Source organism: Cetorhinus maximus, chromosome 9 (assembly GCF_964194155.1).
Source record: "Cetorhinus maximus chromosome 9, sCetMax3.hap1.1, whole genome shotgun sequence".
NCBI classification, from domain to species: Eukaryota; Metazoa; Chordata; class Chondrichthyes; order Lamniformes; family Cetorhinidae; genus Cetorhinus; species Cetorhinus maximus.
The window spans coordinates 13,998,634-14,105,962 of record NC_135887.1 but is presented as its reverse complement, the minus strand read 5'-3'; the positions used below and the strand labels follow the sequence as shown (position 1 = coordinate 14,105,962).

General features: G+C 40.2%; 1 protein-coding gene across 1 annotated transcript; it reads left to right on the top strand.

Moving 5' to 3' along the window:
- The first annotated feature begins 8,226 nt into the window (after positions 1-8,226).
- Positions 8,227-107,087, top strand: LOC144684384 (lissencephaly-1 homolog). Its single transcript, XM_078548093.1, has 11 exons — positions 8,227-8,442; positions 30,822-31,054; positions 59,294-59,378; positions 62,076-62,150; positions 70,517-70,723; positions 74,529-74,697; positions 77,297-77,399; positions 88,236-88,464; positions 96,499-96,600; positions 97,964-98,120; positions 106,811-107,087. The coding sequence occupies exons 2-11, from the start codon at positions 31,023-31,025 to the stop codon at positions 106,882-106,884; spliced, it is 1,233 nt and encodes a 410-aa protein (XP_078404219.1). The 5' UTR covers positions 8,227-8,442; positions 30,822-31,022; the 3' UTR covers positions 106,885-107,087.
- Positions 107,088-107,329: the final 242 nt, after the last annotated feature.

Genomic DNA, 107,329 nt, shown 5'->3' with positions numbered 1-107,329 from the left:
AAACATGTAATGGTAGAAAGTGGAGCAAGGAATGTGTCACTGCAATGGTCTGCACCAACATGAATGGCACTGAAGAGCTGCCGCCTCTTGTGATAGGAAAATCCAAGTCGCCACATTGCTTTGCGAATGTCAAGACACTACCCATGCACGACCAGGCTAACAAAACCGCCTGGATGACCTGAAGCATTTTGAGATGTGGATCAGGAAAGTGGACAAAACCTATCAACAAAAGAAAAGGAAGATTGCCAGCATTACAGACAACTGCCCTGTGCATCAGAACATCACTGGCCTGAAGAGCACGGAACTGTTTTTCTTGTCTCCCAACACCACAGCAAAGCTCCAGCCAATGGATCAGGGGCAGATTAAAAACCTGAAATCCCACTACTGAAGGCAGCTGATCTCTCAGGTTATTGAGGCTGTCGATAAGAAGCAGAAGTAAAATTCAACAGTAGTAGAGGCCATGTTCATGATGAAAAAGGCATGAAAGATGGTGAAAAAAGCCACAATTGTCAATTGCTTCCATCACACAGTCAAACAGGTTACGACTGCACAAGACAACAAGAACAAGGCAGTGCGGGGTGAGGCCAACCAACCCAGTGACAAGGCACTTCTCACTCATCTGTGGGAGGCAAGCACAGAAACTCCAACAGAGACAACCATGGAAACTTACGCGGAGGTGGATGATGCACAACTGAACTGACAGATGATGCCACTGTAGATGTAGTACATCTTTCAACCGAGGAGGCTGATGACTTGAAGAGCTCAATGGATGTTTCCATAGCCAACGCCACAATGGCTGTGGAGATGCTCCGGGATTTTGCACTGCAGCACAAAAACAAAAACACTGAAAACATGTTTGACTGTATTGATGACATGGTTGCCTGTATCAGGCACGTTCGAAAATAGCATGCTAAGCAGAAAATGATTGTGGAGTTTTTTTCAGGGCGAACTCCTGAGCTTTTTCCTTGCATAGCCCTGGTCTTTTGCAAGGTCAGATCATCGTGAGCTGGATAACTACTTTTTCACACATTTACTGCTTTACTGTGTTTTCATTCGGCATTTGAATCTGTTGTTTTTGACATAGACCGCATTTGTAGGCATATTGGATTCCATAGATACATTTAATTGGAAATGGGACCTCCTGGGCTGTTACGAATTCTACGTAACACAAAATTGGGGGTGGTTCCCCTGGGTTTCGACACATCGAGACTCTACTGTATGTGTTACTCTTTAAGAGAAATCTACTGTAAATTGTTCTACTATGTGGTACACAGGCCAGAAAGCCTCAGTTATGCTTATTGGCCAGTGCTGCATTTGCTGACTGCAGTCAAGAGTAGCATTTGGGGCACCTGGGTTACGCAAGAGAAAAAGTTCCCAAAATTCTCACACCGAATTACAATCCTGTGATCCTGTGCTAGAAAGTACGTAAGGACCTTATCAGCTTGCCTCTAAAACCCTCTCACCCCAAGTAAAGTTGGTTGGCAATGCTCACTGTTTATGAAATTGTACCCTAGCAAAAACTAACATTTTCAAGTAGAGGTAGGGGCCAGGGTGTGAGAAAAGGAAGAAGAATGGAAAACATTAGCAAAGATGCAAATTTGATGTAGAAAATTTTTTTCACACATAGAGTGGTTCAGGTTTCGAATGCACTGTCTGGAAGTGTGGTGAGGCAGGTTCAATCAAGGCATTCAAGAGGGCATTAGATGATTATTTGAATAGAAACAATGTGCAGGGATATGGGGAAAAGGCAGGGCAATGGCACCAGGTCATAATGCTCATTTGGAGAGCTGGTGCAGACACGATGGGCCGAATGGCCTCCTTCTGTGCCATTAAAATTCCGTGATTCTGTGAAGTATTGCCTCTGCCCTCTGTCTTTTTCATAACATTTTATAGAGAGGTCAATAAGCAGGGGACATACATTTAAGTAATTGGAGGAAGGGTTAGAGGCAAGTTGAGGAGATATTTTTTGCTGGTGGTCTGGAACTCTGCCTGAAAGGGTGGTAGAGGCAGAAACCCTTATCGCACTAAAAAAAGTCCTTGGATATGCCATTGAGGTGCTGTAAGCTATAGGGTTCCTTCTGTGCCGTAAATTGTCTGCTGCTATGTAACACTAGTCTGTGATCACAAATCAATTATGTGTCAATACAACTGATAAGAAAATTACAAAGATCATTCATTATCTTTTGACGTTACATTTTTATCTATGTGTGAAATTCTTTTCAGTTTGCTGACCACAATAAACTACCATGTTGATCTCTGAACTCATTAAGACTTAACCTCACTTCTGATAACAATTCAGAATTGGTATTCTCCAGGTATAAGCCAGTCATCCCAACTGGAGTAGAAGAGTAAGGAAGTCTTGCTGCGATTGTACAGGGCTTTGGGGAGACCACACTGGAGTACTGTGTACTGTTTTGGTCTCCTTACCTAAGGAAGGATTTAATTGTCTGAGAGGGTATAAACAAATATTTGCAAGATTGATTCCTGAGACAAGAGGGCTGTCCTTTGAGAAGAGATTAAGTAGAATGGGCCTATATTCTCTGGAGTTTAGAAAACAAAAGGTGATCTTATCAAAATGTTTAAAATTCTTCGGGCTTGATGTTTTCATTCTGAGAGGCTGTTTCTCCTAACTGGAGAGTCTAGAACTGGGGGGCATAGTCTCAGGTTAGGAGGCCAGCCATTTTTGACTGACATGAGAAATTTCTTCACTCAGAAGAGACAGTCTGGAATTCTCTAACCCAAAGGGTTATGGATGCTTAGTCAATAAGTATGTTTCCGACTGAAATTTTTTTGAGATACTGAGGAAAGCAAGAGATATGGGAATTGGTCGGAAAAGTGAGTGTTTTCTTAGGTTACATGGGATATACAGCATAGAAACAGGCCATTTGGCGCAACCAGTCCATTCCAGTATACATGCTCCACTCGAGTCTCCTCCCATTTTTCCTCATCTAAATTTATCATCATAACTTTCTATCCCCTTCTCCCTCACACACTTGTTTAGATTCCCTTAAATGCATCTATACTATATGCTTCAACCACTCCTTGTGGTACTGAGTGCCACATTCTCACCACTCTATGGGTAAAGAAATTCCTTCTGAATTTCCTATTGAATTTCTTGGTGGCTGTCTTATATTAATGGCCTTTAGTTATGCTCTTTCACACATTTTTCCTGCATCTACTCTAGCAAAAGCTTTCATAATTTTAAAAACCTCCATTAAGTCGCCCCTCAGTATTCCTCCTCTAAGAGACAAAAGACCCAGTTTGTCAAACCATTCCTGTTGATGTACACATTCAGCCATGTTCTTACTAAATGAAGGAACATGGCCTACTGCTGCTCATATTTCTTATGTCTTAATCAAGAAGGATGGAATATTGAATAAAGAGTATTCGCTTCCTTCTTGATTTCATGGTAGGGTGTCACCATTATAAATTTCATCCCATCAGTATTTTTAAGTGAAAATGTGGGCTTGTTATTTTTGAAATCAATGGAAATCTTCCTTCATTTGGTTCTGATGTAAAATAGAACTCAAGGAAATCATGCCCACTGGTTAGGTACTGAATCGTCACATTCTTTTAACTCAAATGTAATTTGGAGGTCAATTATTGTCTATTACTGATCATTCAGAATTTTCCTTTGCATTAAAAAAATGAACTATCCAATAATTTGAATTAAGCAATATGAATAACAGCAAAGTGAGAATTTAGTACTAAAATTTGAATAATCAAGTAATTTAAATTAAATGAAGATGGCTAACACTGTGAAAATTAGACTTCATTAAAAAATATTGCACATATTATTTAGATTTAATTGTTTTATGAAATTTGGAATGAACCTTCCACTACAAGATCAGTCAGTTACAATGCCACCAGATGAAGCCCAATATTCATTTCACCTGGCTCCATGGAAGTTTGCTTAGAGACATCATGACACAATAAAGTGTTGAGTCTCATACATACCATAGAGATGATCTGCTGTGACAAGCGGGCCCTATTGCAAAATAAATATATATAATATGGTAAATATATATAGTATTAAAAGTATTCATGTCTCTCTGCATACTGTGGAGTCTGTACAACGTACATTCGCAAATGTGTCTAGCCTCAGGCATATGAGGTAATTTGTCCATCATTTATGTTCCGGACTGTAGCAGAAAAGAGAGCACACAGGGACTATGAATGATTTATCTCTCAATTGTATCACTGGAGTCAGGGAGGGTCCCAGAGGACTGGAAAATCGCTAATGTAACCCTCCTGTTTAAGAAGGGAGTGAGGCAAAAGACGGGAAATTACAGGCCGATTAGCCTGACTTCGGTCGTTGGTAAGATTTTAGAGTCCATTATTAAGGATGAGATTTCAGAATACTTGGAAGTTCATGGTAAAATCGGGCAAAGACAGCATAGTTTCATCAAGGGGAGGTCATGCCTGACAAATCTGTTAGAATTCTTTGAGGAGGTAACGAGTAGGTTAGACAAAGGAGAGCCAATGAATGTTATCGACGTGGACTTCCAGAAGGCCTTTGACAAGGTGCCGCACAGGAGGCTGCTCAGTAAGATAAGAGCCCATGGTGTTAGAGGCAAGGTACTAGCATGGATAGATGATTGGCTGTCTGGCAGGAGGCAGAGAGTGGGGATAAGGGGGTCCTTCTCAGGATGGCGGCCGGTGACTAGTGGAGTTCCGCAGGGGTCAGTGTTGGGACCACAACTTTTCACTTTATACATTAATGATCTAGATGAAGGAACTGAGGGCATACTGGCTAAGTTTGCAGATGATACAAAGATAGGTGGAGGGACAGGTAGTATTGAGGAAGCGGGGAGGCTGCAGAAGGAGTTGGACAGGTTAGGAGAATGGGCAAAGAAGTGGTAGATGGAATACAACGTGGGGAAGTGTGAGGTCATGCACTTTGGTAGGAAGAATAGAGGCATAGACTATTTTCTAAATGGGGAGAGAATTCAAAAATTTGGAGTGCAAAGGGACTTGGGAGTCCTAGTCCAGGATTCTCTTAAGGTTAACTTGCAGGTTGAGTCGGTAGTTAGGAAGGCAAATGCAATGTTGGCATTTATTTCGAGAGGACTATAATATAAAAGCAGGGATCTGCTGCTGAGGCTTTATAACGCCCTGGTCACACCACATTTAGAATATTATGAACAATTTCGGGCCCCATATCTCAGGAAGGATGTGCTGGCCCTGGAGAGGGTCCAGAGGAGGTTCACGAGAATGATCCCAGGAATGAAAGGCTTAACATATGAGGAACGTTTGAGGACTCTGGGTCTATACTCGATGGAGTTTAGAAGGATATGGGGGGGATCTGATTGAAACTTACAGAATACTGAAAGGCCTGGATAGAGTGGATGTGGGGAAGATGTTTCCATTAGTAGGAGAGACTAGGACCCGAGGGCACAGCCTCAGAGTAAAGGGAAGACCTTTTGGAACAGAGATGAGGAGAAACTTCTTTAGCCAGAGAGTGGTGAATCTATAGAATTCATTGCCACAGAAGGCTGTGGAGGCCAGGTCATTGAGTGTATTTAAGACCGAGATCGATAGGTTCTTGATCGGTAAGGGAATCAAAGGTTACGGGGAGAAGGCGGGCGAATGGGGTTGAGAAACTTATCAGCCATGATTGAATGGTGGAGCAGACTCGATGGGCCGAATGGCCTAATTTCTGCTCCTATGTCTTATGGTCTTATGGTATTGGCATTTTGGTGAATAATTCCCTACAAAAGAGTGCTTTCTGTTGATCAACATGCAAGCCAGGGACTGTCCCTAATATGATGGAATTAATTACACCTTTTAATATTTCACACTCTCCTGAGCAACACCAGTTCTTTTGTGTTGGTAAATTTTGGTAAATAATGCATCAAATGAATGACTATAATATCTCATAACCAGCACTAGAAGATTTTTTAAAATCCAGATAACTTTATTGAACTTAGATAAAAGTGATAATGGTAATAGACATAGAACACTGCATAGAATGTAGAACATAAAACTTTGAAGGATTTATTACAATGCACAAAGCGCAGGGTATAATACCGGGGTATTGCGGGGCTGTATTACGTGAAGTTTAATGAAATAGTTTTAGTACTCACTATAATTGTTAGACAACCGAAAACTTAAAAGATGTCAGACCTGGATTTCACAAGTGGAACATATACACATATTACTAATAGGCTATTCAATTGCAGACAGCATCACAGCTAAGCTTAATCATGAAATGTTACAGCATAGAATTAAGCAATCAGCCCATCAAATCTGTTGGTATTACACAGGGGTAGGCGAATCCATTCAACTCTTCGAGCTTGTTCTGCCAATTCAATTAGATCATGGCTGATCTTTATTTTGACTGCATTTACTCACCTTGTTTCATATCTTTTGACACGCTTACCTAATAAAATTCTGTTCATCTCATTCTTGATCATTTCACTTGATTTAGTGTCCACAGCCTTTGGGGAGAGAATTCCAAAATTCCACTACCCATTTTGTGAAAAAAGTACTTCCCATATCATTCCTAAATACCCTAGATCTAATTTTAAAATTATGTCCACTCCAGAAGAAATTGTGTCTCTGTATCTACCTGTATCTCTAATATTTACCTGTATGAAATCCCTTTATCATTTCAAAGACCTCAGTTAGATCACCCCCTCAGCCTTATCAAGGGAATACAAGCTATGATGTTTATGCCACCTGGCCTCATAATTTAACCCTTTAAGCCCTGGTGGTATTTTGGTGAATCTGTGCTTGCTCTAAGTCCAAAGTATCCTTCTTGAGATTCAGTCCCAAAACTTATATACAGTAGTCCACATGGGATGATGACAAAAGCTCTGTACAACTGAGGTATTACTATTGTATTCCAACCCACTTGAGAAAAATGCCCACATTCCATTAACCTTTTTGATTACTTTAGTTTTTCTTTATCAGCCACTGAACCCAGTCCCATTTATTGCTCCCCATACTATCTGTAGCCTTTGACATCATTGACTGCACCATCATTCTTCAATGACCTCTCCACTGTCCAGCTCACTTAGTCCTACTCTTGCCCAATCCATTAGGAAAGCAAATGGTATGTTAGCCCTTATTGCAAAGGGAGTATAAGACTAAAGGAGTCTTAGTAAAATTATATGGGGCTTTGGCAAGACCACACCTGGAGTACTATGTACAGTTTTGATTTCCTAACTTAAGGAAGGATACACTTGGCTTAGAGGGAGTGCAACGGTGGTTCACTAGATTGATCCCTGGGATGAAGGGATTGGCCTATGAGGAGAGAACGAGTAGAAAGGCCTATCTTCCCTAGAATTTAACAGAACAAGAGGTGATCTCATTGAGACATAAAATTCTTGAGGGACTTGACAAGGTAGACGCTGGAAAGACATATTTCCCCTAGCTGGGAAGTCAAGAACTTGGGATCACAGCCTTAAAAAAGGGACCATTTAGGACTGAGATAAGGAGGAATTTCTTCACTTAAAAGGTTGTGAATCTTTGGGAGTCTACTCCAATGGGGAGTAGTGTGGATGCACAGAAATTGATAGATTTTTGAGTACGGAGGAATTCAGCGATATGGGGATAGTGCAGGAAATTGGTGTCGAGATAGAAGATCAGCCTTTGATTTTCTAGAATGGCAGAGCAGGCTCCAGGGGCTAAATGGCCTCTTCCAGTTCCTCAATACAACCATATTCCGCACCTTCATCAAAAAAACACTTTAAGATATGTTCTTCCATTCAGATGCAAGAATATTAAATAAAACTGTAAAATGAATGGAAAATAGTACATTTAATACATTTTTAAAAGTGTTTTTTTGTGGTACTACTCACACCATTCAAATTAGCTCAAGCGCGCGCATTCAACGGCTGTCAAACTCGGCTCCGCCCTACTGCGCAGGCTCGCTCGTATCCCGCCTTCCAGAGCGGACGCTAGCGTCGATCGACGGCGCATGCTCGTCAACAGACGGGTGGCGTCACTCCAGTTTCGCCTCTTGAGTCACGCTCCGGTTTGCTCGCTCCCTTCACTACGCAGGCGCGGCGAGGGAGTGGGCGAATCCCGGGCGCCTGCTGGGAGGAGCCCCCCCTGGGGGGGGGGGGGGGGGGGGGGAAGAAACGTGTCAGTGCGCAGGCGCGGAAGGTGGTGAGCAGTGCCCGGTCACTTCTTCGGAAGGGGGTGGGTTTGGGGAGGGAGGACGAGACACTACAGAGAGAGAGAGACACAGTAAAACGGACGGATTGATGTGCGCAGCTTGGTCTGCGCAGATTCCGCACGGCAGCGTAGAGGGAGAGACGGACCCGGGCGAGCGAGAGAGAGAGAGAGAGAAAGAAAAAAAAACAGTTTGAGCGAAGAAGGTTGGGGCGGGGGGAAGGCTGCAATCCTGTTTGACAGCCGTAAAAAAAAAGCCCTCTGGATTCTCGTCTGAATGGTCGCTATTAGCCCACCGTGTCGAAGGTGACTCTCTTCAGGGTGAGTTGGTATAGGTTTGTAACCGCTATGAGGTTGATTAAATAGAGCGCTGTGGGGAGAAAAAAGAAGCCGGGGCCAGGAAGGCTTCCTTTCAGATTATGTGGCCGCTGCCTTGCTGTGTGGTAATAAAATGGCGCCCGGCCGTTGGTAAAACATTAAAACGGGGGACCTTCAAATGATCCGGCTCTCTGCCGCTGCCTTTTTCTTTACGACCTTTGGGTATATTTCAAACGCAGTTCCTCAAACATCATAAAGTCGCCGACGTGGCCTCTTAAGAAATGGACATCCATTTTTTTTTTCCCTTCTCTTTTTGTATTTGGGTCTGAGTTTGACCCAATTCCTTTCTATGTCGAAAAATGCAGGTTGGTATTTTTTTTAACCCCCCTCTCCCCTTTTGCTGCTGTGGCCGACGCCCGGGGGTCCAGACACATCAGACCTTAATCCGTTCATTTTCATTTTATTATTTTTTTTTTTAAATAAAGTGTGCGTGGTAGAATGGATGAGCATACTTGCAGGTTATGAGCAAGCAGTACTGATAGTTTGGGTGGAGTGAGAAGAAACAAGATTTTTTTTTTACCGCAGGGTGGATCTTGACTTGTGAGACGCCCAAACAGGGTGTTATCCAATTATTATCGATATATGTGTGTATAATCGCTGAACGTTTCATTATGCTTTTGGTTTTTGGGTTTTTATGATCTTGAATGCCTGATGCAATATCTCATAAACGTTTTTTTTGTTTTAGTTGTCATATTTTCATGGTCGGTGCAGCACCATGAGCCACATGCATCCTGCTTTCTGGTGATGCAGGATTAACATTACGACATTTTTTTAAACCAGCTTTTTTTATTTGCCAGCTCTGCTGGTTCTGCAGAATACTCACCGTGAACTGAGTGCTTATGACTGCGTTTATAATATGCAGAGTTTAAAATTGAAACTATTTTAAAAAATTATTCGATAATAGTCAAAATTGGGATGTCGGTGTTTCCTAATGTCAACATAATGGGGTTTTTTTGTGGGCAAATAACACATAACCAGGACAAATAACACCATTATTTCATGTTTGTACAAGTATTATGGTCACATTTACAGTGATCAGTTTGGTGAGAAACTAGGCCATTTCAGTTGTTAAACAGATATGTTTCAAAGAGTTCTAAATCTCAGGTCAATAACCAATTTAGCATTTTCGTAACTTGACTATGGAGAAGCCCACACGTGATCATGCCATGCTATAAAATATATATGTAAATTGAGAAATGTAGTAATTTAAGATGTAAACTGAGTGCAGTCAAGGAAAGAAAAATAATCCATGATTTAATTTAAAGATTTTAAAATTGGATTGCAAATTATTTGAATTCTCTTTTCTTGACTTAAAATGTAAAGTATAATTGTAAAAAGAAATGCTGAACATTAATTCTCGCCTTAATTAGTGAATCTCTGGCTTGAATGGAGCCTCAACTATGTGGTCCTTTGAAGTAATAGAAAATACATAGCGGGTCTGTTATTATCTGAAAAGGAGAGAAATTGACATGTTTGGTGACCAACCCTTTATCAGAAACCAAACCAGTAACCCATTTGCTCTGTTTTCAGATACTGGCTCAACTATGTATTTCCAACACTTTCAGTTTTTAAAAATATTTTTGTGTCTCTCAAATATTTATTTGTTTTTGCTAAGTTTTCACAAGATATATCAGGAAGTCCATATATCTAAGATTTAGAAAAAGCGACACCCAAATCTTCCCATGGAAGTCTAAAAATAAGAACTGACAGATAATTTAAGTAGTCCAGGTAACCATTCATAACAAAAAAGCAAAATACTGTGGATCCTGGAAATCTGAAATAAAGACAGAAAATGCTGGAAATAGTTGGCTGGTCTGGCAGTATCTGTATAGAGAAAAGCAGAGTTAACGCTTTCATCCTGTAATGTTTATAGTTTTCTATTAAATCTGTCTTGATTTTAATCAGTACACAGAGTTTTGTAAGTAAAATTTGAATTCAAAGGTTTCCGTGTTTTCTGTTTAAATCTTTTGTTATTGAACTTGTCAGCACTGGCCCAATTTCTCTGCATGGAAAATGTAATGGTTCAGTATAGTACAGCAGCAGAAGAGTGAGCAGAAGGCAAGCTCGTGTTCTGGACATATTTTGAATCTGAAGAATGCCAATTACATTTTAAATTTGAATTTCCTTTACACTATTGGCATGAAAGTTTCAAATGGCCCACTGTGAGCTAATAGGCCTAATTTTAGCTTGGAGAGCCTGACCAGTGTCTTTCTGAAAGACTGCCAATTCATCAGCATAGTCTACGTTTAAAAAAAAGTTTTCTAACCTCTTCATTTTTTAATTTAATACAGTTAGAACAAAATTACTGTATCAGGAAATATTTTTATGCTTCATTCATGTTTGTTGCAAAATGCATTTCATAACTTAATTGTATTTGCCAGTTCCTACTATATTTGGATTTAACTACATTATTAGTTAATAGAAATTCATTGTAAACAATTATGTACTAGGCATACTATGAGCCATTCAATAGACTTCTGATTTTGTACCTCATTTATAGATGCAATCTAATAGCAACGCCATATTGTTCTCGATAACCATTTCTATTTTTAAAATATTTTGCAATTTTTATTCTCTCATCGAACATGGGTATCGCTGGCGAGGCCAGCATTTGTTGCCCATCCCTAATTGCCGTTGAGTTGGTTGTGAGGCCAGGTAAGAGTCAACTACATTACTGTGGATCTGGAGTCACATGTAGGCCAGACCAGGTAAGGATGACAGATTTCCTTCCCTAAAGGGCATCAATGAACCAAATAAGTTGAGACAATCATTGATAGTTTCATGGTCACTCTTACTGAGGCCAGCTTTCAATTCCAGATTTTATTAATTGAATTTAAATTCCAGCTGCTATGGTGGGATTTGAACCTGTCTCAGAGCATTAGCATGGGCCTCTGGATTACTCATCCAGTGACATTATCACTGCGACACTGTCTTCCTCAGGCTCATAAAGAGAATCTGATGTATGAGTAGCATTTATGCACTTCATTTGAAAAATTTCTTGTATCTTCAGTTTTTCAGATTTCTTCAGTTATTGCTACCAAACATAACTGGCTGAGGTCCAGTTGTAATCTTGTGCTAGTTTGTGTCAGTGCTACTGTTTAACCTCCAGGAGCTGATACTGCCCATGTTTTCACTCGATGCTTCCTGATGAGACTCAGTTTCAATGATTTTGTGTGCTGAAGGAACCTTGAATACAAAACTAAAATATGTTCTGGTGTTTACCTATCAGCCGTACCGTCATGATTGAATCTATATTAAGATTATGCAAACACAAATTTTCTGAAATGGTTGTTAGATTTTGCCCCCTCATTTAGTAGTTAACTGTCCTTGATGAAACCTACGCTTAAGATCAACATTTATTGAGTTTGACTCCAATGGTTCTTTTGGTGCTTAAGGGTTTAACCAGAATTGAAGTGTATTGATTTTCGACTGCTTCGTTTCTCCAAATTTCCAACCAAACTGAAAATGAACTGACTTTCAACTAAAAAGGATATTTTTCTATCTTTTGGGTTTTTTTTGTGATTTGTAGTTGTTTGCAGGGTGTTCATAACCGTCTGACAGAAGCACATGTGAATGGTATCCCAACCTGGCTGTGTGCTTTTTGGCAAATCGTTGAATTTTAAATGCAGATCTTAAATGTGCTCGCAGTTAAAATATTCAGATGTTAGATTGTTGGTGGCTTTGATTAATTTTTGTAAGTATCCTCCAGATGGTATGGGGACAGTTTGCCTCAAAAATTGCTTGAATTAAAAAATACTTTTCTCTTATGTGTTCTTCTGAATCTTGGGATAGTTGAATTGTTTAAAATGCATGGTCTTCACTTGTGGCACTGCTGCTTTAACGCCTAGAATCCAGGAGATTTAAGTTAGTGGTGTTAGTTTCTGATCACAATGTAGGATTTATTGGCATAACGCGTGTGGCAGGCTTAGAAGTTGGATTTTAACAGTACTGGAAGACTACATTTCTGGATGTTCAATGTGCAAGTGGAGTTTCTACACAATTAACTTGACAGAAATTATCATCTAAAGGCTAACCATATTTGCAGGTCCTATTTTTTTCCTTAAAATTGAAATTCTTTATTGTGATTCAAAATGGGTGCAGGATGAAAAGAGGGGACCAGTTGGCAAAAAATAGATTTCACTGGTGTTCAAAGTTATTCAATTCCAAATTGTTCATCTTGATTTTTCCAGTGTCTCAATCTGTGAAACATCAATTAACCTCTGTGCACCATTGTAAATCTTTATATTGCATTGTTTGAGTTTTTTTTTGTTCGGCAGAAAAAAGGCAGTTAAATAAAGTATTTGCATCTTTAGTTCGCTGTTCATCGGAATAGTGTTTGTGTAGTTGACAAATTGTGTTTTTTGTTAGTGAAGTTTTGGAGGGATATGGAACAAAGCCAGGTAATTGGAATTGAGGTACAGATCAGGCTTAATCTAATTGAATGACTGAACAGGTTCAAGGGGCTGAATGGCCCACTGCAGTTCCTAGGTTTTCTAACAATGCATCCAACTGTGGATAGTTGAACTCGCAGTTTAGTGCTGCAGAAAAAGGTAATTTATTCCAAGTGGACTATGTTAATGTACGAAATATGAATGTCAGTGTAATGTTAAAATCACTTGGATACACTGGCATATTTACTAAACATATGAGGCTTACTAAGCATTTCCAGGGACAGATCAGGGCTTGAAATTAACACCCATCTGTTATCTAGTCAAGATTGCAGCATGTTTAAACTGTGACAGGGAGCATGACTGATTTGGCAGATTGGTAAATGCATTCCATTGTCACACATGCTTAATCCATGACACTTCCATCTTCATAAAGCTTGTGCATGGTTTCACAAGTCACATTTTATCCCCACCATACATTGAATCCCACCCCCCTCCGTCTCTGTAATCTACTCCAGCCCTACAGTCTCTGAGACATTGCTCTCCCTACTCTGACCTCTTGCACACCCCTGATTCCCATTGGTAGCCATGTCTTCAGCTGCCTTGGACATGGGTTATTGGATTCTTTCCACACCCCTCTCTATTTTTAAGATGCTTCTTAAAACCGATCTGCCCTGATCTTCCTTTGTGTCTAAGTGTCATTTTTTTTTTTCAATTGCCTTGTGATATTTTAGAATGTTGAAGGCAATATTGTTGTTTGTTGGTAGTGGACCAGTGCATTTTCTTAGTCCACACCAGATTGTTGTCAGCTACTTTTCCTGTAGATTTTATGCCTTAATTGTGAATCTTGCAACTTATACTTGTTTCATTTACTGTGTCAACTTTGCCTGAATCCAGAATTGAACTTGAGAACCTGCCTGGGATTATTCTGTAAAAATTCCATCTTTGGTGCCTCTGAACCTTATATGGAACAATTGTTGCATAGGTTTTCTTTGAAATAATACTATTCTTTTTTTCTTGTGTAAGTTGAAATATTTTCAGTATTTATAATGTGGGGACAATATGGCTCAACTGGTGTCCTTTCCTATTTTCTCCCCTTCCCCCAAGAGATAATGCTCACCTTCAAATCACTGGAACAAAATTGGACTTGGTTCTGTAGGATGACTGTATTTACATAATTTTGGGATAATTGCTTCTAGGTGGCTCAATTTTCTGTATGCTGTGGTGTCAATTTGGCGTTATGAGGCACATTTTGCTTCCCTGTTTCTAGATTTAGGAGTGAAAAGTTGGTAGTAGCTCCTGTTCAAGATGGCAAGCAGATGTGATGATTATGGCTTTTAGTGAATCATGGTGCAGTTTTTTCAGATTTTAAACAAATGGGCAAGATAATAGGTGTGGATCCTTCACGAAACTCCACACAGAATCTTGAGTTGACTTGGCTTAATGCTGAATTTACAGGTCTTTCTGCTGCTTAGTGCTCACTTATTGCTGGATTCTCAGCATGTGTTAGTTACTGTAGTTCAGAATTCTAGAAATTTTGTGCAGTGTTTGGTGTGCAAAGCAATCATGTTACCTGAAGCCTTTCCGTTGATCTGGATATTGGAATACAGAGTAAAATTTCAAAATTTGCCGGTGATACCAATTGACTGCAACAGGACATAGATGGGCTTGCAGAATGGGCAGAAGAGTGGCAGATGGAATTTAATACAGAGAAGTGTGAGCTGATGCATTTTGGCAGAAAGAATAGGGAGAGGCAGGAGGTGGCAGGACATATTGAGAGAGTTGTAAGCAAATAAAATGGGATCTTGGGCTTGATAAATAGAGGTATTGAGTAAAAAAACAGGGAAGTTATGCTGAACCTTTATAAAGCTCTGGTCAGGCTACAACTGGAGCATTGCACCCAGTCCTGGTCAACACACTTTAGGAAGCATCAGGGTCCTTGAGCGGATGCAGAGGAGATTTTCCAGAATGGTTCCATGACTCTGTTCTCTATTTAGAATTGAAATGTGGGAGATATTTAGAATTGAAATGTGGGAGATGTTTGAAACTGCTACTGCATTCATTAACAATGTTGCAAATGGGAGAAAGTTTGCAATTGAAATAAGACTTTCGGCCAGAGAAGACAACAATGGTAAAGATGAATTTGTGCTTTCAGCGATAGCTCTGAAATGAGTTATGAGTTTGTTAGAATATAGGGAATTGTTGATAAATTGAATGAGCTTGTAGTCTGTCAGGGCACCAGTAATTAATCTACTCATATAAAGGATTGAACACCAACCTGCTGCTTAAATAGCCCAGAAATCAAAATTTTAAACTGTCAGCAAATAGAGCTGGGTGTTACATGTTTGTTTTCTTTTTGTATCTTTTGCAATACATAATGTGGATGACATGTTAAACTGAAGTTTAAAGAATATCCTTTGAAGAGTAAGTAAGAATTGTGATCATCTGTCAGTTTTTGTTTGAAAAATAGTGTGGATTCAGTGAGTGAGATGTGCTTGATGTTGAGCCCAACCATGTGCAAGAAGCAATTTAACTTGCTCGGAAGGGAGAATTTAATATCTTTTTGGCAGTATCCATCATTTTGTAACTGATTTGGTGGTGTTTTGTATAAAAGCCAATAATTTTCATGTGTATCTTCTCTCTTGAAGATAGTGATTTGCATTAGTGTGCAGCTGCAATGGGGTGCACCACCTAAGTGGTTCTTCCTTCTTGAATCTAGACCAAGATGCTGAGTGTGAATGAAGTGCTTAATCATGGAAGCATTGAGATGAGCTTGATTCTACCTCCATCTGATACTTAGAAACATGCATTTGAGAGAAGTAGTCACTGAATAATAATGAGCATTACCTATGGAACTTGAAACTTGCCTGTTAGTAAAGTGAATTCTCCACTCTTAGAGTTGGGTGGGTGATCCACACAGAGTGAACAGTTGGTGCTATGGCTCTAATTAAATTGGCATAAATTTGGAGGGCTTGACTGCAGTACATAAATAATGTCAACCAAATACAGGAAACTTCATAGCATGTCATGCTGTGAAGCATAAAGTAATAGAATTTCAGTTCTCTCCACAATTCCTTGTGGTTAACTTTTGATAGGTAGAAGCAAAGTACGTAGATATATTGCTTTCATTTTTTCTCTCCCTTCTGCTTTATAAAGAAGTAGACCCCTGTTGTTATAATGTACTGTCAGCAGAGTCCTGGGGATAGGCTCACTTCTTCAGTTGTGTTAGCTGGGGACATGGTACATGTGGACCATGTGAGGCGAATGCTCTTGTTAAGAGGGTAAAATGTTTGAGGGGGAGAAAAAACCACACAAAGATTGGTGGAGTTTTTAGTGTATTGGATTGTGCTATAGCATCTTGATATTTAGCAGTAATTGGGTGGCACAAGTACTTCTGCAAGCATAGTGTACTATCTTGAGTAGCTTTTTCCCTCCATTGATAGATGCCTGCGACAAGAGAAACTGCTACAGGGTGTTTGTAGACTGGTTGAGCACTTGGTCTGTATCCCAGAAATGTTATTTTCTGATTGCTTGCCTATATGGATCACTCTGTGAAGGCTTGTGGCTAGTACATGAGACATGAGCAGGCCCTGTTTGAGTTGCCAACAGTGCTCAATTTGACTAGGAGTGTAAATTAAAACACATTCTACAGTTGGAGCTCCAACTGGCTGCATAACCGACCTCAAATGGAAACAGTACTGCAGTACTGAGGATTCAAGTATTTCTAAGAAGTGAATTTTATTGCATGTTAGTGTTTTACTGATCACTCCTTGAAAATAGTTGGCATTTTGTGTCCTGGCTTATAAAAATGGTTTTTTGAATATTAAAGTGCTCTGAACAAGTACTCAGCATCTTGGTCTATGTTCAAGCAGGAAGAACCACTTTGGTGGTGTATCCCTTTGCAGTTATACACCAATCAAATGATTATCTGGAGAGAAGAGAAGCATGAAAATTATTGGCTTTTATGCAAAATACCACCAAATCAGTTACAAAATGATTGATACTGCCAAGAAGGTTTTAAATTCTCCTTTTCAAACAAGTTAAATTGGTTCTTGCACACGGTTGGGTTCAACTTCAAGCACATCTCCACTCTCAATTGGGCATATCTATCCAGGTGACTTCGATATTTACATAAAAGCAAAATACTGTGGATGCTGTAAATCTGAAATAGAAACAAAGTGCTGGAAAAACTCAGGCTTGGCATCTGTGGAGAGAGAAACAGTTAACGTTTCAAGGAGTCATATTTGACTCAAAAAGCGTTATCTCTGACTTAGATATTTACTTCACTTAGCTGTTAAATCCAAATAAATCCCCCCATCCTTGAGGGCAATGAGGCACCAATGATAGTGCCCACTTATTGGCAAGGTCAACCAATGCAATTTGTGAGTTAGTATAAGGAGAGTTTATCAGTTGTTTAAACTTGAACTGAAAATCTAACTTTGGCAGACCAAAAATGCAAATAAATAAAAACTTCCTTAAGTCTGTCATTGGTGAAAAGCAACTGGGGAAATTTTCAAATGTCCAGAAAATAGTGCTGTGCTTTGCAGAGGTGTGATGACTTCTCCATTAACAAGATGCCAGTCTATGTCATTTTCAGTTACTTAAAATATCTTTTCAGCAGATGACCTTTTTCACACCTACTGGGAATGTAAACCTCAAGAGTGCATGGTAAATTGGGTTTTGTAAGGTGAAATGAGAGTTTGATGAGCAGATCTTGTGACTATAATTGCTGTCTCTCTTGTTCTTGTGTTGTAAATAATGGATTTTAATTGTTGTATTTTTGTGCCTTAAAGCTAGCAAAAAAATCAATTGTAACTTTTCTGAAGGTAAGGCTTGAAGGAATTTTTTTCAAAAAGTAACTTGAGCTTGAAAGCATCAAAAATAGTATCTGATTATGACAAGATGTCCCAAAATTGAAAACCCAAGTGAATCTTCCTTCGTATGAATACAGGTTTGCAAAATAGCAGGCAGAATGAAACAGAATTGTAAAAACTGTGCCAGATATCCAGATATAATTTTATCCATAGCTCCTTAAGGGTTCTCGCATGAATCTCAAGGGCTGGATAAGATGTATTTACCTGAGGTTTCCACAGCTGTTTGGCAATCAGCTGGGAGTGATGAGAATTGTCATAACTTAGCTCGGCAACACTTGCTATTTCACTTTTTGTATGAACTAAGTTATCTGCTGTCGTCTCAGTAAAAACTGAAACAAAAAAACTTATTTTGCAGCTTGTAGAGTCAAGTCATACACCTAATCCTAGTACCAGTGGCCCCACTCCATCCATCATTTTTCTTCTAATATAACTAACCATTTTATGATGTTTCATCACTTTACATATTCAATTCAAAACATTTTCTTTGCCATTTAAGTGCCTTATTTGCACTCCTTTTGATATTGAAGCAGTCTTAGTTGTGGGAACCTAGAACTAGGGAACACTGTTTTTAAAATTAGGGGTCTCCCATTTAAGACTAAGGTGAGGAGAATTTATTTTCTGAGGGCTGTTAGTCTGTGGATTCCTCTTCCTCAGAGGCTGGATCATTGAATATATTCAAGGCTGAGTTAGATGGATTTTTTATTGACAAACAAGCCCAGGGTTAGGGGTCAGACAGGAAAGTAGAGTTACGGTCAGAATCAGATCAGCCATGACCTTAGTGAATGGCAAGCTTGAGCTGAATGGCCTACTCCTCCAAATTCTTGTGTTTTTAGTTCTGTGTCATATTCTTCAAGTCACTTGGTAGTTCAGTTCAATGAATTGTTACTTTCAAGCTTTTTCTTTTGCATTAATCTACTGCATTCAGAATCGCCTCCTTGCAGGAACCCCATAGCTTCTCTACCCTATTAGTCACATTCAAATCTGTCAAACCCACTCAGGCAAGACTTCTGACAAGGACTGCAGCGGTTCAAGAAGGCAGCTCACCACCACCACCTCAAGGGCATTTAGGAATGGGTATTAAATGCTGGCCTAGCCAGCGATGCCTACATCCCATGAATGAATTTTTAAAAATGTGTGAAGCTTGCTCTCTTAAATTTGGCGATTTTGTTTGTTTTTAATTTCTCCAGCCCTTGTAATATGAAGTTGACAGGATTTTGCATTTGTATGGCATCTTTCATGGCCAGGGTACATCCTAAAGCACTTTACAGCTTTACTGTTGTAGTATAGGGAAACACAGCAATGAATTTGCCCTCAGCAATGTCCTACTAACAGGAATGGGATACATAGTCCAATATTCTGGGGGTTTTTTTAGCAGTTATTGGTTGAGAGATAAATATTGACCTGGTTGTTAGGAGGACTCTACCGCTCTTCCTTGAATAGTGTCAAGGGATCTTTTACATTCACGTGAAAGACCAGCTGGAGCTTTAGTGTAAGGTTCATCCAAAAGATGACACCCTTTTGGTAATGCATTGAAGTTGTCAGCCAGATTATGTGTTGAAGTATTTGGAGTAGAACTTAAACACAACATTCTGGCTCAAGGTGATTGATCCAAGGCTGATACCTAATTACAATCGCCGGTACTTAGAGCCCCACCTGCATTTGAGTTGCGGATTTGATCTTCCCTAGTACTCAAATCAAATTCACAGCTTTTTTTTCTCCTTGTTTGCACTTTTACAAACTGAGTCATAAAATATCTTAATAAATGACCTGGAGCTTGGAGTCACAAGCCAGTGGCTAAGTTTGCAGATGATACAAAGTTAATGAGGGTGATGGGATTATTTGGATATAATTAGGAATTGACCTATGAAGTTCAACATGGAGAAATACAGTCCTTCATAGATAAAAAAAAAACCAAGAAGGCAATAGTTCATAAATGGAAAGAAAATAAAATGTATAGAAAATGAGAAGGACCTGGTAACCCTGATCGTCAATAGATGGAAACAATAGCAATAGTGCTTGATAACCATGAGTAAAACAAATCAGGTGTATTAAAGGTCAACAGTGAGAATAAATGAGACAATTCTGCCATTTTGGCAACCATTTCTGTGATTGTATTGAGAAAACTGTGTATAATTCAGGTAATCATGGTACAAAAAGGATATTGGAGCTTATCAAAAGATACAGAAGTGGGCAGCCAGTATGATGGGTTGATTGGATTATGATGAGTATTTACTTGAATTGGGCATGTTCTCACTGGAAAGGAGATTGTTGAGAGCTATATTTCCCCTGAATTCTGTTTGCTGTGCATGGCAGGCTTGTTGCATTGCTCGATCCCTTTAATACCAATGTCAAAGCATGGTCATGTTTTAAAGGAAATATTGCTTATGCGTGGCCTGTTTGTTCACTGCGCTGCAATTCCTAATTGTTGCTAGGCTGCGCAGCTTAGAATGGACGTGTGTAATATTGCTTTTTTAGGATTCTAAAGGAGCTAAATAAGGGAAACCACAATCAGTTATTCTACCTATTTCAGTAGAATCAGAGGACGCAGCCTGTACTTCAAAGGTAATTTGCCATTGTTCATGAGGGACCACAGACATCTCTGTCTGTTAGAGAGTGCAAAGTGGTAATATAACTTGAGGAGCACCACTCTGCATCAAGCACAGGGCAGGGCAAGGAGGCAGCCCTCCGTGAACTACCACAAAACTAACCTAAAAAAAGTTATTTGAGTCATCAATGTAAGGAAGTAGGTGAGTGTTGATTTATTCAATTACATACTGGATTTTGTAAAAGAAAATAATATTTTGGGAATATAAGTAATTTTGAGACATGACATGTAAGTGAACAGGTGATTTTCAACCTGTGCTTCACAAAGCTTTCCATGAACGGGAATTTTCTTTGTCGTGCTTGGGTTTGTTGTAGATTAATTTATAGAAATTGCCATGACTAGTCAATTCCTTTATTGTCATCATGCAATTACCAGTGTGATAGAAGGCACGTTAGATGGACTTTGGTCTTTCAATTCCTAAATTCCAATGCGTGTAAGTAATCTAGTAGCTGTCTGCAGGTGCGGCAGCCTCCTTAGATGCTGGCAGGACTCTACACTGCTCCTCACAAACCTTTTTTTTAAAACAAGTTGAATGACCAGCAGGTTCTGTGCTGGTGGCTTCTTCTCCATCCTGCTTTGAGAGAATTTTGCTTACCATTCAACCTGCTGAGATGTGGAAAGGGTATAAATGCAACAAGGCATTGCAGTTGACCAAAAACTGAGAATTGTTGAAGTGTAGAGAAACATGGGTCATGGGCTGTTCAAGTTTATGGTTTGATGGTTGGGTTTTATTGATACCAAAGTTTTTATGCTGACTCCTGAGAAGCAGAAATCTATGCACTCTAGTTCTAGTGTAATGCTGTTAAAGTTTTACTCTGGTTCCAAAATGGCTAATATTTTTGTGCATCCTGTTTTTATTGCTGATCAAGTACTGTTGACCAAATGTTGAAATGTATCTAAGTGCAGTTTGTTTTAATTAGATACTTAGTTTAATACAGGAAAGTAGCAAGCAATCAAATATCATTGAAGAAGTGGAGTCGTATTTGACTCAACGTTAACTCTTTCTCTCTCTCTTATGGATGCTTCCAGATCTGCTGAGTATTTTCAGCACTGTTTTTTATTTCGGATTTCCATCTATAGTATTTGTTTTTTTGTTACCTGTATTTGCATAGAAATAATCCTAATGTCAAGCCAGGGAAGGAAATAACTGGAAGGGTGACTAAAAGTTTTATCAGAGGAAGGTTTCAGGTAAGGTCTTGAGATGAGAGAGGAGGTGAAGACTGAAGTTTTGGAAGAGAATTCTAGATCTCTCCCAAGATAACTGAAGGCATGGCTTGCCATAGACTAAGAGGAATGAAGGATGCACTAGAACAGAGACTTGGATGAACGCAGAGTTTTTCGGAGGATTGTAGGCTGGAGAAGATTACAGAGCAAAGGGATCCAGCTCACTGAAGGATTTGAGCACAAGGATGAAAATTTTAAAATTTGAGTGGTTCAGCAATCTGGCACCCATATAAGAGAATGAGAAATCAAATGATAGGTGAGTGGGACTAAGTGCAAGACAGGATGCAGACAGCAAGAGATTTGGATGAATTTAAGTTGGAGAGTCGAAAATGGGCAAGCATTGGAATAATTGAATCTGGAGGTGACAGGCACAAATCAGGGTTTCAACACCAGGGGGTAGAGAAAGATGGAAGTAAAGCAGCCTTCGGTGGAAAAGATATGGGGTTGAAAACCCAGTTTTGGAACAGATGGGACACCAAGCTTGAGAGTTTTGCAATTCCATCTGAGAAAGTAACTGAGGGTGGAGAGGTGCAATGGCTGGCACGAGGCAATGGCTTTGGTTTTTCCCAGTCTTAATGCTTAACTGGAAGCTCATCCAGAACTGGACGTTGGAAAACAGTTCACAACAGAGGCAGTGGGGAAGTTGAGAGATACTTTTTATGTTTCAGACTGTTTATATCAAGTTTTCATGTTTCAAAGTCCAGCTTTCAAGAAAGTGTTCTTTTTCTCCTATGGGCAGAAGTATAGCAATTCATTTGCAGGACTTGGGGACATCAGACTGCCCAGTTCTCAGTGATTAATTCGGCCACATCCCCAGTATGTTGTTGCATGCTGTTAACAGGTCCTTACCAGCTCTCTCCCCAGCTTGATGCTGTGCTGGGCTAAATCAGAAGAGGTACAGATGAGGTTCGATGTGTAGACTGGTTACTAATAGAGTCATGACGGGGATTCATATTGTATTTGCTGTGCTCCTAGATCAACAATAACCTTGATGAAGGTGCAGATATTGTCCAGAAGTTTGCGGATGACACAGATTTGGGCTATTGATAGATACCCATAAAGGAAAGCAGACTACGTCTAATCTTGATGCGATGGAAGAATGTGCTTGACAGAATGGCACAAAATTAAGTTTGAAGCAGGAAAAGAATCAAGATGTAATGTGAGTCTGTTAAAATGTACAACCAGGGTTTAGCAGGTTGTTGCTAAGTAAAATAGAGCACTTGGATACAGAACCACAATAATTTGGTATCAAGCTAAAATAGCTTTCGTGTCCATGTACTAGACCCTGATTAGGCCTCACATGGTGAATAATAGGGAGATCCTGAAACATTTTAAAGGAGGATTGCAAGAATGATGCCTACCTTTAAAAGCCGTGAGCTGTCAAATAAACCTAGGAAGTTGAAACTTTTAACTCCAGATTTAATTGAAGCTTTGACACTGCTGAATAAACTAGTGTGTGGATAAAGTATCTGAGCTGGCCATAAACCCAGCAAGCACAGGACTGATTTTTAATTTATGCATATGTTTGTACATGCTTAGAACAAGTTGCCAGCTCAGATGTTGAGTTTTCTGTGACAGAAGGCATGCAGAGCTTGACTTTGAACCTCATGGTTATTCCAACCTCCGGGAACTTGTTTTTGATGGCCTTAGTGGGTTGGAAAGGAATTTATTAGCCTAAATGTTAAGTTTAGTTTGCTTCTCAGAAGGTTATACAATGAGTTGGAGGGAACGCTGGAAGTTTTGGTGCTTTGTATCATGACTGGGGCAGACTTGATGGTTACAATGGAAATGCCAGTGAATGCCATGGGAACATGGTTAGTCACACTCATGAGATGATTATTGCCTAGAATTTGTAGCGTAAATATTACTTACTACTTATCAACCATCTTTGTGCTAACTATGACTCCGGCCAGTGGAAAGTCTTTTACCGATCCGCATTGCCAATTTTACTGAGGCTCCTTGGTAACTCTCACCCCATTTCTGGCATTTAGCTGTTTTGTCTCTGTTTAGATCAAGGCTGTCAATAAGGTCCTAATGGCATCCAATCCTGGACATTGGCAAGCAGATTAATAGTGAGTAAGCATCACTTAATAGGTCTGTCGATGACCTGTTCCATCATTTTGATTGAGAGTTGGATTGATGGGGTGGGATTTGTCCTGCTTTGTTTGACAGTTACCTGGGTAATTTTCCACTTTCAGGTTGATGTCAGTGTGGTGTCTGTGCTGGAACATCTTGACTAAAGGTGTGGTGAGATCTGTAGCATAGGTCTTCAGCGCTACAGCCAGGATGTTGCAAGGTTGCATACTGTGACTCAGCTGTTTATTGTCAAAGCGTGGAGTGAATTGAATTGGCTGAAGACTGGTTCTGTTAATGTGAGGTACTCAGATGAATCATCCACTTGACATTTCTGGCTAAGGATGGTTGCAAGCTCTTCAGCCTTGTCTTTTTCACTCTTGTTCTCAACTCTGCCATCAAAAAGGAAGATGATGTTCATGGAGCCTCCATCTCCCATTAGTTAATTTTCCATCACCATTCACAACTGAACGTGGCAGGACAACAATGTTAGCTCTGACTATATCATGCTGCTTTCACTATTTAATTTGTATGTAGTCCTGTGTTGTAGCTTCATCAGGTTGACACCTCATTTTTAGATTTATGAACATACAAATTAGGAGCAGGAATAGGCCATTTGGTCCGTCGGGCCTGCTTCACCATTTGATAAGATCATGGTTGATCTGATTGTGCTCTCAATTCCACTTCTATCTGTCTGCCATAACCTTTAACTCCCTTGTAGATTAAGAATCTATGTAACTCAGCCTTAAAAATATGCCATGACACTGCCTCCCTGCTCTCAGTGGAAGACAATTACACAAACTAATGGCCCTCAGAGAAAAAAAATTCACCTCATCCCTGTCTTAAATGGGAGGCCCTTTAGATTTAAACTGTGGCCCCTAGGGTATCTCCCACATGGAGAAACACCCTCTCAGCACCCATCCTGTCAAGTCCCCTTAAGATTTTCTTTCAATAAGATCGCCTCTCATTCTTCTAAACTCCAGTGGATACAGGCCCAACATTTCCTCATAGGATAACCTCTTCATCCCAGGAATCAGTCAAGTGAACCTTCTCTGAGCTGTTTCTAATGCAGTTATATCCTTTCTTAAGAAAGGAGACCAAAGCTATACATAGTACTCCAGGTTTAGTCTAACCAGTGCCTTGTACAGCTGTAATAAAACTTCCCTACTTGTATGCTTGATTCTCCTTTCAATAAATGCTAACATTCCATTTGCCTTCCTAGTCACTTGCTGCACCTGCATACCAACTTTGAGATTCATGTACCGGGCTATTCAGATCCCCCTCTACTACAGAGTTCTGCAATCTCTCTCCGTTTAAATAATACATTGCTTTTCTATCCTTCCTGCCAAAACTGGACAAGTTCACTTTTTCCCACATTTTACCCCAATCTGCCAAATTTTTGCCCACTCACTTAACCTATCTATATCCCTTTGCACCCTCATGTCCTCTTCACAACATACGCTGCTTTCTATCTTTGTGCCATCAGCAATTTCTGTCCATTGGCCCAAGTAATTTATATGGATTGTAAGTAGCTGAGGCCCCAGCACTGATCCCTGTGGCACTCCCCTGGTTACAGCTTATCATTCCGAAAATGGCCCATTTAGCCCTACTCTGTGCTTCCATTTAGCTAACCAATCCTCTATCCATGTGAATACCCCATCTACCCCCTCCCCATACCATGCACTCTTATTTTGTGTAGAAAATCCAAGCACACCACATCACAGGTTCCCCTTTACCCACATTGCTTGTTACTTCCTCAAAAAATTCTAATAAATTTGTCAAGACACTATTTCCCTTTCACAAAACATGTTGACTCTGCCTGATTGTGTTGAGATTTTCTAAGTGTCCAGCAATAACCACCTCAACAATAGATTCCAGCATTTTCTCTATGACAGATGCTAGTCTAACTGGTCTGTTGTTTCCTGCTTTCTGTCTTCCTCCTTTCCTGAATAGAGGAATTAACATTGGCTGTTTTCCAATTTGATGTCACCTTCCCAGTACCTAGGGATTTTTGTAAAATTAAAACCAATGCATATATTATCTTCTTTTAAGACCCATGAATGAAGTCCATCAGGACCTGGGGTTTTGTCAGCCTTTAGTTCTAATAATCTTCTCAGTACCCTTTGCCTGGTGATTGTAATTGTTTTGTGTTCCTCCCTCCTTTTCACCTCCTTGATTTAGAAGTATTTCTGGAATGTTATTTGTGTCATCTACAGTGAAGACAGATGCAAAGTATCTGTTCAGCGCTTCTGTCGTTTCCTTTATTTCTCATTATTAATTCCCCATTAACTAGCCATATAAACACTCTGGCTACAAGACCATGCTAGGAATCCTGTGGTGAGTAACTCGCCAGCTGACTCCCCAAAGCCTGCCCACATCTACAAGGCACAAGTCAGGAATATTTTGGAATACTCTCCACGTGCCTGGATGAGTGCAGCTCCAACAGCACTCAAGAAGTTTGACACCATCCAGGACAAAGTAGTCTGCTTGATTGGCACCCCATCCACAAATATTTACTTCCTCCACCACCAACACAGTGGCAACAATGTGTACCATCTACAAGATGCACTGTAGTAACTCACCAAGGCTCCTTAGACAGCACCTTCCAAACCCACAGCCCCTACCATCTAGATGGGCAAGGGCAGCAGACACATGGGAACACCACCACCTGGGAGTTCCCCTCCAAGTCACTCACCATCCTGACTTGGAAATATATCGCCGTTGCTTCACTGTCACTCGGTCAAAAGCCTGAAACTCCCTCCCTTTAAAGCATTGTGGGTGTACCTACACAACATAGACTGCAGCGGTTCAAGAAGGCAGCTTACCATCACCACCTTAAGGGCAATTAGGGATGGGCAATAAATGCTGGCCTAGCCAGCAGCACCCACATGCCAAGAATAAATTTTTTTAAAATTCTCACTCAAGAGGACCAGTACTCCCTCTTCACACACACTTCCCTTTTCTTGTGCCAGGTGCTGCTCCGCTTCACTCAATGAATTAGTGTTGAACACCTGGCTCGATAGTGATGGTAGAGTTTGGATAAGGGGGCCATGAGGTTACATATTGTGGTTGAATACAATTCTACTGCTGATGACACACTTACATGTACAGGATGCTGACCCAGGTCCACCCTTCCACCAGGATCTCGTCCAAGGCCATGAGTGTTATGAATTCCTTCGTTGTCGATATCGCCTCCGAGGCTTCACACCTCATTCACTACAACAAGCGCCACACCATCTCGGCCAGGGAGATCCAGAGCACAATTCGCCTCATGCTGCCAGGGGAACTGGCCAAACACTGTCTCCAAAGGCACCAAAGCGGTCACCAAAGACACCAACTCTGTTTAGGTTGATCATTCTAAAGATTATAATTCACCAAAAGTAACTGAAATTGACATTTGCAAATATGTGTACTTACTAAGGATGGTATCGAAATTAAGTCACTTTTTTATTCTCTGAATCTGTGTTGTGCTGGCAATATAACATTCATTTAGTTACCCTAAGAAGGTAATGGTAAGTTGCTGCTGTGACCCACTGCACTCTATGATGGTGATAGATATATTCCTCATTGCTTTGTTTTGTAGCAGTTGAGCAACTGAGTGGCTTGTTAGGCCACTTCAGAGGACATAAGGTGTCAATTACCTATTGTGGGACTGGAGTCACATGCATCCCGACAGACAGTGCTGATGGGATTCGTTCACTGAAGGACATAAGTGAACCTGTTGCATTTTTCCAATGATGTACATCTTTGGAATTGTTTTCATTTGATTTTTAGGAAAGTTTTCTCTGAAACTTAGACAAACAGAAATGCATCTCATTTTCAAAAGGGAAAGATTTTAGTTTGTCGCCACAAAGGAAGAATGTGTTCCATGTGACGTCTACTTCATCAATTATTGACAGTCTCGATGCCTTTTAGTAGACTAAAACAAAAGAAGAGAATCTGCTCATCCATTGATTTCAGAGCGAATTGCAAATATGTAGACTCTAAAGGGTTTTATTCAGGTTGAATCTAAAATTTGTGCTGTTGTAATTTTAGTGAGTACTGTGTAGTTCATCACTCTGCGTTTCTCCTTATTTGTTAATTGCAGACACATTAAATTTGATACACTATGTGAAAACTTTTATTGTAGAGCAGCACTCAGATCCACTAATCACGGATATGGATTATAAATCCCCTGTTGTATTTGGTACAGGATGAATTTCAATCTCAACCAGATTGTTTTGGATCACGTATGTTATACAACATGGGAGGTGGCAATTATCATATACCACAAACCAACTGATTCAAGAGCAACATGTTTGAGAAGTGTCATTGGTTCCCAATGTCTATTTTTAGTCACAAGGACCAAGAAAGAGAATAGAAAGGGTAATAACATAAGAAATAGGAGCAAGGGTAGGCCATATGACCCCTCCAGTCTCCTCTGCCATTCAATAAGGTCATGGTTGAACTTGTACATCAACTCCACTTTCCTGCCCCTATCTCCATAATCCTTCATTTTATTTCATTCCCTGAAATCTGTTTATCTTCATTTTGAATATGCTCAATGACTAAATACCCTAGCCCTCTGAAGCTGAGAATTCCAAGGATCCATAACCACCTGAGTGAAGAAATTTCTCCTCATCACAGTTCCAAATGATAATCACCTTACCCTGACTGACCTCTAGCCCTAGACTCTCTAGCTGTGGAAGCAGCCTCTCAGCATCTTAAATAAAACATGTTTTCAAGATAAACAGAAACAAATGCAAAATGAATACCTTTTTTGAATACTGTTGGTATGCCAGCAGTGCACTGATGCACGAAAGGAGTTGAATTAGAGCTCCACAAATTTTTATCATGTTTTCCCATGGAGTTGCAAAATTCCACATTTTACTGTTGATTTAAAATACAAAATAAGCATAGCGCTATGAACAAAAAAATTCAAGCTTTGGTTATTTTACTTTTGGCCAGAGTTTATTGCTACACATCTAATTTCTTTGTGCATTGTGTCACCTGATTTTCCATTTAAATTGAGATTGCACAGACAGATTAAATATGGTCTATTTATATATTTTTTGATCTGCCCTTCTGATCAATCAGTATTCTGTACCTCAGTACATAAATGGCATTACAAATATTACAAGTCAGAAGTTGTTTTGTTAACTGTATTTTTCTGTTGTCTGCTTCTGTTCTGTAAATGATACTGGCAAAGGCAATTCAAGTTGCTATAAAAAAAATGTAAACTGTCATAACAAGGTCTGTATGCTCTGATCACTATCAGATAATTGGCTCTGCAGTTGCAGGTTCGTTGAATAACTGTTTTCTGGAAATACAATTTTATTTCCTCAATCATTTTATTGAAGATGTGGAGAGTAGATTCTTCCTAAACACAATTTTAGTCACGTTTAAAGCTAATGCAGGTCTGAGATTTTTAAGGCAAAACTTGCATAGCATTTACAGCTCCGAAGCAAGCTATTTCACACCACATACCAGCCTTATCCCATTCTAATTATCCTATCTCACGCTACAAACATATCCTTTTTTTATTATTTTCTCTCTCGTGTTGCTACCCTTTAACTATTTATGTTTATCTACTCAATGATGGTGAGCTTCACGTTGTCACTACTCTCTGGGTAAAGAGTTTCTCCTGAATTTATTATTGATTGTCTTATATTTAAGACTTCTCACTTTGGACTCTATTACTACTTGCACCTCGTACTTGTACTGTAGTCATCTGCCTATGTTCAATTGTGTATTAACCGCCCTCTGAACATGAGCTCGTCACCCCATTCCCCTTCCTCCGCATTTGCTGCCCCATCTGATATGACTTCTTTGCCTACCTTCTATGCTTTGAATGTCTTAAGATTTGGTTCCCCTTGGGCAGGCTCACATTGCTTTTTCCAATCTGGGTATCTTGCTTAACACAGTGGGTCACATGGGTGACAAATTATCATCTTGCTGAAATCTGTTTGCTTTTGTCTTCATTTAGCTGATATTGAGAAATTCTTAGTGATTTAAACATGCGCCTAAACTCATCCTGCCGTGTCCTCCAATATTTATCTTTTTCTCCTGTCAGTCTAATACATCACATACAGCCTTCAACTTGCATCATCCTTTTGGAATTTATTGTCAAAATCGTTTACCTTATTGGGCTCCCCATTCCAGCTACAGAAAGAACTTCTGAGTAGCTATCTCTGATTCTGTTTTTGATCCAGCTCTGCCTCAAACATATTTCGCTTCTTGCTCTGTGGCCTCCTTCCCCCTCCCCAGGGAGCGCTCTGAAAAGCTGTTTTATGCGTGAAAAGCTATATCAACGAAAATCGAATTATATTTTGTCACTGTCACTACTGAAGCATACCTGTGCATGTAACATCAGTATTACTGAATCCTTTTTGGTCCAGTTCCAACTTTTTAATATGAAGCGGAGACTGAGATTGGTGTTCAGCTATTGTGAGAACGGCAACTTGAAATTACTAGATATTTTGTTGGTTCTGCTTCCTACATTTTCAATAAGAAAGGAAAACCTTACACTTAGCAGTGTGCTATGTTTTAATGTGATATGTTTTAAGTGATGGAAGAACTTTATTTTATTGCTAAGTGTTTAAATGTTGCTTTTACTATAGTAGAGCTATAGTAAAAGCTTTTACTATAGTAGAGCCTGATTAACTACCTACAGAATATCATCGTTTTGCAGACAAGTAAATTGGATTGAAATGATCTGCATGTTCCAGCTGGTATGATTAGAGATAATTTAACCAATATTGCAATTGTATTATTAATCTACTGATTCATGTGCCCCCACCCCCGACAATCAAGAAAAAGTCATAAGGACTCAAAACGTTAACTCTGTCTTCCTCTCCACAGATGATATCAGACCTGCTGAGTTTTTCCAGCAATTTTTGTTTTTGTTCAGATTTTCAGCATCCGCAGAATTTTGCTTTTATATAAGAAAAAGTACTTAATTGATTTCATTCGTGCACCCAAAAGCAACAGCAAGGATGCTGCAGTTTATATGTAAAGGTCATCACAAACTTATGACCACTGGTAAACGTCATTCTCAGATTGCAACAGTTTTCTTTTATGGTTCTATGCTTATATCTTGGGCAAGTGTTTTGAAGATAATTGATGTTTCACGTGTATAGTACATGCTTATTCTGACTTTCTTTCTAATTTAATTTGCAGGTGAAATGAATATTGGTTGCTGAATGTTACAGAGTCCCCTTTTTGGTTCTTGGATTTGGCTTCTGCAAAGGTGTTTTGTGTTGGCGTAGGGCCACTGTGTGGCAGTACTCATACTAAATTAGGAGTTTGCAAGGAATTTGGATCTCCTGTGGAGGAGGCAGCAGCTGCTGTACAAATCAGACTTGATTTCACACAATCAAAATGGTGTTGTCACAGAGACAAAGAGATGAACTGTAAGTACTCCAGGAAATGTATTATAGTGTGTGTTTAGACTATATTGCTGATTGAATTTGTGCCTTATTGTCTGTCACCTATTTAATGTACATTTTAAAAATAAAATTGGCTTCTTCAGTTTCTAGCTTCAGTTATCCTAATTCTAAAAGACATGAAGTGTCACCAAAATATTCTAAAAAGTTGTGTCTATTTTTCTTGTTCAGAAAGGTTGGTGAGCTTTACAAGAGGTAATTAAAATCAACATTAAAGTCTAATAAATTGAGTTGTGGAGCTTTAAATGCACTTATACATGTGCATATATTTGTAATAAACTATTCCTTGTCAAATGTGAAATTGTTTCGTGTTACTAAACTCTAATTCTGTTTGGAGGGATTTGATTTGAATTTTTCTTGCATAAAAGCCTTTAATTCACATTCCATAATTTGGGGTTTATATGTACACAAAGCAATTTTTAATCAGCTGGAGTAAATTGAGCACCTTGTTGGCTGTGCAACAAATAGTTGCTCTCTCAACAATTTTATGCAGTCACGATTTATGACTAAATATTTATCACTACATTGGGATATTCAATTCCTTCGTAAGTTTGCTGAATCCAGTGTTGATTCGAGAATAAAGACTGCATACAATACTTGTCTTGTCACATAATCATCACTTTGTATGGGTTCATGTTTTAAATTTCAATAACCTTGGTTTCCAAGTTGTATGTTGAAGTTTAAAAATTGACTTTGTTGGATAGCTGAAATACTAACCGTTTTACGACGTATTTATCCTTAATTGTGTCACTATTAAAGATGCACGGTGACACTGCAGCTGTGCAGAGAACCCTTGAGCTGTAGCAGTATAGTGATGTAGTTAATGTTCTACTTTTAAACTTTCTTTGACAATGAAGCGCTACATTCACTTTTTAATGTCCACTTGAATGTAAAGTAACAATTTCAATTAGTATTGGTTTGTTTAAGAAAATTCTTTAGTTTCTTGGGAAAAGGTGCAAGAGAATCTTGATCTGTCATTTTGGAGATATCTAAAGTGCTGTCACCTTAAGTGCAGGTGGGTATGAGTTTCAGAAAAGAGCACAGCTGTTGCCACACCGATCTGCAAACAACCAAGAATAATTTCCTTGCTAGTTGCTGCTTGGATCGGTAGAATGGGAAAGCGGAAAATTTTTTTAGAAGGCATGAAACTTGTAAATGTTGATGTTTAGAGAGACTTGGATGTGCTCATACAAGGAGCACATGTGTAGGTACAGTACAGTAAGCAATTAGCAAGACAAATGGCATGCTTTCCTTTATTGCAAGGGGATTGGAGTACAGGAATAAAGAAGTTTTGCTACAATTGTACTAGGTGCAGTTTGACCTCCATATTCAAGGAAGGATATACATTGCATTGGATGCAGCACAGTGAAGGTTCACTAGATTGGTCCCTGGGGTGAGAGCTTTATCGTTTGATGAGAGGCTGAATATATTTGGGCTTCTATTCTCAAGTTCAGAAGAATGAGAGGCGATCTCATTGAAGCATGCAGGATTCTGAAGGATCTTGACAGGGTAAACTCTGAGAATCTAGACAAGGAATTTGGAACATGGAGACATCATTTCAGGGTTCTGCGGTTGATTATTTAGGACTGAGATGAAAAATGTTTTCATTCAAAGGGTTGTGAATCTTTGGAATTGTGTACCCCAGAGGGTTGTGGTTGCTTAATATATTTAATGGAATAGACATATTTGTAGGTGTCTCAGGGAATCAAGGGATATGGGGAGTGGGCAGGAAAGTGGAGTTGAAGCCAAAGATCAATCATGAGCTAATTGAATGCTGGAACAGGCTTGACAGACTGTGTGGCCTACTTCTGCTGCTACCTCTTGTGTGGATGCTAAATTGCATTTCCAAATTTATCTACTTCAAGATAACAGCTGTACATATGAATTGCCATATATCTTGGATTATAAAGGGGAAAAAAAGTGCATGATGTAGTTTCAGCCTTTCACATGACCTGTTCTTATTTCATTGAAACCAAAAGCCAGGCATTTGTTGAGTGCAAATCAAGCCAATAGTAGTTCCAAAGTGGGGGATTGAAAGCAGATTGCTATCTGTGGGAGAAGGTGCTAATATGAGGGAACACGAGAGAAAATGCCATTAGCAATTATCCTTAAAATCACATTGATTTGTGGCTTATGGATCAACTTTATAACAGTAGAACTGGGTGATTTAATTTGACATTTCCAGATATTGACTTTATGCAACAAGCCCTTTCTAATATAGTTTCAAAATTAGGAAGGGACCTTTTGCCTCTAATTATATTTTAGATTCCAATGTCAACATAATGTTAAACAAAGGAGCTGACTGAACTCTTAATACTTCTTTTCAAAATGAATACTCTTGAAATAATATTTTCGCTCTGCAATATGGTTTTTTTAAGACTACCATTGTAATTCTTTTTGTTACATAACAAATAAACTAAATCAACAAATCAAGGGACAAAGTAAAAGGCAGCCCCTTAAAGAGAAACTGTAAAAAAAAAAGACAAAATGCAAAGGAAACTTAGCAACATTAAATCAAAATGTGAATAAAGGGGCCAATAAAACACCCTAATCCCCAAGGTGCCCACCAAGCACGGAAGGCCGCGACAGTGCTGGCGGACACCACGTGTACTCCTCCAGGGACACCTGGCCGCGAACATAGCTGCGGAAGAGGGGCATAACAGAGAATAAGGACTTCTGAATATTCTCCTTCCTCCTCTTCTGAGCATATAGGTGACTGATCATTGGGTATGCTTCAACAGGTGCCTTTCACTCTTTAGAATCTGCCAAATGGTTGTTAATATCAGAGCATTGATGGTGAAAGTTTGACTGTTTAGGGAGGAGAAAGCCTGGATCTGTTCTCTTCACATTTAAAGTGAATTTTACAGTAAGTGTTTTTGGAATAAAATCAAAATCAAGTGTGCTGGCCAATCTTTCCCTTTCTATTTAAGGAACAGAGGCCAATTCCACAAAGCTCACTGCCACCTGGCTAAGGTCAGCCCCTTTTCAGTCTATGATTTGGTAACAGGCTGTCTTTACCAGTAGACATCTGAGAACTTTTGAGTTCACTGAGAAGCTATTAATTCACAAATTTAGGTGAATATCTGAAGTATAGTTATAAATCCGTGATGTTGAATCATTTCTTCAATATGTTCGGAAGACCACATTTTAGATGTCACATACAGTTTGTCATCGGTGTATTTGAGAGCAGTGGAATAAATTTGAAACCAGCAAGGCAAGAATGATAAATCTGTTGTATGAAGTATATGCAAAAGCTTTTTTCATGAAACTGAACCTGAAGTTTAGGACTTGACTGAATTCACAATTAATACACGAATAAAACAAATTTCCTGTGAAATGATTGGCTTATGGAATAAGCTGCCAACTCGTGCAGCAAACAACCTTTTGTTCAAAAAGATATTTTGGAAATTTTGTAGAAAGAATCAAAAGCTTAATAAACTTTGGGGGCCTGTTAATGATCAATGAGGTTAAATTGCTAGGTAGCAGCTACCATAGGACAAATCCATTCGGATAACTTAGCTTAATGGGCTATTCGGTGGCATTGTTGCAAATCATGGTCACAGTTGGTGTTAATGCTTGAGTTTTTGGAGGAAAAAGCTGAGATTTTCATTTCCTTAAATTCATAGTTCTTTCAGCTGCCTTCTGCTTCCTTTGCTTCCTATCAAAGCTCCGAACCCTTCAATCACTCTTGCTTCAACCTCGTCCACTTTTTTTTCCACCATATCCAAGTTCATCACTTGAGACCTTAGATGTACTCCACATCCAACTCCTAATTATTCAATTAGCTTTCCTTGCCCCACTGTTTGCTCACGTTGGAAATGTTCCCTCTGCTCAGACAATGCCACCTCTCCTGTATTAATAGCCTCCTTCAAACCAACCTCTTTGACCAAGCTTTAGCCAGCTATCCTAATTTATTGTGTTTTGGATCAGTTAGCTCATGAGGTACTTCTGTCCTCAGAAGTACCTCATAAGCTTCTGAAATTCCTATCGAACAATAAAGCATTTTGGGACATTCTGAGGTCAGGAAAGATGCTATATAAATGCCAGTCTTTCTTTGCTCCGGTGAAACGCATTTTGATGTTTACGTATGTTAACGGTGGTATGTAAGTTGAGTTGTTACTTCAGTTGCAGTCTTGTAGAAATAATATATTATCTGGAGGTTTAAATTATTTTATTGATTCTAATTTGTACTGCTGTTTAAATTGTTTTTTATTTAAGCATCAGAAATTGTGCTATGTGGTTCTCGAGAGGATGCTAGTGTTCATCATCGCCTCCAATATGCCAATTCGGCCATCGGCTGACCCAAGGAAAAGAGTGCTTGAATACCAGGAACTCAAACTCAAGACTGTGGTCATGATTTGTCAGGCAGCAGTGATCCCCATGCTGCTATATGCTTTGGAGGCTTGGACAACCAACAATAGGCATCTTAAAGTACTGGAGAAGTATCACCAGCAGTGCCTTTGCAAGATCCTCCAAATCCAGTGGGAAGAAAGGTGGCCCAACAACACTATCCTCTCCCAAGCCAATTTGCCCAGCATTAAGGTGCTAATCACGCAAAACCAGTTCTGCTGGACCAGACATGTCATTCACATGCCTGAACCAGACTCCTGAAGCAACAGTTCTACTCTGAGTCTAGTCACGGCAGAAGACTTCCAGGAGGACGGTGAACACGTTTTAGGGACGTCCTCAGCATCCCCAAAGAGGTCAAACATGCCCATCGACTCATGGGAGATCCTGGCTTATGACCGACCAAAATGGAGAAGGCCCATTTGGGGAGGCACTGAACACATCGAGAGACTTCATCGAGAATATGCAGGGACGAAGTCGAAGCATCAGAAGAGGTACACAAACCTCCAAGCAACCTATTTACCCAACTCTTCGAGCACCACCTGCCCCATATGTGGCAGAGTCTGTAGATTGCACATTGGTGGCCTTATCAGCCATTTCAGAACCCATTGAACTGGAGTGGAAGTAAGTCACCCTCGCTCCTGAGGGACTGCCGAAGAACATGTGTTTACAGTGGTAGTGTCATTTGAGAATTTTATTATATTGCACTTAAACCATCAATAGTGTAGAAGTCATTTCATCTAACAAGTGTTCCAAAGACTAATTTTTATGTTCTTAATTCTGAGTTTCTTAGTTCAAATAATATGCAGTTTTAAGTATCAACTTTGCTTAGTTCACAAAGAATATATATATAATACAAGAAGACAATAACAGAATAGGATAGAGAGATGGGATGAATTCAGAGTATTTTGCGCAGTTAAAATTTGTTTTTCTCTGGCTTTAGAATTCACCCTCAGAATTTATTGCAATCTAGTATTTCATTAAGCTACTTCTATGTTAACACTTCTGTAATATAAAGAGACTGTCAAATTCCTTTGTTTTCAACATTCAGCTGGTTTACTATAATTGAACTGCTGAATTGCAGGCAGATTTATTTGGTAAAACCTGAAATTTTCACATTTTCTGTCTGATACATATGTCATTACATTAACAATAATTGAATGGAAAGATAGCTCAGTAATTAACATACACTAGACAAAAACCTCTGCAGTAGTCAGTTGGCAATTAAATTAAAGAAAACTGGTACTAAACATTATCAAAGCCTTGTAGCTTTCATTGCATCTCTGAATAAAATTGAGGTCAATAACCCACTTTACCATTGGAAAACTTAATCCCTTACATCATTTATTTAACACTGCAAAATAATTAAGTAAAAGCGCTCCTCAAAATGCTTAAAAGGATTCTGAGCAGTATGATGCACCACCTTGATGGGAAATGCCAAGCCAGAAGATATTCTCTTCTGATTAAAGGATTTTGAGAAATTGCTATTTTTTTAATTTTAATGCCAAATCTATGGATTGGATATGATCAGTGCAGTGACTTCTTTGCCTTGCTTCGCCTTTTTTGGGCTTCCAAACTATGACGATGTCTGAGGTTTCTAAAAAAGCAATCAAGCTAGTAGGTTCTGTATCTTAAATAATGTCATATTGTGTACCGACTCTTGTTGGGTAAGTTACTTCATTTCATTTCTTGATAAAACGGAGGCCTCTTGGGACACTCAACTGAGTGAAGAAGCGCAACCAACTTATAGGCTGCCAGTATTTCTTGGAAGTTGTTCTGTAGAATGTCTATGCTAGTAGCCAATCCAGTTTAGATTGAGAAATAAATCATGTGCAGAATTTTGGATATGCACTGTCATTTATAAGCTTTTTTTTTCCTAATAGTAGCTGAACACTTTTGGGATTCTTTTAAAATGTGTGCAAATTGCCACTAAATTGTTAGCTTGTTACGAAGCTCGTCTAAGTTATTAGAAACCATGTGCTATTTATCTGGCTACATTCACTGATGTTGAATGAAGCTATAAAGTTGGCTCAAGTCTTCAAAAGCATATTCGTGAACAACTGTCTCATTTTTACTGCATGCCTACTGCATTTGCTGCTCCCAATGCGGCCTCCTGTACACTGGAGAGACCAAACAAAGACTAGGTGACCACTTTGCAGAACACCTTCGGTCTGTCCGCAAGCATGACCCAGACCTCCCTGTCACTTGCCATTTCAAAACACCACCCTGCTCTCATGCCCACAAGTCTGTCCTTGGCCTGCTGCAATGTTCCAGTGAAGCTCAACGCAAACTGGAGGAACACCACCTCATCTTTCGACTAAGCAGTTTACAGCCTTCCGGACTTAATATTGAGTTCAACAATTTCAGATCATGAACTCTCTCCTTCATCCCCACCCCCTTTCCGATCCCCCTTTTCCAATAATTTATAATTTTAAAAAATTTTTTTTTTTTCTTTTCCCACCTGTTTTTAAATTTTTGATTGTTTTATCTCCACCTTTTAGCCCATTTTGATTCCTTCTCCCCGCCCCACCCCCAGTAGGGCCATCTGTCACTTGCTTGTCCTGCTTGCTACCCTTAATGTACCCATTAGCACATTCCTTAGATAATATCACTACTGTCAACACCCCTTTGTCCTTTTGTCTATGACATCTTTGGCAGTCTCTTCTTTGCCTCCATCTATCACTGGCCCACTATCCAGCTCTACCTGTCCCATCCCCTCTACCACCTTATATTTCACCTCATTTCTCTATTTCCTTAGTCCTGATGAACAGTCATACGGACTCGAAACGTCAACTGTATTCCTCTCCGCAGACGCTGTCAGACCTGCTGAGTTTTTCCAGCTATTTTTGTTTTTGTTTCAGATTTCCAGCATCCGCAGTATTTTGCTTTTGTCTAATTTTTACATTGGATTGTTTTTGGACACGTGAATTTAAGCATCCCATTATATTATTTTGTTGTACAAATGTGGAACAAATTTGTCTGTGTTTGCAAGCTGTATAGCTTTGTTTTCTGTGGTTCTGTTTATTGGCTCTAACTTATCCATTTCCAAAAAATTAGGTTGGATCACATGATGTGGTTTTTATGAATGCTCACTGGAGAAAAAGGGATATTAAAGCATAAATGTTCCTCCTAGCAAATTTAATCCTTTAATATTCTCGTCAGCATTTTATAATCCAGGCATGATTGTTTTATTTAAATTCAGATAAAACTAAAATTTTAATGTATAAACAATTTGACATATTTTTTAGTCTTAATATTCATCATACACCTAAGGCTGTTTGTAGGTTTGGAATGTAGAAACATGGATGTCAGGTGTCATTGATGTTGTTTGTTCCAATTTGTGATGCCTCAACTCTTTCCAATATATTTATCTCTTACAAAAACAGAATTACCTGGAAAAACTCAGCAGGTCTGGCAGCATCGGTGGAGAAGCTTTTAGCTTTTTTGTTTTTAGCTATTTATCTCTTAAAGTGCTAACAACTTGAAGAAATTTGAGCTTCTCCAAGTGATACATTTAAGTTTTCAGCTTAGTGGCTGTGATGCAGTGGCAAACACTAAAACAGTAGCGATTGATAGTACTCTATTATGAAGTTTTGAAGCTAGCATTAACTCTCTATACAACTAACACTGCAAATGTATCTAAACACATTGTTCTTCCCACTCCCAATTAACTATTCTTAATTTTGACGGTACACTGTAACCTCTCTAGTCTGGAATGCTTGGGACCACGGCATTTCTGGATTTTAGAATTTTCTGGATTTCAGAATAATGTTAGAATGCCTTTTCACAAGTGTGTGAATTGGGTATAGATATGTCATTGTTTTATGACTTAGGTACATAACATTATAAAGCAGTAATAAAAAAATTTATTTATCCAAATACTGTATTGTCCATATTTCCAAAGTACTGCGCTCTTTAATGTTAGAAAACACATTTATGAGCGAGCGCTGAGGGGGCCCGGTATACTTGTGTGCTGACTTGGCACAGTCACAAGCCAGCAAGTGTAACTCTGACTTAGTGTGGGAATAATTGGGAGGTCATGCAGCAAAGTTGGAGAGATGACTAGTACGTTCAAACTTTACTGTGTTTCTGCTCCTATCTGCTTGTTATACAGGCTTCATACCCTGGATTTGTGACAGAGTCATGTGCATTGCTAGCTAGATCAAAAGGTGGGGATAGAGGGGGGCTGATTTGTGTGTGCATGTGCAGATGGGCTTGGGGGTTGGCAGAGGAACTGATCAATGTGTGTATCAGGGCACATGGCCTGATTACCATGGGCAGGTGGAGGGCCTGATTACAGTGTGGGAAACATATCTCTGCACATCCTCAAAAAAACTCCTTGCAACATATCTCTTCGACTGCATCCTCTTCCATCTCCCCTCCCCCGCTTGGATATGTTACAGACACTTGTACTTGACAAAGGCCATTCAAGAAGTGCCTGGCAAAGCTCCGGTGATGCCAGTAATAACCATTAGGGCTATAACTCTGCAGTGCCACAAGAGGCCAGCCCTGAAATTGCATATGCACTCAAAAAATATATAAATTCCAGACAACTGGTGTTTCTGGATTTCGGAATTCTGATTTGAGAGGTTACGGTGATCTTGTTTTATTTCTAACCAAAATGTGTTATTCCAGACTTTAAGGTAGTTTTGTGCTCAATTTTCAGTTTTTAAACGTGCCTTCATCTGCCTTTGCACCCCTATAGTGAAGCAGTACCCACGTTGTAGAAATTGGTACTTAGAAGACAAGTTCCAGTGGTCAAATTTTTTTTTTTAGCCAATTGAATCAGTATTTTACTAATTGATGTATAGAAAATACATTGGGGTGTTGTGTTAGGGCAGGAATATGACTATAATCAGTATGCCTTGGTAGTGTGGCTGCAAAATCTAGGTATCTTGAACTGGTGGTATTAGATGCACTCATTTTTCTTGCTTGTGGGTCTAATGGAAGTCCTTGCCCGCATTAAATCCTGCCATGATTCTTTTGCCAACTTGATTCTTAGCTAATTAGGAGAATGGGATGAGCTTTTACCTGCTGCAAGTTGTAACACACCTTTCAAAAAAAAAATCATTTGTAACTGCCGAGAAAATTGGCTCTTTTTACCAATCTCAAGCTAGAATGTTTTGATGTATCAGAAAATGTGAAAATTCCATTTGTTCAAGAAATAATATTTGTGATTGATTTCTTCCAATTAAAATGAAGGAATATAAACTTCACAGGACGATTTGATATTGCTGTGGAGTCTTCTGCATTTTCAACAATTTGTCAAGTTCTTAAAGATGTAAACAACCCCACACCATTATAATTTATATTTCTTAATTTTTATGACAGACTTGTATCAATCTGTTGCTTTTCACCAGTGAGCTTACTGTTTACATTCTGGTATTTTAATCTCCCATCATATTAAAAGTAGATTTTATGGGAAAAGATCCAACACTGTTTAGCTCTTTCCATTTGACCCCTGCCCTTGAGAAGCCCAAGTGCAAATATTGGTATAGGCTGCATTTTAACTTTGGCCTTCACGTTAAAACTCTTATTACTGCTACTGGATGCCCTAGAGTTTGTTATATGTATAGGTTTGGATAGCCTGCTAGATATCCTTCAAATGGTACACTAGATATCAGAAGCTTATTGAAAAAGTGTACTGCTGTTGAAAATTTTTTTGAAAGAAGGATCAAAATAAGTGGGAAGTGGAGTGCTCATTTCAGATACGTATGCTAAATCTTAATGCTTGAGATTGATTATATTAAGGTGTAAGACGATGTGGGGAGGGAGGGGGAAGGAGAAATGGATGGTGCAGTGTTTTGCAACTTCTGGGTGAGAATATGGCTGCAAGATGACCAAGTGGTAAATAAATGCTCTGTGGCGATTCCAAACAGTTTTGTAGGGGTTATGAATTTACACTACAATAATGCCTTTTATTCAGAACAGTTGAAAGATTTAGGTCAAGGGTGTGAGAAGTTGAAAATTAGTATGCTCATGCAGAGGGTCCTGTGCCCTGGTTGAGGCATCTCTGCTATTCGTGTGACCATATTTTGCCTAACCTCATTGGCACTGTTTTCCTTAGGTGAGCACCCCTGCATTGGGCTTTTTTTTTCTCGCTTCATGAAAGTTAGTGGGAAACGTCAGTACAAGTACAAAGCACATGTTGCCGCTTTCTGTTTAGAAAAAAGTCAGTCTACAGAACATATTAATCCTTTTAAAGCAAATGTATGTCCTTGTGTAACATTTTTGCCATTAGAGAATTAGTTCTGATTCACCTGGTTTGTTTTTTTTAAAATCAGAACAAGCGCACTGGAATGAATTTCGTTTTTGTTCTGTGCCTGAAATATTTACAGCTTGTCAGTTCACCAGAGTAGTATTTTCAACAAACGTAATGAATAATAGGTTGTCCAATTCTTTGAAATATACCTGTATTTACCTGCTCTAAGAAACTCTGATGTACAGTATAAAGGAAATTCTATTCTTCCATCCAGTGTCCTCTGAAATATTCAGAAACGAGTTTTTTTTTCAAATTCGCCTCCTCTTTCAGTACTACAGAACAAGCAGTAGTTTCGCTTAATTTCATCATCCCAGTGGGAGTTTTGTTAGCCGCCACTGAGTAACGGCTGCTGAAAAGCTTTGATTGTGAATGTGAAATGCAATAATTAAAATGCAATTACTGGAGTTGCTGTGGTTTTGCAGACAGTTGTAGGTTGGAGCTCGTTGACAACGAGGATCTGAACTTGCGCTGTTTTGGGAGATGATGTAATGCCACAAGGAGTAACATACTTCCTTTTAGTCACGCTGTACGATGACAATAGCTGCTCTTGTTTTATGGGTCTTCAACAGTCTGCTGAAAGGCTGCCATTTCTTAAAGCTGTGGCAGATTTTTATTCTGGCAGACCGAAGGCTGAATACTGTGGAATGTGTGTTTGTGCATAAAGGATGAGGGCCCATAACGGGCTGAAATTGCAATGCATCAAGAAACCTCAATTTTTCTTCCTGTTTGGACTTCTTAATTCAATGTACCATTGTTCTTTCATACTTCACAGAATAGTTATTTGCCTTTTGGAGATTGTTTACTTTTTGGAGATGTTCATAAATTGTTTTGCCTTAATTTTAAGTTGGTTATTTAAAAATCTTTCATTGTGTGTTTGTGTGATGATCAGTACGATGCAAGCAAGAACAAAAGACTTGCATGCGTTTAGCAGACCGCTTTTCACAATAACCAGACAACTCGAAGTACTTTTTGAAGTATGTTCACTGTTGCAATGTAAGAAACACGGCAGCTAATTTGCGGTCAGCAAGCTCCCAAAAACAGCAATATGATAATGACCAGATAATCTGTTTTTGTGATGTTGATTGAGGGATAAATAGTGCACCAGGGATAACTCCTCCGTTCTTATTTGAAATGGTGCCATGGGATCTTTTACATTCACCTGAGCAGGCAGATGGAAGACAGCTCCCTCAATACTGCACTGGCATGTCAGCCTTGGTTTTTGTACTAAGCCCTGGAGTTAACCTTGAATCCGGAGCCTGGTAATTCAGAGGCGAGTGTGCTACCAACTGAGCCACAGTTGACACTTAAGATGGAGTGAGATTCCTATAGTCACCCTAATAGGGAGAGGAGAGGGGAAAGTTCAGCAAGAGACGGTGTTTCCGCAAGGGAAAAGTAAATTTGTGGACAAGTATGGATTGTCCTTTTGGACAAGACAGAGGCCCTCTGGATTAAAGCTACTGTGTTTATGAAAAGGAATGGTCTAAAAGGAAAACAGTTACTAAAGCATGGGTCAGTACAGTACAGAACCAGCACAAAATACCAGTTTAAATAAATTCTGAATACACAACGAAACACACTGAACAGGTTGTATATCTCTTGCTGTAAATTTAAATTATGCCAAGTGCTATCTTCAGCTTCAGTAACAGGCTTCAACCTATGTTAGGTTTAAAAATTAAATAGTGTTTGTCCTCAATTACTTAACCACACAGCACTTGTTCAGAATTTACTCTGGTGTTGAAGGAGCCCAGCAAATGTTTCCAGGCACCCTAAGCCAGCTATGACCATCAGCTTAGTTTACAAATATGCAAGGAAATCTCTGGCCTCTTATGTTGATTCAATGCTCAGCTTGTATTAGGTAGCTTTTCTGTGGTACTGTATGGATTGTACCACTAAATATATAGCTTGTGTACTTTGAAATAAGCGTATCTCAACAATTGGGTGTATCAGTTAATTACCTGACTACATAAATTATTTTCAGATGTAAATCTTTGCCCTTTCATTTTATTCAGAAAGGGGAAAGAAGTGTCAATGCTTGAACTTGGAATATTTCCTGTACATAGTATGTTGTTTATTGTGCCATTAACTAATATGCTTTACTTGTGCCTGTATGACAATGGTGTGTTTTTGTACATCAAAATTACATTATTTTGCATTGTTTCTGTTCCATTTGAGGGTTTAACCATTAGCACAATGTAATTTACCTTCTGAAATTAAAAAGGGGAAAGGGAAAGCCTATCAGTTCTGAAATTTCAGTGTGTCTGAGCACAATTTATTCCAGATGAGTGTGTTTAAGGTTTTTTGATGGTGCTTTTTATCTTTGCTGTCCTTCCCTCCCTCTGAGCATCAGAACCTTGTCATTGTGATATTTGGTTTCCCCTATATCTGCAAACTAAATTTGAATTTGCAGCTTGAAATAGTATATCTTACCATTATATTTAAGGTTTTCAGGCAGATAAGCTGGAAGTCCTAAATGGTTCTGGGGAATGGTGGGATCTGTACAAGCCGGACGGTCTACACCTGAATAAGATAAGGATGAATGTCCTTGCAGGGAGATTTGCTTGTGTTGTTGGGGTGGGTTTAAACTAGATTGGCAGGAGGGTGGGAACCTGAGGGCTGATTCAGATCGGACAAATTCAGAGCATGGAATGGGAGACAGAAAAATAGCAAGTGACTCTGAAAGACAGAACAAGCAAAGATTAAAATGTTTGCAGCACAGAACTTTCACAATAACTGGACAGCTCATGCACTTTTTGAAGTATAGTCATTGTTGCAATGTAGGAAACGCAGCTAATTTGCAATCAGCAAACTCCCTCAAACAGCAATATGATCATGACCCGAATCTCTCTTTGTGGCAATGTTAAAAGGTATTTATTTAAATGCAAGGAGTATAGCGTACAAAGCCGATGAGCTGAGGGCACACATTGATACGTGGCAGCATGATATCATTGCTATAATGGAAACTTGGCTTAAAGAGGGGCAAAAATGGCAGCTCAAAATCCCTGGATATAGGGTTTCAGGAAGGATAGAGAGGGGGCTAAAAAAGGTTAGGGGGGTGTAGCATTGAGCTCAAAAATAAGGTGGCAGCCACGCTACTAGGAGTGTACAAAAGACCCCCAAATAGTGAGAGGGAGATAGGAGAGCAAATATGTAGGCAAATTTCTGAGTGCAAAAACAATAGGGCAATAATAGTTGGGGACTTCAACTACCCTAACATCAACTGGGATACGAACAGTGTAATAGGCACAGAGAGCGCAAAATTCTTGAACTGCATTCAAGAGAACTTTTTCAACCAGCACGTAACAAGCCCAACAAAAGGAGGAGTGCAAGTCTAGATTTAGTCTTGAGAATGAAGCTGGGCAAGTGAATGAAGTAGCAGTGAGTGAGCCTTTTGGAGATAGTGACCATAATACAGTTAGATTTGGCGTAATTATGGAAAAGGATAAAGATAGAACAGGAGTAAGAGTTCTAAATTGGGAGAAGACAAATGTTACGAAGCCGAGAGGTGATCTGACGAGAGATGACTGGTTACAGGTAATTGAAAGGAAATCAGTGGGAGACCAGTGGGAGGCATTCAAAAATGAGATTCTACAGGCAAAGTCTAGGCATGTCCCCACAAAAAAAAAGGCAGTACTGCCAGATCTAGAGCTCACTGGTTACCTAGAAGCATACAATGTAAGATAAAGTAGAAAAAGAAAGCTTATGACGGCCACAAAAGACTTAATATTGTAGAAAACCTAGAGGAGTATAGAAAGTACAGGGGTAAAGTAAAGGAGGTAATTAAGAAAGCAAAGCGAGGATATGAAAAAATATTGGCAGGTGAAATCAAAGGAAACCCAAAGACCTTTTACCTGTAAGGCAAGAGCATAACTAAGGAAAAGGTGGGGCCTATCAGAGATGTACATGGTAACTTGTGCGCTGATGCTGAAGATGTGGGTAGGGTTCTCAATGAGTACTTTGCCTCCATAAAGGAGAGGGATGATGTAGCTATGCTAGTTAAAGAGTGTGAAATATTAGGTACAATAAGCATAGTGAGAGAGGATGTAAAAAAGGGACTGGCATCCTTGAAGGTGGATAAATTGCCATGGCTGGATGGATTGTATCCCAGGCTGTTGATGGAAGCCAGGGAGGAAATAGTGGATGCTCTGAGGATCATTTTGCAATCCTCACTCGATGCAGGCTAGGTATCAGAGGATTGGAGGTCTACGAACATTGTACCATTGTTTAAAAAGGGTGCGAGGGATAGGCCAAATAATTAGGCTGTTCAGCCTGACTTCAGTGGCGGGAAATCATTAGAATCAATTCTTGAGACAAGATAAACCGTCACTTAGAAAGGAACAGATTAATCAGGGATGGTTTTGTTAGGGGAAGTTCATGCATTACAAATTTAATTGAATCTTTTGAAGTAATGAGGATTGATGAGGGTAGTGCAGTGGATGTTGTCTGCATGGATTTTAGTGAGGCATTTGACACAGTCCCACATAGCAGACTGGTCAGGAAAGTAAAAGCCCATGGGATACAGGGGAATGTGACAAGTTGGATCCAAAATTGGCTCGGTGACAGGAAGCAAAGGGTAATGGTTGGATGTTTTTGAGAATGGAAGACAGTTTCCAGTGGTGTTCCACAGTGTTGGGTCCCTTACTGTTTGTTGTCTATATTAATGATTTGGAGTTGTGGGTGGCATGATTGGGAAATTTGCTGATGACACAAAAATTGGCTGTGTGGTTAATAGTGAAAAAGATAGCTGTTGTTTCCAGAATTATATCAATGGTTTGGTTGAGTGGGCAGGAAAGTGGCAGATGGAATTCAATCCACAGATGTGAGGTAATGCATTTGGTGAGGGCAAACAAAGCTAGGGAATGCACAATAAAGGGGAAGATATTGGAAGGGTTGAGCAAGTGAGAGACCTTGGAGTGCATGTCAGCAGGTCCCTGAAGGTAGCAGGACAGGTGGATAAAGTGGTTAAGAGCATATGGAATGCTTTCTTTTATTGGACAAGGTGTAGAATACAAAAGCAGGAATATAATGATGGAACTGTATAAAAGGTTGGCTAGGTTACATTTGGAATTTGGTGTACAGTTCTGGTTGCTACATGACAGGAAGGGCATACTGCTCTGGAGTGAGTACAGAGGAGACTTAGAAGAATGTTGCCAGGGCCTGAAAATTGCAGCTATGAGGAAAGATTGGAACTGAGGAGGCTGATGGGTGACCTGATTTGAGGCGTACAAGTTTGAGGGGTCTCGATAGAGTAGACAGGGATGCCTTGTTTCCCCTAGTGGAGAGGTCAGTTACCAGGGGGCACAGATTTAAGGTGATTGGTAGAAGGATTAGAGGGGACGTGAGGAAAAACTTGTTCACCCAGAGGGTGGTGGGTGTTGAGAATTCACTGCCTAGTGATGGAGGCAGAAACCCTCGATTTAAAAGGTACTTGGATCTGCACCTAAAAGTGCTGCAACCTGCAAGGCTACGGGCTAGGTGCTGGGAGGTGGGATTAGAACAGGCAGCTAGTTTTTTCATTCTTTTTCGGCTGCGCAGGCACGATGGTCTGAGTGGCCTCTTTCTGTAGCATAATTTCTCTGTGGTTCTATGGTTGAATTCAACCAAATCTCCCACAAGATTCACGATCTTTCTCTGTCTGATGCGTCTGCAAAGTAGATTCACAGATTACAGTGGATTTTAAATTTGGCAAAAGAGATTAGCAATTAGTGAAATAAAAACAGAAAATTCTAAAAATATTCAGGAAGTGGGGTAGCATCTGTGGAAAGTGAAACACATCATTACCAGTTGATGACCTTTTGTTAGAACTGTTGCTATTGCATTTGGCAATATAATTTCAGTAAGAAAAGGGGTGGAGAGCAGAAAAGTGAGTGTGTGAAACCTGATTGGCTTACGTCCGGGATACTGAGGTAGTTGCTTTTACTCGAAGCAGACACTGGTTCGCAGTTCAGTAAGATTAGTGTCACTTATTGTACTTGTTATGTGGTTTTCTGATTTATAAATGCAGATTGATGGAGACAAGATATTTTGACGGAGACTAGCTGTTGGATGTTTAGCATGAGTGAAGGGTTTTTTCCTCAACAGCACAAAGACTTCAAATTGGAATTTGACACATTATGCTGATATATTGTGTTTTTTTTTCTTTTCTCACTCTTACCTACCCCCAGCAACATAATCCGCAAAGTGTACTCAGCAGCTTCCAGATTTCCTCGACTAGGGTAGATTTCCACTATTCTTGGTAGAGCAATGAGAAGTCAATTCAGCCTTAATGTGGTTATATAAGAATTATGGTAGACGGTAAAGACGCTTTTGCTGACATATTTATTGAAACTGAACTTTCTCGGAGTGGCAATCAGTGTTGGATTGCCATTCCACTCCTAGTTTGTTACTTGATTTTTTTTTCTCAGCCTGTCTCACCCAACCTTTCAACTCAGGCCAGGCGAGATCCAATTAGCGCAGCGCGTCCCCGGGCCCTAATGTTGAAGGGCAGCTCTGTCGAAGAGAAAGAGGCCACATCTTTTTTACGGCACCAGCTGCTGTAAACCAGCTAAGTTAAAGGCCCATTGACAGGCCAGGGAAAAGTTAAGTGTATAGAGTAAGTGAGTAGGATTTGGGAGGTGGTGGGGGAAGGAGGTTGGGAGAGGGCTGGGGGCTCAGTGGCGGGGGGTGTCAGTCAGGCCTGGCTTGGGAGGTGTGGGAATCCTGTGGTTTGGGTAATTCCTGTTGGGGTGTGTAGTCCTTTTGGGGTGGGGGTTAGGGGTGTCCCATGTGAGGAATAGCTGAGGCTTTGAGGGGAGACCCATGAGGGGTCAGCGTGGGTCTGCACAATAGCTACCTGGAGCTTAGAAGACGTTTTAATTCTTGAAACTTTTTCTGGGGTAACTATTGATGTAACCCAGACAGAACCCCCTGAAGTTTATGATTTAAATCTCATTTTTGGATGGTTCCCAGTGCTGGGCAATAGTCCTGGGGAAGTTGCACCTGAGCAGTTGCTGTGCAAACCTTAGCTGTTAACTTCAGAAGTGGGTTCCCCAGCGCATCTTTGGGGCACCCTCGACCCCCCCCACCAAAGACAACACCGTGGAGCTTGCAAGTTATGACCATTTCTCTCTAATCCCAGCTTTTGCACATCTTCCAGCAAAAAGGGCACTCTGCACTCTTGGGAATCACAATCTAAGACGAATAAGCTTGAAAGTGTTTCTCCTTTGCAAGATGACAAACCACCTCTGAGCTATTTAGTGACTCAGCACGTTATTAGCTGTTGTCACAAATTCTGCTATCCGTTGAGTTTGATTTTTCCATACACTATCCACTAGTGCGTATTGATGTCATTTATTTTATAAAATCTTTGGAATGCATAGTTAATTAACTTGAAACCATATCCAAATATATGTTTGAAAATTTGTATTGCTGATTAATGTTTAAACATTTTTTAACAGTCAAATAGCATAATAGTTATATTTTGAAGTGTGAACTACATTTGCTATTAATTTTGCAACAATGTCTTGGTTTCTGTAGAAAATGCAGAATTTGTTCCATGAATATTAACTCCTTTTAGGCTTTAATTCTGATATTTTACCCTCTTGCTTAAAGCTATCACCTGCCTGCAATGTTGTCGTTCCACGAATTTGGTCCTTGAACCATTAAAGGGCTCTTTATCCTTTTTAAAATGTAATTTCTTCATCCTCGTTAAGATTTGCGCAAACCAATCATCAACTTCAAGTATGAGCTCCTTGCTCATAAGCTTCTGCCAGCTCTGCTCTAGATGGCTAATGCGTAGTCTTTGCAAGCATCTGGATGATTACTTGTGTTCAGATTTTCCCCTAGCAAAGAGTTTTGTAATCTATAAATAGTTTGATCTTGATCCCTAAATATGAAAGATGCAGAATCTCAAAGTATTTTCTTTTGGGTAAATTAGTAAGTATTAAGTGTTTCAATCCCAAACTATAGGTCAAGAATCTGCGATTTATGGCAGTGCAAGAGCTTTTTGCAAAATTAAATGCTGATTTAGTTTCTGCATATCCAGGGAGATAATTTAAGGAACGTTGAAAACATAAGTGAAAAGGTCAACTCAGATGTTGAAAGAAACTCTGCTGATAGTGCTCTAGTTGGTAGTTTTAACTTTTGGGGGGTGTTTTGATTCCTGCTGCCCCCACGAGCACTGTTGCTTCTGAATGAAGTTCCACTTATATTCAGCCATCACAAGTTTTATGTCCTGTTTTGAGCTAGCTTGCAGGGCTGCTGCATTTTGTGAATTCTGGTAATGTGGAAAAATTCCCCATGGTCAATGATCAGAGGCCTGGGAGCATGTATGTTTAGGTGACTCATGCAGATTATGGATAAGGCCGGTACATAATTTTTAATATTGTGGTGTTCTATGGTGTCTTTCGATCACTTTTTTTTGTTCTAGTAAATATTTTTTGCCATACGAATTTATCCTTGTGGAATGATCATGGGTTTTTTACCAGTGAAATCTACTCTGCTGATTTTGGACCAACTCTCTATGGCTGTTAACATGTAAGTGTACATACAAATAGTCTGTTCTGTTCTCACACGTTCCCCTGCCCCATCAGCATTTAGCATTACAATGCAGCCAGATTCATTATCTATATTCAGACAAAACTTTTCAATGCCTCATTAAGCAGAGGTTAGGAGAAAGAATCTCAAAATCTGGAATAATGCTCCTGTTTAGTCTTTTGAATAGAGTAACTGAAATGCGAACAAGTACCTATCTGTTTTGTTGACTAAGGAACAGTGCCAGAAGTTCTTCAGGAGTGGCTGGGTGGGGGCAGGTTCTGTGGACAAAACAAGGGAATGGGATTAATCAGCTTTTTAAAAGAGTCGGCACTGGAACAATGGGACAAATTGCTTAACTTCTGTGCTGGATGATTCTATGAAAATACTGAATACAGTATTTATGTTCACTTTGAAACCAGGTGATTCTTTTAAAAATATTGAGAGCTCTCTCAAGATGCTGATTCTCGCTGGGGTGCATTTTTGAGGCCAGATGTAAACTGAAATAGATTTAGATTACGGGAAGCCATTACAGTTGACTCTGATTCTGTTCTTGCCTGACATCGGCACAGAAGCACTTTCAGGAAGCGGGGTAATGGGACTTTAATCGGTAATGGGACTTTAATCAGTACTGGGAGTCTTGGCTGGTTTCAACCTCTCCCCAGACATTCTCTCCTTCCATAACTCAGAGCAACTAATGACACAATCAACAACCACACCTCCAAACTCCTGTGTTTTATAGCTCAGTGTTGCACCAGGTTGTGTCTACCTTCTGCACAATGAAGGAAGCTTAATTAATCCCATTTTTTCATATAAGCAGTAACTTTTCAACATGACTGGTTTTTGACGGATACAAATACTATGTTCTTTGTTGACCGATAAAACAACTTTCTGCCACAAATGTTGAGCAGAAAATGTTCATTTACATGTTTAGCTATAAGATGTTAGGATCCCTGTAGAGACTGTTATTGTTTGAAGTGAAATTCAAACTGCCAGTGATGACATGAGAGAACTGTGCCACAAGATTTCACATTTTAAACTGAACAAACTTTACTGAATATGAAAAAATTAAACCAAAGCAAGCACACTAACTTGGCACAATAGTTTGTAAAGACTTGGAATCCAATCCCTGTTCTACTTTTTAATTTCACCCAAGAGTCCTCTTATATTAAAGTTTCTTTAGAGTTCATTCACTTCTCCTTCTGGGACCAAACCAAGGTATGCCATAACGCTTCGGAATTCACTTTGTGCTCCCCTTCATATTCCAACTGTTTTGCAAGATATGAGATTTCATGGGGATCCTTGCATTAGCTATTGGCAATCTTGAGCTCAAACTTGAGCCTCATTGCCGCCTTAGATTCCTAATGACCTCTCTGCTCCTTGTCCTGACTTTGGACAGCCACAGACTACTTTTTCTAGTTTGCTCCCACAGCTCCTGTACAGCTGGTCCTGGTGTCACAGCAGTTTTACAGCTCCTGGCAGATTCAAACCTCTGCCTTCTCCAAGCTCCAACCAAGCTGACTACTGACCAACTGTAATGGGGTTAACGGCCCTTTTCCCAGGCTTGCTGGTTCCGCCAAGGAGACCCCCTTGTTTACAAGTTGGTTTTAGTTTTTTTTCATCTGGGAACTGCATGAATAATTTAAATCTTTTACTGAGATAACTGAGGCATCCTGACTCTACCAAGAGGTTCCGAGAGAATCATCCATTGTTTAAGGTGTTCTTCCAACTCTGACCGTGAAAAATAAATGCAGGCTCACCTTTGAACTAATTAACCCTAGTTAATTTGTACTCACTTTAGAAGTTTACCAGTTTCTCAATCAGGTTTTCCATTTTCAGCTTTTAAAAGTCCAATTCCTAAATGAAAAGTTATATTTTTAAAATACATGACTTATGAAATCAAATATTTGCAACAGGTGTCTATAAATTTTACAGTTTGTGTAATGCATAACCAAGGGAAGGAGAGTGAGCTGTATCATTAACCTTGTCTTGGTGTTGAAAAAAATCCATTTGCAATGTATGAGGCTGCTTTGAATAATGACTTTCAGGTTTTGGACAAAAAATCAATTAAGGGATCTACTTTCACTGTTTTAAACCATACAATCGTCATTCAGGCTGCAGTGCAGCAGTAACAATATCCTATCATGATTGACCATAATTGTACCTCTGTTACTATCTTCTGATTTTTAATTCTGAGTTTGAAGTACAGATCATTGAATGGGGGAAATATGATGTCCATAACAACATTTAGTAAAACTGAGCATTGATTGGCTCTAGGTGATAGTGTCGTAATTGTAAGCACTCAACACATCAGCTGCTTTGTTGTTGTGGAATGATGCCACACCCATTGCTGGAAGAAAGTTGCAGTGTTCAGCGGAATTGCTGACTAACTTGCAAATGTGCTTTGCATTAGAAAGTGAAGAGGAAAAAAGCAGCATCCTCTGCATCACTGAAGAGCTTGCAAGCCCTAATGAGAAAGAAATTGGGAAATATTGGCTAGACTGTTGAATGGCTTAATTTGCTCAGACCTTGAGAGACTGTTAAAAATATAAACATTTACATTTGGGATAAAAACAGAAAATGCTGGAAAAACTCAGGTCTAGCAACATCTGTAGAGAGAGTTTTTGTTTGGAAAAATATACTTTAATCATAAAATATATGAAAGAACATTACAAAACCTTTCTAAATGGCCATCACAAAGTGCAATCATATTCAACTTTTACACATGGATCACGAGAGAAACAGTTAACGTTTAGAGTCTGTATGACTTCTTCAGAGCTTGAGTAGAAATGTGATGTGATGGATTTTATACAGTTTGAGGCGGTGGAGCAAGATGCAAGGTCAGGGATAGGTGACAGCTAAGGAGAGATTGACAAATGTACCATGGAAACAAGACAAAAGGAGTGTTAATGGTAGTGGTAAAGAGTAAAGAAGGTGCTGATGGTGGCATAAAGGTAAGATAGCAGAAGGTGTTAAGAGCAGAATGAGGGATCAGTGCTCTGAAAGCACAATATAAAACAAGTGACGGATGGCCCTGTGGGAGGGGGAGGGGGTTTGGTGGGGAAAGGATTTTAAAAATGAACAAATAAATAAAAGAATGAAATGAAAAAACAAAATAAATAAATAAAAATAGGATTAAAAAGGGTCAAGATGGAGGCGAGAGTTCATGGTCTAAAGTTGCTGAACTCAATGTTAAGCCCAGAAGGCTGTAAAGTGCCTAGTCAGAAGATGAGGTGCTGTTCCTCCAGATTGCATTGGGCTTCACTGGAACATTGCATTAGTCCAAAGACAGACATGTGGGCATGAGAGCAAGATGGTGTGTTGAAAAGGCAAGTGACAGGAAGACCTGGGTCATGCTTGTGGACTGAGCAAAGGTGTTTTGCAAAGCGATCACCCAGTCTGTTTAGTCTCCCCATTGTAGAGGAGATCGCATTGAGAGCAGCGAATACAGTAGACCAATTTGAAGGAGGTGCAAGTGAAGCGCTGCTTCACCTGAAAAGTGTGTTTGGGGCCTTGGACGGTGAGAAGGGAGGACGTAAAGGGGCAGGTGTTGCACCTTCTGCAATGCCATAGGAAGGGGATGATGCGTTGGGAGTGATGGAGGAATGGACCAGGGTGTGACAGAGGGAACGGTCCCTATGGAATGCCAACTTGGGGTGAGGGGAAGATGTATTTGGTGGTGGCATCATGTTGGAAATGGCAGAGGATGATCCTTTGAATGCGGAGGCTGGTGGGGTGAAAAGTGGGGACAAGGGGGACCCCATCATGGTTCTGGGAGGGAGGGGAAGGGGTGAGGGCAGAGGTGCGGGTGATGGGCCGGACACAGTTGAGGGCCCTGTCAACCATAGTGGCGGGGGTCCATCGGTTAAGGAAAAAGGAAGACATGTCAGAAGTGCCATTTTGGAAGATGGTGGAGAAACTGAGAGAATGGGATGGAGTACTTAGAGGAAGCAGGGTGTGAGAAGCTGTAGTCAAGGTAGTTTGGGCGGGCTTGTAATGAATATTGGTCAACTGTATCACTAGAAATAGAGACAGATCAAGGAAGGGAAGAGAAGTGTTGGAGAAGGACCATGTGAAGGTGAGAGGGGTGGAAATTGGAAGCAACATCGCTGAATTTTTCCAGGTCCAGACGAGAGCATGAAGTAGCACCGATATGGTCATCCATGTACTGAAAGAAGAGTTACGGGAGGGGGCCTGAGCCAGACTGGAATTGGGAGCAAACTTACAAAATTGTCACATGAAAGGAGCATACTGTTCTGCAGTAAAAAGAGGGGAGGGGCAATACCAACCTGTACAGACCAGGAAGGATGTTGAGGAAAAATCTGCATCAGAATATCAGTGGGAGCCTCTACCAGGCTACTCATTTCCCTAAGGTTTGGGGAGAGAAAATTGGCATGGATTTCTACTCCTGATTGCTGTCTAACAACCCCGCAATGCAACTTGAATGTGTGTACCCCTGGTGGACAAAGTCAGGTTCTGTTGTGATGCTCCTTCTGCAGTTATCTATCTTATTTTGCTCACTTCTCACACACTGGTTATTTAGCTGAGTTACCAGAAGGCAGCCTTGGTCCTGTGAAACTGTCTCAACAAGGAATGTTTACCTTCCAAAGTGGGAGTAAAATTGGCCCAAGGCACAGAGCGAGAATCTATAATGTAACCTGATTGGCTCCAGCTCTTGTATAAGTATTGTTGTTGACAACTGAAATTGACTTCATTTTCTGCAAGGTGATGCTATATATTTTCAGCATAGGTGAATATTGTTTTAAACTGCTTTTGAAGTGTTATCCCATTTCTTTTCAGTATGGAGCGTTAACTTGGAAATGAAACAGCTCTAGTATGAACAACCTTTTTTCAAGTGATTTGACTTTTTTTTGACAAGTTGTCGCTTTTGAATCTAATTCACGCTTGTACCTGAAAATACAGGATAACTGAGATTCCATTTGTAACTTAAAATTATTTTCTAGGCTCTCAAATTAGCACTAGATAACATTTGAATTCAATAAAATTTGTTGCAAAGTTATATTAGTAGTATGCTCCTGCAGGGAGTTCTACCATTACTACACCGCTGCCCAGACTTACAATGAGAGGCTAATAATAGCTTCCACCTATGCAGATTCTCAACTGGAGTGTGAGTTTTGAGAATGTTTATTTTCTAGTGATTGAAGAAGTTTTGATCCCACTCATCACCCTATGTTCTTAAGCCACAATTATGGGAATAGTTTTATAAGAATGGGAGCGTTGCATTTAAGGTGCTTGTGGCAGTGTTTGGAGGGAGGGTCTTTTGTGGTTGAGTAGTGCTTTGAGGCAGCCTGCCAGGCTTTGGGAGTTGCCAAGAACTGTGGAGTTGGGCAGGGGGAGGATTTTGAGGAACACTGGGGAAGATGTTGACACTGCTGGGAGGAGATTCCCAGGATCTAGTGGAATTTGAGTGTGTTCTTGAGATCAATGATTAGTGGTTATGGGACTAGGAGCGCTGGTGGGCAGAGTGGAGAAGGGATGAATTCTGAGAAGGGAACAGTGGCAGTTGTTGGGATCTGGTAGGATTAGGGAGGAATTCTATGCGAATGGGGCTGAAACAGTTTTTCTTTTTTTTAATTTATTCATGCGATGTGGGTGTCGCTAACCAGCATTTTCTGCCCATCCCTAATTGTCCTTATTCAAAGGGCATTTAAGAGTCAACCACATTGTTGGCATTTAAGAGTCAACCACATTGTTGTGGGTCTGGAATCACACCAGGTAAGGACAACATATTTCCTTCCCTAAATGACATCAGTGAACCAAATGGGTTTTTACAGCAATCAACAGTGGTGGCCACTAGAGTTTTTTAATTCCAGATTTTTTTATTGAATTCAAATTTCACCATCTGCGGTGGTGGGATTGGAACCCAGGTCCCCAAAGCATTACCATGGGTCTCTGGAATACTAGTCTAGTGACAGTACCACTATGCCACCACCTCCCCACTCAATCTCGTTCAAACTTTTAGGATCCAATTTCCACACGTTCCTTCACATCAGCTACTCCCCACCACCTATATGCCCATAGTCACCTGGTTTCTAACCTTGTATGTGCCATCAGCATTTAAGCAAAACTTTGCTACATTGTGAAATTAATGGACAGAAAACTTGGGATGGGGATGCGCAAGTTGTTGATTTTATAGGGAGTTTCCAAAACCATATTGTCTTTAATTTTAAAAAAGTCCATAATGAAACACGCTACCTCAAAACACAAAGTTGGCTTATGTGGTTTCTAAGTTTTCAATATTAAAAGTTGTTCAATCTCAAATCGTTTGAGACTTGAGTGAATGAATGTAAACAGCAAAAAACAATGATTGACTAAAATAATTCTCTGGAAATGACCTGTTTTCTTTGCTAACCATTACAAAAAAGTACATCAGCTCTTTTTCCCATCTCCGAAGACTCTTTGTTTTCACATTTTGCTTTTACTTTGCTTTAACAAGTTCATAATAAAGCACAGTGGAATATAAATTCATCACTTGCTTCATAACTGATTTGAGGATTAAATCTTGTGTTTCTTTTGAAGCCTTTGGAAGCAGCACAGAAATCAAATTCTCAGGATTAGGAGAAAACACCTTTATTACCTTCCAACTCCTGTTTCATCGATTACAAATTGCTTATAATCCTATTTTGAAATCCTCTATTTTGATTGTTTTATGGGAACCTGGTAATCTGCCCAATTTTGAGAAAATATATAAAATCAAAATATAACAGAAGTTGGAAATATATAAAACAGAAAATGCTGGAAATACTCAGGCAGCACCTGTAGCGAAAGAAACAGTTGATGTTTCCGGCCACTGACCTTTCATAAGAAATGGAAAAGGTTTGAGATATAACAGATTTTAAGGAAGTACAGGGATGGAGGGGGTAAAGGGGAGAAGGAATAAGGGAAGGTCTGTGATGGGATAGAGGGCAGAAGAGATTGACAAAAGGGATGATGATGCAAGGCAAAGAGGGATGGTAAAGAGGCAAGTAAAGAAACAAAACATGGGTCCAGAGGACGCGCAGATAGGACTTTCAGAATCATCCTGACAGCTGCTGTCCAAAAAATGGAACTAGTTATGATCTGAAATTGTTGAACACGACATTGAGTCTAGATGACTGTGCAGTGCTTAATTGAAAGATCAGGCACTGTTTCTTGAGCTTCCCTTGAGCTTCACTAGAATGATATCGGAGGCCAAGAACAGAAGTTATGGAATGAAGCAGAAAATTAAAATGACAGGCAGTTGTAAACTCGGGTCACACTTGTTGACTGAACAAAGGAATTACTGAATCTATGTTTGGTCTATCCAGTGTGGAGGAGGCCACGTCATGAGAAGTGACTGCAGTGTAATAAATTCAAGGTACAAATAAATCACTGTTTCACCTGGAAGAGGTGTTTGGAGTCCAGGATGGTGGGAAGACGGGGAGGTTAAAGGAGGGGTGATGCGTCTCCAACACTTGCATGGGGAGGTGGTGTTCCAGGTGATTGGAAAGCAGATTAGGAATTAGGGTGTCATGGAGTAGCAGTCCCTTAGCAATCCTGAAAGGGGAGAAAAGATATGTTTGGTCGTGACATCAGACTTGAGGTGGTAGAAATGGTGGAGGATAGTCCATTTAACGTGGAGCAATGTTCTCGAGTTAATTTCTGCTGCGCATGATCCACTTGTTGCACTGCATAGTGGCTTTAAGATTGCCACAGGGGCATGCATGTTTGCATTTTAAAGGGAACGTTGCTTGTGCATGGGCTGTTTGTCCTCTGCACAGAAATTCCCAACTGCGATGTGGTTGGACAGTTTAGAGGGAGCATTGATATGGAGGCTGGTGGGGTTGAAGATGCAGGCAAGGGGAAACTGCATTGTGGCTCTGGGAAGGAAAGTGGTTAAGCAGAAGTTCAGGAAATGGGGCGGACACAACTAAGGAGAGTCCTCGATTGCAGAAAATTCTGATATGCCTGCCTTTCATTCCAGTTGTATTCATGTCTCCTCAGCCCCCATCTCTTTTCCAGTACATTTATGATTGTATCAGTGTCCTTTCCTCATCCTGCCCTGAACTGGAAAATTACGTCAACTTTACTTCCTCCCTAGCAATAACTTCATGGCCCAACTCCAACTCTTCGCTTCCCTTCTTTGACTTCTCTCTCTATTTCTGGAGATAGGCTGTCATCCAGTTTCTACCATAACCCCATCAACTCCCATAGCTACACACTTTCCCACTCCACTTTCTGTAAGGACTCTTTCATTCTCCCAGTTTCTCAGTCTACATTGTATGTGCTCTGATGATGCCACCTTTAATATTACTGCTTCCTGTTCTTCCTTGACTGTGGGTCATAGGGCCCTCAATAGTATCTGTCACATTTCCCCTGTCACAGCTGTTGAGTAATGCTCCAACATCAGCTTTTTATAAGGTAAAAGGCGTGTTAAATGATTTCTGTGTCATGGTATGTAGATGCAAGCTTCTAGTGGCTAGGTTTTTTTGCACCTCCTGTTCCTTTTGGCCTCAACAGTTCTGGGGTTCAAGAAAAATTCTTTAATAGTCATTCTTCAAATTATCACATGTTTCCATTTGCCTTGAGTGTCAGCTGTGTCTCAGTTGGTAGCGTTCTCGTCCCTGAATCGCAAGGGTCCTGGGTTCAAGTTCCACTTCAAGGCCTGGACACACAAATTAAGGCTGACACTCCACTTGCAGGACATAGATAGTGCTGCACTGTTGGAGGTGCTGTGTTTCGGATGAGATAGCAAACCAAGGCCCATCTGCCTGCTCAAATGGATGTAAAAGATCCCATGGCATTATTTCGAAGAGCAGGGGAGTTATCCCAGTGTTCTGGTTAACGTTTATCCCTCAATCAACATCACAATAGAACTGATTATCTTGTCAATATAACATTGCTGTTCGTGGAAGCTTGCTGTGCACAAAATTAGCTGTTGCTTTTCTGACATTACAACAATGACTGCACTTCAAAAGTACTTAATTGGCTGTGAAACACTTCATAAGACATCTGGTGGTTGTGAAAAGCACTATGAAGTATAAGTTGTTTTTAAACCTCAGTAGATGATGGTTTCTTTATGCTTTTTAAAATACAACTTTATTTTTCAGAAATCGAGCTATAGCTGACTACCTTCGCTCTAATGGATATGAAGAGGCTTATTCAGTTTTTAAGAAGGAGGCAGAGTTAGATATGGTAAGTCAAATTGCTTTGCTGTTCACAAGTTTAGTCAATACAAAAAGTGTGTGAGAAATTGTTAATCCATCAATTTACCATTGAAGGGTGTGAAAGAATTTGGTAACTTAGCATGCAACACTGTTGCACCGAGGTGAGGCAATTTAATTGTTGTCAAAAGCTTCCACATACCAGAAAAATAAGAACAAGTATGGTGATGGACAGCTATGCTTCCAACAACCTGCTTGGTTGCCCATCAAGCTGCCCCAGGATGCTTAGGATCTTCATGTATTGCCCAATTATACTTAACACCTTCCACCAAATCTGCTTCATTATTGGGGCTTTTCTTCACTGTCTGTCTGAATCTGCCCCTACCAGTCCCAAAACCTTGGTCAGTCAATATATTGAGCTTTAACTTGTCTAATTTTCTCCCATCTTAACCTTCCACCAGTTCACAACTCATTCAGTATGCCTCAATCACACAAAACCCTACATACTTCCATCTGCATTCATTCCTAGCCTTGTGCCTCAGCAAGGCAAGTTCAAAATTTTCACCCTCACTTTAAATCCATGCCTCATTGCTTCATCTCACATGACCTTGGTGACCCTCAGCAGACTTGCATTTCTGTATTTCATCTTTTGCAAGTGTAATACCAGGTGGCTGCTTTTCCTCTGCTTCACTGTCGATAGCTGCTTTAATCTATGCTGTTTTCCTCTGGATCTTGGTGCCTAGGTCACTATGCCTTCTTTCAAAACCTCAGAAAACTGTACTTAAAGTCCCTCTTTGAACTCGCCACATTTCCTCTCATGTATAGCATCCGTTTTTATTCCATGCTTCTTTAATATAAGGCAATGATGAACATTGCTAGAGAAATGCAAGTGTGGATTGGCTGCTGCAAATGTGCTAACCTTTTCTGCTGGAAAGGAAACATCACAAATCAGGTGGGCTGATGTGAAGAGCTTGCTCTCTGTTGACTTGCATTCTGACTGGGACTTTCTGCAGCCTTTGTATTAGAAATTCAGTGAAACAAGAGAAAATGAGTTGCTTTGTTTTACATCTTGCATTTTTGTACCTTAATAACAGGCGAAATGGCATTTCATACAGTACATTCTTTTTTCTCTGAAAAAGGCTTAAATCAAGGCAATATCTGACCTTGGTAGACAGCCTGATATCTGATCTTGGTAGACAGCCTGATATGACAAAATTTGGCATCCTTTGTTATCACCCAAGAGACTTGTACCTGAATTGCAGCCACACTATTTTGAGTTCCTCCAGGTCATCTTTGCAGAGTGACAGCAGAAACCAAAGCCAACATATCCACCCAAGTGAAAAATAAAATTGTCTGGAGCACTGTTTTGGGCCATTCTTTAATAATCTCTCTACCTGATACTTGCTGAACAGAAGAGCGTAAAAAGCTGTGTAAACTCCACATGCCTGTATAGCTTCTCAGCCGAGGCAACAAGGCTCAAAGGACAAATGTATTAACACTAACATGGGGATTGGGAAATGTTTTAGCTTGCTCCATGAAACCTTTTAATGCAACCTTTGAGAATTTTCCTTAGTATGTGACCTAGCCACACATTATCTTGCTTTGTCTGTCTGGAGCAAGGTTTGTTGAAGGTTGTCTAATTAGAGTCCCAAGCTGCACATCCTCTGCCATGAGCTAGCTGGATGCTTATCCATGATCTTTGCTGATACTCTGCATGATGTTACAAGGGAAAGAAATGCAATTTTGTATAATATTGCCTTTTCAAATCTTGCGCACAGGTTTCTTGCACTCTATTATTACAAAAAAAAATCGAATATGTTTTATGCATGCTCATAGGCACTCAGAACTTTAGTGGTTTTTGAGTTCACGTTACTACTTAAAATATTTCAACTTTAATTCAAAATTGAAACATTCCTGTGGGGCATATTTTTAATATGGCTTTATGATCAACGGACAAACTTTTGCTGAGGCTCCAATACCAATGTGGATGTCAATACCATGTACGGAGGGCTTCCATCCAGATGCCCTGTACAAGTTGGACTTCTGCAGCTGTATGAAACTGTTGTGCTTCACCTTGTATACTTCAGACCTACCTGTCCTCGGTCTGGATGCCTGGTGTGTCAGTCGCAGTCTTTTTGTTGAACAAATTTTTAGCCATTTTTGCTTTCAACAGAATCGACACATTTCTTAAATCGAGAATTTTATGTTTTGTTGATGTGCATGACCAAAGTTCCACAAACAGTAAAAAAAATATTGTAATTGCCAAACTAGAACTTTGTTACCTTTTAAAATTAGAAGTGTTGTCCAAATTTAGCCATGAAAAGCATTCAAAGTTCAGATCCTGGACAAGTGTTTGTTGTTCTAAGCAGAAATTGTGATTAAATTTTTAAAAAGACACAAAAATACATTGATAGGCAATAAAGTGGTGCATGCTGTATGTGCAAGTAAATGGACACCAAGCAGAGAAGTTCCCACAATTACAGAATTCACACACCTTGAACAAGATGTGAGATTTTTTTCTCTCACCTGATTGGATTAGGAGGCCAGGCGACAAGCGATGGTGTTGATTTTGGGTCAAGTTAACCAGAAAACTTGAGATGTTAACGGTTTAAAAAAATGAATTATAGGATTATAGGACTAAAGATTATAGGAAAAATTGGATTTGTTACCCACTGAAACTGCAATATAATTTTCTGACTTTGTCTTTAAATTTGTTTTTCTTCTCTAGAATGAAGAATTAGACAAGAAATATGCTGGACTGCTGGAGAAAAAATGGACCTCTGTGATAAGACTACAGAAGAAGGTGACTATCTAATCACAGTATCTTTACAATGCAGAAGGAGGCCATTCAGCCCTTTGAGCCTGCACTGGTTCTCTGAAAGAGCATTCTACCTAGTCCTGCTCACCTGCCCTATCCCCAAAGCCATCTGTGCCCTCTAGTTCTTGATGTTCTGTTGAGCGGGGACAGTTTCTCACTTTACCCTCCCCGTACCCCTCAGGATCTTGAATACCTCTGTCAAGTCTCCTCAGAACTATAGTTCTTCATCCCCGGAATCATTCTTGTGAATCTTCTCAGTACTCTCCAATGCCTTCACATCCTTCCACAAGTATGACGCCCAGAACTGGATGCAGAACTCCAGATGAGGCTGAAGTAGTGTTTTATGCAAGTTTAACATGACCACTTTACTCTTGTACTCAGTGTCCCTATTAATAAAGCCTAAGATACTATATGCTTTATCAACTGCTCTCTCAACATGCCCTGTCATCTTCAATGACCTTTGTACGTATACACCAAGGCCCCTCTGTACCTGCACCTCCTTTAGAGGCTCTCCCTTTATTTTATACTGTCCACCATATCTTTCTTGCCAAAACGAATCACCTCACACTTCTCTGCATTGAACTTGATCTGCCATTTGTTTGCCCAATCCACCAATATGTCTATGTCGTTTTGAAGTTCAAGACTATCCCCATCACAATTGACAACATTTCCAAACCTTATATCATCTGCAAATTTTGAAATCATGCCCTGTACACCAGTCTAGGTCATTAATATATCAGGAAGAGCAAGGGTCCCAACACTGACCCTGAGGAACTCCACTACAAACCTTCCTTCAATCTGAAAAACATCCATTTATCACTGTTTCCTGTCACTCAACCAATTTCTTATGCAAGTGTTTACTCTCCCTTTTATTCCATTTGTTCACAAGTCTGTTGTGTGACACTATATCAAATGCCTTTTGAAAATCCATATACACCACACATCAAAAGCGTTTCATTTATCAACCTTCTCTTCGACCTCAAAAGAAAAAACTCCAAGTAAGTTAAACATGATTTTCTCTTGATGAATCCATGCTGGCTTTCCTTAATTATCCTGCACTTGCCTAAGTAATTATTGATTTTATCCCATACTATAGTTTCCAGAAGTTTCCCTGGCACTGAGGTCAAACTGACTGGCCTGTAGTTGCCAGTTTTATGCTTGCATTCCTTTTTGAACAAGGGTGTAGCATTCGCAGTTCTCCAGTCCTCTGGCACCTCCCCTATGCCTAAGGAGGACTTGAAAGTTATCACGAGTGCCTCTGTCACTTCCCTCAGTACCCTTGGATGTGCAACCCATCCGGTCCTGGCACCATATCTATTTTAAATAAAGATAACTTTTCCAACACCACCTTCCTCTCGATTGTATGTTCTTCTGGTGTATCAGTTACCCCTTCCCTCACCTCGCCCTGGGTAGCAAGTTCTTCCTTTGTAAAGACTGATGCAAAGTACTCGTTCAACACCTCCGCTATTTCTCCAGCCTCCACATGCAAGTCCTCTTTTTTTGGTCCCTAATTGGCCCTACTCTTTCTTTTACCACCCTTTTATTATTTACATACTTATAGAAGACCTTGGGATTCCTTATGTTTGCTGCCAGCCTCTTTTCATGCTCTTTGTTTTTCTTATTAGTTTCTTCACTTCCTCTCTGACCCTTCTCTATGATTCTCCATTGTATTTTCTACCTGACATCTGTTGTACGCACACTTCTTCCATTTCATCTTTACCTCTATCTCTCTCGTCATCCAGGGCACTGTGGATTTATTTGTCCTACCTTTCCCCTTTAAGGGAATATACCTTGACATTGCCTGCAATACTTTTCCTTTGAAGGTTGCCCATTGTTTAGCCACTGTTTTTTCTGCCAACATTTGATTCCAACTCGCTCTGCTCAGGTGCATTCTCATCCCATCGAAGTTGGTTTTCCCCCAATTAATTATCCCTGCTTTGGATTGTTTTCTGTCCTTTTCCATGATTAACCTAAACCTTATGATACAGTGGTCAGTGTTCCCTAGAGGCTTCTTACTGATACTGGATCCATGTGGGCCAACTCATTCCCCAAAACCAGGTCCAAAAGTGCATGTTCTCATCCTGGTGAATCTCCTCTGCACCCTATCTTGTGCAATCACATCCCTCCTATAGTGTGGTGACCAGAACTGCACAGACTACTACAGATGTGGCCTAACTAATGTTTTACACAGCTCCATCATAACCTCCCTAGTCTTGTATTCAATGCCTCGACTAATAAAAGCAAGTATCCCATATGCCTTCTTAACCATCTTATCTATTTGTCCTGCTGCCTTCAAGGATCTATGGACATGCTCACCAAGGTCCCTCTGATCCTCTGTACTTCCTAGGGTCCTACCATTCACCGTGTACTCCCTTGCTTTGTTAGTCCTCCCAAAATGCATCACCTCTCACTTTTCAGGATTAAATTCCATTTGCCACTGTTCTGTCCATCTATATTGCCCTGTAGTCTAAGGCTTTCCCCCTTGCTATTTACCACGCCACCAATTTTCGTGTCATCTGCGAATTTACTGATCATACCTCCCACATTTATGCCTAGATCGTTAATGTACAATACAAACAGCAAGGGACCCAGCACCGAACCTTGTGGTATGCCACTGGACACAGCCTTCCAGCCACAAAAACAACCTTTGACCATCACCCTCTGCCTGCTGCCACTAAGCCAATTTTGGGTCCAATTTGCCAAATTGCCCTGGGTCCCATATGCTCTTACTTTCTTAACCAGTCTCCCATGTGAGACCTTATCAAAAACCTTACTGAAGTCCATGTAGACTACATCAATTGCACTACCCTCATCCACACACCTCGTCACCACCTTGGAAAATTCAATCAAATTTGTTAGACATGATCTCCCCTTGACAAAGCCATGTTGCCTATCCTTGACTTGCCTCTCCAAGTGGAGATTAATTCTGTTCCTCAGAATTTTTTCCAGAAGTTTTTGTACCACTGATGTTAGGCTCACTGGCCTATAGTTCCCTGATTTATCCCTACCGCCTTTCTTGAATAATGGTACCATAATAGCTGTCCTTCAATCCTCTGGCACCTCTCCTGTGGCCAGAGAGGATTTGAAAATTAATGTTAGGGCCCCTACAGTCTTCTCCCTTGCCTCCCCCGGCAGCCTGGGATACATCTCATCTAGGCCTGGGAATTAATCCATTTTTCAGTCCACTAAAACCGCTAATACCTCCTCCCTCTGTGCTAATTTATTCAAGTATATCGCAGCCCCCCTCACTGATTTCTATACCTACACCGTCCTTCTCTATAGTGAATACAGATACCAAGTACTCATTTAAAACCTTATCTATGCCTTCCGGCTCCTCTCTCAGATTGCCACTTTGGTCCCTAATGGGCCCTACTCTTTCCCTGGTTGTCCTCTTGCCCTTAATATATTTCTAAGACACCTTTGGATTTTCCTTTATTTTACCCACCAGTATTTTTTCATGCCCCCTCTTTGCTCCCCTAATTCCTTCAAGTAACCCCCTTGCCCTTTCTATACTCCTGTAGGGTTTCTGTTGTTTTGGGCCCTCTGTATCTACCATAAGCTTCCCTTTTTTACCTTATACAATCCTGTACATTCCTCGACATCCACAGCTCTCAGGACTTGTTGGGCCAACCCTTCACCTTTATGGGAATGTGTTGGCCCTGCACTCTCAGCATTTCCTTTTTGAATGACTCCTGCTGCTCTGATGTAGATTTTCCTACAAGTAGATGCTCCCAGTCCACTTTGACCAGATCCTGTCTTATCATATTAAAATCTGCCTTCCCCAATTCAGAACCTTTATTTCCGGTCCATCTTTGTCCTTTTCCATAACTACCTTAAGTTATGGTCACTATCACCGAAATGATCCCCCGCTGACCCTTCTACCATTTGTCTGGCTTCGTTCCCTAAAATTAGGTCCAGCACCACACCCTCTCTTGTAGGTCTTACTATGTATTGGCTTAAGAAATTCTCCTGGATACATTTTAAGAATTCTGGCCCCTCTAAGCCTTTCACACTTTGTCTAGCCCAGTTAATATTAGAGAATTTGAAATCCCCTTCTATTATTACCCTATTATTTTTACAGTTCTGAGATTTGCCTACATATCTGCCATTCTACCTCTCCCTGACTGTTTGGGGGTCTGTAATACACTCCCAGCAATGTAATTGCCCCCTTTTTGTTTTTATGTTCTACCCATATGACCTCATTTGAGGAACCTTGTAAGATATCACTCCCTCCCTGCTTCAGTAATTGACTCCTTGATCAATACTGTGACATCACCCCCTGCCCCCCCGTCTTGCCTGAAGATTCTGTGCCTCAGAATATTGAGCTGCCAGTCTTGCCCCTCCCTCAACCATGTCTCCGTGATAGCAATGATATCATATCACCATGTGTTAATCAACACCCTCAACTCATCTGCCTTATTCGCAAGACTCCTTGCGTTAAAATAAATGCCATCCAGCCTTGTCATGCTCCCTTGTGTCTTAACTTGACTATATACACACTGCCTTCCAGACTGACTTGGTTTTTCTTCTACACTTGCCTGTGCATCACCCCTTATTATACCTTCACTCTATCCCATCCCCCTGCCAAATTAGTTTAAACTCTCCCCCGCAGGGATGTTGGCCCCGTTCTGGTTCAGGTGCAACCCGTCAGACTCGTACAGGTCCCACTTTCCCCAGAAACGGACTCAGTGATCCAGGAATCTAAAGCCCTCCCTCCACCAATTCTTCAGCCACACATTCATCTGCTCGATCCGCCTATTCCTATACTCACTAGCACGTGGCACCAGGAGTAATCCAGAGATTACAACCTTTTGAGACCCTGCTTTTCAATCTGCTACCTAACTCCCTAAATTCTTGTTGCAGGCCCTCATCCCTCTTTCTACCTAGGTCATTGGTACCAATGTGAACCACGATCTCTGACTGTTCGCACCCCCCAACCTTCAGTATGCCCTGCAGCTGTTCAAATGACATCCTTGACCCGGGCCCCAGGGAGGCAACACACCATCCTGGAGTCATGTCTGCGGCCGAGAAACGCCTGTCTGTACCCTTCACTATTGAGTTTCCTACCGCTATATTGCTCTTCTCCTCCCGCCTTATGCAGCTAGGCTCTGGCTGCACTCCCCAGAGGAACCGTCATTCCCACTGCCTTCCAACACAGAAAAACTGTTCTTGAGTGAGATGCACTCTGGGGCTTTCCTGGCAGCCTGCCTGCCTCCTTTCTTCTGATTGGTGGTCACCCATTTATTCTCTGACTGCACTTAAGCTGTGGGGTGATCACATCTAAAAACATGCTATCCACATAACTCTCAGCCTCGTGGTTGCACTGCTGTACCTCCAGCCAACACTCAAGCTCCAAAACCCAGAGCTCAAGCTGGTCAAGCCGGTGGCACTTCCTGCAGATGTGGTCATCCAGACTGCCAGGAGCATCTGAAGACTTCCCACATACTGCAGGCTGTGCAACACATGGGATTGAGCTCACCTGCCATACCTCCAGTTAAAATACTCTTGCCATAAATTTAAACCAAGTAGAAAATGATTTAAGTTTCTTCCTTTTTTTTAGAAAACAAAGCTAGAACCTTTCCTTAGTGTAGCTTTAAAGTGGAAAAAAAAATTTACCCACTACTTACCAATCAGCTCTCTGCTTTGCGCTGCCATCACTTTCGTCAGCCATTTCGAATTCTGGTGGGGTTCCTGTTGGGGTTAGCTGCTGCTCTGCCTGGCTTGATCTGAGCCTCGACCCTCAGGCTTTTACTGAGAAGCTCTGCCCGGCACTGTTCACCCCCAGGTTCACTCTGCTCCTGCTGTTACTTTGACTGGCTCCAGATTCTGTCCCTGACGACGACGACGACCCCCCCGGGAACATCCCCTTCCTCCAGCACTGTATAATATTGCAACTCCACCCCCACCCCCACACACACACACACACACACACACACCCCGGCCACTTCCTTTCTTGTCTCTCCTAAACACCTTGTACCCAGGAACATGTAACACCTTGTCTGGCCCTTCTTTGAGTCAGGTCCCTGTTAAAGCCATAATAACATAATTCCATTTGTCACCCTGTGCCTGCGGTTCACCAATCTTATTAATCACACCCCATACTTTCACATTTATGCACATTAGCTCTGATTTAGGCTTTTTTACTTTCCCGCTTATCTGACCCCATCTAATGAATTTGTGTTCCTTGCTCTAATTCTATCAAACTCTCCAAGTATTCTGTCTACCTTGGTGCAACTCTGACATATCCTCATTATCAGTTGATACTTCACTACTTCCCACTGCCAGCTTTTCTTCTCTGCACTTTGGATTTCCCCCCAGGTTATCATCCCCCTGCCAATCTAGTTTAAACTCTCCCCAACAGCACTAGCAAACCTCCCTACGAGGGCACTAGTCCCACTCCTGTTAAGGTGTAACCCGTCCTCCTTGCACAGGTCCCACCTGACCCAGAACCGATCCCAGTGCCTCAGAAATCTAAAGCCCTCCTTCCTACTCCAATTCTCCAGCCACCTGTTGATCTACTCAATCTTTCTATTCTTATATTCACTAGCACGTGGCACTGGGAGTAATCCTGAGATTAGTGCTCTTGAGGTCCTGCTTTTTAATTCCCTTCCTAACACCCTAAAATCTGCTTTCAGGACCTGAAACCTTTTCCTACCTATGTGATTGGTCCCAATGTGGACCACGACCTCTGGCTGTTCCCCCTCTCCCAAAAGATTGTCCTGCAGCCGCTCTGTGACATCCTTGACCCTAGCACCAGGGAGGCAACATAACATCCTAATGTAATTTGTTGGGCAATTGTCAGAAGAAAACACCAGCAGGTCCATGCCCTCGCTTTTGCTGACCTTAACTCATGTACTACTACCCAGCTCATGAGCAATGCCAAAAAAAAACTCAAGTCATTACAAGATTCCAGTGTTGTCTCTGACTCTCAGGCCATTAGGCAGCCCCAAAGAGGGCCAAAGTCTCTTAATTTTTCAAAAGCGCATTTAACACAACCTTAAGAACCTCTGGAATCCGATTCCAAGATCAGCATTTTTCTGCCCCTCATGCCGGCAGAATCTTCAGTCCTGCCGATGTGAGCAGAGATTTCAATGGCTCGCTGGCCCCACCGCGGGAAACCTGCTGTGCAGGGGGCTGGAAAATGCAGGCACAAATGTCCCTCACCCTTTGAGAAAATCTAATCTAGAAGACAGCAAATCAAAATTCAGCTTTCCTGAAATGGCATCTAATAAAATGAGGGTTTGCTTGATGGGATTTTCAATTCCATGTACATTTTTCACAATTTTTTTTCATCGTTCACTGGATAGGCCAGCATTTATTGCCCATCCCTAATTGCCCTTGTTCAGAGGGCATTTAAGTGTCAACCACTCTGCTGTGGGTTGGAGTCACATGTAGGCCAGACCAGGTAAGGACAGCAGATTCCCTTCCTTAAAGGACATTAATGAACCAGATGAGCTTTTACAACAATCAAAATGGTTTCATAGTCATCATTAGACTTTTAATTCCACATTTCTATTGAATTCAAGTTCCACCATTTAAACCAGGCTCCCCAGAATATTACCCCAGGTCTCTGGATTACCAGCCCAGTGACAATACCACTATGCCACTGCTCCCCATCCTTTTAAAATCCAAGCCCTTGAGTTATATGAATGTCTCAAGAAATTGATTCAAGTGTACCTATCTGCTTGCAGTTGTTTTGTTGACTGCCGTCTTCTTTATAGATGTGCCACCTTTACAATCCAGAAACATTTAGCCAAGTGTACTGTTCAGTTTCATTTGGAGGATGAACAGTGGAAAGAGACCAACTTAGTTTGCTTGAATTCTGCGTTCTGAGAGATTGGAGCAGCTTGGGAATAAGGAGGATGTCCTGTTACCGAACTAAACCTTGGTCTTAATTTGTTACCTAAATTACATTTCCCTTATAAGGAAGTTGTTCAATATCTAGTAGATTAAATTATTTCTATTAAGCTTCCTCTCTCAAAACACTCAACATACAGCTCTTGTGTTTTGAAAATACAAGAAAATTCTCCCTAAAATCACTTGACCTTTTTTTTAAAAAAAATTGTTTATTTCACAGCTACAAAATACTTTTTCTTGCATGTAATAGGCCCTGTACTCCATGAGGTATTTACCCATACTCGGTAGTGAAGTGTCCCTTGTTGCTTCGAGTTCTCAAAACGTCCTTTTAAATTTCCATCCTAATGGAAGTGACTTCTCACACTGCTACCGCTAGGACTGTCACTTTTTTTCAACCAGTTACGCTTCCAAGTTTCGAGGTTTGATCCCCATAAACTTACCTTTCCTGAATTATATTAAAATCCTGAAGAGATTTACTTAATTCTGTTTAACAGGTTATGGAATTAGAATCCAAACTCAACGAAGCAAAAGAGGAGTTCACTTCAGCTGGCCCTCTGGGTCAAAAGCGTGACCCAAAAGAATGGATCCCGCGTCCCCCAGAAAGATACTCTCTGAGTGGGCACAGAAGTCCAGTCACACGGGTCATTTTCCATCCAGTCTTCAGTGTCATGGTATCAGCCTCTGAAGATGCCACAATAAAGGTAAAGAATGCTTTGAATGAAAATATATTTTTAAAAAATATCTAAATGAAGTTAAGCCTAGCCACAGGACAAATGTATAATTTCTGCCTAATTCTACTTCCAGGTATAGACTGTTTCCAAATTATGGATTTGGATCCATTGGTTAACTAGCCATACCCATGATGAGAGATTAACTGGCTCTGAATGGAACATGCGTTTGAGAAAATATTAATCTACAGTATAGTTTTTAAATTCAGACAGTACAGCATCTTTTTGTATGAACTGTTTTTGAAGTATGAGAGTTTGGAATTTGCAATTCTTTAATTGCGCATAACAATGTTAGTATTCTTGCAAGTACTGACTTTGGATAATAAAAATACTGTCTACTGTTAATGGAGTTTTTTTTTACTGAAGGGCTGAGGAGACTTTATTATCCTGTCTGAATTAAGCAATTGTATTAAAAGATCAAGTGAGACTCCTTCACTTTCGTTTACAGGTGATTTAAATTAGACAGCATGTGAGACAAAGTCATATTTACTGAAATAGATCTTCAGAGTAATAATTGGATACCCTAGGCAGGTAGCTTTTTGAAGTAGTTAGGCAGAGTTACGAATGAGGTTTAACTGAGTTAAACTTCATTAATTATCTCTGTTTTGAGGAAAAACTAGAGCTTTGTGTTTACTGTTGTGTTTATTTTACATGAGTTGGGAAATTCTATATGGAGAAACAAGGAGTGGGGGTATGCCTTTTGGGCAAATGAGTTTTTCTCATTTGTGAGAACTGTAGATTTTTTTGTAAATGTGCATTTATGGTGGCTTGGTTATTGCTGATCCCTAAACATGGTAATGAAAGGGCATCAAAGATATGGTAAACATTGGATACAGTGTGCAAATCCAATCAGTACTGGCACAAGACAGACCACACACCCAACAGCTGCATAAAATATGAAAACATTATGCTCAGTAGTACATGAATTATATGCTTTTAGTTCAGTTGGCCAATACACCTGGTTGGAATTGTGCTTTGGTGTTAGCTGAAGGAGTCTATGGTTACTGTCTCATAATTGCTCCCAGGTGTATGATGTTCTTGAAAATCGTTATATAGCTTTAAAGCTGTTGCAGTTTAACATTGCATGTCTAATTTTTTTTAGCTCTCTGGTTAATTTTCTACCCATCACTCCTTAAGGCACTGATTTCATACTTGGCACACCAGCTGCCCTTTATTTTATCCCCAAATATCTATCCTTGCATGATCTTGGACAGTGAGTGTCAGCAGATTTTGAACTGGAGGGTAATCACTGCCTGACTCAACTCTATATTCACGTGACATGTGTATGCATACTGTGAACTGGTGCCTCCTGTTCTAATCAAGGCAAACAACAATTTGACCATTTAAGGACACTACATCTTCAGGAGGAGTTGTGGAAATGACAAAAATGAGGAACAAGAACATTTTGTAGTATTTTTGTGGTACTTTTTAACAACAGTAGATTTTTATGTTGCAGGGAGTTTCCTGAACAGTATCCTGACTTTAGCAAAATATTTGTATATTGTTGCAGCATTGTAAGACAAATTGCCTACAGTTCAGATTGACTTCTATTTTCCTTAACATTTGTTCAGTGATTTTCTTTGCTGCATGAACGCATGCTACCACAGAGCAATTAGACTGGTGTAGGCTGGTGGGTACAGGGGTTACCCTACTTTGTCCGAGGACCTAAAAGTGAAAATGGTGTAATAATGCTGCTGTAATAATGCATGCATTCTTAGACTTGCTGTGTAATGGAGGCAAGTTATTCCAGGAAGGCAAGTCTTCTGCAAGATTGGTGATTTCTGACATCTCTCTATGCTGTGCTTGCAATTTTGATTATCAAGGATAGAATTCTTAAGGGAATCATCACTTGAAGATCGCCATATGGTTAGCTTGCTGAATGATGTCTAGTAAGAATATAAATGCGTTTTAAGCCTTTCTAATTGTACAGGTCCAAATTATAGAGTAAAATTATCCTCCTCTTCTGGCTCTTTGTTACAGCGTTTGCCTTTCAAAAAAAGAGAATTGTTTTAATTGAGGCTGACAGATAATATCTGTGTCCTATTTGCCTGTCCCGCCCCCTCCCCCTAATACTTTACAATATTAAATGAAATGAGTAGGAAAAGGGGGAAGCGATTTGCATTATTTTATAACCTCCATAGATCTATATTCATGTAGATTAGTATTTATTAAGGAATGGTAGAGATGGCAATCAATACATTTTGTAACTTTTGTGGAAGGATGAGTTGGCTGCCTATTTAGAAGAAAGCAAACATTTGTTTCCAAGATGAGAAATATTCATTAATGTGGCCATCACATTAGCACAGAATTTTCTTTATCAAGGTGAATTTTATCAGGACAATAATAAATCTGTGGGTTTTATAACATGCCATCTCTGCTGTTTTTTTAAATTTTGGTTGAAAGGGTTTCTAAGCTGCAGAAAAACCTGACTCATGGATTTATTTTTATGGTCAATTTTAAAGCCCTGCACATAGAATAATTTCAAACATCTTGGCCTTTTTTTAGACAAGATTTTATCCATTAAATGCTATTGGTAGGCTTCCTCCATTCTCCAATCGCTTCCTTTATGAAAGCTGTTAAAATCTGAAGTGCAGCTCCATAGCTTGCCCCCAAGTGTCTGTTCACACATCAACCTTCAGAAACTTACTGGGCTATTTCATATAGGAATTGAGCTCGAAACTGTCCTCATCCACATGTGCAAATTTCACAGCAGGAATCACAGACCAGCTAACCGGAGTGGAACTCATTACAAAATTGAAGCAAAAGGCTGCAGGTGCTGGAAATCTGAAATAAAAACAAAGTGCTGGAAAACTCAGCCGGTCTGGCAGTATCTGTGGAGAGAGAAACAGCCAACATTTTGAATCCATTCCAATTAAGTCATATTCAACTCTACACATAACTCTGTTTATCTCTGCACAGATGCTGCCATACCTGTTGACTTATCCAGCACTTTCTGGTTTTTATCATGAAATAGAATCTTAGGATCTAAACAGCTTTGCCCACCAAACATCATGGAAATTTTACAGCTTTCCCCGCAACAGGAAGTTGGGGGGATATCAATTTGTAACTATCTAAATTTTATGCTGCCTGCAGTACAATCCTCTTTCTTTGCTTACAGTATTTAGTACAGATACATATTGCACTGGTTATGCCCATAAGACTGGAGGCAGATTAAGCTGCTTTTTAAAAGAAATGTATGCAGGTATTGAAAGGAAAAAGGCAAGAACTTGTATTTTGAAGAGGTGGTTCCTTTTGCCTTTCAGTCCTATGAATTTTAAAACCTCATGTTTTTTGCCATATAAGTACAATGATTTGCATGTTGAAATTTTTTTAATAGAATTTGTTGTAAATAAATACTTTATTTCTGAGCTACATTACCAGTTACAGTTTTCAATAGACTGTGCCATAACCTACAATAAGATCCAGCAGATAGTTATGAAACTACTTAAGTTAGCAATTGATTTTTCTAATTACCACTTTCTATTTGCATATCATTAGTCTTGGATAGAAATTTTATTCAGAAGAATAATTGCCTGCAAGTCCATTTGGAATAAATGAAAAACCTGATTTGCTTTCATTTGGAACCCAGCATAACAATTTGATACCACTTCAGATATTACTTCCTCAGCGATGGCATGGATTATATTGTGGAACAGTACTCAAGAGAATTAATTATTCACAAAGATGGTGAACTGTCCTGCTGTGTGTAAATGAGAGAACGTAAAATTGGCAAACAATCCTGCAATTTGTTAACTCTAGTTTTGTATTCACCTGATAGGTTTGGGACTATGAGACTGGAGATTTTGAACGTACACTGAAAGGCCACACAGACTCTGTACAAGATATCTCCTTCGATCAGACTGGCAAACTGTTGGCATCCTGCTCTGCTGATATGACCATCAAGCTTTGGGATTTTCAGAGCTTTGAATGCATTAGGACCATGCATGGTAAGAGTCGATTTCTTTTCTTGGAGTGGGGGGATGGTGGGGGTGCAGGTGGTGGCATTGTAAGAGAAGCTTAAGTGTCCTTTTTGTGTAGCAGGTAAAAATCAATTTTTCCATAAATTGCATCTTAAGCAGAATAGTATTTCATAAATCTAATAGTAAATTTCATTCATCACTGTCAAAAATTATAATTCCAAGACCACGGAGAATTTTTCTAGTAGTATACTGCTTTTGCAAATTTTTCAAATAATAATTATTTTATTATGGTGAAATTCCTGCTTGACAACTTTACCCTTTATTAGGTCACATTGCGTTGAGCAGCATTTCTATTCCAGAAATGCTATACTATATACTTCCAGCTGTTTACCACTTTGAAATGAAAATAGTCACTGGATGTGTGGGAAAGTATTTTTGGGTGTCATGTCTTGAATTCTTTCTGCCTTGCTCCCTGACTCCTTTCCACAATGAGAACACATCTTCACAAGAGCTCAGTTGCAGTTTACACACAGGATTGTACATCCAGTTCTGCACACTGCAATTTTACTGCTGTCCAAATGCATTTTTAGATATTGTTTCATGCTTTTGTAATTGTTTACCAGTAGCTGTGCTGATTTTAATGGCTATAATTAAAATTTTAAATGCAGGATTAGAATTCCACTGAGGCAGAGGGGCTATCCAGGAAATAGCACAATTTTGAATTTGGGTTGTTTAAGCAACGACTGTCCATACTGCAATATGAAGAACCATGGTTTAGTTAGTTCTACTTGTGTTTGCAGTCCTCCTTTGCTGGTTCGTTCTGTTGTTGCCAACAACTTATGAACAAGGAGCCGGAGTAGGCCATTCAGCCCCTCAAGCTTGCTCCGCCATTTAATACGATCATGGCTGATCTGATAGTAACCTGAAACCTGCATCCCACCTACCACTGATAACCTTTATCACCCCGTTGCTTACTAAGAATCAATCCACCTCTGCCTTAAAAATATTCAAACTTTCTCTTCCTGAAAAGGTGGTGGAAGCAGAGTTCCAAAGACTCAGGACTCTGAGAGAAAACATTCCGCCTCATCTTTGTTTTAAATGGGTATCCCTTATTTTTAAGCAGTAGCCCCTAGTTCCAGAGTCCCCCACAAGAGGAAACATCCTTTCCTTATAAGACAACCCACCTATTCCAGATATTAGCCTGGTAAACCTTGTCTGAACTGCTTCCAACATATTTACATCCTTAAATAAGTTGACCAATACTGTACAGAGTACTCCAAATGTAGTCTCACTGGTGCCTCGTACAACTGAAGCATAACCTCCCTACTTTTGTATTCAGTTCTTCTTGCAATAAATAATAACATTCTATTAGTTTCTCTAATTACTTGTACTTGCATACTAGCCTTCTGTGATTCAACACATTTTCAGGAAGAGAGTAGACTCCAACAAGAAAAGTGTTAGGATACAAAGTCAAAAATTCCATTTCATCTTTGCTTTGTGCTACATCTAGCTTTGCCAATGACGACTCTGGTTATTCACCCTTGAAATATAATAAACAGTTTTATTTGCAAAGATTACTGTCCATTTAATTATGTTCATGAACACAAACTCAACCTGCCATCCTTGCATAACTAGATTGGTTATTGACAATGTGGTCTGATGATGCATGACACCCCACAGGAATGTAAACACATCGTTGGAAACATTATCGTCATCTCCCCAATGTATTGCAGGATGATTGACATTACAGCAATTGTAATTATTTTTCAAACTAGTTTACATGATGGGAAACAAACTTTTGAGAATATTTGTATTCATTTGTCATGTGTTGTATGATTTTAAAAAATCTCTTGAATGTTACAGGAGTTGCAGAGCAGACTTGTATACCCACAGTAATTCCAGCAGAATAATGAAAATTAAATGCCTGTCAGCCAGGCTTAATTGGTAGCACTTTTCTCTCTCCAAGTCGGAAGGCAGAGAGTTGAAGCACCACACCGAGACTTGAGTATATAAACCAAACTGACAATCTAGTGTGGTACTGAAAGGAGCACTGCCTTTTGAGTTGCTGCCCTTCAAATGAGGTGTTCTGCCAGTGTCAGGTTTACTTATCGGAGCGCTTTAAGTTGATATGGTACTATTTGAATAAGATCAGTTGCCCTCAACCAGCACCACTGAAAACAGGCTAGCTATTCCATCTCTTTACGAGCTGCCATGCTCTCACTGGTTGAAGTGCTTGTGTACACTATCAAGTATATTTAAACTACTTTAGGATATCTCTGAAATTGCTGAGACACTATATAAGAGTAGGTCTTTCAAAAGTGTAAACCTTTTAGCAGCGCAGTGGCAATAAGAATATTCGAAAGAAAAGGAATCTAAGACTAGCAAGTGCTCGTGTATTAAGGTAGTTTCTTAAAGAAAAAGAATTAATGCTGAATGATTGAAAATGGCGAAAATACACAGCATGTAAGAGAAGAAATTAATGTTTTTGGATGGGACCTTTTTCAGAGTTTATAGTGGGTTGCTTTTGAAATGTTCTTTCTCCTTCGGATGCTGTCTGAACTGTTGAATGCTAATGGCATTTTGGTTTTTTTAATCCCAAACTAACTTAATCCTGTTTCACTTTTAGGACATGACCATAATATTTCATCAGTAGCTATCATGCCTAATGGAGATCATATAGTGTCTGCTTCAAGGGATAAAACCATGAAAATGTGGGAGGTGCAAACTGGGTAAGTGGACAAACAAAATACATTTTTTAAAAACTCAGTTTAATTTCAGAACTATACATTTTGGGCACTATTGTAGAAGATGATCTGTCACTGTGGAGACTATATGTAGAATCTATAATAAAAGCAAAATACTGCGGATGCTGGAGATATGAAATAAAAACAAAGTGCTAGAAAAACTCAGCAGCAGCATCTGTGGAGTGAGAAACAGAGTTTACATTTTGACTCCAATATTACTTTTTTGGAACTCGAGGTTGGGATATGATGGGTTTATGCTGGTGAAAAAAACGGAGGGGCAGGTGGAGCAAAAGAGAAGATCAGGAGTAGGTTAGAAGGCAGGGGAGATTAAATAACAAATGTCTTGGAACACAAGGCAAAGGGAGTGGTAATGATTTTATTAAAGACAAAGCGTTGCTCTAGAATGGTTGTTAGTGGCAGAATAAAGTTGAGCACTGTCTGAAAGCAAAATAAAATGTGTAAATAGAAGAAAGGTCAGTGTTGTCTGAAAGCATAAACATGAGAACAAGATACAGACTGGCACTTGGGGAGAAAAATATTCATGGTCTGAAATTGTTGAACTCAACGTTGAGTTCAGAAGACTCTGAAAGATGAGGTGCTGTTCTACAGATTGCACTGGGCTTGACTGGAACATTGTAGTGCCAAGGACACACACCTGAGCATGAGAGCAAGATGGTGAATTGAAATGGCACATGACCATAAGGTTGAGGGTCATGCTTGCGGACGACGCCAAAATGTTTCACAAAGCAGTCACCCTGCCTGTGTTTGGCCTCCCCAACGTAGAGGGGACCGCATTGTAAGCCGTGAATACAGTGGACTAAATTGAAAGAAGCACAAGTAAATCGCTGCTTCACCTGGAAGGCGTGTTTGGGGCCTTGGGCAGTAAGGTGGGAGGAGATAAAGGGGGTAGGTGTTACACCACCTCCGATTGCATGAGAAGGGGATGAGATGTTGGGGGTAAACACTTGTACAGCAGCAATTTTATGTGCAGTAACCTTTGTAACTAAAATGAAATGAACCTTAGTGCCACATATTCAAATCAGTTGACTTAATTATGGAAGCTGTCTACCTTGATAATTCCAACAGTAGAAGTATTCCTTGGAAGTTACATGTAATATTTTGTATATATCAAAATGAATAGTTTATTCTGCAGTTTATTCCATGGTCAGCACATCAGGGTGGAGCTACCATTAGCAACTTCTGAGTTTTTTATGGTTCAACATCTAAATTCACTTGATGCTTTGAAAAGCTTTATAAAGTCTATTTGGGATTTATGTTTGTTTTTCAAATATTACTTATGCTGTTTGACTCCCTTTTTAAGGAGGTGAATGCTAGCCCTGGACCAGCATAACTTTAATGTTATGCTTTTAATGGATGCACAAATATAATTTTGGTTGCACTTAGGGTTTTTATACAAGTATTCAAAAATATAATTACCTGAGTGCAGGTAAATAAAGCCATTAAAAGCTCCTAATATTTTGGGTATTATAAATGGGGCATAGAGTACAAGAATCAAGTAATTATCAATTTTTGCAAACATTGTTTAGGCACAGCATACTGTCAGTAGTTTTGGGCAATGAATTGTTGAAAATGCATAGGGAACCATTAGAGAATCTACAACGCAGATTGACCAGGTTGACACCTGGTACGGAAATTTATACCTCCAAGGAGGAATGAGGGGGACTATCTGGGACTGTCTCCACAGAGCAGTGAAGGTTGAGGAGACTTGATGGAGGTTTTTCAAAATCACAAGTATTTTGGTGAGAGTAAATAGTTTCCTGTGATGGGGGAGTCAGTGACGAGGGGTCATCAATATAGAATTATCATAGTGGGGAGAGGGTTTAGGAGGAACTTCTTAAACAAAATTATGAAAACACAATACTTTGCCAAAGGGAGTGATTGCATGCATAAATATTTGAAGTAGAGAAATATATAAGACTATGGGGAGAGCAAGACAGTAGGATTAGTTTAGAATTTCTCCAGTAAAGAATCGGCAGTGATTTAGTGGGACAAATGGCAACATCCTGTGCTGTAACCTTCTATGGTCCTTTTACTGTTAGCTGGATAGCTAATCAACTATCGTTATAATGAAAACAATCCCCAGGAAATGGTATCGGTTTAGCTGTTAAATTGATTTCACCTGCAGACTGAAGAAGGTAGTGAGGTCACCAAGACTGTTGCCATTACAATTTTTTAAATGTTATTGTTGCTCTAGGCACAGTATGTCATCTTCCTGGCTTCTGGTTATATGTATTACAATTCATCTTATTGATTGCTCTATTGGTAAGGGGAACATTTTTACTGTCTGGTTTATTAGTGACCGGAATCCCCCCTTTGGCAATAGGTCCACTTGTAACCACCTTATTTGTAACATACGAATTAGAAGTAGGAGTAGGCCACTCGGCCCTTCAAGCCTGTTCTGCCAGTCAATAAGATCATGGCTGATCTGATTGTAACCTCAACTCTACATTCCTAGCTGCCCATGATAACCTTTCATTCCCTTGCTTATCAAGAATTTATCTAGCTTTGCCTTAAAAATATTCAAAGACTCTGCTTCTACTGCCTTTTGAGGAAAAGAGTTCCCAAGACACTCAGTCCTCTCAAAGAAATAATTTCTCCTTATCTGTCTTAAATGACCTCTTATTTTTAAGCAGTGCCCCCGGCTCTAGATTCTCCCACGAGGAAACATCCTCTCCACATCCACCCTGTCAAGACCCGTCGGGATCTTATGTTTTAATCAAGTTGCCTCTTATTCTTCCAAACACCAGTGGATACAAGTCTATCCTGTCCAACCTTTTCTCATAAGGCAACCTGCCCATTCTGATAGCTTAGTACATCTTCTCTGAACTGCTGCTTAATGCATTTACATCTTTCCTTAAGGTGACCAAACTGTACACAGTACTCCAGATGTGGTCTCACCAGTGTCCTGTACAACTGAAGCATAACCTCCCTACTTTTATATTCAATTCCCTTCACAATAAATGATAACATTCTATAAGCTTTCCTAATTCTTTGTACCTGAAACTAGCCTTTTGAGATTCATGCATTATAACGCCCAGATCCCTCTGAATCTGAGCTCTGCAATCTCTCACCATTTGATACATGCTTTTTTAAATTTCTCCTGCCAAAATAGGCAATTTCACATTTGCCCAAATTATAATCCATTTGCCAGATCTTTACCCACTCACTTAACCTATCGATGTCCCTTATAGCCTCCTTACGTCCTCTTCACAAATTACTTTCCTACTTATCTTTGTGCCATCAGCAAATTTAGCAACTATACCTTCGGCCCCTTCATCCAAGTCATTTATATAAAGTGTGAAAAGCTGAGGCCCCAGCACTGATACCACCACTCGTTACATCCCGCCAACCAGAAAAAAAGCCCCATTTATGCCTACTCTGCTTCCTGTTAGCTAGCCAACCTTCTATCCATGCCAATGTTATCCCCTACACCATGAACTTTGATTTTTGGCAATAACCTTTGATGTGGCACCTGATCAAATGCCTTCTGGAAATCTGAGTACAGTACATCCACAGTATCAGCAGCACATATGGATAAAGAACACCACTAAGTTGGTTAAACATGATTTCCCTTTAACAAAACCTTGTTGACTAAGCCTGATTGCCTTGATTTTATCCATGTGCCCTGCTATAACACCTTTAATAGCTTCTGAGATTTTCCCTATGACTGATGTTAAGCTAACTGGCCTATAGTTTCCTGCTTTCTGTCTCCCTCAGTTTTGGAATAAAGGAGTTACATTTGCTATTTTCCAAACTAATGGAACCTTCCCCAAATCTAGGGAATTTTGGAAAATTAAAACCAATGCATCGACTATCTCGCTCGCCACTTCTTTTAAGACCCTAGGATGAAGTCCATCAGGACCAGGGCATTTGTCAGCCCGCAACTCCAACAATTTGCTCAAAGCCTGCTTCCCTAGTGTTTGTAATTTTCCTGAGTTCCTCCCTTCCATTTCCTGATTCGAAACTACGACACAGGACTATGTGCATTCAACAGCATAAGCAGCAAGAGATAGAGCTAAATGATCCCACGACCAATGGATCAGATCCAAGCTCTGCAGCCCTGCCACATCTAGTCGTGAACGGTGGTGAGCAATTGAACAACTCACTTGAGAAGACTCCACAAATATCCCCATCCTTAATGATGAGGGAGCCCAGCAAATAAGTGCAAAAGGTAAGGCTGAAGCATTTGCAACAACCTTCAGCCAGAAGTGCCGAGTAGATGTTACATCTTGGCCTCCTCTGGCGGTCCCCAGCATTACAGTTGCCAGTCTTCAATGAATTCAATTCATTCCACGTGATATCAAGAAACGGTGAAAGATACTGGATACTGCAAAGGCTACGGGCCCTGACAATGTTCTGGCAATAGAACAAAAGAACAAAGAAAAGTGCAGCACAGGAACAGGCCCTTCAGCCCTCCAAGCCTGCGCCGATCATATTGCCCGTCAACTAAAACATTTTGCACTTCCGGGATCCGTATCCCTCTATTCCCATCCTATTCATATACTTGTCAAGCTGCCTCTTAAACACCACTATCGTACCTGCTTCCACCACCACCTCTGGCAGCGAATTCCAGACACACTCTACCCTCTGCATAAAAAACTTGCCCCGCACATCTCCTCTATAGTTTTCTCCTCTCACCTTAAATCTATGTCCCCTAGTAATTGACTCTTCCACCCTGGGAAAAAGCTTCTGACTGTCTACTCTGTCCATGCCACTCATAATTTTGTAAACTTCTATCAAGTTGCCCCTCAATCTCCGTCGCTCTAGCGAGAACAATCCGAGTTTCTCCAACCTCTCCTCATAGCTAATAACCTCCAGACCAGGCAGCATCCTGGTAAATCTCCTCTGCACCCTCTCCAACACCTCCATATCCTTCTGGTAATGTGGCGACCAGAATTGCACGCAATATTCCAAGTGTGGCCTAACCAAGGTTCTATACAGCTGCAGCATGACTTCCCAGCTTTTATACTCAATACCCCTGCCAATGAAGGCAAGCATGCCATATGCCTTCCTGACTACCTTATCCACCTGCGTTGCCACTTTCAGTGACCTGTGGACCTGTACACCCAGATCCCTCTGCCCATCAATGCACTTAAGGGTTCTGCCATTTACTGTATAATTCCTGCCAGTATTAGACCTTCGAAAATGCATTACCTCGCATTTGTCCGGATTAAACTCCATCTGCCATTTCTCCACCCAAGTCTCCAACCGATCTATATCCCGTTGTATCCTTTGACAATCCTCTTCACTATCTGCAACTCCTCCAACCTTAGTGTCGTCTGCAAACTTACTAATTAGCCCAGTTACATTTTCCTCCAAATCATTTATGTATACTACAAACAGCAAAGGCCCCAGCACTGATCCCTGCGGAACTCCACTAGTCACAGCTCTCCATTCAGAAAAGCACCCTTCCACTGCTACCCTCTGTCTTCTATGACCAAGCCAATTCTGTATCCATCTTGCCAGCTCACCTCTGATCCCGTGCAACTTTACCTTCTGTACCAGTCTGCCGTGAGGGACCTTGTCAAAGGCCTTACTGAAATCCATGTATATAACATCTACTGCCCTTCCATCGTCGATCATCTTTTTGTCACTTCCTCGAAAAACTCGATCAAGTTAGTGAGACACGACCTCCCCTTCACAAAACCATGCTGCCTCTCACTAATATGCCCATTTGCTTCCAAATGGTAGTAAATCCTGTCACGAAGAACCTTTCCAATAATTTCCCTACCACTGATGTAAGGCTCACCGGCCTGTAATTTCCTGGATTATCCCTGCTACCCTTCTTAAACAATGGAACAACATTGGCCATTCTCCAGTCCTCTGGGATCTCACCCTTAGCCAGTGAGGATACAAAAATTTCTGTCAAGGCCCCAGCAATCTCCTCCCTTGCCTCCCTCAGTACTCTGGGGTAGATCCCATCTGGCCCTGGGGACTTATCCACCTTAATATTCTTCAAGACGCCTAACACCTTTTTTGATCTCAACATGACCCAGGCTATCTACACACACTTCCCTAGACAAATCGACCGCTAAGTCCTCTTTGGTGAATACTGATGAGAAGTATTCATTTAGTGTATCTCCCATTTCTCCTGGCTCCACACACAGATTCCCACCTCTGTCTCTGAGTGGGCCTACCCTTTCCCTGGCTACCCTCTTGCTTTTTACATATGTATAAAAGGCCTTGGGATTTTCCTTAATCCTGGTTTCCAGTGACTTTTCATGATCCCTTTTAGCCCTCCTGACTCCTTGCTTAAGTATCTTCCTACTTTCTTTATATTCTCCACGGGCTTCATCTGTTCCCAGCCTTCTAGCCCTTTTCTTTTTGACTAATCTCACAATATCCTTCGTTATCCAAGATTCCTGAAACTTGCACATTGAAGACATGCTCCAGAACTTGCCATGCCTCTAGCCAAGCTGCTCCAGTACAACTACAACACTGGCATTTACCTGGCAATGAGCAAAATTGCCCAGATATGCCCTGTACACACACAAAAACAGGACAAATCCAACCTGGCCAATAAACACTCCATCAGTCTACTCTCAATCATTAGTAAATTGATGGAAGGGGTCATCAACAATGTATCAAGTGGCACTTGCGTAGCAATAACCTGCTCACTAATGCTCAGTTAGGGTTCCGCCAGGGCCACTCGGCTCCAGACCTCATTACAGCCTTGGTTCAAACATGGACAAAAGAGCTGAACCCCAGAGGTGAGGTGTGAGTGACAGCCTTTGACATCAAGGCAGCACTTGACTGAGTGTGGCATCAAGAAGCCCTCGCGAAACTGGGGTCAATGGGAATCGACAGGGAAGCTCTCTGCTGGTTAGAGTCATAAGGGAAAATGGTTGTGGTTGTTCAAGGTCAATCATTTCAGTTCCAGGACACCCCTGCAGGAGTTCCACAGGGCGGTGTCCTAGGCCCAACCACCTTCAGCCTCTTCATCAATGATCTTCCATCATAAGGTCAGAAGTGTGGATGTTCGCTGATTGCACAATGTTTAGCATTAATCGTGACTCCTCAGATACCGAAGCAGTCCACATCCAAATGCAGCAAGACCTGGACGATATCCAGGCTTGGGCTGACGAGTAGCAAGTAACATTCATGCCACACAAGTGCCAATCAGTGAGCATCTCAAACGAGAGAATCTAACCATTGCCTCATGACACTCAATGGCATTACCATCGCTAAATCCCCCACTATCAACATGCTAGGAGTTGCCATTGACCAGGAACTGAACTGGACTAGCCATATAAATACTGCAGTACAAGAGCAGATAATCAGAGGCTAGGAATCCTATGATGTGTAATTCACCTCCTCACTCCCCAAAGCCTGTCCACCATCTACAAGGCACAAATCAGGAGTGTGATGGAATATTTTCCACTTGCCTGGATGAGTGCAGCTCCAGCAACACTCAAGAAGCTTGACACCGTCCAGGACGAAGAAGCCCATTTGATTGGCACCCCATCCACAAATATTCACTCCCTCCACCACTGATTAACAGTGCCAGCCGTGTGTACCATCTAAAAGATGCACTGCAGGAACTCACCAAGGCTCCGTAAACAGCACCTTCCAAACTCACGACCGCTACCATCTAGAAGGACAAGGGCAGCAGATGGATGGGAACACCACCATCTGGAAATTCCCATCCAAGCCATTTGCCATCCTATCTTGGAAACATTGCTGTTCCTTCGCTATCGGTGGGTCAAAATCCTGGAACTCCCTCCCTAACAGCATTGTGAATGTACCTCTGGCACATGGACTGTAGCGGTTCAAGAAGGCAGCTCACCACCTTCTTGAGGACAATTAGAGATGGGCAATAAATGCTGGCCTATCCAGTGTCACCCATGTCCCATGAATTAAAAAAAATTAGCTATTTCTGGGAGGTTACATGATCCTCTGTAGGAAAAACTGATGCAAAATACCTGTTCAATTCATCTGCCATCTCCTCACTTTCTATTAATTCGCTCGACACACTTTCTATATGACCAACGCTCACTTTGTTTACTCTTATTATTTAAATATCCACAGAAAATCTTACTTTCCATCTTTATATTTCTAGTTAGCTTTCTCTCGTACTCTAATTTATCCTTTCTTATTAGTCTTTGTCATTCTTTGATTTTGTTATGGCCTGGCTGATGGTAAATGTTGAGCTGCTGAAATCCCAGCGGGAAACTTGAAACAGCTGCCAAAATGGTTTTTGCAATTTGTATAGTATGAAGAGCGGTTCTGAACTCTGGAAATTATGTCCCTGACTGCTTGTGATTTTGTACAAAAGTAAACGTTTAAAAGAATAAAGGGGAAAAAAAACACAATTACATTTAAATACAACAAAGGCTTCACACAATAAACAGTACTTTAAAACAGTTCCACCAATCTTATCTTAACTACCCTCCGAGCTAGCCTTTCCCTTTTCTGTTCAGCCACTTTCCTTATAGATTCTAAAATCTATAGAATTAGTGTTTCTTTACCACAGTGATATTTTCTTGGGGTGTCCTCTGAGGCTGACAGCAACTGGGTCCTCATGTCTGGCCTTGTTCACACCAGTCTTCTGGGAGTTCTGACCAGCTACCCTGCTGTCTTCAGGGAGATCTAAGCAGCTACCCCTCCATAAGCATCAGTATTTCCTTAAATACATTCCTTCCCTTTGATTTCTCCGTTGTCTCAACCAATCTCTTCAGAAATGTTTTCTTCACAGACTTGATTAGACTATTCTTTACTTTAGCTCTTAGGGTAAGTTTGTATTTACAAGTCTATCTTTACCTTATTTACACCTTTTACCACCTGTATATATCCATCTGCCTTTGAACTACAACAACCCAATTCAAAATAAATCCTGTTATTGCTTTGTGAAACTCTAATTGAAGTTCCTATTGGTTCATTAACATATCAAAACAACTTACTGCTGACTTTAGACCCTTGCTGTCACTCTGCTCTTAATCCAATTACAGCCTGACTTCCAGTGCATAAGAAAATATGCCAGGGTTATTACCAGAAGAAAAAATTACATTTTCTTGTTTTCTTGGACCTGTTCTTTATATTCTGTCCAAACTTCATACGTGCCATCGTTTTGTGCAATTGTATGTTTTTTTTTCTTTAAGTTTGATGCTGTCTTTAACTTTTTGTAGTTAACCACGAATGGTGGGTCCTCCCCTTGGAAGTTTTCTTTCTCATTGGAATGCATCTATTCTGTATATTCTGAAATAGCCCTTTAAATGTCTGCCACTGCACCTCTATTGACCTATCCCTTAACCTCATTTGCCAGTTCACTTTAGCTAGCTCTGCTTTCATGCCCTCACAATTGCCCTTAGTTGAGTTTAAAATTGGACCAACTCATCTCCCCCTCAAAATGAATGTAAAATTCAATCCCATTATGATCGCTGCAACCTAGGGGTGCCTCCACTGAGGTTATCAATTAAGCCTATCTCGTTGCACAATACCATGTCGAGTATAGCATGCTCTCTAGTTGGCTGCAGAACATGCTGTTCTTGGAAACTATCCCGAAAATGTTCCATGAGCTCCTCATCTATGCTACCTTTGCCCACCTGATTTTTCCAGTTGGTGTGTTGATTAAAATCCCCCATGATTATTGTTGTACCTTTCTAACAAGCTCCTGTTATCTCTTCTCTAACTATGCTGTAGGACAGAGTATACATTTAGGGAGCCTATACACCATTCCCACAAGTGACTTCTTGCATTTACCATTTCTAATCTCAACTCAAACCACTTCTATATCCTGGTTTCCTGAACTTAGGCCATTCCTCTCTAATACCACGCTCATACCCGCATTAATTAACAGAACCACCCCTCCACCTTTTCCTAGCTCCCTGTCCTTCCTAAATGTCAAGTGCCTTTCAATATTCAGGTCCTAACCTTAGTTATCCTGTAGCCATGACTCTGTAATGGTTATCAGATCAAACTTATTTCTTTCTATTTGCACACTGAGTTCATCTGTTTTGTTTCGAATGCTACATGCATTCAGATACAGAGCCTTTAGTTTTGTCCTTTTATTATTTTTGTAATGTCTAGCCTTATCTTCTGATTTTTCTGCCCCTTCCTGTCTCAGTCTGTTTATCATTTCCTATATTCCCAAATTTGATCCCTTGCCTCTACCACTTAGTTTAAAACCCTCTCTGCTTCCCCAGTTATGTGGCTTGCTAGAACACCAGCCCCAGCACATATCAGGTATAGACCGTCTCAACGGTACAGCCCCCACTTGCCCCACTACTGGTGCCAGTGCCCCATGAACCAGAGCCCACTTGTAACAACATTGATGGTTTCTGTCGCTGCACAGAGCATATTGTTTTCAGTATTTGAAATTCAAGGAATTGTAATAGCTTCACAGCATTGAGGGCTCTGCTACACCCATTCAACTAGTTCCAACTGTTTATGGAAGCTAAAAGTGATGGTTTTTATTTTAGAAAGGGGAATAAGATTGAAAGTTACCATCTTTTGAATAATTTTCAAAAGGTAGTTTCAAATCAGAGACTTGTAGGAGAATCACAAATTTCATTAGTTATTTATGATGAAGTACTGTTTCAAGGTTTTGGATGGATTAAGGAGAGGGAGCATTTGAAAGCAATTTGCTGAGCATGAAACACGAATGTAAAAGACTTGAAGATATCCTTGTCTACCCTCAGCTCTAGCAAGCCGTGTTGGTGAGAGCCCAGAGAATAAAAATTTAAATACCTAAAATATAAATTATTTCTAAACTTAATGATTAGGGAATCCAAAAGAGCTGCTGAATGAATTTCTCTTTCTGTTAATTTACAAATTATCATAAATGTAACTGTTTGCTCACAGTTATTGTGTGAAGACTTTCACGGGACATAGAGAATGGGTGCGCATGGTCCGACCCAACCAGGATGGTACTCTTTTGGCCAGCTGTTCCAATGATCAGACTGTCCGTGTATGGGTGGTAGCAACAAAGGAATGTAAAGCTGAACTTCGAGAGCATGAACATGTCGTAGAATGCATTTCCTGGGCACCGGAGAGTTCCTATCCAACCATTTTGGAAGCAACAGGATCTGAGGTAAGATTCTAAGATTTGGAATGGTCCTGTTTAAATCTGAATTCACAAATGACTTAAGGTATAAACTTAAGCCATTCTCATTCCAAGGAAAACTGGTTGCATTAAGGTTTTGGTAGTTAAGCACCAATTCTAGAAGAATTTACGTTGGCTTCAAAGGGTACTGTACGAAGCAGAAATTTTAAAGTTGATCCAAAATATTTTAAGTTCCAGTAAAAGGTGGCTGCTGGGAATGCTTCGGATGACTCAAGTAAATTTGTCAAGCGGTGCAGAAGGCAGATATAGTTCGGATCTTTGTTTGAATTATGATGTATTTCCCAGCAATATTTCACTTTCCACTCTGCCTATCCGTAAGTCCTTTCATACTATCTATCTACTGCCAGATTGCAAATATTTCTGTTTGTCATTTGAGAATTGGATTGAGAATACCCAAATTAATTCTTAACAAGATTGAAATAAGTGAAACTGATTGTATATACAGCCAAGACGTTTCATTGTGAGATTGATCAGCATTAAAGGACAATTTTAATGGAACCAGTCTACAGTTAATAAACATTTTGTTTCTCAGGCTTAATAATTGAGTTTCTTCTGTGTTCTCCCCATCTTTCCAAAAATATATTTGATGCAGAATGCAATCAGTTACACATGAGCCTGAACCCATTTTCATTTGAAGGTAATCTAAGGTCACTTTGTCAGATATGATTGACAGCCAATGACCCCTGACTCTGGAGTAATCCATACTGTGATTGAACTTGAAGCAAGATGCACAAATAAAACCACTTTCTTCCCTAAGGCTTTTCTATACAGTTGTTAAACAATTGGTGAGGGTAACAGCAGTCCTTGGTTATCTTTTTTTTTGAAATCCAATACAGTCTTTTTAAAATAAAGATGAAAATTGCATATTTTCATTGATTAGTGTTTTTCATTATTTCATGTGCTGACTTCATCCATTGAATATGGTTAATGATGCAAAGAGTGCTAAATTGAGTGACACACCTTTGTACATTTAAAATTGCTTTTCACAATGTAAACTCTTTTTCGCTATGGCTGTTACTAGAAATTGTAAGTGGGTGCGATAGGTGTGTTAGCTTGAACCTGCTTTTCTGATTAAAATATTTTTATTGGTTTGATGAATAAAATCTGCTATAAATTTCTTCAGTCATTCCCCTATCAGCCACCATAAAAAAAACTTCAGATTGGTGAACTCCCTGGATGGATATGAAATGGAGCTTCTGCTGAAGTTAGTGGCCTTGACCATGGGTTTGGAGGGGACTCTTGAGGCAAATGATTTTCTGCCTTTGGTAAGAGGCAGTAAGAGTAAAAGCATGTTTTTTTGGATTGCAGGAAGAATTGGTAGACAACAGAGAATCCTAATGGCTTTGAAGTTTGCATCAATAAGTACAAAATGAATTTGTGGCTAAAACACTGCCATGAATGGTAATATATCCCCAAAGCTTGGTTGGAAGAGGGATATTGTCAAAGTTAAATAGCTGATCACCTACATTTGGCCATTTGGTTCATTTGAGGGTATTACGAAAAAAACTTCAGATTGGCGAACTCCCTGGATGGATATGAAATGGAGCTTCTGCTGAAGTTGGTGGCCTTGGCCAGGGGTTTGGAGGACTCTCTTGAGGCAAATTATTTTCTGCCGTTGGTAAGAGGCAGTAAAAGGGGCAATAAGAGTAAAAGCGCACTGCTTCAAAAACAAGAAAACAATTTCTCATGATTATGCCTCTTAGATCCTTTATGATACATGCTTTAAATATCAAATCAAAAAATAGATACTGTTACGGAGAGGAGGGATTTTAATTTAAACAGCCCTAATTTCTCCTCTCTCCATCCATCCGTAATCAGAAATGTGTTTTGATTTTGATTTCCCCCACCTTCAAGTGGTGCCATATTTCCCAACCCTTCAGTTTTGACGTGACCCAATTTATTAATAACCTCACAGCAAACTCGAGATAGGGTAAACTCAGAGGGTTAGTTGATTCTCTCATACTCAACGCAGTTGGGGGGTGGGGGGTGGGGTGGTGTTATGTAGTCCCTAGTGCATTCATACAAAAAAAGAGAGAGAACAACAGATTTACAGGGCAAAGACCACAGAACAAAGACTTATTGTTTCACATGAGTCGAGAATCCAAGTCCAATGGTGTATTCTTTCACAGAGGTGGGCAGGTTGAAGACTGATGCTGGATCATTCACTTTTCCAATAGAGATTACTTCCACGATGGGGTAGGCACATAGAGATTAATTAATCTTGAGTGCTGGTACAAAGGTTCCAGTAGAAACAGTCTAGATGAGGGGGGTGGGTGTCAGGCATTCACTGAGCCCATGTTCTGAGCTGCTGCTCGCTAGATGGAAAATGACATACTGATCGGCAGGATAGCAATACTGGTTCCTCTAGCTAGGGGGTCATGTCACATGACTCCCTCCTGTTCACTTTGGCTTTGACAAAGGGCGTATATTCCTTTGTCTGGATTCCTGAGATCGTTAATGTTTCAACCATTAAGAATTTGAAAGGAGATTGCAGGGTCCTTTGCCTTAGCAGACTTGTAGTTTCCGTGAAGAGTCATACGGACTCGAAACGTTAATTGTGTTCCTCTCCGCAGACGCTGTCAGACCTCCTAAGTTTTTCCAGCTATTTTTCTTGTTCTGTTGGCTAGGCCTGGTTTAAGAAATTTAGATGGTCTTTGTATAATTTGCTTTGAATTTGATTTCTGCAGCCACAGGGTCATTAGAGTATCTTCAGAGATAACAAGGTGCAATTCCTTTTGATGCTGTTAGATTAGCTCCTGTTGTCAGGGTCACAGGCAGACATAGCTTCAGCCTTTTTGAAGTCTTTGTCCAGTTTTTAAAATTTTAGGAAATAGCTATGTTTATTTCATAAAAATATTGTGAGAAGTCTTAGCTCTGTTACAATACAGTTCTGGTTTGGAAGCAAACTGCTGGCGTAGTTGGAAGTACAATCTGTTTGAATGTTAAAAAAGCTTGCTTCTTGAACTTCATACAACTGACTGTGAACCTGTTCAAAGTTTGTAAAGCGCCTTCTTTCTACCATGAAGTCTGCTGAACCAGTGCAACCACTGGTCATGTTTTACATTAATTCACTGGTGAACATATTCGTACTACAGGAGAAATCGGCTTAGGAATTTTTTAAAATGATATCACCTGGATCTTAAGTTGTACCTACATAAAATCCAGTTAAATATCCAACAAGTGATCACAGCCCAGAGTTCTCTAGTTGTACCACAGTGCAGACATCGATAACTCATGGCCCACCTTAAGAATGTTAAGGATCTGAACCAGCGCTGCCAATGAACTACTTTTAGCAATATCTACGGTATCAGCATAGTAAAATAAATCTAACTTTAACATACCAATTTGTAAGTATTATACTAGCACATCCCTAGCACTGATAATTTAATATGAGTATCTGATTTCTGTCATCAAACTATATATACCTGTCAATGCCAACTTATTAAAAGCAAAAATGAATTGCACACCTCTAGTCTGAGTATAAAATATTGTAATTTTCAGTAGATTTGAACTTCTGAGCAGTGGTTTGATGTCAGTTCGGATGTTTCTGTTTCCTTGTGCCGCACATCAACCTATGAGGCTAATGTTCCTTGATACGGCTAAGTACTTGAAAGAATCTTCCTTTGTTTCACTGAACCTCCTTATGCCATCTGAGCTTTCAAGGAATGTAGAGTTTTGCTTTTGGCCTGGATTTTTGCATACCTGTCAGCGTTCACTGTCATTACTCCGCTGATGCCAGCAGCAACCTCTGGAGTCTGCACATGGCATAGAATAATGTGGAAATCCAGATGCGCAGTCACTGGTTCTCTGCTTCACTGTAGGGTTCACTGAAGCGCCCTCAAACTGCAATGTAGAACTAATGGAAGTGTGCCCTTTTAGACTTGGTGCAAAAATGCTTGAAAAAGTTTCACCTTGTTGACTGAGATGAAACTGGGTTTTTTTTTTAACCAGAGCTCAAATTTCATAATGACTAATCAATAGCCTCAGATCCTGATGAGCTAATCCTTTTATTTGTGGATTGCCAAATTTCTCTATATATTTTAACTGTTTCTTTAATTACTTAAATTTGTTTCACATTTCATCATCATAATCCTTAATCCTGTTTATATCCCAGTTGTTTATTTTGTTATCTCTAAAAAAAATTTTAATTAAAGGTGAAAAATTCAGTGTATTTTACTTCCTGGTTTGCTGTCAGTGTGAATATTTGAATTATGATTCATTGCAGACCCTGCTCGAAGACATCACTGTTACTGGTTTCCTGGAGATCCCCTTAACTTGGCACCAGATTCAAACTGAAGTCAAGAGACGGGAAATCCACTCCACAGAGATATCTAGATCTTTGTGCACAGCTTTCTTCGAGGTCAGCGGTGAGCATCGCCACTTCTCCGCTGACCACGAAATCCAGGCCATAGTTTTTGATGTAACTTCAGATGTAATTTCACATCTTATAACTTCAGAAATGTACTCATAAGTTACTGCCTGTAAGTAGTAGTATATGTTATGTAACATCTTTATGGTGTATCAGTCATATATTTCCCATATTGCAAAAACGGTGAACTTTGCTGTTGTAGGTTTGGTACAATGACAAAACTTTGTTCCTAATTGCAACTTTCTTCTTAGTCCTTAGAAAAGTTTGGTCTTTCTGAAAATGAATCTCACTGTCCCCCCAGCTAACCAGTGAAGGCAGGCCACCTTTGAGAGAAACACATTTAAATCCTTAATTATCATTTTACCTCCTAGATCTACTCTGATTTTTGCACTCAGTTATCATTTGTTTATCCTGCCTTTGCTTCTGTACTCCCTTGGTTGTCGCTTAAGTCACTTGGACCATATTTAAGTACCTTGTATGCAATCCGATTGCTGCAAATTTCAGGGTCAATACACACTCAATATTTTCTTGAATATCAAGCTAAATGTGCAGCACCTTATCATGACAAAACAGTATCTTGCTGCTAACATACTGGCAAAGCTTCAGAATTAGTGATTGAAAGTTCTTTTAAAAATTGTTTTAGAGTGGAGACAAGAGAACATCAACTTTTATTCAGGAAACTAAAAGGACCTACATAAAATTGCATATAGGAAAAGTTCCCATTTGCTGAATTTACATCAAGTGGGCCTGTGGAAGAAGAGCTTATGAAGAAACTAAACTGTGCCAATGTGCGTTGGAAAGGATCCTGCAAAGCTGCAATGTCTTGAGTGATTCTTGTTCTTAGCCTTTATTGTTGGTATGGGTTCATTGTAATATAATCCAACATTATCACTCAAATACCAAGTTTGCAATTATTTCTTTTAAAATGGTGCCCCCTCACATCAGATGATAGAGATCTAGAGAATTAATTATGTAGACATTAAACAAGATTAATATATACTTCAATGAGTAAGTACTGGTAGAAATGGAAAACGCAGCTTCCTTAGATCCTTTTAATTACTGAGAGATTTGTTCAGATAGTGCACTGCCTTCTTTTTTTAAAACTAAAGATTGAGGGAGTACCTACAAGACAGAGTTACACTATACCTGAACTTTGAGAAGGTTTGTTTCTTCCACAAAAAATGTTAGTTATTGCTCTCTCTTGCTAATCCCTGCCAAATCCTGATGTTCAACTTCATGACATAAATGAAACTGATCAAACAAATATCTGATAGTGATGATAAGTAATGCATTGGGTGTGTTGCCAAAGGCAACTAAACTTTAGTTTAAAAAACCTATTGTATAAATCGCATTGAGATAATTTAGATAAACCTGCTATATAAATGCATGCATTTTTTTATGGTTCAACTTTCAATAGGTATATTTATTTTCTGTCACAAATGATGACGACTCCCAGACCCACCTCTGCCCACCCCTTTTGACCCCTCAACTGCTTCTGTGCTATCAGACTGCTTGCCTGACATCCGACCCTGGATGAGCTGTAACTTTCTCCAGCTAAACACCATGAAAACTGAAGCCATTGTCTTTGACCTCTCCATGCACCTCCCAGGCCATCATCTCGGGTTGAATCAGACTTCCCTCAATTTCTCCTGGGCTGAACTTGCAACCCTATATCTTCTCCATCACAAAGACTACCCACAACTTAAGCAAAACACAGCAGATGTTGGAAATCTGAAATAGAAAATGCTGGAAACACTCAGCCTTCCATTTCAAACATCGCATGTCTCAACTGAAGCTCCCATTCATGCCTTTTTATCCCTCCGACTTGATTTCTTCAATGCTGTCCTGGCCAAGCTCCCATCCTCTCGTTTCAACTCAAACAAAACTCTGCAACCTGTATCCTATCCCACTCCAATTCTTACTCACCCGTGCCTGTTCTTGCTTACCCACGTTAAGTTTATCCAAGCAACCCATGTATTGCCATGCCTCATACATGTAGTTAAATGTCCATGGCTATGATCCTATCTGCATAACCTCATGCAGGCCTGTGTCACGCCTTCTGCATGCCACCACTTTGCATCGCATTATCAGAGGCATGCATTCAGCTGCCTAGGATCCCATCCTTTATATTTGCTTCGTTAAACTCCTCTGCCTCTCCATCTCCAGCTCTTCCTTTTAAAACCCAGCTGTTTGACCAAGCTTTGAGATGCTTTTATATGTGAAAAACGTTATCTAAATGCGTGTTAATAAATAATATTAATGTACTGGAGCTGGGTAAAGAAAGCCATGCATTTATATAGCGCTTTTCATGACCACCTGGCATCTCAAAGTGCTTTGCAGCCATAATTGTAGTCACTGTTATAATGTAGGAATTGTAGTCACTGTTATAATGTAGGAAACTTGGAAGCCAAGTTGCAGCAGCTCCAGCAAACTCCCACAAACAGCAATGTGATCATGCTGAGAGATGTTGATTGAGGCATAACTTTGGTCAGGACATTGGTGATAAACCCCTCTGCTGTCTTTTCAAATAGCGCCGTGGGATCTTTTTACATACACCTAGGCTGGCAGGTGGGCCTTCAGTTTAAGGTCTCGTCCAAAAGTGCAGCACTCGGCACTGCACGGAAATGTCAGCATAAATTGCTGTTTTAATTATTAGTATTCTAGAATCGAAGTAAATTGCTTTCTTTAGATTGTGATGCAAAGATGCATTTGTACCTCCCAAGATTAGGCAGCTCAGTAACTCTTGTGATCCAGTTTATAGTTGGGCTTCTGTCCTGTGCATTGTAGTCTTGTGGGCACATAAAGCATGTTATGGCTTCCACTTCGCCACTATCCTTCTCTGCTGTTAGCTGAATTTTTTCCTACTATCCAGGCTGTCAATTAGAAGTTCACAGATAGTAGAATCCACTTTTGGTCATAAGTGTTTGTTAGTTAGATTTCTCATTTATGTCAGCTGTTGTTTTCTGTGTTGAGCCCTTTAACTTCAGCAAATAATGATGGGACTAGCTGTCATTGTGCATTCTGCATTGCTTCATGCTGAATAAAAGATTTAGGTCAACAGGTTAGATATTCTATTTGACTGAATTTCTATTTCAAGATACTGGATTATTAGAACAATCAACTATTTGACTTACAACTGATATCCTGTGTGAGATGCCGTGATGGTTTTATATAATGCTTCTGAAATCTCAATTTTTTAACTGGCATATCTGCTATACTAAATAAAATTAGTGAAATATGCAATTGGTTCCCAGATTGAGGTGAATATTTTCAGCCTGACTTTATGCTTTTTATTAAACAGTCATTTTGGATTGTTTATCTTACAAAATGCTAACGTGCATTATGCAGTAGTTATGGTAATAACTTTGTTGTGTTGTGACCAATATCTGCAAGTATCACATGGACCTATGTTTATGTAATGTTGTCATTAACTAGCCTACTCTGACTTGTGTCCAAATTAATGGCCCCATGAATAATTATCATAATCTGGGAAATTAAACCAAATGCAAATAACCAATAATATAATTTGACAAACATCATGTAGTATTGAAATAGCAGAAAATTGTATCTCTTCCTTACAATAATGTACTTTAATATACATTTTTTAGCACCTTCAATTTTGTTCCTTCCAGACTAAAAAGAGTGGCAAACCTGGACCTTTCCTGCTGTCAGGATCCAGAGACAAGACTATTAAGATGTGGGATATTAGCATTGGAATGTGCCTTATGACACTGGTGAGTGCACGCCACAAGTTGAAATACATATTGGAGATAGTTTATAGAATTTAAGTAGACATGGTCAGTTCCTTCGCCAATGGCTCACTTGGTCAATGCACTGAACAACGTTGGCTGAGAAAACCCAGAGCTTGACCCCAACTTAAGTATGTTAGAAGTGGCCATATAATTTTATTACTGCTGAGCTAAGAAAAGAAAGCAGTTAGTTAGGATCCTGCTCCTATTGACCTCTTAAAGTGCCAAGTATATGGTCATTCAGTGAGTTCATATTAGTTTGGCTTTAATTTTTCTTTCATTCCCTTGTTGAATAGCCCACCAGTGCTCACCCAGTCTAACAGCATAATGTTGACTGCATAGTCAGCAGTAACTCATTATTTTTAAAATGCAGTGCTGCAAGTTCTGAATTTATTTACCTCGTTGCCAGTAAATTAGAACATATGCTACTTCCATTGTTCTTGTGGTGTATGATAGCCAAAAAATGCTTTGTATTAATTGCTTTGAGACCTTAAAGTATTGTAATTGTATTTCTAATTCTTCGACCGATACCAACATTGTCTTCCAGTATAATTTGGGATGATGGTTTACTTGAAGTGACCATTTACTAACACTGAGCCAAGGAAGCTCAAAGTTACAGTGGCTTTTAAGTTCCTCCAAAGCACAGCACTTGTAACAACTTAGTTTTGGATTGCTGTTGGGGAGTGGGGGGCACAGGGAGGAGAGTTGGAAACAAAGTGAATTATTATTTCAGCAAGAATCTGACCCATGCTAAATTTCATATAGCTATCTGAATCAGACATGTTCGCATGTGAATACTATGTTCACCCTGCAGATTTAAAGATTTCTCACTTTAAGGATTGTGAACTTTTTTTCTTTTGAAATGGAAACAGTGAGTAGTTGCTTTAACATATTGCAAGCATCAAAACACTTACTTAAAATACTGTCTTTTCACCAGAATTTCGGTTTTCACTACTTGGTTCATTTTATGCTGCCTGCATCTTCGAAGTAGATACTTCTAATCCATTGAAGAGCTTGTAGTAAGGAAGAATGAGAGCGCTTTTTTCTGTTTGAGCAGTTAGCTGCTTCTTGGACCTAATCATGGTACCTCAGGAAGCAAGATAAATTTTGAAGGCTGTAAAATGTGCTTCCTAATATGAAATTGCACTGACTATGGCTATTTAAGCCAATGGCCCATACCAGCCTAGATTAAAGAAAAAAGTTTCCAATTTGCCAAAGGTAGAAAACCAAGTCTATTATATGTACCACAATTTTTAGTCCATTTTTCTTTAGGAAAACATGGTCGGAGCAATGTTTTGGCAGTCTTCAAAGTGGTAAACTCCCTAATGATGTGTTCTGTTAAATTTAGGTTGGCCATGATAACTGGGTACGTGGTACTCTGTTTCATCCTGGTGGAAAGTTTATTGTGAGCTGTGCTGATGACAAAACCATTAGAGTGTGGGACTACAAGAACAAACGGTGCATGAAGACCCTGAATGCACATGAACACTTTGTAACCTCTCTTGGTATGTATGGTTACAATAGTTTAAGTCATTATTAGGGAGGACGGTACTTTGCATTTCCATATAGATTTATTAGCTTTGTGAAAAATGTTTCTCACCTAAATAATAAAAATAACTACTAAATAGTACAAACTCAGTACTAGTTCAGACAGAAGTGATTACTTTATAAAGACAGCCTACAAAATTGAAAATAATTTCAAATAGTGTTCAGCTTGTCACTCCCATTTTGGTTTACTCATTCATGGAAGCTTCTAAGCAGATATGTAATAATGTTATCACTAAACTTATTTAATACTTCAGTTTATTAGTACTGTAGAAAATATCACTAAAGTAATGCAGTTTAATTTCTTAATATGTATGTGATAATTCATCATAAGTACTTTCACTAGTTATGACCTTGTAACCGCCAAGCCTTCACCTTAGCGTTGCATAATAGAATAAGACCCCACTTGGATTTCAGCTGAAATTCCATCCCTCTTCTTTCGAACCCACCCAGGATTAATAATTAATCTCCGACAGAATTAAGTAGTGTCTAGCAAATGGGACACTCTGGATCTGGATCTGAAATACCCACAAAGAATACATGTGCTCCAAGTATTGGAATTGTGTTGTTCAAATAGAAGAATGCTGAGGTTGAGGACAAGCTAACTGCACTCCAAAATATGAAGAAAGGAAACATTTCTGTAAGATATTTTGCAGAATTTAGTAATTCAAGGTAGAAGTATTGAAGCAGAAGGTAGGAAATAAGTCACTACCCGCAAGGGAAGAAGGAGGCTGAGGAACCAATAATAAGCCATAGTTCTGTGGCTTTGTAAGTTTTGAATGGGTGTTGCCTTTCATATGCTAGGGTAAGAAATACAGTGGAGCAGTTGGAAAAAAAAAATCCTGTAAAAATGTGTGACCAGGTACTAAAATATAGTGCAGGGCTTCAAGGTTAGTAACCTCGAGATAACTTGTGCAGAATAAGCCATAAGAGAGAAGTAGATTGGCTATGTCACCGCATGGACATATGGTTAAGATAGCAAGGAATATCATGATTATAATGAAATCATAATGATTTTAGCATGATAGTGTGCAGTATGAGGAAATCAACTGTTCCTGGAAAGTTAAATGGATAATATTGTGGAAATTCATGCAAGATGTGCAGGCCTTCATTGTACAGGCTAAGATCAATCCCATTCTTATTCGCTTTGAAGGGAGCATAGTACACAGCCTCGATCTCCATGATTACTTTTGTTGAAAATAGAGCCAATGACTAATGTAGCTTAAAGATTCCAGTGACATAAAAAGTGACCAAGGGATAACGAGCAAGATTTTGTTTCTGATATGCTAAACTGACCATGGGCTGTTCCCTCGTGCATCAGTTGAATTTGTGCTGAGCTGGGGGAGAAAGTACTGAATTAAACAGAAATTTTAAATAAGCTGGTGACTGTTAGGCTGAAGAAGTTAAAGAAAGCACATGGTGTTCGGCCCATATGATTGCCTTAGCAAACCCTTTTGTGGCCTTGTCGACATCCAAGTGTAATAATCAGAAAGTGAAATAGTACACAAGATACAAAAGTAGATAAAATATCAGTTTAAAATGGCCAGAGTTAATGCAGACAGCTAATGTTTATTGGTGACAGAGGGGATAATGAAATACCTCATTAGATTTGGTTTGGTCATGAGAATTAGCAAGGATTTCAAATTTACTGACTTCGTTGATGACAATACAGTTTTCAATTTCAGTAAGGCTCTTGATATTGTACCTCGTTCCCATTTATCTGCAAGAGAGGATTACATGGGATAAGAGACAAGTTTTTAAGTTGGATTGAAAATTAGACAAACCAGAGAAAGGGTGGCTTTTAATAACTCTTGATCTGGCAAGGGCTTACAAATGGAGTGCTGTGCAGATTGATGTCAAGTAACTTGCTGCATCAGGGCCCTATTCACCTCCTCTAATGTAAGTGTCCCCTCACTGAGGTGAAATTTGATTACTTTGGCCAGGTGGTTATTTATTATATATACATGACTCTTGGGCCATTATGGAGTGCATCACAGCTAGCCTTGTGATATCCACTCATGCATGTGGAGGTTATTGGGTTGCCATCATGAGTAGAATTCTACCTGATGCTTCCCTGTCCTTTGTGTGAGCTACTGTTTAAGTATGTTGAAATTTGATGCCTATTTTAGATTCCCATGTAGGCTTATAAACTTGTATCTTGATTTTTCACAAACTTCATAATAGAACTTGATGAGCAATTTTAGTAACAGTTTCATATGCTAATTTTTGCTTAAATCTGCATTCCGAATGTGTACTAGGCTAACCCTCTCTTATTGCTTTAATTACATATTGCTGTCTGCTCATCAGTAATTTCAGATCTATTGGTTTATCACAACCCATTCACTCTACTTATGAGTAGACAGTGGCATAGTGGTAATATCACTGGACCAGTAATCCAGAGATCCAGGCTACTGCTCTGGAGACATAGGTTCAAGTTCCACCAGGGCAGCTGATGGAATTTAAATTCATGTAATTAATCAATTTTAAAAATCTGGAATTTAAAGCTAGCCTCAGTAATGGTGGCCACGAATCTATCATCGATTGATGTAAAAACCCACCTGGTTCACTAATGTCCTTTTGGGAAGGAAATCTGCAGTCCTGACCTGGCCTGACCTACAGATCCACTGCAATGTGGTTGACTCTTAGTTGCCACTCAGGTCAAGGGCAATAAATGATTGGCAACAAATGCTGGCCTTGCTAGCAACACCCACATGTGAAAGAACCAAAAAATGCAAACTATGAAATGTTGAATTTGTGTTTTGTATTTTTTCTAGCTTTATGGAGAATTGATAAATTCAGCAACGATGTATTTAACGTGAACATTAAAAGAAATAGCACACTCAGCACTTCATGTCATATGATTTTGCTCGTGCACATTTTAACTGCTAATATTATGAGCCAATTCTTCAAATTCACTCAGCATTTCCAAGTAAGAGATTCCCTTGTTCTTCCTGGACAGAATTATTTACTGCAGGAGCCCCATACTGCAGAAAACCAGCAATACAGAACTTATCTCCAAATGTACACCTAGGCTTTTACAGCACACTATAGGTTAAGCTAGATACAGAGCAGTGAGAATCAGGATGGGATGTGATGAGTGATGTTGCTGGGGATTTGTTCTGGAGTCTGAACTTGTCACCATATTTATTAATGACTTAGTTGATGGAACAGTGTGTCACACATTCATGTTTGTAGCTGTTGCCAAGTTAGAAGGAATAGTAAAATTGGGAGCAGCAGTTACAATGGAACATAGGTAAGGGAGTGGGAAAATCATTGCAGATTGAGCCCATTCGTTTTGGACCTTAAAAAAACAAAGTGGATTATTTTCTAAATGGTGTGCAACTTTGGAGGAGCAGAGAGATTTAGGAGTCCGGTACTGGAAGGGGTATATCCCAGATTCACCAGTGACACTGGAACTCTTGGCGTTGAAATATGAAAAAAAAACTCCTAGCCCTATACCCCTCCAAGATTTCCCCACTCCCCCATTTCTGACTACTTCGTTCACTAATCGCAGGCATCCTAGGCCCACTGCTCTGCAGCTTCCACTCTCTGCTTCTATATCTCTCAACCTCAATTTCCTCCTCTAAGTTGCTACTTAAAACCCAGCTCCTTAAGATTCTGGTCACCTGTCCTAATACCTCCTCATGAGGTACCTTGGGATGTTTTACTAAGTTAAAGATGCTATATAAATGCAAGTTCTTAAAGGGATCTGGTAAAGTAGATATTGAGAAACTATTTCCTCCACTCTGATCAAGAACAAGGAGACATCATCATAAAATTGGAGCTCTGACATTCAGGAGCAAAATTGGGGCAAGCATTTTTTCAAAGGGTAGTAGAAATCAAGAATTCTCCACTGAACGGCCATGGATCTGGGGCAACTGGAGAGCTTTCAGGGCTAAGATTATTGATGGAAGCGTATCAAGGGATGTGGAGCAAAAATGGGCAAAATTAGTTCACATACCAGCCTTGATCTAATTGAATAATAGAGTAGGCTTGAGGGGTTGAATGACCTACACATAATAAAATGTGACATGGGAACATATAGACCCAAAATAGAGCCTCAGAAACTCTGTCCACAAGGATGGTAGAAGCAAAGACTGTCAATTTCAAAAGGAAATTGGATGGACCACTTGAAGGAAATAAGCTTGCAGGGCTACAGGAATAGAGTTGGGGAATGGAACTGATTTATCTTGTTCGACAGAGAGCTGGCATGTTCTCTGAACTGAAAGGTGTTGTGCCATAAATTAACCTCTCACTCTAGGACATTGGTGTAACAAACAAAAGCTGTTACATAGTTTCACATTTCCAACACTTCCAGCTATGCTTAATATTTGTTTAAGCCTGCAGAATAATTGATATAATTCAATTGATTCAACTGTTGGAAAACCTTGCAGATTTTCACATTGAGGATGCCCTCCATTGTGTTGTGTGGCACTTCCGCCATGCTAAATAGGATATATTTTGAACAGATCTAGCAGCTCAAAACTGGGCATCCATGAGGTGCTGTGGGCCATCAGCAGCAGCAGAATAGTGTTCAATAGTATCTGTAACCTCATGGCCCAGCATATCCCCCACACTGCCACTGCCTTCAAGTCAGGGGACCAACCCTGGTTCAATGAAGAGGGCAAGATGGCATGCCAGGAGCAGCTCCAGGCCTACCTAAAAATGTGTCAACCTGGTGAAGCTACAATGTAAGACTACTTGCATGCCAAACAGCGGAAGCAGCATGTGATATGGAGATCTAGGTGATCCCACAACCGACAGATCAAATCTGAGCTCTGCAGCCCTGCCACATCCAGTCATAAATGGTCGTGGTGGATAGTTGAACAACTAACAGGAGAAGAATGCACAAATACCCCTATCCTCAATGATGGGGGAGCCCAGCCCAGTGCAAAAGACAGGGCTGAAGCATTGGCAGTCACCTTCAGCCAGAAGTGCTGAGTGGCTGAAGCATTGGCAGTCACCTTCAGCCAGATGTGTTCAGTGGATGGTCCATCTCGGATTCCTACTGAGGTCCCCAGCATCAGAGATGCCATTCTTCAGCCAATTTGATTCACTCCACGTGATGTGAAGAAATAGCTAAAGGCCTTGGATACTGCAAAGGCAATGGGCCTTGACAACATTATGGTAATAATACTGAAGAGCTTGTGCCCCAGAAGTAACCACACCCCTAGCCAAGCTGTTTCAGTAGTGACAACACTGGCATCTACCGGGCAATGTGGAAAATTGCCCAGGTATGTCCTGTCCACAAAAAGCAGGACAAATCCAACCCATCCAATTACTGCCCCATCAGTCTACCCTTAATCATCAGCATAGTGATGGAAGGGGTCATCAACAGTGCTATCAAGCAGCACTTGCTCAGCAATAACTTGCCCATGGATGCTCAGTTTGGGTTCCGCGTGGGCCACTCAGCTCCTGACCTTCTTACATCTTGGTCCAAGCATGGACAAAAGAGCTGAACTCCAGAGGTGAGACTGACTACCCTTGACATCAAGGCAGCATTTGACTGAGTGTGGCATCAAGGAGCCCTAGCAAAACTGGAGTCAATGGGAATCTGTGGGGGGGCAGGTGGGACAGTGGGGGGTAGTCGGTGGAGGTGGTGGCAAAAACTCTCTGCTGGTTGGAGTCATACCTAACACAAAGGAAGTTGATTGTGGCTGTTGGAGCTCAGTCACCTCAGTCCCAGGTCATCGCTGCAGGTGTTCCTCAGGCCAGTGTCCTAGGCCCAAACATTTTGAGCTGCTTCATCAATGACCTTCCCTCCCGTCATAAGGTCAGAAGTAGGAATGTTTGCAGAATGTTCACCATTTATTTGCAACTCCTCAGATATTGGAAGTAGTCCGTGACCATAAGCAGATTCAGACTGATAAGTGGCAATTAACATTCGTGCCACACAAGTGCCAGGTAATGACTATCTCCAACAAGAGAGAATTTGTCCATCTCCCCTTGACATTCAATGGCTTAACATTGCTGAATCCCCCACTATCAACATCCTGATGGTTACCATTGACCAGAAACTGAACTGGACCAGCCATATAAGTATTGTGGCCACAAGAGCAAGTCAGAGGCTTGGAATTCTGTGGTGATTAACTCACCACCTGACTTTCCAATGCCTGTCCACCATCTACAAGTCAGGAGTGTGATTGAATATACTCCAACACTCAAGATCTCAACCCAATCCAGGACAAAGCAACCTGCTTTATTGGCACCCCATGTACTACCATAAGCATCCATTCCCCCCACTACTGACGTGCAGTGACAGCAGTGTGTACCATCTACAAGATGGACTGCAGCAACTCACCAAGGTCCTTTGACAGCACCTTCCAAACTTGTGACCTCCACCTAGAAGGACAAGGGCAGCAGATGCATGGGAACACCGCCACCTGCAAATTCCCCTCCAAGCCACATCCCATCCTGACTTGGAACTAAATTGCCGCCCGTTCACTGCCACTGGGTCAAAATCCTGGTCACTTCCCAGTAGTACTGTGTGGGTGTTCCTACAACACATGGACTGCAGTGGTTCAAGAAGGCAGCACACCATCACCTACCTCAAGGGCAATTAGAGGTGGGCAATAAATTATTTTTTTTCATGGGATGTGGGCATCACTGGCTCAGCCAGCATTTATTGCTTATCCCTGATTGTCCCTGAGAAGGTGTTGGTGAGCTGCCGCCTTAAACCATTGCAGTCCATATGGCGTAGGCACACCCACCATGCTGTTTGGGAGGGAGTTCCAGGATTTTGACCCAGCGACAGTGAAGGAACGGCGATTTATTTCCAAGTCAGGATTGGTGTGTAGCTTGGAGGGGAACTTCCAGGTGGTGTTCCCATGCCCTTGTCCTTCTAGATGGTAGTGGTCATGGGTTTGGAAGCTGCTGTCTGGTGAGCTTCTGCAGTGCACCTTGTAGATGGTACACACTGCTGCTATTGTGCGTCGGTGATGGAGGGAGTGGATGTTTGTGAATAGGGTGCCAATCAAGCAGGTTGCTCCTTGAGTGTTGTGGGAGCTGCACTCATCCAGGCAAGCAGAGAGTATTCCATCACACTCCTAACTTGTGCCTTGTAGATGGTGCCCTGTAAATGTTCGCCTAGCCAGTGGTGCCCACATCCTATGAATGAATACATTTTTTTTAAAAAGGTAACCTTTTTGATCTCAAACATATTATCTAGCAAAGTCTAAGTTACCCTTAAACTAATACTCTAGGAGCCAAGAGCAACTGAACTTTTCTTGCTATCTCTGCCCCAAATTAAAATTACCTAGTTTACCTAGGGCACATATAAGCCTGCAAATATTTGAATTTACTCATGATATTCTTTTTAGGGGGATTTAATTTAATAAGTGTTGAGATTGAATATTTTGGCCAAGATGCATAATCACAATTTTTGCTCCATTGATTGTTTTTTAACATTTGGTTGAGGATTTATGCTGCCAGATCTTTTACTCAAGATTTTTGTACTGCAGCCACTTTTGTATGTAGACGTAATGTTTGTTTAGTTTTGTAATGGTGTCCCAGTCAAATTATGGAATGTTGCTGTTGCATTTGATTTCATATAATGCAGTTTGATTTGATGGGAAGGCTTTTATTTCAAGTTTAAAAAGATAAACTTCAATCGGGCATAGCTAAGATTTGACTAATAAGAGGAAGCTTCCATTCTAAAGTTAGAAATCTTTTGGAATGTTGCTGTAATGTTACGTAGCACTATAGATGTGTTCGCGCTGATTTTTTGAGTGGGGAGGGGTTTGCCATGATCGGATTTGGTAGAGGTGGTTGTGATTGTAAACAGGTCCCAGTTCTTGTAGCTCTGATAAATTGTTGTGTTTTACAAGCTGACTGATGTCCCTCCTGCCATTGCAATGTGATTGAAGTCTTGACTTTTAGTTCTTCAAAGAAACAGCTTCTTAACATAAGCCGGTCTTAACAACATCTACCATCTTTTACTTTTGGTTGAACCATTCATCTTCTCTCTTATAGCTGGGCTCCCTATCTCCCATAATCCCACATTTCCATTCCTAAAACTACCTTGAAGAAATTTCCTCTTGTGGTGTTCATTTCCTCAACAGGTTGCCAAATTATGAAGCCCAGAACTGCCTTAAACCTTAAACTATTTCCATATCAGGAGGTGTTCCAGTAATTTGTGCACTCCAAGATAAGGAAGTTGTTGTTCATTTAGGTGATGCTTCTCTCGCCTTTGTCCTGTAACCCATCTCCATAGAAACTTTGTCTTTTAGAACTATTGTAGCCGTCGTTCCTCTAATTTTTCTATTTTCTGTCCTGAGTTCAAAATCTGCTATGCTACACTTGCATCCTTCACACTGCAGTTGAACTTGAGACTCATTGAACCTTTTTTTTACTATCCTTTCCTAATATTTCAAAATGATTGAACTCCTTAGTACCTGTGTTACAGCTAGCATAATGTAATCACTGCATCTCTCCCTCTCATCTGTTATATTCTTTTGAACCCTTGCATTGCCCAATGCTGTAGTCCTTGGACCTTCAACTATGTTTCATGAATTAAGGAACACAAATGTTTGACAACTCATCCTTCAGTTGGTCAGCTTCATTTGGAAGTTGTCTTTTGAATTGTTTTGATGTCAGTGAAACAATGAACTGACTTTTTTGTCTCATTTTTAATCCTCATTTTCTTCCACAGATTTCCACAAGACGGGTCCATTTGTTGTCACTGGAAGCGTAGATCAAACGGTAAAGGTCTGGGAGTGCCGCTGATAGAAATGATCTTCTGGTTTTTTTCTCCTTCCCCTTCTTTCCCTTTCCGAATAACCCTAACCCAAACCTCCCCCCTCCCCTCCCCCAACCTCCGGATGCACTCAGTTACCATGGTTACCCATCAAGCTCTGTTTAATAACTATTGTCCTTTCATGTAAATTATTCTGGATGTAGATTGAGCTATTAAATGTTACACAAAAGTATTCATGCATGGTGAATCCGAATTGTATACTGTAAATTACATACGTTGTCTAGAAGTACCATAGGTAAAGAACAAGGGCTAGCATTGGTCATATTAGACCTGGAAAGCAGAAGTTGATTGGATAATTAGGGCACTGAATATGACTGAAATTATATCAACAGTTATCAGAAATGATCTTTATTTTCACCGTCATTGTAGTCTAAAGCACAAAAAAATGTGTTGATTCTGCAATCTTTAAATCAC

Coding starts and splice junctions, on each gene's coding strand:
- LOC144684384 (XM_078548093.1), top strand. CDS start 31,023: ATGGTGTTGTCACAGAGACAAAGAGATGAACT. Junction 59,379..62,075: donor AGGAGGCAGAGTTAGATATG/GTAAGTCAAATT, acceptor TTTCTTCTCTAG/AATGAAGAATTAGACAAGAA. Junction 70,724..74,528: donor CTGAAGATGCCACAATAAAG/GTAAAGAATGCT, acceptor TTCACCTGATAG/GTTTGGGACTATGAGACTGG.